Genomic DNA, 120,777 nt, shown 5'->3' on the forward strand with positions numbered 1-120,777 from the left:
AGTTGGACTGACCATCACATTATAATGTCCCCATGGCTAAAAGGACGAGCATGTTTGGTGTGATGGAAATTCAAACTCATGACCCTTAGATTATGAGTCGAGTGCCTTAACCACCTGGCCATAGTAGGCCATACTGGTATGAGCAAATATGTTGTCATTGTCTCTGTTGTGATGTACATGCAATATTTTGAAGGTAAACACTTAACAACATGGTGCAAGTATGCAGCAGTCCATACAGGCATTTAAAAAGATATATATGACACACAAAACTATGAATTAGCATAACTGCCCATATATAGTTTAATTGTATATGAGATTCACTCTTGAGAAACTCTCAAGGCATTTGACCTTAGGATCATTTCTTAAATCAGAGAAAATATAATAATAAGTTTCTTAACCCCTTTACAACAGGTTTGTAATATCATACGAGTCTGGATGTGCATTTGCACGTTAAATATTTACACTGTAACTTCTGATGCAGTATGTGTATATTCACAAATTTGGAAGACTTTTAGTAAAGATTCCAAGCTTTTTGAACACAAAAATCAGATATTTTAATGTAATATTTCTATTAAATATTTGTTTGTGAAAATAATGAGTCTGTTTTGTTACTAATCCAAGTGCAAAGTGATTTCATGTTGTCATTAAAAAAACTATTCATCATTCCAAAAATCTCAAATATTACTTGTGTAATCCCTAGGACTTCCAAAAGAAATTTCAACCATTCGTTTTCAATAAAACATTGTGTCTGTTATTTCCCACATCTTAACTATGTTGGATCTATCAATTTGACCGATATCATAACCATCATTGAAAAATTAGGATATAAATATAAATAATGCATTTTTTCATTCTAGAATAACTAAAAATTATAATATGAAAATACATGTTTAGTCTAAGTAGCTTGAGTCTCATAACATCATAATTTTTTTTTTTACTATACTGATCTTCTAGTCATGCCTGGCTAACATTACACAACTTGCTTTGATGAGGTATATGTGCACTCACATTACCGTATCAAATAATATAAAACTGATCTTTAGTTTTTACAAAGTGACCTTATCTTAGCTATGTTTTAGTGAACTATAATTTTGCAAACTATGTAGTCATATTTCAATTAGTATATATATGTATATGGATTATACTATTTAGAATTAAGCTTATTTTTCTTAAAATGAATAAAGAAGTGAAGCTAACAATTATTTATTTTAGTTACAACCTTTGAACTCAGGTGCTGCTGGACCTAAGTTACTAAGCCTCTTACAGTTTTGCACGTGGAGGAGTTGAAACAAAATTATTTTTAGGTTATATATACACATAACTTACAACTTATCAAGCTTACAAACTAAGCTTTACTTAGATCTAAAGATAAATATTAAACCTCAAGCAAACTAAAGACACAACTTACCTCCTCAAAATCTTGGTTTGAAAGAACATAGTAGCCTTTTAACAGATTATAATGGCTGAGAAAACCACTAGGGGAACATTCTTAGCTGTCAATTGGTTTTCACATGTGATATATTGAAGTAAATAAAGGACCATTTCCAAAAATCAAAAGAGGTGAATGGGTACCACTGTATTTGATTCAGTACATAAGCCATATCTCAGCAAAATAAAAAGATACAAAGTTCTTATTTTATATCCTAGCTTGTCAATACTGGCAATTTGAGTTCCCAATTCATATGAAACTAAAGACTTAGTATTTTGAAATCACAAATTTCTAATTTTAGCCATTGCTGCATTCAACACACTATAACTCACAAAAATCAATATTCAGGTGTGTTCTTTCAACATTTACTTTTAAATTAAGAAATTAACTCATATATAAAGTTTGATTTATAATCTAAATTTCAAACCAAACATACTGGCATTAATTTATAAAATAGTAGTTCAATAAACTTTTGAATGCAAGGCAACAAACATGATGACATGGCCTATGATTGGCGAGCTGTCACAAAAGAGTTAATGGAAACACCACCTCTGAACTTCATTAGTGTTCTGGAAATGTGAAGTACATTCAACAAAGAACTTACACCAATTCCCACAATGTATAAATAGCTAACTTTAATTCTTATTAATATCCTAAAATGAAGTTTGTTTGTTTTTTAAAGAATACAATTTCAGGGTTTCCTCATATTTTTGTACCAAACTTTTGCTAATTGAATTTTATCATTTCCTTCAAGCCATAAATTTATAAGTCAATCTCACATGTTAACAAACTGTCATAGTTTATTTTATATGGGAGTATGTAGACATTACAAAGACCATACAAAACTCAATTTTAATTTAATACATAATAATTTCCATTAATTACATCTGTACAACTTCACATTTTCTTTTATCCCTATTTGAACCAATGATCAGCTCTAGAGTTTCAACAGAAAAACTTCAAACAAAAATTCAAGACAAGTAATAATAATAATAATTCTAACTCTTATTTCAATAACTTTCAACTCAAACCTATTTCATCATTTCATAGCATCTGTTTTGTTTAACATAACTAAAATAAAATTATTTTAAAAAATATTACATCCACACATCTGTGCAGCTTTGAAATTCTTGCCTGTAAACAATGAATTATTTTATTTTTATAATTTTTCTGTCCATACTATAGAATACCTTTAAAGTCACTAAAAAACTATCACCCTTTGAGAATATATTACTCATTTCTTAATTTTCTAATATTTGCCTTGGTTGCCACCCTTTTATGAGGTCACAAAAAGTTTCATTATTTAATAATAAAACACACATTTGAAAGCAGCAAAAATAGTTTAAATATAATTGAATAAAATAAGATCAGATTTTCATGTCAGCATAAAGCACAAAGAATGATGAGCACTATATATCACACACATCTTTTACAGTGTATTCAATGTGTTGTCATTCTTCTCATGTGATTTTTTTATATATTAACTATCTGTAGTAGTCCAAATTATCAATAAAGCTGATACTGCAAAACATAGGAACAAAAATATTTAATCTGTCAGTTAATAGTTATTTATCAGGTAAAAACTTTAATAAAATGGTTAATAAACACTATGGTAAAGTAATTTGACATCTTGGACACTTGGCCAGTCAAACACAACCTGGAAGCAGGAAAATAATAACTGATGACACAATATTTTTTTTAATTATTTTCCAATAAGTTATAAAAATGCATACTTTGCTGAATTGTTTGTTTTGAATTTCCTGCAAAGCTACTCCAGGGCTATCTGAGCTAGTCATCACTAATTTAGCAGTGGAAAACTGGAGGAAAGACAGCTGGTCATCACCACACACACCATCAACTCTTGGGCTACTCTTTTACCAATGAATAGTGAGATTGACCATCACATTATAGATGAGTTAAAAAAGAAACCTTTGAGAATAATCCCTTCAAAGTCCTCTCCCTGACTTGCAGAGTGGGTGTTTAAAAACAAACTGATAAAATAAGTTTGAGTAATTCCAAGAATATAATAATGCATTAATATCTGTACAAATTAATTTCTTTCTTGACCAAAACATGCAAGAATAACAAGAAAAAAAGTAACAGATATTTAGCATGTTAAAAGTTGTATAAGATATATATGTAAAACAAAATTGATAATTTCTTTACAAAGAGTTGTAATAATTGTTAACAAACAATACTTCTTTTATCATACAGAAGAATTCCAAATAATGGTGCTCCTGGAAAGCTTATAAATCAGAAATCAGAAATGTCATCCTTTTTCCTACTAGATGTAAAATGATGCAACATTGCACAATATCAAGATTAAACAAACATATTACAAGCAAATGCATATACATATATTTGTTTATTCAAGAGCTGCAAAAATATATTCCTAGTGCTGAAACAATCACAGCTAATTTATCTCAACAACTCGTTGCACATTTCGTTTGTTGTCAGTCAATAGCGTCAAAAGGTGTAACAAGTACATATACTGAGCAAGTCAACAGTTACAATCAACAAAACAGAAATGTTTTAACCTTTATAAAGCTAATATTTATTATCTTAAATTTTTGCCACCAGTAGATTTATTTAATCTTTAACATAATTCTTCTCTTCTTCCTGATTAAACTGAAGCCACATGAGGTTGTATGCATTATGAAATATTTTCAAGTAAACTAAAAAATACACAGATTACGCAGACTTAGCATACCTGTAAGGATTAAATATATATTAATATTTCATGCTTAGAGATTCACAATAATAACTTAAATGTAAAATATAAATCATATATTGTAACATCATGGGTAAGACAGTGGATTATCTATCACTAACAGGATGTACTTTTTACTTATTTCAAGTAGCAATATTGTAATACTTAAGAAGATTTTGTCATATTATGTTTTAACCTTTCACTTCATGATGTTTTCAAGTATTATTTTATGTTTCAAATCACAACTACATGTATAATTAAGGTAAAAGGTTTATTTTGCTAAAAAAAGATATCATATATACTCTAGTAATTATAAATAACTGAACACAATTTATTCCTAAGGTAAAGATAGTTATACAAATACGATTCACTAATTACCAAAGACACAGTAACAAGATACCCCCACATCATTTTTCTACATCTTCTACCTGAACAAACACTGCTTAGGCCACAGCCTGTTCGTGAGCTTGCGTCTCAGGAGGTTTCATAACATCAGGTAACTCTGGTGGACTGGATAGGGGTGTAATGTCTAGTGGCTCAAACTTCCCAGTGTCTGTAATTAACATTAATATAAAATGAAAAGAATAAATAACATTTAAAGTTAAAAATAATTTATTAGGTCTTACAAAATCATTCAAAATACAAACCAATAAAACATTTTCACATCCTTTTTTGTTTCATTTTTTTTACCAAAGTCATCTCTCTACTTAAAGGTGTAAATGTCTATATTAGAGCACATTCACATGAGCTTTATATCATAGTATACAGTACATTTCTTTACATTTTATAAACCTGATTCCAAATACTAAGAAAATAACCACTAAGTTCTACTCAGTTTCAGAAGTTGTGTGACAAGACTAAGGAAAAATAACTTGTTTAGATGATAACTAATGTTTGATGTTCAATAAAAAACCCAAAAAAACATTATCATGGTCTACATAAACAAAAACTTGTAACACACCTAATTTAAAGACATAATTCTCTGTAAACTTAGATTTACCAAGAAATAAAAAGAAGCACTTTATCCATCAACTAAATCATACACTGATTTGTAACCATATATCATACCTTAGTTACTTCAAAGTAAATATGGTAAAACTTTAGTGTAACAGTCCCGATTTTTATTTACAAACTGCAATTATAGATTGCAAAGGTAACAAAGGTTACTAATAAGGGCAACCATCCGAGCACAGTAAGTGGGCTAAGTTAACAGTTTAAATATGTAACCCGATCTCTAATCTCCATTTGAGAAGAATAGTTCTCTCTCAATAAAATGTACTGGTTAAATAAAATATATGTATTCAAGAGACTGCTATATATCATAAAGATAAAATTAAATTCCTCAGAAAAAAACAACAATATAATTTTTTAAAATGTCAGAAAACATCACCGTATGTAACTTTTAATATAAGGTCCTTTGCTTATCATTAACAGCTTAAATGGCTTCAGGTATGTTATTGTTATATTACCTCTACTGCATACTCTGTAAATAACAGTTATTTACTTGCAAATTTTACTTCTCTCAGACAGTACATGATTTTATAAAGTTTAATGCACTCAGTTCTATATTTTATATATGCCCACTGGTACCACTTTAGACCTAATTTGCAAAGAAAGTTCTACATCATATTTTTCAGTAATATGAAACATGAACAGAACCTAGGCTTCTGCTAGCCATTAGCCACATCACCATTGGCAAAAAGAAACAGCCTGTGGCTAAAAAATCTAGTGGTTTCGCTACAGTAGCAAAAGATAATGATTTTTCGGTCTTGGATGGTTTTCCTTTATTTATTCTGCTCAAGTTTTGGTCTTAACAGCTTTCGTGGTTTTTATCGCCATTCATGCCATTAATGATGACAAATGACAAGAGGTGCCCCCAAGTGAGTTGAAGAAACAAGAAGCGTCTTTAAAAACTACCACTGACTGTAATCTATATTTTCTTTATACATGTATTTTTATGATTTCAGGGATATGACAACTAACAAATTAAATTAAAAAAAATTATTACTCAACTGTGCTAATGATTTATTTTCAATTCTTATGCTACATGTTTGATTCTGCCCGTGGTACACAAAACCTGACTTTCATCAAACCAACATATGGTCTGTATCAACGTGGAAATCCCAAGTTTAATTTGACATGTGTTTGAATTGAGATCATGACAACTCCTAGATCAGATAAAAAGACGTCTAAACAGTTAGATATATCAAGTTTTTTTCAAAAGAAGGTCAAAGCAACAACATCAACTGATGGTGGGAAATCCACTTCCAAAAGAAAAGACAGCTCTGAAGCAACTGAAGCTTGCAGCAGTGATCAGACTGTCAGTGTGACAAAAAATATACCCACAATTTTCACAGAGCTGTAAAAGAAACTTGGTTTTCTCAGTTTCCTTGGCTGGACATGTTTCCCAACAAAATTCATTTCATTGCAGATTATGCAGGGACAACAAGACAAATATTTATGCTACCACTGGGAAAACTACTACTAAGCCTAAAAAAGACAACATGGTCTACCACTGGGAAAACTGCTACTAAGCCTAAAAAAGACATGATGAAGCATGAATGGTTAGAAGATCATCACAGTGCAGCAGCATCACAAGTTTTGAAGGACATGTCAACTGCTGCTGTGAATGTGTATCCACAGGTGTAAAGGTGGCATTCAGGCACAGATGGCCACATTACTTGTACAAGCAAAGGAAGCCATCCCAACTGTGAAGTTTCATTCCCTCCTTTCACTACAAGTATTCAATGTAAGAATATTCTTCATTGTAGTCTTAATAAGATACATTCTGTTTTCTACAGTATTTTCTTAAAATGAAAGGCAATTCGGCAATTTTCTAAAAGTGAAACATTTTGAAAATATCTATCAAAAATTAAGTAGCTAGCCAACTCTTCCAAATATCTTTCTTTATTACTTTAATTGGTGGTCTTATTTCAAAACACAAGTTCTTATATATTTTTTAACAAGGAGTGACCTCTCTAAAGAAACTACAGACTCAGTCACAAAGTGGAACAGAGAGCTTCATATACACCCACAGCTAGTCTCTGGATGATATGTACAGTGCCCTAAATCATGCAGTTCAGGATGAAATGCAGACAGAATTTCGTGCATCGCCTTTCTCATTTTTTGTTCTTGAAGCAGATGAAGCAACTGATGCAGGAAACACCACTATACTGATAATTTACATCAGGTATCTTTCATCATTAGGTGAGGTTACAAGTCAATTCCTTGCTGTGCATGAGCTGACCAACATTGGGGCTGATTCTATCTACAAAACAATGCACTCAGTCATGACAGATTGAGGATTGTTTGATGTTGACTTGGTTGGACTTGCAACTGATGGTGCAAATATCATGGTGGGAATAAAAACAGGTGTTGCTACAAAATTTGAGGAGGAATGCCCCTGGATAATAACAAGTCATTGTTTGACACACAGATTACAGCTGGCAGCAGAAAAGGCAGCAAACTAGGTGCCATACCTTGTGAAGTACATTTCAGTTTCGAACCAGTTTGCAAAAAGCATGAAATATTCTCCCAAGTTGTGTCAGGTTCTGGAAGAGCAAAGCATTGCATGGAGAGAAAAGCAACAAAATCAAGCAAGTGTTCTTCACACAATGGCTCTCTTTTAATGATTCCATCCAAGCACTAGTCGACTGTATTGCATCTGTGATAAGCTGCCTGCAGGTCGTAGCAATGGAACATGGTACTCCAGGCCAAGCCTTTCTACATGTTTCTAGTCCAGCAAATGTCATGTTACAGCTTTGCCATGATGACACATTTTTTGGCTGACGCTGTTGGCATTCTTGGACTTTTGTCAAGATCTCTACAGAGAGCTGATTTATCTTATGATCAAGCTAAAGCAATTATTGATGGGTCAATTCAGTTGCTGGTACACATCCCTGGTCCTTACACACAGACTGCACTGAAGGAACTCCCACAAGCTCCTGATGCTAGTGGTTACACTTCTTACAGAGGCCATGACATCAAAGATATTGATAAACAACGCGAAAAGTACAGATCAGCTGCTAAGTCATTTGTTGAAGAGGTGGTTACAACACTACAAGTAGCATTCCCAGACACTAACATTATGTCATTTCTTTCAATATTTAGCCCATGTCACAGCAGAGCAGTATCTGATGAGGATGACCTGAAGAAACTCATCCAGCACTTCTCTCCTTTCGTTAATGAGGATGAGGCACTGACTGAATGGCTGCTCACAAAAACAGAAACATGAAGAGCTTCTACAAGGAATACATCCATCAGACCCATCAAACTTTTCCAAATCTGTCTCAGCTGGATTAATAATTCCAGTTATATCTGTTGACTGTGAGCAGGGAATTAGCAGGTACAACAGCATCAAAACAGATGCCAGGAGCAGTCTATTTGTGGCCAAGACAAAAATGTTACTGAACATATCCATGGAGTCCAAACCTTTAGATCATTTTAACTTTGACTCTGCATTCAGATACTGGGTCACTCACAAAGACAGACATGGGTACTATTCCCTGTTAAAGAAATGTGCTTTGGAACCTTAGGTGTCAACTTCTACCACATCTTCTGTTGAGAATGATTTGGCTGAAGAGCTGCTATTGGATTTATCTACTTACTAGTCATGCTACCGTATTCTAGTTTTAAGTCATTTTTTTTTGTTTCTGTGTTATTTAGAGAAATGTATTTCTTTATTTTCCTCTTTATCATGTTTATTTTGTTTTTTTTTTGCAGGGAAGATTGCTGGGGAATAAAAAAATAATACAAAACTTAATGTCATGTAGATTTTCACATAATTACAACTAATTTTTACTGGATGGAATTGATGCATATTAAGTCACACACCACACAGTTTTTGGCACCTAACATTGTGGCTAAACAACTGTCACTGTGGCTAAAAGAAAATTACTTTGTTTAGCCACAGTGGCTAAGAGAGCTATTTTTCTAGTGGAAGCCCAGAGAACTGTCTACTATCAGAATTTTTTTCAACTACATAAAAGTTTCAGCAAAATTTGTAAAATACATTACAAAATATTTTGCATTTTTAACAAAGTATTCCAAAATGTCTAGTATGTGAGCAGTTAATGTTCAAGGCTCAAGTCTCACTTAAAAACACAGAATGGGGTAATTTTCAAATCTTCCCTCACATCCATTTTTTTTTAAAGTTTTGGCTTGCAGTGCCTCTAGTAAACTTTAATTTGCTATTCACTCAAGCTGCACAAGTTCTGTGTTTTTACCTACTTTTACAGAACTTTTATGCAGTAATTGAGAAGATGGTTACAAGTTAACATTTTTGTATACTTACCTCCTCACACACCTGACAAAAGTTTCTCTTCTGTGCCCATTTAAGCACTGACAAGAGCCTTACCTTGTTTGCTCCAACCTGTGTACCCCACTATATTGCCCCCAGTAATTTATATCATGTGATTATCTCCACCTAAGTCCTATACCAGATCCACATATAAGCTCCTTGTTATTACTTCCTAGTTACTTTTCAAGATGGTCTATACGGACAGATTCAAAATCAGCCATTTCATGGGGTGGAAGGGCAAGAGTGTGTGATAGGAAGCAAGAATTATCAGAAAAAAACATTTTCAGTATAGGAAAATATTAATTTCAGAAAGACACCTCTGTTATAGTTTATCTACAATCACAGATTGGCAAGAAATGGGGGTTGGTAGAGCAAAGTCCACAAAGAAAATATCTACATTGAAAGGTAGTGTACAAAAAAAAAAAAGATATAGTAATATCACATCAGTGAAGTCCACACTACTCCTAAAACAGATATGCTCATTGCCCTAACTACATTAAATCTACTTTTTTTAGTCAGTAAAGGCCTACTAGTCCCACAAGCAAAACACTATAATCTTCAGGAAAACATGAATTGACCCAGGCCCCAAACATGCAAAGAGGTCCACATCTTACCTGTGGAATTACAGGGCTGTGGATATAAATCAAGATCCAAGGTGTAGTGGCTATAGCAGGAAGACCATTGTATTGTTTGGTCTTGGTTCATAACATTATTTCATTACAACCCAGCCTGAAGTTGCATGTCGAGCCACTGAAATCATGAAAACAAAGCAAGAAACACCAATGTGGACAAACTCTTGCTCCAACACAAAGCTTAAAATACAACAAAACAATCTTTGGATTATGGGACCTGCCATACATCACTCAACCTGAAGAAACAGGTTACTGGGTCTGGGATTATGAGCCAAAATCCTAATCCCCACCCTGAAAGTCAAGTCAACACCTCCTTCCCCTAGAATTACAGAAGGATGTGAAACAAACAAAGTTCAACCAATGGCACAGGAAGTGACACTCCACAAGCAGAATTATGAGTAAATCATAACCCTCTTCTATGATCATCAAGTAAAGAGAAAGACCAAAAAGAGGGATCATGCACAACCCAACTAGATAGCAAAGAGTAACCTATGAACTGAAATTACAAGGAGGCTCCTGCATAGGTTGGTCTCACACCTACCAGACATGTGAAAAAAAACTATCCAGAATAATTGGTAATAGGGTCCTTAGCTTTGCCCTCTTCTCCTAGAATGGAATAAGGAATAGAAGCATCACTCAGAAGGAATAAGTCTTTGTCCCCACTCCAGCAATTGGAAATTGGGAGTGGTATGGAGGATATTTGCACTGAAAAGCCCTGATGAACAATGCTCCCTAATTTGAAGAACAATTTATTTAACTTAGAAGTTAGCAGGGATAGACAAAATCCCCTTAAGCTTATCTCTCATGATTGTCCATTAGTAGCAGTCCAGCAAAGTATTTGTTTTTGTAGTATAATTGTGCACCATTTGTTGCTAACAGGAAAGCCACTGACTTGTGTTGATTTAGAAACAGGTATATCAGAACAAAAATCATTCTCACAGAGACAGATTCTACTAGAAATGACAAAAATAGTCTTTTCAAAGGAAAACACAAAAGAAATGAAGTCACTCACTTCTTTTACAAATCAGCTAAAGTGTGGAGAATAACAATCAGAAAACGAAAACCTTCCAGGAAGGCAAACACCAAGTCCTATAAATAATGATATGAATGCAGGGGACATGGTCTACATACCAGCCTCTGCAATCCTCTCCAACAGCTGACATAATCAAGCTACCAGGGACATCGAGATATGGTGAACTGATTAGGATGAGACCTAAGAAGGCTCAATCCCTGCAGAGTGACTGGGGATAAGTCACTCAACACCTTACATTCCAAATGGATAAATAAACAATGGCATTAACCCCAAAACCCTTCAGTGCTCACAACAGATCATCAAAAAGCCTGAACCAAGCATAAAAGAACAATCCAAAGTTCATATCCAGCAAATGGTCTGGCCATAAGAGACCCCTAACAATCTCAGCTTTAAGCCAGCACTTTTTGACTGACTGAATGGTAGTTGCATCTTGTATGAATATGCTGCCTTGACTTGATGTCAGTTAGTAATTAGCATTAACAAGTAGAATGCCTAACTCAAGAACATGATATAATAAAAAATCAAGCAGCAGTAAATGTATTTTTGCAATCTTTATAATCTCTACAAAGTGGGCTGAAACCTTAACATGTGAAAATGTTTTACTTGTTAATGTTGATCTTATATCTATCAGATATATAGCTAAGGATTGCCACGGTAAATTTCTATATTTAACTACGAGTCAGAAAAGGTAACCTTGCTTATGGATTTCAGGTATACTCATTAATAGGGAATGTTGTTGTTGTGCACCATTAATTATTTTACTGTTTCTTTTCCACGTTGGAACACTTTCTTCAGATCCTGTTAATTATCATTTTCTTAAGTTTTTTATGTGTATCTAGTGTTAGTAGGTTCCTTGTTCTGAGATTCAATAAATGAATTTAGTTTCTTTCTGTGTACTTCTTTAATACATACATTTGTGTTTGTAAGAAGACTTACTAACTGTAAATATCTTGTTAGTCTATGTTGTATAGATTATTAACCTTCTTCTATATCTCATGTTTATTTACATATTCTATCTTCAAAAATGGCCTTATTAAGTTTCTAAATTAGTCTTTGACACCTCAGGGTTTTGACAGGTCATTCAACTAATACCTTGAGGAATTAGGCTATTTATATTTATGGAAAAAGGTGAGGTGGTTGTTTATTTTACCTAATTTAACAAATACGTTTTTCTAAGTCTCTAAATTTCTTACAAAGTCTGGGGCTATACTGATCATTAGGTATTTTTGTTAAAATTATAACTGATCAAGAGTAAAGAATCGTGTTTTATATGCATGTGTTATTATTGTATAATACCCTTAACACACCAGGACTGTCACAGTCAATAAAATATACAGTCTTCATTAAACTGATTCACATTTAATAAATGGTTTTACAATCACCTAAACAAAATGATTATCTTTAAGATTTAAGCCTCACCTGGTTCTCTACATGCAAGACCAACTGTAGCTGGTGCTTGAGCTTTTGCTGTTGAAGTGTTTAGTCCATAGTCTGCCAAACTGTTTTTGTCTTCCATAACCTATTCAAACAATAAAGAATGTTAAAATTAGCTGATACAACTTTTTCTTTAAATAAAGCAAAATATTTCTGAAATTTTAATACTTTTGATTTTGAAAAATAAAACTTCCTTGACTTAAAGAAAATGCAGTTATGTAACTGCAGTTAATACAGCCACCAAATATGCCATTTAAAAGTTTTAGCTTATAAAATGTTGTCAATTTTACAAGAGAAATAAAATAATACAAATGTCATGAATTAATGAGTAGTAATGTTTCAAAAAAAATAAGCAACCACGTTTGGCTGTAAACTTTCACACGCTTCTTGCATATTAACTCCCACAATCAGTGAAATGCCTTTGTATTATCAGAGATGTTCAGAGCTGAGTAAAATAATAATAATAAAAAAACATCTACTGCAACCTACATGAAAATGTAAGGATCATGTATCTTAACAGTCAATGCTGTAAAACATTTATGCCAAATTTGCTCAATCCATTTTTGAGAAAATCACAACTAATGTTGTATAAATTTAACACTTGGTTAGCATGCTTTAGAATAACATTAGATATATAAACTAAATATTTATATGTCACTATAAAAAAATGCTCAAATACAATGAAATATCCAAAGGTGTTTTTTTAAATGTTTTTTCTAAGGAAGTGGCTTATACTTCTAAGTTCCTCTCAAACAGAGGTTTCATTTCACATTTTCATTGAAATATAAATTAGGTATTTCAGAAGTGATTTCAGTAAGATGTGCCTTATCTTGTTTTGATAACCTTTCACCTCAGCTAATTTTCCTTAAAAATATACCTTCCAAATAAAATCTTATGCAAAAAATAAATTAAGGCATTTACCCTGTCACCATGCATATTCCTTCAAACCATTTTTTGTGCAAGCCACTGTGGTGCATTCAAAATTTATTTAAACATCTTTAATATCAATATATGTGAATGAAATTAACAAATTAATTTATGTTATGACTCATAAAATTTTATGCTATCTAGTTTTAAGTCCTTTATTTCAAAAGAAACTTCAAAAATCTACTAAAACTTTGGATTATTGTCACGTGATCAACAAGCTAATAAAATTCACTACGTCTGACTTTCTGTATCAATGGTAGTTATGTAGAGATACATCCAGACAAAAAGATGCTTACATAACATTTTGACTTGCACATTACAAACTTCTTTAAATGAACAACTGAAATGAGAAATTTTTAACATGGCAGGTGCCACATCCACCTTCAACAGATTTGGAATGTATATATAATGTTACATAACACATGTATATACCCATTAAAAACAGCTCTTTTAACACTAATCTAACAACAGTTATTTTGAAACTTACAAATAGTTGATGCCACAGAATACACATAACTGACTGTAGTATTGTTGGCTGCTTGACTGACTAAAGTACTTGTGGCTGTTTCTTACATAAATATGTTTTAATTAGAGATACAGTTAAATTCTATTTAGGTTTGGTTTGTTTTGAATTTCGTGCAAAGCTACTTGAGAGCTATCTGCTCTAGCCATCCCTAATTTAGCAGTAAAAGACTACAGGGAAGGCAGCTGGTCATCATTATCAACTGCCAAATGTTTACTCTTTTACCAACGAACGGTGGATTGACCATCACATTATAATGCCCCACGATTGAAAGAGCGAGCAAGTTTGATGTGACAGGGATTTGAACCCACAACCTTCAGATTACGAGTCGAGTGCCTTAACCACCTGGCCATGCCAGGTTTTGTATTTAGGTCTTACTTTTATATTTTAGTTAATTATGTTTTAAAATGCATAACTGAAAGGTTTAAACTTTTTTTTTAAATATATGTTATCCCTTGCATCAGTTCTCAATGCTTAGGATATTATGCAGTGCATGAATATTTTACCAAAAGGTTGTGCATGTCTGCCAGACACACCATAATTTCCCTCAAGAGCACCAATGACTTCTGTCAAAATAAGTATAAGTGGTGAAAGACAAGATCAGAAAGTAAAACATTAAAACTTAACTGTGTGAAAAGGAAGAGACTTAAAATTATGAATACGAGTAAAACAACATCCATATATTCTAAAAAAAACTCATAAGGTATGTATTTTTTTATATTTCCTAACTTTCGTCATTTCACTGCATTGTGCCTTGATAATAATAGCTAGAGTTAGTGATATGGTAAAGAAAACAAAAAAATAAACATTTACCTTAAAAAACTTTTAATATTCAGTTTGGAGGTTTCAGAGGTCAGTCAAATGAAATATAAAAACATACAATGGAGAATAGTATTTCATACACAAAATGAAAACCACCTTGTACTTGAACTATTTTAATAATGTGAATGCTAATAACTATAAAATGGAATTTTTATTAGAAAGATGCAATAAGAATAACATAATTCTTTGTACACAAAATACTTATAAACTTTAACAAAATCTTATGATATTTTGTGAGGAATGTACAGAGTTACCAAATTTTGGTTGCATAAATGTCCTTCCCTAGTCAACTGAATGGTAATCTCACCTGCCCGAGATCAAAGGTTAAATGGTCTATTGCCCCATCAAGAAAGTTCTGACCCCAACTTCTTTCAAGAAACAAAAAACAATTCACTAAATCCAGTCTTGATCCCCCAAATATTCAACTCATTTCTTAAGCATGTGTGAAGTTACATTTTCTACCATTCCAGATGACAATTTATCCAATATATTTACTACAAATAGAAAAATAAAAATGACTGAATTTGATGTGTGTCTGATCTTTACAACTTTTAAGTTTTATGAAGACTTATCCTTCTACCCTCAGAACTCAATGTGAAAAAATATCCAAGACATCAGTCTTGTAAGTACCCTTAATATTAGTGAATAATTATATCACCCTGACTCTTCTCATTTTTTCAATAAAGAGAGTATGTTAAGACGTCCAAACCTATTCTCAAGTTGTAACATAACTATCTCAAAGACATTCAAGCAGGCCTTCTGAATCCTCTCCAACAAACACAATGTTCTTCCTTATATTAAGGTTACAAATACAATCAGAACTTTAAGTAAAGCCAGTTTCTTCAAGTTTTATTAATCTGTTTGATTTACTGATATTGTACACACAAGTACTAACTACAAAACATCACACATAGATGTCAAAACAAGTTTGAATTAATTTAGTTTTAATAACATCAGTATTCATTCAAGAAAAGTTGTAGATTTACTGAATGTTTCTACAGACCAGCAGATGAGAACTACTGTTCCATACAGCATTATACAGCAAATGCAGCATATCTGCACAGCAGTCTTATGTCTAGTTCAATGGTCAGATGACACAGATCATTATTGTATCTGGTGATCTACCTCTAATAAAACTGTAGAAAGCATTATGTTATAGTATTTACAAACAAATTATATGAAAAAAAAAACTTCAAAATGTCTAACACTTTATAACTATTCTATAACTTTATAATTAACATGAAATAGAATATATAGTTTTTGTTTATTTTAATTATACTTTATCACTCAAAACAAATATTCAAATACACTTAGCAGCAGTATTTACTGTACAGACCACTAATGACACTAAGCCTATGAGTTGAAAGACATTTATGATAACACTGAGAAGAAAAATGGTGCAGTTTTGTCTCATTGTACCTGATCTTCGTAAAACAATTTTTGGTTTTCAGGAGAAATTTTTGTGATTCCTTCTATCATTCTTTTAAGTTCTAGAACAGGAGTTGTTTCCTTGGCATCTATGAAAATGGTAATTTTCTTTCTTCTTACCATTAAAAAAACATCCTACAAAGCATACAAAAGCAATCAATAAATAATTTATTATTGTAGCAGAACACAATGCAAGCTTTCTCAAAAGACTACATATTTGAAGCTACTTATAATTATTAAAATAGTGAAGCAAATACAATTATACATAGAAACACACTGTAGGCTTCAAATTGCCTCTTGAAACAAAACAACAGAAATGATTACAACTACAAATTACATAATGTTAAAACATGTTTCTGAAGTAAAAATAAATCTGTAAAACTATATTAAAAACATTTAACTTAACCAAATGATATAACAAACTTTGAATATTCAAAATTAAACAATTCAAAATGGATACTAGTACAATAAACAGTAAAGTGACAGGAGTTTTTGAACTATTATTACATATTAATGATTCAAATATAAATGTGAAATTGTTATAAACTATTTTTATGAATCTTGTTTCTCACATAATAGCATCATTCAAACAATATGAAATATATGTAACTAACAAAGTAGCTGCTCTATGAGTGCCTGTTCAATCACAATTTCATGATTTTTCTGGTGAACAATTTCTAATGTTTTCATTTTTCAGAATTGTCAGTCTTCTATTTACTGGATCTCACCTCAAAACTTGGAGAGAAAGGTTATCTCTTTCTAGTACTTTTTGTTTTCTGTAACTTGCATCCTGAGATTTCATTTTCTTTCTCAAATTTTTGAATTTTTCAAGCAATAAGTCACTCTCCCAATTTCAATTTTAAGCATTATTATTTTCAATGCTTTTGGTCACTTTTTACTAAAGTAAAACATATTTTTGTGTGATTTATGAATATTAAGTACAAACTTCCAACAAATCTGTATTCTGAATAATACACTCCATCCTTTGTATGTTCTTTCAGTCACACAACAATTCAAAGTGCACGCTTGGATTCTCCAGCAGAAAAAATCACTTTTCTTCTCAAAAATCACAATGATTCTCCACTAGAAAGACTTATTTTAAAATTCCAAATTAAACTCCTTCAATTTCAGTTTTATTTAAAAATATTTTTTAATAATAATGATTATACAATTTTAATGTGCATTATTAAAAAAGGAAAGTACTATTTCTCCATTAAGGAAGCAATTTTTATTTTTTTATTTTACCAAAGATCTATACTTTCACACTTTTAATTTTGGTGCACTATAAAGTTGTTATTGATTTATTTCTCAAAAATGGACACATGCACTAAATGTTTTATAAAAATATGGACATTATGAACTTTCCCTTATGATGTTCAAAAATCATGTGAAGGTTCATCCAAATATAACTTAAATGGAGGAAAGAGTTTTATGATCAAACAAACATTAGTCTTTTATACACACATATATACAGTGTCCTTGCTGTCCCAAAGGCAAAGATAACAGGGAAACTTGGTAAAGCCTCCTTGGAAACCCATCAAGAATGCCACCATTTTGAAGTCTCCAATAACCTTCCAGCCATACTCATCATACTTCAAGGCTTTTAGCAAGGTCTTAACACTGTTATACTCCTTTTTGAGGTGCACCAAATGAGCCAGGGGAAAAGTTCTACAACATTCTAGAAAATTCTTGTAAGATCTATAAGATTCTAGAAAGTTCTTAAAAATTCTTGTAAATTTGAGAAAATTCTCTATCAGCTACTCATCACTGAATCTACTGGAATGTTCTGGAAAATAGGTAGATTTGGAAATTTCACTACCCAGGTCACAAAAACAAAGTTTGAAGAGAAAAATAGGTCTTTTCCGTTTACTTTAGGCATAAGCAATTGAGAAATAACACTTTCTGCTCAGGAACAAGAAAAATAAAAATTTTGTTACATAGTGTTATGAACACAGAAAAAGTTTATAAGACAGTAGGCCAGTTTTAACCTAGCTGAGAGACAGTCCTTTACATTTGTATGATACCTATATTCACACTTTAAATTAAAAACACAAATTACATCATCTAACCATTCTATAAATTATGTCAGAGTTGTCAAAAAATAAGTCCACATTTCAGCTTCTAAAGCTTACACCTATTGCTCCTAATATTAAAGACTGTATTTCCATTTTCATTCTACCACTCAGAAAACCCAGAAGTGTCCAAAGCTTTGACTATCTTGAACACCCAAAATAAGTCCTAGCTACTTAATTATTCTGTATTACACAGAAAACAAGTTAAAAACCCTAAGCCTGTTATCTTGCATTTGTACCTTACATAGCTTAAACCAATTAACCATTACAATAGTCTGTACATTGATATGCTAAATAGCTATACAGAGCTCTTTCTTTTGTCCTACAAGTACTTGTAGTAATGCACTTACAATGCAAGTGTAGGACAAAACTCCCTTGAACAAAATTCCCCTAAAACAAATATTATAAAATTTTTCATTCATTAATTTCATTCTTTTTAGTATGGTGTTCTTCACCTTCACCTTGTTAAAATCTGGGTCTTGGCTATGTTCAGTCACAGATAGTTGCTTCACCTCCAAATCTATATGAGCACAACCTTTGCAAGACAGTGCATATCCTCCAAGAACATTACCAACTTATTAATGTACTGCCGAAACTCTTCTTGGTGTATAAGGAGCATTCTGCACAGTTGCTTGAAACCTCTTATTATTCTTAATGATCTCCATGGTGGTTAAAGAGAGATTGATTTTTCAGTTACTCAGAGAGTAAAACCATTTTTTAAAGAACATTACAAAGCACACAAAAACAGTATAATACCACCATACAGTGTAGATCATGCAACAGTCATCACTCAGATAGACAAAACAGGGATTACCTAGGGTATTTCAACATAGAAAAACAGGATAAATAGAAAATGTGGGGGATTTTATATTTTCCACTTTTTATCAGGTGGTTTTGTCCTACTTTGCAGTTTACTTGAGAGGATTTTTATCCATCCTCTTATAATATGGTTCCTATTGGCCAACTAACATTTGTCACAAAACAAGTCCACATCTCAACTTCTAAAGCTTACACCTTTTACCCCTAATATTAAAGATTCTATTTCCAACCTTTTTATTCTACCACTCAGAAAACTCACAAGGTGTCCAAAACTTTAATAATCTTTACATTTAGACTATCCTAAATAATACGTTTATACACTTATAGCATAATGTACTTCTCACGCTGGCAGTGATATTTCTAGTCCTAATAAACCTTGTTATAACTTTTGAATGTTGAAATAAAGTTAGGCCTAGCACTACTTAAATATTTATCACTGCACTAATTACTAACTTTAATAGTATTATTAGTATTACTTTAGCGATAGTAGTACTAGATGTAAGAAACTATATGCCGTAAACACTAAGTGAAACAAAAAACTTAAAGTCAATTTATAACATTCAAATTATATACATAATCACCATTATGAATACTTCGCAGTTTCACTACAGAATTACTGCTACCTAACACTAAAACAATGTAGGTACAGAAACCTAGTCCTAGTATCAAATAATAATTAGAAATAATAAAAAATTTTGCTCAAGTTAAACTTCTCTTTTAATTTTAAATAAAATTTTCCCCGATCTTTAATGATTTTATTCCCTCGCTATATGAATTTACTTTTTCATATTCAAGACAAGTATGCCATATATTAGAAAATACTAAGTTATTAATATATATAAGACTAATAAATTTAACAATACTAAATGACAAATAAAAAGTTATATTTTGCTTAAAGACATACCAAACCATTTAATATATTCTTTATTAATCAAATTAGCTGGAAGATGTTTATTTATACAATAAAATGCCACTAAATTTAAGGTTAAAAATAAAAATATAAATATACTTCTAATGTAAGGAAGTAGCTTACAAAAAAGTTGGGCTACTATAATTAAATATGCTAAGTTAACTGTTTTTAATGAGTAATGTATCAGACTATTAGAAATTTTACGAAACATTTACAGAACAACTGATAGGGTATGTAAAACTAAACAAAATGTCTTGAACAGCTTAACATAGTCTTCAAAATTACTTTATTGAAATTGCATCTTGAGTTCAAACTGTGACAGATCTGATGCCTTTACGAACTATTTCAAACTCTGCAACTAACTACATAGCAATAAATATACTTATAATGGTGTATTAGGTATTAGCTCTTTCTAATTTTCTTTTACCCGGACTTCTTTCAAGAAATACTTTAACAACATAATAGCTATGTTAAGGATTTCTAGGAATTTCGACTAAAAAGAGCCAGATGTCTATTGGTTCAGCGATAATTTTTAGGGCTTCTAACGTTAAAACTTTGGGTTCGAACTCCGCAGTGAACAAAGCGAATATAGTCCATTTTATCAAGCATTAATTATTCATTATTTATACTCTTCCAAATTATCCAGAAGAGGGGGAGAGAAAAAATGACGATTTAAAGTTTTTATGTGTTAAGATCTCGATATCTAAACCAACATAGACTTTAACCATTTCATATATTCTTGTAAGTACTTGAGCTTACCTCCTCTAGGATAAGGGACATATAGTATGTCTACAGGGAGTAGTATTTCTGTCCAAACATGAGAATGTTAACTCTGTCACTATGGGTAGGTCAAAGTGCATGTGTCTTACCTTTCACACAGTTACATCCAAAATTTATTTAAGCAACTTTATTATCAATGCATATAAATAAATTCGTCATTAAAATGTATTTGATAATTCAAATTTCAATTTTATATAATTTTTAATTTCTTAATTTTATATAGAAGTGTTTAAAAATCACCAATTGTCCGTTGTATGAGAGTATTAACATATGTTTTCTAAATCTTCCCTTCTCTAATTTATCTACAATACTTATCTGAAGTACATAATTTAATGTAAACTACTCATTATAATACACATGTTGAATGTTAAAAATGATAACCACTAAGTTATCAAGACAAAGGATAATATTACGTATTGATTTATAGTGAATGACACACTAAAATATTAGAATAATAATTGTTATAATATCTAAATGAAAATGTCAAATATTGTTTACTAGTTCGATTATACTTGTATGTAGAAGGTCATAAATACCAGGTTATCGAATCAAAAGGTGAACTAATTTATTTATAGGACAAAACTTAATGTGTAAGATAGAAAGGCGACCTAAGCAGTAACTTAACCAGTTTCATAATTAAATCTGACAACTAATAGATCCCCCACATTTCAACTGACAGTTCTCCTCCATGCCGTAAAGGGCTCAAGCTTTAGACAATCTTTGACTTGGATCTGGCAGAGTCCATTCAGACAAGTGCTGAAAGTGTTGGCCAATAATCCAAGGTAATTGATGGCATTGTCGGAATCTTGAATGTGACTGCAATGCAACACTCTTTGGCTAGTGTAGGTAGGTGTCACAATATCAACTTTAATAGAAGTCAATGGTCTTGCTAGCCTGATGATGCTGCTGTCCATTAAAGGTGCACTTGATGATCTTACAGTTTTCTGAAATATTCTTTCGCTCTTACTTGACTGAGCTCAGTAATTTTCCTGTCAGCTTAGTGTATGTCAGATGTTGTATGCAGTTTGGACATTAATGTTAATGACAATTCAAAAGGAGCTGTGGTTTCTTTAAAACTTTAAAGCCAGCTCATTTGAGTTTTCAGTCAAATCCAATATATCTCTAAAATCTGTCAATAACTCCGCTTCTGCTACTGATTTTTGCTTCTGCTGGTCTGAATCTTAAATTTGCTACTTGAGTCTTAAGAACAACTAGTAAACCAAATTGTCTCCCAAGTTTCTAAAACTATCTTTTCATTTTGTTAATGAGAGTGTTTGTTTATCAAGCTAAGAAATAAATGTATAATTGATTAGTTGTAAGGACAAGATAAGACAATCAGAAAGGTAAAAAAATTGATATTTTATAGAGAAAATCAGAATTGAGACGCATGACAACCAGATTTTGATTGTCAAAGTTTCAGCTAAAAATGTAACTTTTGTATTTGTAACTGCTCAATTATTACATCTATCATATGGCCGAAAACGATTTTGGTTTGGTTGTTGTCAAGTGCAAAGCTACACAATAAGCTATCTATGTTCTACCCGACAGAGATATTCAAACCCAATTTTTAACATCATAACCTTGCAGATTTACTGACGAATAACATGGGCAAACTGCTTCTGTATATGAAGTATAACAACTATTACTCTGTTCAAGAGCCGTACTACAGGCTTACATTTGCTCACTTGTATATTGCCTTGAAACAATGAATCCCTTGCACCTGTTTTGTACCCGTCTCTGAATCTCTATTAAGTCTCATACGCAACGAAACTCAACCGTGGTGTCCACTGTTATTGTTTCCATAATGCCAACTATCACAGCTGTCTTTAACTTTTAACATTCCACCCACAATCATTTGGTTGTTGCACAAATAAAGTCAAGGAAAATTGGTAATACTGTAAATACTGTGTGATACATAAGTAACTAAAACAGGCTAGTTTCTATATAAGTGCTAACCTTTAACTTTTTGCCATAAGAATTCATCAGCACTGACATCTCACTTCCATTCGTCTTCTTTCAGTTTATAACAGGTGACTTCAAAGCAATGCTATTTTGGTATTATTTTCCTTCTCTACCTGTACACTCATGGTCCACACTAGCATAAATTTAAAAATGTATGTCGTCGTGAAACAAATACTTAAAAAATGTTCAGTAAATTGTATGCTTACAAAATTTTTAATCTAGTAGCAAAACTTAAATTCGCTGTGAATTATAAGCCATCGTTTGTAGGTTTCACTCTTCATGGATAATTTCACCCATCATGAGTAATTCAGTTCTACACAATTACAACTACATTTCACTACTATTACCAAGTGAGTTCATCAGTTGCTCTTCCCTTCAAAGTAAATCTGCTACCCATCAAATATTTAATGTTAACACTGAAAACACTCTATCTTTGCCTTTAAAAACTATCAAGTTCACCATATCTTCAAAAAATATCTCACATATCAGTAACTGAGTTTATCTCATATCTCATTGACTTAACATTCAAATCAAATCCTTATCTTCATGTATATGTTATTTGGCAGTTGTGTTCTCTTTGAGAGTGCTCTATTCATGTCATAAAACGCTTATGAATGACTTTATGTTACATACATGTTTGTATGTAACCTATTTACTGTTTTACATTTATCTTAATACCTGCAGTTGTTTCAGTTTGATGATGTTCTCTAAATTTGCAGAAGTTTCTCGGGAGCAAGAATCAACAATATATGATTGACAAAAATACTGACGTCTTTTCAAACATTATTGAACCTTTAAGAATATAGCGTGAGTATTTTAAAGCAAGCCATCACAAGATGCCAAGACATTTATATATTGTTATGTCAGCTACAGTCGGCATACAATAAGCCTTGGGGCTATAATTGTGATTAACACTTATTAATCAGAAAACTATAGAACTCGACCAGGAATGTTTATAAATGTTGAACATTACAATTCGTTCAACTTTAAAGAATTAACTTCTGACGTTAGTATTTTTACGATGACATTATCCCGGCATGGCAAGGTAGTAAAGGCACTCGACTCGTAATCTGAGGGTCGCGGGTTTGAATCCCCGTCACCACAAACATGTTCGCTCTTTCAGCCGTGGGGGCGTTATAATGTGACAGTCAATTCCACTATTCGTTGGTAAAAGAGTAGCCCAAGAGTTGGCGGTGGGTGGTGATGACTAGCTGCCTTCCCTCTAGTCTTACACTGCTAAATTAGAGACGACTAGCACAGATAGCCATCGAGTAGCTTTGCGCGAAATTCAAAACACAACAAACAAAACGAAGACATTAAATATCTTTGTTGGTGAAAAGTTAGCTTGTAAACTGCGTTAGGCCAAACAAGAATAGAGCTAGCTAACATTCCAGTCATGTGAAGTATATTTTGTATCAACATAAAAGTAATTTGTGCCTCGTGGACCTGGGCTATTAATGAAATATTAACTTCTAGACTGGATAAAGAACTGAATATTGTTTGTGAGTTTATAAAATTTTTGTATATAAATAATTATTTGTTTTAACTATTTGTAATAATCATTATTATAAATAGTATTTTTTATGTATCAAACTATATTTGTGTAAGAAAGAAGATTGTGTTTGTCAATCTTGTTGGAAAAATGTAAATTAATGCACATCGAAATTCAATTAACTTCTAAATTAAAATTAAAATTCCCGGCTATTTGACATCATAATACCTAACAGAGATTCGTTAGAGATATAATATATAATAAATGTATTCCACTACATGCATTCTGCTATTATACATATTGTTTTGTTTTGAATGTCGCGCAAAGTTACTCCAGGGCTATCCCCGCTAGCCATCCCTAATTTAGCAGTAAAAGGGCGAGCATGTTTATTACGACCGGGATTCGAATCCCCGAACCGTCAGATTACGAGTCGAACGCCTTGACACGCTTGGCCATGCCGAGCCCAATTTTATATATAAATATATATATACTAAAAGCACTAAACAAATGCCCCCTACTGGTATAGCGGTAAGGCTTCTTGTTTACAATGCTAAAATCATGGGTTTGATTCCCTTCGGTGGAAACAACAGATAACCCGTATAGATTTGGTATAAGAAAACATACACTTATCAAAACGCATCCGATTCACATGATAAGCAAGTCTACCTTCCTCTGCTAACCTACTGCCATCTATGATATAAGAAACTCAACTCAACTTGCTCCCTAGTTTCTTGAATTTGTTTGTTTGTTTGTTTTGGAATTTCGCACAAAGCTACTCGAGGGCTATCTGTGCTAGCCGTCCCTAATTTAGCAGTGTAAGACTAGAGGGAAGGCAGCTAGTCATCACCACCCACCGCCAACTCTTGGGCTACTCTTTTACCAACGAAAAGTGGGATTGACCGTCACATTATAACGCCCCCACGGCTAAAAGGGGCGAGCATGTTTAGCGCGACGCAGGCGCGAACTCGCGACCCTCGGATTACGAGTCGCGCGCCTTACGCGCTTGGCCATAGTTTCTTGAAGTAAATAATTATCAGTAGAATTGTGTGTGTGTTTTTCTTATAGCAAAGTCACATTGGCCTATCTGCTGAAATCAGTAAAATTCAGCCAAACTAAACCTTTTAACTTAAAATTATTCCATCCATGACTAATAGGATTAAATTTTTCCGTCACAGTAAAACATATCAAATCAAACTCAGACTAACTTAAGCGAAATGCCTCTTTATGCCACTGTGGGCACAGTGGTATATTTGAGAACTTATAACGGTGGAAACCTGGTTTCGATACCCGTGATGGGCAGAGCACAAATAGCCCATTTGTGTAGTTCTGTGCATAACTTCAAACGAATAAACGTTTTTACTGGCCTATCCAGCACCCAACACCAGTAGTTTAAATATTATGATTTCACTCACCACAGTTTACATCACAGCAAAATGAATGGAAGCAAATTCAAAGAACTGAGAATCTTTTAATATAAATTCAAAACAATTTAGTTCATCTTCTCTGTTAACTTAGAACACAACACTATCCACTCTATCCAGAAATTCCACTACCACTTAGCTAGATAGCGAGTAATTGTTGCGAAATGTTGAATGAACTGATTTATAGGTTGGAAAGTAAGATTCACAATGCACTTTCACTTGAGTTTTTGAACTCCTAGCAATAATTCTCAGTCATAAACACTGTTTCTTAAGAAGTATCAACTTAATCTGTGAACAGTATTTAGAACAGACATCCGAGGGGTTATAATTTACTTCTTCACATCGTTTCATCTCTAAAAAGAAATATTGTACATGATTATGTCTCAGTTTTGGAGACTAAACCAGAAATGAATCTGTTATCCCACACAACTTCATAAAAACTATTGGTTTTACTGATCATTTCATTTAAAAACATTAGCTAATCTAATGTGTTTAAACTGAACATACATAATCTGCTATCTTACAAATATATTTCACTGAAACTCTGTTTGACAGCTTGGAAAGTAGGTTTTTAAACACCTTTTCATCCTGGTTAATCTTGGAACCAAGTAATAATTACACGATCTGGTACATTCAATTCACTATGAAACACAACTTGATGACTTGAAAAATGACAGTGGCATATAGTATCTGAGTTTATGTTTCACTTAAAGTAATTCAAGATAACTCTGACTGATTAGAACAGGATTCACAACATTCCAGCAAATAACCCCTTTTGTATCCAGAATCGCTGTTGAGTACATCAATCACTCTCATCTATCATTAGTTACTACCTTTCGGTCGTTGGTCTCAGAATCAAGCGGCTGTTGTAACTGCTGATTTTGTAGTTAACAACAGTCAAATCAATCAGGAGATTATGTTCAACTTGTTGATTAATCATTAATACTGTCTCACACGTCCTGTATGGTTACTTTCTTATCTGATTCATCCTGGACAATCAAATAGCATCTCTTCAACTAATGGTGGTGTTTTTTAGCTTTTGACATATGAATTTGTAAGTGATAGTCAATGCAAACGTAAGCCACTCCAGATATTTTGAAAACACTATCACACTATTGTTTGAGGGGCAGACAATACATCACATTCAAAAGGAACTTTAGTTCTTGATCAAATATAAGTATTTATGGCAAATAAAAAATTGACTTTCCATTGAACTATTCACTATCATAATATTTGGAAAGTGTTTATTCCATTTGATTTGGTTGAGACTAACCAACTTCACAAGAATTTACTTGATACTTTGTGGATTATATATTATGCCAAACAATCAGACTGATGGTGTCAAGAAAAAATAAATATCTTCAACACATCAACACTGTCCATAACTCAGAAAACAACAATCTGTTGAAATTAATCCTCTATACTGTATTGATTGGGAGGGTGCTTTCTAAATAATTCTATTAACTTTTCATACAACACGTCAGTGGGTGACTATATTAATGTATCAGCCAATGGATACTTTGTGAGATAATTAATAATTACCAACACATACAAGTCACCTTATTCAGTAGGGGAGATGTACGATAAGCTACGTCTATGGCTGTTTTCTGTAACAGTAAACTGACAATTCCCTACCAGCGTTTACCCTGTTTTGAACAAAGTTTCATTTTGGCAGTACACACCATACAATATTTGCACTATTGTGAACACGATTATGTAAATGTAGCCAAAAATATTGCTTTCATGTGTTAGCACACGTGCATGTAAAATCTTGGTGGCCTACTATCTAATAGCCTTGTGGACCACTAGCAGCAGCAAAGGTTTAGAGCTACATTTGGGTGACTTATAACAATAGTACAGCAACGTTTCTACACTTGTTGCCGTTTGCAAAAGTGTTACCTATGTCTGTGCTCTATTACTCAATACGTGCTAGTCATGCTTCACCTTGGTGCATCGTAAAAGGTTCCCACACCACATCTGGTTCTTTCAATTGCTTTTTCCAAAGCTCCCAAAGTACTAATTTTGACATTAAACTATTATTACTGGAAGCTCCAACTGTGGCTTTAATTCCCACATGGTGTCCATGATAATGAAATTCATTTAATAGACATGTTTTCTCAACATTTCTATGTTGCCACTCTAGCTGAAGATATAAAACAATGTTTTACTATTGTTGTTTCCTATCTAATATGCATCCACACTCAAATTTTAAAGTTCACGAGCCAGTTCATCAGTGCATGATCAACCTGAATTGTAAACATTTTAACACACAAATAGTGGCTGTATTGTTTGTAACGGGTTTACTATGACATATTTATTTTGATGTTGATGTTTGCTTCAGTTAAATATATATTCAGAAATGCATGCAACTCATATTGTTAAATACATATTGAGGTATTCCTGCCTATCCAATAAAGTTGTAGAAGATTCTTGACTGTAAGAATCAACAATGTACTATATGTAAATACTAATGATTGTCAGTGTTGTTGCCTTAGCCGAAATTTTCAGAAATTCTCCTCTCAAGCTTATAAAAAGTAACCAACACAACACAAGAAGATAATATATATTGTTTGTTTGCTACAGTTGGTATAATACAAACCTTGAAAGCTATAACTGTGGTTAATACTCAACTAATTGAGAAACTACAAATATTTGACCAGGAACAATTTTATATATATCGAGCATTACAAACCGTTTAACTTCAGCGGATTACCATCAAAAGTTAGTATTTTCATGAAGACATTGTATGACTTTAACTGTGAAAAACTCGCATGTAATCAGCAAAGAGCTAACCAGCTCCTCGTTAAGTGAATTGTGTTTATATCAACTAGAAATTAATTCGCTCATAGTGAACCCTTGATAGGTTATTAAGGAACTTCCAGATCAGATAGAAGACTCAATATTGTTTGTAAATTTGTAAAACTTTTTGTATATAAATCATTATTTGTAATAACTGTTATTGTAAATTGTATTACTGTTTGTATATTAAAATATATTTGTGTGTATCAATCTTGTTAGCAAATATCATAAATTTACTACAACTCTACATTTAATTAACTTCTAAATTTAAGTTACAACTTTAACTCGGTTTCAGGCTTTGAAATCCTAATACGTAATATAGTAAACTAGAGGATCGTCCAAGATAAATTATAATAAATAATATGTTTGATTAATTTTTATAACTTCAGGTAATACTTCATGCAGTACAAACATCCTATATCTTCAATAACGCTGCTCCAATTTTTGCAGAAACTGACAATCTCGTCATGTATGCCGACACTGGAGCTTCAAGTAAAACGTGATTTATTGACTTAAATGTTAAGTCACATTTTCCACTTCACCTAAAATGCCCGCTAACTCTGCTAAGAACAAACAGCAGTGTGGCAATTTTAGAAATGTTGTCCACAAAACATTAGCAATGTAACAATAAATCAAGAAAATTGTGGATCTCTTGCTTGGTTATTGTTTGAGTATAGTCTCACGCTACTAATGTAACCTTTACAGGGTCCGCAGATACTTCATTTCGACTCAAAATATGACTCAGATACAATGTATTAATATATAAATCCACACTTATTCGTTTCACTTCCGAGCCTGTCTCTCTTACCTGCTGATTAAGAGGGGCATTAAACAGGCCTAATGGCATGATGCTGAACTCATACAAACCATTTCAACTTTTAAAAGTAGTATTATGTTTACTCTTATCAACAATTTCAACTTTCCAATGTTCAGAAGTCAAGTATAAAGTGTTGAATCATTTGACACCTTCCAACACATCGCATATGTATATGCGACTAGAAAGGAATCAACTTGCATCAATGTATTCATTTACCTAAAATCGACACAAAACTTAAATGTATCCTTCTATTTTACAATTACTCTTGGAAATGACCATGCAATTTCTGAAAATTGTATGATTATGTCTTTTAACACCTGCCGTATTTCAGCATTGGTCGCATACTTAGTGTTTGAGGAAAGTTTGCACAACAGTTGTTTCGTCAGATGCGTATTGCTTATACGTTTGTAGTGTCAAGTTACTGTTGTCCGATGCAATTGATCATCTGTTTCCACGAATACATTGGTATATTCAATCAATAAATTATTGAAATCCTGCTGCTGTGCAAAATCTAGATTGCTTTGATACACATCAGCTAGTTCTCACAGCTGTGTATTTATTCTTAAGTATGGTATGTTCAAAAGCAAACCTAGCTTTATCTCTAATATTAGATATTTTTACTTACTATGTCAATGACCATTCCAATAGAAAGCTGTAGAATCAGATGTTTGTAATTACAAAGTAAAACCATATGAATATAATTTATTAGACATACAAATATTTGAGTTAATGTCACCCCTTTTCCAAACAAGAAATGGTGCATTTTATGCTTTGGTTTCTTCACTGTATTACGTGATGGCAATGTATTAGACAGCATCTGTAAATCACTACGTAACTCTATTTATTTATATGAAAGTACTGTGATTTTACCAAACCTAGTTAACAATGAAAGACTTTCATGTAGAAAAAAACAATTTGCCTGTTTCAAAAACAAAATGACTAATAATTTCCACAGTATATTTTTCCTTATAATCCTAATACACATTCAAAAACAAAATTAACCATCTCAATCCTATGTGCGAATTATTAAAATATAGTTAGAACACAAATCTGTCGGAACAAAATTATTGTTAACTGCCCAGAATGGTAGCTTCAGCGAGAATGTCTGATAAATTAATAGGTTGGCCAGTGTTCTAGTAACTCCAGTATCAACCAGAAGCTCACTCTGGAAACATAAAAATATCCCCCAAACCCTTTAGAATTTAGCTCACCACCAAACTCATTGATGTATGCAGATAGTAAACTACCTCAAGTTGGAAGCCAGACCCTACTTGAGTTCTGTTACTTTTCTGGAGGCAAACCGCCATCGGTCATAGCTTGATGATGACCCTCCATACTTGTTGAGCAACAAGACAAAATGAAGACTTTTGCCTACGATGTGAACAATTCATTTAAAAGTGATCTTTCAGCCCACAACCAAAGCATGGGCTTTGGTTTGCTCTTTCAGAGAAACATCTTCATAGAGGCATTATAAGTATTGGTTATGACATAACTATTATGGGAAGGCAGGGAAAGTTCTGCCCATTCATTCTGCTTAATTACATTAGGCTGAATCACAGTACCACAATATGTTGGCAAACGATTCAATATAAATGTAGTAATTTCTTGATACGATGAATGCGCTGTCAATGAAATGGTCACAGTAGCTGCTGTTACATACCTTTTCCTCTCATAAGACTTTTCAAAGTTGCAACCTCAAACTTAGTCACAATATACTTCTTTCACTGGATATAAAATTTCTTTCACACTCAGGTGATACTGTGTGTGTGTGTTTTTCTTATAGCAAAGCCACAAAGGCCTATCTGCTCAGCCCACCGAGGGGAATCGAACCCCTGATTTTAGCGTTGTAACAGGTGATACTGTATCACCTCAGTTAGTAGCCGTGAATAATGTAAAACACAATACTCGTATTAACTTTATTTTATTATTTAATTATGATATATTGATCTTATAATTTATTCTGAATTGATTTTCTATCCCGATTTTCTTTTCTATGTCACATGATTTTATGATGTTTTGAGAATTTATTATATTTTAATTAATTTGAGTTGTACTTCTGGGAGTAAACTCCGATTTTCAAATATTAGCTTTTTGAGTTGTATTACGATTTTTATTTGATTTTATTGACCTTAACTGGTAGCTATTTTTTGTGCTTCCCTTGGTAGTTTTACATATCATGTTTGGGAAGATGATTACAGTATATTGAGTCCTGTAACTACCTATATACTTCCATCAATAATGTTTAGTTTTAACGTTTGGGTCCGAGAGACCTAGAGAAGTTGTCATAGTTGAAATATATTCTAATATCACCATTTTAGTTTAGAATGTATCATCAGTAAAGTAAATCAATATTCTTAATTTTGTGCAGCCCTTCTGCATGTAAATGGGTTATTTTTGTTAAGCAGATGTCATAAGGTTACAAATATGTGCTAAATGTTAACCCCTTTACTTTCAGGTTTCTTCTTTGGAACAGTTCTGAATTTGCATTTTGCGATTACATACTTCATTTGATATCAGCTACCTATATACTACATGTAGATAAACCAGTGACAACGGAGTACACACACATATTAAAAACCGAACCCGGAGTAAAAATATTTCGTGGGGCGACCTTTCAAGTAAACGCTAGTTTAATAGAAAACAGACCTTTTGTTACTTCAGTTTTATTAGTTCGTTTATTTATCTTACATAGATATACATACATAATGTTCGCCAATTGTGTTTTGGCTACTTAACGATGCCTAAGTATCTCATAAATGTTTTACTAGATAATACTGACACGTCCATTCCAGAAAGTAAAGCAATACGTTTGTAAATTTAATTTAAAAGTATTCATCGAGTTTTGCCCTTACCTACATTCATGAATGGGTACAATTTTTTTTTTACAAAGTTGTCATGGAGCATAGAGAGAAAAATTATATTTATCCATTGTTCACTTGTTTGAGTTTTGACTCAAAGGCATACGAGACTATGTGCGCTCTGTACACCACGTGGAATCGGGCCCTGGATATTAGTTGAAAGTCCATAAACTTACTATCGACCCATTGGTGTAATTCAAAGAGGGAGTTATTCAATGATACAAAAGTGAGGCTTGGATATGCTTAAAGTTTGAGTCTTTTATTTGTATTAGAATATGTATTTATTATTCAGTTAGTTGCTTCTTCTAGGAATGCATTTTTATTAGTTTTAGTATTAGGCTTAAAAGAACCAGTTATTAATTATATTTATTTCCCTAAACAAATAAAAAACAGAAAGGTATTATTCATTCAAACTGATGGTATTGTTTATGAATAAAAAACAGTAACTCCAAAATTTCAGTTTGTAAATATAAGAAATATTTATTCATTCTCTAATTTATCAATTATTGTCAGTTTTTTCTAGTTTCTACTCTCACCACCAAGTTTATTACGTTTTTTAGAATTACTAATATACTTAAAATTGTTCAATTTCAACCCATAAAATTTAAATAAAGGTATTACATGTAATTAATATCGAATGTTCGTATTTACACTACATAGTTTGAAACAACGACAATTTTATATGTGAATGACAATGAAAAAATCTGTCAGCGTAAGATTTTCAATTAAATGTGTTTTTACCTTTTCTTGATATTTGAGGAAACTGAATATAGTTATTACATGTGTATTTGAAATTTCTGTATTAACTATGAACAAACATTAAGTACATAATTTGACTGTGGTTATGACGTTGAATACTATGAGGCTTGAACTTCTTGCACTATTACTTATTATTATATATGGTCCATGTGACAAGTTCTATAGGTTAAAAAAAAATATTCAGTGCTGTTAAATTTTCATCTACATTTAAACATCCTTAAAAATTTGACACCACTAAGTTACTTAACAAAAAAACATTTGAGAATATCATCCACATTACTGTGTCTACTGTTGCTTTTAACAAATTATAATTATTATACAATTAACAAATATAATTTTTTCTCTTTGTTACACAGTAAAATACATGTACAGGTGCACTTGAAAGCCCATTAGACAAAAAGTAAAATTAACAAAATCACTAAAAACTAACTTCAGACAATCGTGTATATTTATATATATAGTTATCAATTTCACACGTTGATTACTTGACCTAAACAGAAAAAAAGATCATAAAATATTAGCACATTCATTCACTCTTTCACACTGAACTGTGCAAATTTAATGATAGTCATACACCTGTATTTACATCAATAAGTTTTCCACACATTTGAAAAGTTTTAATCTGAATAAAGTACTTGTAGTAATTCATATCATTGGTATAAATACATAACTTTAATTTTTTATTGGCTCCATGTCAAGAAACCCTATAATGCTTTTCTTTAATATCAAGTAAGATTATTATAACTTTCAACAGATAAATGCTTTTTGACTAGCTGATTGCCATTTCATCTCTTGTATAAACTTTGATACTAAGGATACTTTAACTCATATAACATCTATCTTAACTACAACAGCAAACTTTTACATTCTTTTTTAATTTTTCTTATACATCAGATATGAATTTTTCGGTAATAGTAGAGGTGTCTGAAATGCTAACCAGTAAGCAGTAGTACTTTACATAAAATCATCTGTGATTGACTTTTCAAGTAAGATATAAAATATTCATATTACTCTTATTTTATATCTTACTTGAAAAGTCAATCACTGACTGAAAGTAAAATGTGTAGCTCCAAGATTTGCAGTAACTCTTTTGAAGGTTTTCTTCTGTACAAAATCACAATTATAATTCTAATGGGAAGAAATGTTATTATACCTTAAAGCTTGATTTCAGTGCCACACTTTCATAGAAATCACTCATTTGTAGGAACAGATTTCCTCTGCTGGCTAAATAATTTTTAAACACATTTCTAAGTCTGTAGTCTGTAAAATAGTTATTATCAAATGTTTCATACAACAACTACTATGTACAGATTCTTTATAATCAATATCAGTATTTTTTTAAGAATGTAATGTCTTTATGTTATCCTGATAAACACATACACACTAACATATGTGCCCTAAAGAATCACACAATTTTAAGGCCATAAAAAATAGCCATGAACATAGCTGAAAGACCGCCAGTCAGTGGAAGGGTGAGGACCCAGGCAAGGACAATGTTTCGAAACAGGCTCCAGTCCACTCCTGTCCGTGTGCGAACCCAGCCTACAAATACCACTGAACCAACTTTACAGTGTGTGGTGCTAATTGGAACACCAACCTTGGATGCCAGGAGAACTGTTGATGCTGCTCCAATTTCAATAGTGAAACCACTACAAGGATAAACATAATTCTACTAAAATATTAAGAACCTGCAATGATTCAGGTGTGGGTAAAATGGTAAACTTGTTTTCAGTCTAACATGAAATTAAAACACAGTGTTAGATATTTCTGTCATATTGGTTTCATATAATTACTCATACTGATAACTTTCCTTGAGCCTGGTAAAACAAATATTTGTTCAATAATTTACAATGAATATACCTTTTTCATTATTGTAGTATATTGATAATCACTTGTAAATATTTATACTACACATTTATTTTAATGAAACATTACAAATAATCTCAATAATGGTAGCTACAGCCATATGGCACATCCACTGAAAATAGCCATCTTAAATAAAGTCTCCCTTGTACTTACCTTGAAGGAGTAATTTTAGTAAGATCTTCTCCTAAGGTTTTAATAACTCTTCTGCCCCATACCCATAAACCTATACATATGCCAAATGCACCATACAAAAGTATATAGATTGGGGTTTGTTCTTTTTGTAACACATCTCCTGCCTGAAAAACCAGCCAAACAGCCACTAAAGGGCCTATTGCATTGCTAGAAGTACAAAATATAGGAAGAATTAATTTAATCAACAGATAAATTTTAATAATTTTATTTTGTGAAATTTTAAAGCATGTTATTCATTGAATTTATATCACCATATAATGCCAATACAAATATAAATATTATTACAATGAAACATAAAAAACACAAGTATGCCTTTTAGTAGTTCTACAATTTTTATTACTACTGTCTCGTATATTAAATGTCAAAACACTTGAAGGAAGACAGTCACATTACATAGATGTCAACATTTTTGTCAGATTTTCTCTTTAGGAAAGCACTGTTCCATGAATATAGTACAATACATACTTGAGAAATCAGTTCTTTTTTTTTAATTATATCATATAATTTGTGTTTTCACATTCTTTTCTGTAGTGGGTTTTATTTGTTTTTGTTTGAGAAATACAAGAAATCTTTCAAATTATGAGGAGTGATTAAAAGTGTCTTCTTGTCATTCAGTTTTTTAAACTCTCAGAACCAATTTTTGAAGTGTTTTCATAATTGATTTAGAGATGATATTACAATGGCAGATCATAAGGGATTAAAAGAAATCAGTGTCTGATTATGACATTCTGAGGCCCTAAGTTATGTTTACGTTAAGTTTTAAAAAGCCCCATATAATAAATTAAAATGTAGTCACTTTTTTCTTTTTCAAGAGATTTAACATATTGTGAGGCCCTAAACTGTAGCTCATGCCATATCCTGCACCAAAAGAGATGATTGATAAGGTAGAAATATATACAATTAGAAATAAGTTAATACTGAATTTAAATAAACAATAGATTATGATATTTTTAAATGAAATAAGGCAGGAAAATGAGCAATAGAAATAAAAAATTCAAGATGTGTACAAGAAGAATTAAAATATTAATAAATAAATAGCAGAAAATGTAAATAACAGCACTGAATCAAGCATGAAACTACACAATAGGCTATGTGTGCTCTGCACACCACAGGTATAGAAACATAGTTTCTAGGGGTCTGAGTCTGCAGACATACACACTGTGCCACTGGGATATGGATTAAGATATAAATTATGTATTTTTAATCACTTGTAATAACATGTTATTAGTACATAACCTTAATCAAATCTGCCACTGAAACGTGTTTACCCTGAAATATTACATCAGAAGTTAACTCACATTTAAAATCTGTTTTTTCACAGGAGCATTCTGTTAACGAGAAGATGTGATTTAACATTACAAGAGTTGCTTGGGATTGTGATGAGGCAGAACAGAAACAGTCTGGTTTATTATTATTATACCAGCAATGTAAAGAATATGGAAGTGCATGAAAATTGTCAGATAAGTTTGTTTGTAGTTAAATGCAAATTTATACAATAGACTATCTGTGGTGTGCCTCCCTCCCCTGCTGGTGAGCTACTAGGAGACATCAAATAAATATTATTACAATAAAAATTAAACCTACAAGAACAGAAAAATTGAAAGTGTATTATAACTACTTCCAATTATATAAATATTAGTGTTCACAACTGTAATATCATGTTTAGTTGAAAACAGTAGTGATGAATATGAATATGTTAATATATATAGATATATTCACATTGTTATAAGCTATTGGGTTGAGGAATAATTCGTGAGCGTTTTTTCAAGTTAACAAAATATATTCATAAATGAAACGCTTTCGCAAAATATTTCATGTCATTTGGTAGATAATTTTTTGCTCTAATAGATGGTGTGTTTGATTTTCATATTCTTTAATTTTTGCTTTCATTTTCAGCTCATTAAATGGAATGTCAAGTGGACAAAATCGAGCATTTTCGACACCATCTGCTTTTCGCATTTAATTTCTTGCAATTTCGTTTAAAACAATGCATACTATATACCTAGGTATTACATGAAATAAAGTATCATAATAAATGTTTTGGGTGTAATGTGTTCATGCATTGAAGTATTGTATAGTCTTGCATGTAATGCTTGAATGAAATTATTTAAAAACGCTCACGAATTATTCCTCAACCTAATATATTTTCGATGTTGTAATTTGTTTGTTCGCTAGAGGCGCATGACATTAACATTAAATAACTAATCCTAGAATACCTAGTATGTTCGTGAATATTAATGATCGGGAGATTTTATGAAGTATTGCGAAACAAGGCAACATTATAAATATGAGAAATAGTGAAGCGTTGAAACAGTTTTCAGTTAGAAGAGTCTCAGTCATTCACTGAAGCGTTTAGTTACAGTGAAACATCTAGATTAGTATTAACTATTAAGTATTGTGTATATTTCCTTAGTCAATGTATTAGTTGTGTAATCGTGCAAGTAAGTATATTTATACGCTAGTCGTGTATCATTAATGAATAAATATATGTTGAATTTGAAAATGAAAACGTTATTTGTGAACTTTAGCCTTAAAGGTACAACTGTCTACAAGTAGTAGTAGTCTGTACGTTAAGGAAGGAATAAACTAATTTCACATTATTTTTGATCAAATAACTTGAAAGAACTAGCCAAACAACAGAATATCTTCCAACAATATATACTTAAATATATACCCTTTAAGCGGAATTCCAACACACAAAGCACAAGAACATAACTGATTTCGGATATTTGGACTACTATTGAAAGTAATTGGATAAAAACCAATCTAAACTAGACAATTATATTAGTAAGAAATTCGCTTTAATTAAAATGAAGTTCTTTAAAGTCTTTCACTTTGGAATAAAATGAGAGAAACTAGATAATAGTTAAACCTTTAATTCGAAACCATGCGATTAATAAGCAACATAACAGCGAAATGACGTGACTGTAAGCAGAAATGAAATTTGAAAAAAAAATTATATTAATACTTTTCCTGAGTTGGATATATTCTTTCAGTTAATACAAAACTTGCACTTTTTTATTTTCGTGGCAGATTTTAAAATTCGATAAAGTTCGTTTTATGAATGATTATACATGCTACCTGTTGCGTCAGCTCTGAATAGGTTAGGCCCGGCATGGCCAGGTGAGTTAAGTGGGAGCGTTATAATTCACAGTCAATCCCACTATTCGTTGGTAAAAGAGTAGCCCAAGAGTTGGCGGTGGGTGATGATGACTAGTTGCCTTCCCTCTAGTCTTACACTTCTAAATTAGAAACGGCTAGCGCAGATAGCCCTCGAGTAGCTTTGCGCGAAATTTTAAAAACAAACAAACTAAACAGGTTCTTGAAATATATTCTGGTTGACAAAATGAAACGTGTAGTTAAAATAACAGGACAAAATTTAACTTCTATTAAGTCCACCCAGCTTAGCCTAAACATGTCCAAATAGGAAACAAATGTAAAATCGTATATCTCAGGATAGCTGGTATGGGTATTAACACTTTTACTAATAAAACAAAGAACAACGTTTCGACCTTCTCAGGTCATCTTCCTCTTTGTTAACCTGAAGAGGACCTAAATAAGTTAAAACGTTGTTCTCTGCTTTATTAGTAAAAAATGTTAATACCCATACAGCCGTCCTGATATATACACGAAGTCTAAAATCGTATGAGAAACATTACCTTATATTTTCATTGTTATAAAAATAGCTAAATATATTTTTATGTCCGTAAATAAATTAGACGTAAATACAATACCTGACGTCATTTCCCCCATGCGCAAATGCACCAAATATAGCAGTTAATATCTGCAGGAACGAAAAGAGCTGGCGAGTTTCTGGCTTGTCATCATGACTGTCCTCCGCTGAATCACCTGATTCCTATTTAGTTTGACGGGGAAGAGTACAATTAGACACAAAGCTTTTAAAACGAAACCAACCAGGCTGTCGGACCCTTTGTACATAGTTTGCTTTAATATTTTGCACAAAAAAGGAAATGTGGTCGCAATGAGCATTGTGAATTGGATTCTATTTTTCCGGCTTTAGTTATCTTTGTGTCTGAATTTTAGTAGCAAAGTCTAAATCTTAAGCCTTAACCTTTTCACCCTAAACATTAACTTTTGACTTTGTCTTCGAGCTTAGAAAAAGTGCAAAACCCAATCGTTGCGCATAGTTTAGCATATTATCTCAAAGTTGTTGTGTTTTTTGGTTGTTGTTTTTTAATGGCACAGTGAATATACTGACAATTCGTAAGTTCAAGGAAGACTGGGTGGTTGGTAAGTTAATTAAATCTATGTACAGATAATATTTTATCGCTTCTGGGAGGGTTGCAATCATCCTAAACCTCGACTCGCAAACCTATTGATCAAGGTTCTGATTATATCATCGAACCTGCTCTCCATTTCACCCATGGGAGTGTTACAATGTAACGGTCAATTCTACTATTGGATTAGAGTAGCTCATGAAGAAACAATTAACAGCATGAACTTCATACATATATTTTAAATCCTGTATAAATATAGTATTACTGTGATGGATAAATAATAGCTTAAAACTTCATACGTATAAAATACACTCCACCATTATAAGAAAGCTTCATGTTGTTTTCAACTTACCCTTATCTGATGAGGAGTGAAACTTTTCGAAATTAGTATAACTCAGTAAAAAGGGGTAAATCGAACGACAGGAAAACTTCGTATCTATTTTTAGTTTTTAAATGTTGGTAATTCAGAAAAATTGTCACACATTCCTCAGATATTATAATATAGGTTTAGTGTAAAAGAACTCAAAATATTGCACAAAGAATGTACAATAAACCACTATATTAAAGCTTAGTGAAAACCTTACGTTTTTGTTGTCTCATACATGATTATAACAAAGCCAACTAGTCCAAATACCACACCTGCCTTACTGACACACTTAGACCTAACTCTTTCAACTTCTGATTTTGTCAACAATTTTCTTAACACCCTTGCACAGTGACAACAGCTCCACGCCCATCACTACGTTTCTTTATCTCTCACACAAGCCATATTTACCATGTCACGTATCAGGTCTTCTATGTCGTTCACCATACCTTTTCCAAAAATTTAACCGAACAAGAGATTATTTCTTTCTTACCAGACGCCTGGCAGGGCCAGATGGTTAAGGCACTCGACTCGCCGTGGGGGCGTTATAAAGTTACGGTCAACCCCACTATTCGTTGGTCGACTCCTAATCCCCGTCACAACAAACGTGCTCGCCCTTTCAACTTTGAGGGCATTATAAAGTGACTGTTAGTTGGCAAAAGAGTAGCCCAAGAGTTGGCGGTGTATAGTTATGACTAGTTGCCTTTCCTCCAGTCTTACACTGTTAAATTAGAGATGGCTAACGCAAATAACCCTCGTGTAACTTAGCCGAAATTAAGAAAAACAAAACAAAAATAAAACAATCATCTTTCACGAAATGTTCTTCCTTCAATAGATTAACTCTTTGACATGTATGAGATGTCTCTTTCAGGGAGTGGTCCAGGATATGTAGTTTCCCCCATGAAGATCCTGCAACGTTATGTTTTTACCTGCATGAAGATTTCATTTTCTAACCTCTTGCTTGCCTTTACAGTTGATTGAATAAAAATTTGAACACTTAACGAACATCATTTCATACAATTCAGTTTCCATTTTGGAATCTATCGCAACAATGTGAAATTCAGACCTTCTCATTCATTGTCCACAATAACTATATTATGAAGTTTTTACCTCAGAGCCGATGAGATGGAGTAACTCTTTGTTTGTTTGCTAGTTAGAATGAAATAACAGAATAAAAGAAATATTTATATTTGCCATTGTACAATGATACTGATATGTGGTGGAGTTTTTCGAAAATGATATAATGCAGTGACAAGTGTTTAATCGAATATCAGATTTATTTTCTTAAAGCAATATAATCACTTGCCTAATATGAAAAGATAGTCAGATCGGGGGAGTGTAGACTTATGAGTTCTGCTACCGCAAATAAATCGCGTTCCACATTTTGAGGCTGAGGGAGCGTTATAAAAATGAGAGTCAAATTTCGCTATTCCGTTATGATAATCCAAGGGTTGGGAATAATTGGTGTTGACTAACTACACTCCCTCTAATCTATCAACTCAAAATCATGGACTCCTAGCGAATTTATTCGGAATGAAAAAATATATAAAACCATAAAAGGTTACGATTTGCATAGTGACATTTTTAACCATTTTCGTAACAACACCTTTTATTGTGATTTGTACTCGAACTCAAAAAAACTCTACATTTTTGTTTTCGTTTTTCATAATTGTAACATAGAAAAAAAAAACAAATGCGTATATACTGTTTCTAAGGAGCGAAGTCTTATGATGTTTATAATCAAAATTCTTGTATTTGTTTGAACGTAAAGGAAAACTATAAGTGTTTTAAATGTTTAGTTAAAAAACCAAAAACACAGAGGAAGGAATGAAAACGTACCACATCCTGTTGTTCAGTTCCATCACTGATTTTTACGTTCATATTTTGAGGTTGACAATTTGATGAGTGATCGTCTACGTGAAAGAAAATATGCTTTAAAAATATAATAAATTATTTTTAATATACTGAAATATTTGAAGCATCAAATTTATTTATTTTTTACTTGAATGATGCGAGATAAAGCGTTAAATTATTTTTCTTACTTGGTTAATGATTCACAAAATAAAAGCATTGAGCACCACAAATTTAAGGTATTGTTTTTGGCTCAAAACTACATAGTAGACTAAATACACTTTATGCATCGTGGGGTATCGAATCACGAACTGTAGTTTGAAAGTCAAGGGGGATAATAACTTTTTATACTCTTAATGGAATAGGTTTAAAACTGTTCCCTTACGTTGACTCCAACAAGTAACTGGATTACTAAGGACCTATATACTTTTCTAGAATGATATTGTGAATGTTATTTTCGTCGAACTTTACAACAAGAAAATGGCAAAATATAAAAGGTAGATCGTGATAAATTAGAAAACTGGCATTGTGAACTGTGTATAACAATGGATTAAACAATTTAACGATATTATTTTTAAAATGCCAAATGAAACGAGTCTGTAGGGCTACTAGATTTCCGAAGTGAAAAACTAGGTTGTTGTTGTTTTTTTTCATACAGAATGACACTGTAACAACCATGGAACAGTTTAAATTATAACAACACACTGGTTTGCATTTGCTAAGGTCTCCCGCTAGTACAGCGGTAAGTCTACGGATTTACAACGCTAAAATCTGCGGCTCTATTCCACTCGGTGGACTCAGCAGATAGCCCGATATGGCTTTGCTATAAGAAAACACATACAAAGACGCACACACACACATTTGTTAGGTAATTTGATGTTTATTGCATCGTGGTTTAAACCACATACAAATACATTCTGTTAAAAGCTCATATAGTAAAATGTAATGAATAACAATTGCGCCTAGCTTGCTTTGAATCTACTCAAAACGCAGTTTGTTGCTTTTTTCTTTGGCTGTTGTTAGGCAGGTCTTTGAGGCTGCCCATGACAAATTAGCTTTAAACAATATATATCAGAAGGATGAGGAACACTGTAGAGTGTGATTTATCTTTATCAAATGACTCTTCAAGTAAAATTTAAAGGTGCCGTGTATAATGAAAAACTGTACACATCAAATTCGTATTGAGGTGCGCCCACAGTGACACAGTGATATGTCTGCGGACTCACACCACTAAAAACCGGGTTTCCATACCCGTAGTTGGCAGAGCGTAGATAGCTCATTTTGTATCATTGTGCTTAATTCTAAACAAAAACAATCATATTGAGTTGCAAAGAAAGAGAAAAATATTCAGTATTTTTACAGTTTCTGATCGGGACAAAAGAGTAAAGCAAAAAGCTCAAATGGTCTGATTTTATTTGTACGTGGTGATCTTACACGAGAGCAAATAACTTGTTAATTTTGGCTAGAGACCAGGCCCTACAGATTGGCTGCCAGTAACTTTGTTGAAACAATGAAGATAAGCATAAGTCAGCAAAGATGCTTAGAAATACAAGAACATTAATATCTCAGCTTAGCATTATGATAGAAAATAGAGAATTGTAGCGAAAAAGAATATGAAAGAGCCGCTGGAATAAAAAGAAGGAAATGTACTCCTATTTAGTTGCTACATCTGACTGAGTCAGAAGCTGGATGTCTTAATATTGTAATGAATGAAAATACCAAAATATCTTCCTCAAGCTAGATAGCAAAACATAATGTTTCGTGACAACAAGGGATCTGTTGGTCCATCTCATCTGTTCCATCCTCTAAGCCAAAAGTGTTAAATAAAATGAAGCTATAGCCTTTTTAGGCTTGTGGTTAATATTTTTTTAGATACAACCTAAAATCCTTCTTTGCCTTACCACTAGCAACAGCACACTGCTTGGACAGCTTAAGAGACTGATCAACCATTATGCTAAGGTCCTTTTCTTTCATGACGCTGTTAAGGTTGTTCCCATACAAATTATACCTATAACTCAAATTATGATAACCTATATGCAGTATCTTAGATTTATCATAATTATAACCCATCTACCATTTATTTGCCCAGCCTACTAAATGATTTAGATCCTTTTGTAAAGTAGTAGCATCCTCTTTACAGTCAGCAATACACAAGACCTCGATATCATCAGCAAATGTAGGTAATTTATTGACCATTTCTTCATCTGTTTCATTAATATAAATAAAAAAAGAATAATGGTACTGAGTTGCCTTTCAATATTATTAAAGCTTCGTAAATAACTCGGTAGTTGACGCTTAATGAATAAAACTAATGCAGCTTACACTTGATACCTATTTAAGTTGGGAAATTTCGCTCAATACTACAATTATTTTTTACTACTTCGGCCACATGCTAACAGAGATACAATTCACTTGATTGCCAGCGCCCCCATCGCATGGCCTAGCGTGTTAAGGCGTGCGACTCGTAATCTGAGGGTAGCGGGTTCGCATCCCCGTCGCGCCAAACATGCTCGCCCTTTCAGCCGTGGGGGCGTTATAATGTGACGGTCAATCCCATTATTCGTTGGTAAAAGAGTAGCCCAAAAGTTGGCGGTGGGTGGTGATGACTAGCTGCCTTCCCTCTAGTCATACACTGCTAAGTTAGGGACGGCTAGCACAGATAGCTCTCGAGTAGCTTTGTGCGAAATTAAAAAACAAAAGTTCCTATTCGTAGGAAATATAATTCTATTAGAATAAAGTACATATTTTAAACAAGTCAAACTTACATAAGGAAGCATGGTATATATCAAAATAATTTATGTTTAAGTCTAGGTTTCTATTTTAGAAATTAAAAATCCTGTATGTTTCCCATTATTAATATTTTGATTAGTAATCCAAAAACATATAGTAGTAAAATAAATAATTAAACAAACGTCTTTTGGAAGTTTTCTTCTATAGAAGTTAACCACATACATTTGTTACAGACAAAAATCTGTATAATAAATCATTTTATATGCAGCAGTTAAATCAAATCACAGACTTTATGAAATACATTAAAACCTGATATTTCAATATATATATATAGACGTATACATATACCCCAGTGGAAGATATAAATATGCAACTGAGATTTTTTTTTTTAAAAAAGCTTTTTGTTTCATAATGCTAAACCCAAGATCTAATTGTTTTTCTGCTTTATTTTTAATGTTGAACAATAATTGTGTTAAACATAACATGGTTTTAAAATTCTGTCACATGTTAATCTTACCATGTCACTCATAACGTTTTAATATACATTTACATACTTGAAGCAAACAGCTCGAATGAAAATTATTAATCAAATGACGGCTACAAACCTTCTTTTCATATAACTTACCCTTTCTGGTATTTCCTATTATTCTGTCAACATTAACCGGAAATATTAACAAACCATTCTTGACCTAGAAGACAAAAAAAAAAAAAACAGTTTATTTCATTTGGAAAGGCAGTTATCGTGTTAAAATATATATTGTTCAGAAGTATACGTATTTGTCAAAACGGACCAATCGTTGGCCTCAGTTCAGAATGCTTTATGTCCATTTTTCAAATTACACACTAGAATTTTGTTTACAGAATACAGGAAATGTACCTAACTGCTAAGCCTAGACGCTCATTAATCATACATTTTTCTTTTATATACTTCTGTCACAAAAAATTGTGATGACAGCTTGTGTGGTTACAAATGTCTTTAAAAATTAGTATAATACTGTTTGCTTCTTGAACTTTCACTTAACGAAATGTGTCTAATAATATCAATAAGCAAAAACGAAATAAATCACGTCAACCACTTTCAGGTTGTTTAAAACTAAAATCTAAATGGTATCTCCCTTTATATTGAAACGAAGTATTTTTCAGTACAGGACCTCCGGCGATGACTGCTCGGTAAGCCTGTAAATCCGAGAATTAATGGTTGTCGGCAAATTGCCCTTAAAATGCGCTCCGAACTTTGGACAGTAAATGCGCTATGAGAGTGACAGTAAAATTCAGCTATTCAAACATGTAAAACCAGCCCATGTACTGGAGATGGTTGCTATTGACAAGTTGCTTTCTTTCTACTCTATTAATTCAAAATTGGAGATAAAACCCTCGAGTGGTTTTGCGCAAAATTTGGAAACAAATATTCTTTCTGTTTATAGCAGGATTCAACATCAAGTTACAGAGTTTTATGTTTGTTTGTTTTTTATAGATATTCCGAAAGAATACATTAAAAATGACTAAAATTTTGCATGTGATTTTGCGACTATCTAAGCTCTAAAAATGTGGATAACTCTTAAAACGTCTCCACCTGAAATTCATGCAATATAGAAACACAGCTAAAGACGAAGAAATTTTAAAACAAAGTTTTTTTTTGTTACGTTTTCTTCAATATCAGTTGGGCCACTAAATGTATTCTTGATACATTTTGACTACTTTTTTCTCTAGCACATGTTTTATTATTCATTTTTGTGAGTTTCTTTTCATTCGTAAAATCGTATCAGAGACTAAACGCTCATAACTGTTACAAATGTTGTACACTATATATAATAAACGTCAATACTTCGTTGTTTACTTTATATGTTTTATTACGTAAAGTTACATCTACATGAATCTGTGTATCTGACCGTATGCAAATTTTTAAGACTGACCTGGATTTATTCGATTTAACATATAATACATACAAGAAAGCGAAGCCTCAATGGCGTGTGTGAAAACATTACAATAGGGAAAATTTAAGCGAAGGGCGTGAAAACTGCCACAAATGTTTTGCTGGTCGCGGATACTACTTATGTCAATAAAGCCATAGTGCGCAAATATCTTCTTTCTTTAATATATATATATATGTGACAAGCTACTTTTGTCAATAATGCAACAATTTTCATAATAATAACATGAAATACTTATGAATACGGTTCGGAATGTTTAGTATATGCCATAAAACACACAATTACATCATGTAAGGATTGCGTCAACAAGTCCCTGCAGAGAATGGAGAGGACAGTATTATATTATGCTTATTTACAAACCTTCTGCAGGTCCACCACTGTCCGAAGACGTTAGCTCTCAAGACTATGAATAGGGGAGACCAAAAATATAAACAAACAAAAAACAGAAGTCCATTGGAGCTACATGGGGTGATTTAACTGGTATATAGTCAAATGAAACTATGTTCCATTCGTTTCCGGAATCTTGTTATTGGTATTGATAGATATGATCAGCTTCATAATGGTCCTGAGTTGCCTTTCGATATTATAAAAACTTCGTAAAGAACTCGGTAGATGGCGATTAAAGTGTTTGTGTTTTTCGTATAGCAAAGCCACAAAGGGCTATCTGCTCAGCCCACCGAGGGGAATCGAACCCCTGATTTTAGCGTTGTAAATCCGGAGACATACCGCTGTACTAGCGGGGGGCCGGCGATTAAAGAATAAAATTAATGCAGCTTACACTTGATACCTATTTAAGTTGGGAAATTTCGCCCAATACTACAATTATTTTTACTACTTCAGCCACGTTTGTTTGTTTTTTCTTTTTAGGGAATGAGAGGGGTTCTCATTCATAATTATAGACTTCAATTTCTGGGTCAGGGCGTTGCTCCCACTTGCGTTGGGATGTGTTTTTTAGAACCATTCGCTGTCCTATGTGTTCTACTGTGCAAGTTTTCACACTTCTTTCGAAAATAGTGAACTCTCTCTCCTTCACTATTGTCTTATTGGCTCTTCGCAGCTTAACAGTTGCACTATAAGAATTTATTTCTCATTACAAAAGTGATCATTCCTCCAGCCATAAATTACATAAATGAATAGTGAACCAAATATATAACAGCTGATCAAATTGATAACGGGTTATTGGACGCTAGTACACTGACTTTTATAAGTAATTTATATAAAATCCGTATAACTTTCAAGTACTCCGTGGTAAGCAATTGGTACGTTTACAAACTTACAAAGCTAAAAAACGGGGTTCTCCAAAGTGCAGGTACGCCATCTTATAGCTTTGCGCCAAAGCAAAAACAAACTCACAAGCGTCCTGTGTCTAGGACATTCGACTCACAGTCTGAGGTCACGAGATTCATTCTCCGTCACAGAATATCCTCATTCTATATGATTGTCGACTGCGCCAACCGCTAGGATGTAAAATATGTTTAGCTTACAAAAGTCCAGGGCGACCAGAAACTAGTGGTTTTAAAATCGTTAAAAGAAGCAACGGAAACGTTCTCATGTAAGAGGTAGGAGCTTGAAAACTTTATAGTAACGAAAAGCTTAAAATATGAATATTAAACATGTTTATAGACATTCAAATCATTTTTTTCTTTCTTAATATGACTGACCTTTTCTTCTTCCACTAGATTAGCACATGAGGAATTGTTGAAAATGACATTGTCTCTTAATACTGACTGGTTCTCAACTGAATCTTGTTGTGGGCCTCCGCTTAGATCTTCCATTGGTATACTGGGGGACTTGCTCTTTAACGCCACTACATAAATAAAAAGAAAAAAACAGTTTGCAGAAAAAGTAGCAAAATTATAGTAATATTAATAACAGATCTGATACTTTTGGTAAACAAACGTAGATTTTGTTGTTTACATATTTAACCTATCCACAGTAAGCTCGAAAGATGAATATGTTCCAGATTACCAAATTTTATGAAACAAATTATATTTTACTTTGATCAGAAATATACTTGTAATGGAACATCCAAGCCAATAATGATGGGAAACCTTTATTTTGGACATACATGTTCAACAATGTTTTACTGTCTATCGTTTAACGGATCTGCCAACAAATAAGTGAGCTCGGAAATTTCGTTCAAATATAAGTTTGTTTCAGATTTCTCAAAAAATCAATGACCAATATAAAAATACAGATGTGCTACATATGAATAAATATAAGGAAGACAAATGATATTTTTTCCTTATTGTTATCTTCATTACCAGTATTGATTAGAACGTTTAATGTAGCTTTTTACGGGCTTTTTCGATATTTTACTTTTATTAAAAGTAGTACACAAATTGACATGTAAACGGGGTACTTCCTTTTACTTTTCTTTCGAAATCCTGAAATTTATTCATGTTCTGCAATTCATATCAAAGTAAATATAAATTAAATATCTCTGCTAAAGAAAGGATGTTTCTGAAGAAATGAAAAAAAAACAAAAATCGGTCATCTATGAAATCATTCCTGGTACACAGAATATCACTGAATAAATGAGATAGGAGGTGGACTCTGTGCTATGTACATAAGGATGTAAACATCTTATAAACGTTATGAATTTCAGTATTCGCAAAGTTACAGTAAATTAGAGTAATATATTCTAATTTAATTTCTAAAAAATACAAATTATTGTAATAACCGCCTGTTATCCTGTATTGTAGCAACAGATTATTAAAACTTCAAAAAATCACTTTGTATTAAATTTTACAGGCCAGATTCTTTAGCGCGAGGTTTGCGTGTTTTCTTACAACAAAGCCATATCAGGACATATGCTGTGTCCACCGATAGAAATCGAACCCTTGACTTTAGCATTACAAATCCGAAAACTTAGTGCTGTCTTACCGTGGGATTAATGAAATATTACACATTATGATCTCTATGCTGGTGTTCACTACAGGAAATCGAATTCCATGTAAGTTGTAAAGTTACCTCTGACTCACGGAATGAGGCTACAGGTCAGAATACAACGACATAAGTCCACCTATGATTCTTACAAATAAACCGTTTCATTATAAAGGAGAACTATCAACATGAAATACTTGTTTGTTTGTTTTTGGATTTCACGCAAAACTACTCGAGGGCTATTTGCGCCAGCCGTCCTTAGTTTAGCAGTGTAAGACTAGAGGGAAGGCAGCTAGTCATCACCACCCACTGCCAACTCTTGGGCTACTCTTTTACCAACGAATAGAGGGATTGGTCGTTACTTTATAATGCCCTCACGGCTTAAAGGGCGAGCATGTTTGGTGTGACGAGGATTCGAACCCGCGACCCTCAGATTACGAGTCGAGTGCCTTAACCACCTGGCCAACAACATGAAAGATACAGCCAAGGAAAGCAGAAAGCTGACATGTGGCGTTTTGTTAAAAACTTAAGATCATGAACATGGATCCTGTAAATATAAGACTAGGCCTCTACTTTAAGATATTATTGAATTACTAATACTCTTTCAACTGTTTCAAAACTAAGTTCATAATTGTTCTCTTTAATATATAAATGTTGGCTGAAAATTTAGTTTAAAATATTGTTATTCAAATTCTGCAATAAAACATTAAACTGAAACGAGTAAAATATTTTCATAAATCATTTAATGGTAAAATGTATTGTATCATTGTGGGTACTACACATTTTGATCGCAGTTTACTTTTATTTCAACTGGTTTAGTTACGAGAGATCTGAGGTACAAATGTTATTACAATTGAACAAACAATAAATGAGCTAGATAGCTAATTAATGAAGTATAATACTATAGTTTCATTTAATTTTCTTTTGTACAGTTAACTTACCATGAATTTTGTTTCGCAAACGAGGTACCACTAAAAACTTAATTAAAATTCCTGTGATTAGTCCAACACTTATTCCAACTACTACAGCGCCCCATAACGGTATTTTGTCAAATTTCAACACTGAAAAAAATAGTGAAATTTTCATAAAAACCAATAATTCGGGATGCACTTGAAAGAGCAACTAATTATTAAAACAACTAGATTGTCCTCTAATCAAAATATTTTTATTAACTCTAACATCTAAAGAAAGCGAGAATGATAAAGAGCATTGATCATTGTACTTATGATTATTAACCGATTAGTTAATGCAAAGTCCACAACAATTACTCATGTTAACACTAATTATGTAGGTAACTAATTCTTTATTTTCAACTTTTCAGTGACTGTACAATTCAGCGTCATTTGTCACTGAAATATCATTATTAATTTGATAAGTTTCGTCACATCTTACAGGAACAACCTTCATATACTGACTATTACAGTGGGGTTTATCTACAGATCTGAGCCTTGATGCCACCTGTGACACATTCATACAATATGTATTTTGCTCATAGCAGATTTCCCGCCGCAGTGCTGCCACAGGTGGACTGACGGGTCGAAATTCGGAGAAAGGATATTTGTGGATCGAAAATTTCAAGTGATATAGAATCAAATAACGTAATATTCAGAGTAAAAAACTCCAATGTTCTATGTGAAAGCGCAAAATTTGCACAATAAAATATTTAAGACATAAACATGTTATGAAACCATATATGAGTTCAATTCAATACAACGACTCCATCCTGAGAAAAAAGTTCGTAATTACGAAAAAAAAAAAACTCTCTGACTCAAACATCCAATGTGATGAAGCTGAGAATATCTCTTTGTGCTCATAACAAGATAACAATTGACGGATTAAAGTTGATGATTTGTTTGTTTTGAATTTCGCGTAAAGCTACACAAGGGCTATCTGCACTAACCGTCCCCAATTTTGAAGTGTAATACTAGAGGGAAGGCAGCTGGTTATCACCACCCACTGCCAACTCTTGGGCTACTCTTTTACCAACGAATAGTGGGATTTATCGTCACATAATAACGTCCCCACGGCTGAAAGGGCAAACACGGTTGGTGCGACGGGGATTCGAGTCAAGTGCCTTATCCACCAGGCCATGCCGGTCCTACAGTTGATGAAGGCTCGTGAAAAGAAATTTAAACATCAAGTAACACTTCGAAATCAGTTCATGTTTTCTCGAGAAAGATGGTCGAAAAAATGAGAACCATCGTACTCTCATTCAACAGTATACCTGTTTAGATCTAGAGTACAACTCCAGTGGTTGTTTTTGTTGGGTTTTCTTTTGCCTTTGCTCTACGTAAAAGTGACCTTAGAAATCAAACCTCACATGTGGTGAAAGTTTGTAAAAAGATTGTCAAAATGTTTGGTCTAAGATTAACTTTGGAGATCTTCTTAAAATAAAAATCATGGTATTGAAAAAAAGGTAGATAGTCTTACTATTAATACTAGCACAGTCGTATTGGAAGAAATGGTTTAAGTATTGAATGAAGCCTGATACATCTCTCTTGCATAAAATGCAATTAACACTCAGTATAGCATTTACGTACCTGTGATGAAATAGTGATTTCATTTCAAAGGCTAAAATATGATGAGTGACACTTAAGTGATTAAAAATAAAACTCAGGTATTAGCCATAACGTGAGAAAAGTAAAATATACACTAATGACAACTAAGTATCTAAATAACAATAAGGTAACTTACAACACTTGGGATATATTATATAACAAACCGTTTTTACCTAATCTATTGTTCTGAAAATTAATTAAAATTCGAATGTCTAAACTACCATTAATTGAGTTAGTAATATACAAATATAATAGGTTATTAATGACACATCTTTGTGGAATGATAAATAAAAATATATAAAACGCTATGTTCTCACAACTAATACCAAACAGTGAACGTCAATTCGAATAACGGATGATGCGATCTGTAGCACTGAAATATGTTCTTAATTTGCAGTTCACATTAACGTCACACACGAAACTAATGCTATACATTATTTGGTTTAACAACAAACGCTTAACATATCTGATGTGATTTGTCCAATTTTCACTTGAACATATTACTTTTCATTGAAATACTATAGCTCATTTCAGTGCTAGTTACAGTATGGAAAATAATGCAACGACTTAGCTATTCACCAATAATTTTGGAGTGCTTGTAACATTCTGATCGTTGTACAAATATAATAAATTGTCTAAACTTCAGACTAAAATTACTTATCCTAGCTGTTGATATAAAAGGAAAATAAAAAATAATTAGCTTTGCTATTATTGCATGAATAATAGAATAAAATATGTCCTAGAAAAAAAGAAAATGAGGTAAGAGCTTGAATTATATACTAAAACCTTGTACTTACCGCTTGGTCCCTCATGAACTACAGAAAACACATTAACAAATATAGTAAAAGCGTAAAAGAAGGGTAATGAAGTAAGTCCCGGTTCCAGTTGGTCTTTCTGCAAATGAAAAATTAACATTAGAAAAAAACTGTGTTTAATCGTGTTCATATTCTTACCATCAGAGTAGGTTTAACCAAAAACTAACGCGCTTGTGTACAAATGGCTATACGTAGTTAATATGTGTGTTTTCCTTATAGCAAAGCCACATTGGACTATTTGCTGTGTTCACCAAGAAGAATCGAACCCCTAATTTTAACGTTGTAAATCCGTAGACTTACCATTATCCCATCGGGATACTACATAATTGATAATATATGCAAAAAAAAATATGTATCATTACTTGGCAACAAATTAATCCTATTAAAATAAATTGATAATTAATAAAAGTAATTAGAGCCAGTTTACAATTTTATGTACTTACATATAAATAGGTGATCTCTTAAAATAATATACATATTTGAGAAACACTTAATCAGTTTTTATATTCCAGCTGCAACTTGTTCATATTTTAATCTGCAAAAGATTTTCAGTCTATATTTTTCTAATTATAATGGGAGTTTGCTCAACAGATTTTGTTGTGTTTTTTTTCTTAACCTTAGTCGCACAGTGATAGGTATGCGAACTTACAACGCTAGAAATTGGTTTTAGATACCCGTGATGAGCAGAGAATTGCTGGCCTATTGTATAGTTTTGTGCTCAATTACAAAAAAAAACTTTTTTTTTTTTACTCTTCCCCCAATGGCGCAGTGATAAGCTGGTTTATAAACTTTACGGATTCAGTCCCTACGGTAGCCACCAAGCACATACTTACTGTGCAGCCTTGCGCTTAACAAAAACAACCACTGACCATGTTGCATGCTCAAAAGATAAAAACTACTATAACACTGTGCAACATGTAGAGAATAATGTGCCACTATGATACAACTTATTATTTCATGATCTCCAACATCATTGAAGACAAACGAAGCCTAAATAAACAAATAGCTGTACTAACAATAAACTATATAACTAAGTTATATGAAGAATATGGTAAATTACCACACTGAACTTGCAATGGCATTTATGGTAAAGACCTCACACAAGATTTATTATGAAAAGTAGCTTTCTGTGTCAATACATCTGTAACTTTCTAATATAATGTTTTTATAAAAGTAATGAACTTACCTTCTTAAGTATAAAACGTTGAATTAAAAGAAACAGCAAGACGGAAACTATTCCAGACATAATTGGAGAAATAAACCAGGAAGCCACTGGAACAGACAATGAAGTTTATTTCAAATAACAATTAGCACTAAATAAAAAGAAATACTTCTGCAACAGCAGTTTGCACTTAAGCAAACATTACATGAATTTCATATACCAGGAATGGACAACATCGTGAAGGTCTCCACTCTAAACCATTATGTCTTTCTCCAGGTTGATGAGGCCCATTAGACGATCACTTCAAGTACAGTATATTTTGTATAAACACGTAGCAAGTAGTGGTAGATCAACTTATATTTCTAAATTTGCAAAGTTTTTTTTTCCTTAATGCAAAAGTTTTCTTGCTTATATTCAGGGTTTTTATACAATGGTGAAAAAGAGAAAAGTCAAATCGAAATATCTTTAATACGCAACCGAACAGTTATTATGAAAAATCTTCTGATTTCACCGAAATAATAAGTACTGTGAGTTATTATATTCCAGACATCAGTTACACAATTGCATAAAAGCTTTAATATAACAATGAGTAATGGATACAGAGACTTACCAATAAACCCCAGTTGACTCCATTGTATTCCGTGTATTCCTCTGGCCACCAATGAAAATCCTACTACTGCACCAACGATACTGTGTGTTCCTGAGATAGGGAGACGTAAGAATGTGGCTATGATGTTCCAAGCTGCACTGCCTGCATTAAATAAAGTTAGTATGAGAGTTTTAATTGGAGTTCTAATAAAGCTCCCTTTATGTTTCTTTCTTGTCATTATTGAATGTTGCTAATCGTAAGAGGTGCTTATGTTTTTGAAACTCTAAATTTCAAGATATTGAAGCGCAAGGATATAAATTAGTTGTTTGTTTTGAATTTCGCGCAAAGCTACACGAGGGCTATCTGCGCTAGCCGTCCCCAATTTGGCAGATGTAAGGCAGCTAGTCACCACTACCCACCGCTAACTCTTGGGCTACTCTTTCACCAACGAATAGTGGGATTGACCGTGACATTATAACTCCCCCCACGGCCGATAGGGCGAGTATGTTTGGTGCGACGGGGATTCGAAGCCGCCACCCTCATATTACAAGTCGAACGCCTTAACCCACCTGGCCATTCCCGGCCTAAATTAGTTGTATACAAGCTGTTGTAAATCGGAAGATATTGATTTAGTGTTCTGATTACTAATACTAAGGCGTAGCTGTCATTGACTAGAAAATAAAAAAATATACATATATATCCGCTAGGAAAGACATTTACAACACTGAAATCAAGGATTCGATATCACTCGGTGAACACAGAAGACAACCAGATGTGGCTTTGCTATAAGAAACACATAAAAATATACTTAGTCACTTTCTATATAGGAAGAAAGTTTGAAAAAGGAAAGAGTTTGGTAAAAATTACAAAACAAAATCATGCGAAAAACTTGGAACTCGATATGTTAATGCACAGTTGCAACATATTTCTCGAAAAAAAATGAAAATTTTTCCAGATCAGTAGACACACCAAACAATATAACATTATCTGATAAAATGTAGAATCATAAAGGTATGACTCATTGTGGCTTCAGGTTTAGTTATCTATTCCTTTGTAGAAGTTTACTTTTTATTAAACATTTGTTTATCCTCATATCTACTTTAAATGATGAATACAGAGGATGAATCTTTTCATTTAATCTAGATCCTATCAAACAGTTAACCGAATGGAACTGACGTGATCCTTTAATTAACTTAGGAACTCTGATATGTAGTAATTTAAATTTTAACAGCAAAACACTTCCCACTGGCCTAGATTTATATTCCAGAGTCCATAAAGAATCACAAGTAAATATGGAAATCAAGAAAAGGTTAAACAAAACTCAAAACTGCAACAACAGTAACATGAAAAATAAACGTAGGGAAGTCGTGTTTAAGTAACAACAGAATAATGATTTTAAGACAGTGCGATCAAACTGTCTTGTATTACTCATTATATAAAGATTAGATTGTACGCAAAAGTGACTAGAAGCTTAAGTCAAAAGAAAATCACAAACTTCACATGACTTCTCAGGGACATATCCGGGATACCTGAGGTTATTTACACTTGTATTCCTGTAGGCAGGACTGTGATGAAGTATATAAAAGGTTGAAAATACCCATAAAAGAGTTTTTCTGTAAAGATATATTATGGTCGATTAAAATCCCACCACAGGTTTTCGATGGAATAACTTTTATAGGCATGACTCTTAAGCTCTGCAGTGTATCAGTGAACAGTGATTTATATAAATTAATTCTAGGAGTTGCTTCAAGATCCTGATTTTAACTGTTAACTGAACAAATTTCTTAATATAAAAAATTGATAGTTCTTACTCTGACAATCTTTCTTTGTTAGGCCCAGCACGGACAGATGGTTAGGGTGCTCGACTCGTAACATGTTCGCCCTTTCAGCCGTGGTGGCGTTATAACGTCACGATCAATCCCACTACTCGTTGGTAAAAGAGTAGCCTAAAAATTGGCGGTGGGTAGTGATGACTAGCTGGCATCCCTCTAGTCTTACACTAATAAATCAGGGATGGCTAGCGCATATAATTCTCATGTAGCTTGGCGCGAAATTTATAAACAAGCAAAAGAAATTATAATAATGTTTTTTCAAGGAAAGCCAGCGAATAAACCAAACAACTACCGCCCAATTAGCCTAACCAGCTGTATCGGCAAAAGTTTAGAAAGAATAATTAGTAATCATCTATCTATATACCTAGAAGTAAATTCAAAACGGATTTAGAATATGCAGACAAACTACAGACCACCTAATGAGACTAACAGAATCAATTACAGACAGCTTCAAAAAAAACGAATGAACTGTAGCTTGTTTTCTCGACATTGGGAAAGCATTTGACACAGTGTGGCATAACGGATTATGTCATCGGTTAAAGGAAATGGCTTTACCCCAGGGAATTATTCGCTGGCTATCCAACTTCCTGGAAAACAGAACGTGAAAAGTAGATGTGAATGGGGCCCACTCAAGGTCCTTTACACTCAAGGCAGGAATCCCGCGGGGAGGGGTAGTTATTCCTATATTATTTATCATGTATGTAAGTAATATGTCACTGTCGGACCTAAACTTAGGTTTTACATCACAATTTGCTGACGATGTAGCGGTCTGGAAAAGTACCCTCACTCCTTTAATTGCAGCAACAAACCTCCAACCAGTCCTGAATAATTTAGAATAATACTGCCAGGAATATAGAATAAAAATCAATATTTCGAAAACCCAAGTAATATTATTCAGCAGATTAAATAAACTGATAAAAGATCCATTCAAGCTATACAGAATGGATCACTTTTACTGACTGCTACTTCTGCAAAATTTCTAAGTTTAACCTATGATACAAAATTAACGCGGACACAGCATACAAACAATATCCTGATAAGAATCTGGAAAAGAGCAAATTATGCAAGTCTTTCAGGTAAAAACCAAGGAACATCACCAGACAATATAATAAAAATCTACAAAACATACATTAGACCCATAATAGACTACGCATCTCCTGCGTGGATAAACATATCGTTCAAACAATTACAGAAACTACGAATAATACAAAATTCAGTTTTAACTTCAGCATATAAAGTACCACGTAGCACTTGATCCACATTCATGCACAAGTATGCAAACATAGAAACAATATCTGAAAGACACTTGCATAATGCACTTAACTATTTTAATAAGAATTGGCAAAAAAATGACAATGAGTGATTCGACAGATACTATGTGCATGATGAACATAGTCCTAAGTGCCTCTCTCCTATAAATGTATATTTAAGAAATATGAAATAAGCTGCTCACCACGCACTAGACACTTAAAACTAGTTTTATTTTATCATTATTTTCTATATAAGGAAAAGAAAAAAAAAACGAAAGAAAAAACGAAAAAAAGAAAAGGAGGAAAAAATAAAAGAATAAAATAAAAAAGGAAGATTAGGAGAAAAAAAAAAAACACTTTTCACGACCATACATGGACACTGTCCTGAAGCGGGCCTGAGTACGGTGTCATACTCTGGCCCAAAGTTATACCAAATACCACATCCAAGTATAGACGCCATCAAAGTACAGGAAGGAGGAAGAGGTCTAGTGCACCTAACCCTTCAGGGTATTCCACATAATTACCCAAATACCAACAGAGAGGAAGCTCGAATAATGTTTTTTTCATTATTATAACAATTATGCGTGGATAAACGCAAGTAAAAAACTACTTCAAACAAAACTACAAACAATACAAAATACATTACTCACAACAGCTTATAAAGTACCCAGAACAACATCATCAAAATTCATGCATAAGTACGCACACATAGAAACAATAGCAGATAGACTCCTACATAGTACAATAAATTATTTTTTTTAAATTGGAGAAAAAATGAACTGGTAAGCGAACTTGACAGAAACTGTAGACATAATGAGGATAGACCTAAACATCTTTCCCCAGTGAATATATATTTTCTAAATAAATAAATTAAAAGGAAAAAAAAAGGCTACCTATAAACTAGACTCCACATTATTTTAGGGGTTAATTATTAAACATTGAAAAGGTTTTTTTATGTAAATGTTTTATAATTAATACCTAACTAATTAAAGTGCAAATAATTATGGAACTATAAAGAGAAATTATTTATTCGCATCAAGTGTATGTGTAGATAGTGCATGGACATTGCCCTGAAAGGGTCCTGAGTAAGTGCGGGTTACTCTGACCCTCGTGTACAATATATAAATACACTTGACAGTTGCAAGACAAAAATTTAAAGGAAGAAGGAAAAGGTTAATGAAACCTGACCCTCCTGGGTATATAAACATCAACACCCAAATACCCATACAGAAAGAGAGAATAATATTTTTATTAAGTTTCTCATAGACCTGAGCACAGACACGCCTCCATGGATTCTTAACCGGGATATAATTGGGAGTAATGACGCATATAATGGGGACATATCTAAAATAACATTAATGAAAGTCATCAGTCTGGAGTTCTAACGACATTTCAGGGAGTCGCCCCTCCTTCCAATAGGATCGATCCTCCTTGGGTTCAAATTATTCAGCCTTAGAGTACTGTTATGGATCACATATATAGAACAAAATATAAAACCTTTGCTTTGGCGTCGAAAAGTGTGCTTTAACCACGCCCGAGCTTGGAATTGTATACCTACATAAAGAAAGTTTAACACTTTTCTTGTTTTTAATTTCTCAAAGTTTACTGGTTTTAGATAGGTAGTGAAATATTAAAATGTGGGCACCTTTTTTTTTATTATTATTCTGTATCTAAAAGTCAAACATGCACCGGAAGAATTGCTTGTCTGTAAATTTGGCAATCATATCCAATATAAAATTCGAAATAAGCCTAATAAGATAAAATATCCAATCTAAGTCTGTTCATATAATTCTTAACTTCGATTGTATTATGATTAGCAATCAAAATAACGTCATATAGAAATCACTTGAAATGTGAACCTATCTTTAAAAAAAAACATGTGCTTAAGCTTTAAAGTTTGTTTTACTACAATGTAATGATATGTTTTATCAAATGATAAATAACGAAAGTGTATAAAGTCAACAAATTCATTCATGAATTCTGAAGACAGCGTCTATGATATAAAAAACCATAGCCCACAAGAAACTATAACTTTTGATTGTGGAATGCATTTTGAGTAAACGTTTGCTTAAAATGCTTATTTGTTTGTTTTGAATTTCGCGCAAAGCTACACTAGGGCTATCTGTGTTAGCCGTCCTTAATTTAGCAGTGTAAGACAAGAGGGAAGGCAGCTAGTTATCACTACCAACCGCCAACTGTTGGATTACTCTTTTACTAACGAATGGTGGATTGACCATCACATTATAACGCCCCCACGGCTAAAAGAACGAGCATGTTTGGTGTGACGGGGATTTGATCCCGCGACCTTCAGTTTACGAGTGGAATGCCTTAACCACCTTAAAAAATGTTTCAGCGTATACCAAAGCGTGTCTTTGTAATCTAACATCTGTGTGCCTAATTTCTCTGAATGTCCAGCTACAAATTACTCTGCATATATATATATATATATATATATATACAAAAAAATAATGTGCCTTTTTCGTATCTGAAGATAATTAGGAATTTCATTCATACTGGAAAAAAAAACTTTTTTATTTTATATTTGTTGAATAGTTTTAAGAACCAATTATGTTATGTCATTCAGTTATTACAATAGTGTTACAACCATCCTGATGTTGAATGGATAAGGAAGTGATTATGTTATTTCTGTATTTTCTTATTTATTTTATACGTCCTATAATTAATATGTAATAGATCGTAGGTAAATAGGTACAGATTCCTACCTATTAATTTTCGTTTTAATATATTTTCCAGAAACATAAGTTAATATTGAATTTTTTTTAATTACTTTAAGTTGCACTCTGCATCAAAAAATTGAAGTAAATAAAAGAATAAGGTAATTGTAAATAACTTACTTTTTGATTTTTTTATTTATCGAAATATAAATTTTACGACAGTTTTAAGTACGTTTGTTTAGCAACTGTATAAACCGTAGCTTGTTAAAAAAATAGTGCTATCCGTTGTCATGTACAAAACTAATGAGTGAATTAACCTTATTCAGTAGATCTGTGTATTTAGTCTTCGCAAAATAGATAAAACCATATATGCTTGAAATGTCTGAGAAAATAAAGAAGGAACTTAATAAATGGCGATTCTCGGTAATTGCTTTTATGAAAGCTGTTAAAAAACAATGTTATGATGTGAAATCTAATTTGGTAGCATCTTCATCCCCTAACAAAATTAATTCGAATGACTTTTTTGCTTTCGAATATAAACTATGTGCCTGCGTACACGAGAATGAAAACATTAACTTTGCGTGTTTCTCTGACTGAATTTTCTAACAACTTTTTGACAGTTTGTTTGCCTGCTAACGTTAAAATTGTTCAAATTCCGTTAGTTTCGCGTAATCAAATCTCAGCAATAGTTGACTAAGCCACTAAAAACAAATTATTTTGGTTTATTTATAAATGTGAATTTTACTCCATGTTGCCTCTGCATAGTTTTGATGAGCAATAATACTGACTTTATAAAATTCGTTGTTGAATTACTTGGTTATAAAAATTTGGAGTGAACCCTGTTTCATACAGTTTCCGCATCAAACTGCATTCATATTTTCTGAACAGTCATTTTGGTTGTCGTTTGCGACTTTTTTTATAACCTTGCACTAAAGTACACCTATCAGTTTCTTTTGGAAGTAACATTTCAACTTCTTTATAACTTGTGATTTTGTTTGAGCGTTAAAACAACAACTAAAATAGCCTATCCCTTAAGAACAGCTTTATGTTCACGAGGCCAAGCCTTCGAGCTAATATTTTCAGTTTCATGTTAATCAGCGTATTAGAGATTTATGATTGTTGCATATTGTTTAATTTGATAAATTTAATGATTTATGATATAATACCGAAAATGAAGACTTAAAGTCATTAAAATAAATATATCAAACATCCAAGTTACCAGGAGATAAGTTATTCAAACATCGATAGGTATTCAAGAATAAATACACGAAAGTAATAAAATTCAGACTGAAGTATCTCACATTATTTTTTTAAAGTGTAACAGTAAGGCATGGCTGATGTTTTGAAATACTACGAAAGTATATTAATCATCAAATACAAACGGAAAGGTCTCGATAAAACTTGATAAAAATCCAACAGTTTCAGCAGATCCTTATAGCAAGTTAATCTTGAGGGAACTGACAACGTAAACATAAAATCATTTAGAGATATAGTAAATCAACTTCAGATTGTTTGTTTTGTTTAACAGCTCATAAACATCAGAAAACCTCTAGGCACACTCAGATTTACTACACGTTGATGTTTCTCAATGAAAGAGGTCTAAGAGGGTCTGAGGGAGCCCGATCCCCGAAAATTTAGGCATATTGATCATATATTATTTTCATATTTTATATATGTAATAAACTCTTTTTGTATTATTTAATAAAAAATAAAAATTATATAAATACTATTACATTTTATTTGTTTTAATGAACACTTTATTAAAAATTTAGTTAAAATCTTCTGCCCCCGGAGTGCAAAAACCTAATACATCGTATGATAACACCAGCTTTTGTAAACACGTCAAAGCACTTCCTAACACTTAAATTATTTGAAAGCAAAAGGTTTGATCCAATAAATCCGAGAACGTTGGAATATATGAATATAGAGCTAACTTTGTATCTCAAGCTTGTTATGTGGATGTCGCAAACTCGAGAACTGCACGTGGTAAATGATTTTACTTACATTTGAAATCATTCTTCCAATTGTAGCTCATGTCTCCGTGACCTTCATGTTAACGTATGTTATATTCAAGGCAAGTGCCATTGTGAGACAGGTGTTATATACCCAAAAATAATGTTGGTTTTAAGCATGGTGTTAGGCACTCAACAAGAAAGTGATTTGGATCTGGTATTTTATTAATTTCACCGTAAAAGGTCACGCAATAAAATGGATAATGGGGCATGAACCACATATAAGAAAATAAAGAATCAGAATAGTTTTTTATCCATTTTTTATCTACTTAGCATAAAAAGTAAATAAAACTTGTCAATATTGTACCAGTGTAAACCATGTCCTGGAAGCGTCAGTCGAGAGTACTGAATAACATTGATATCTTCCAACTAGAAGACTTGAATTTGAATCCTGGTTCTGACTAAACTAAATATGTTGTACTCAGGAGTTCCCTGAAGACAGCAACTAGTTAGTAGCTCATTAATTAATTAGTAATCAATTAATGAGGTGCAAATAAACATGGGTTCTCCCATTGGTTGGTATAACTATGACAATGATTGGATTATGATCATAGCAGCCTCATCCTATGGGCCTACATTATATATAATGTTTACAATATTCTTCTATGTGCAACAGAAATAAACTACTTCTTTTGATTTTTTTATAAATGAAATGAAACCAGGCAAAGAATATATTGCTTTGTAGTAATACATTAAGTCAATCTACAGCCAACTAATTAGCAGCACCCGATTTGCAATTGTACCATATCACAAGTTTGCTTCTTTAAAATACAAATATAGTGCCCTTGCTATTTTCTATTAACCCAAAAATATAAGTTAAGCACTTGTAAATAAAAATGCTATAAAGTTTGACTCGTAATCCGAGGGTCGCGGGCTCGAATCCTGGTCGCACCAAACATGCTCGCCCTTTCAGCCGTGGGGGCATTATAATATGACGGTCAATCCCACTATTCATTGGTAAAAGAGTAGCCAAAGAGTTGGCGGTGGGTGGTGATGACTAGCTGCCTTCTCTCTAGTCTTACACTGCTAAATTAGGAACGGCTAGGGCAGATAGCCCTCGTGTAGCTTTGTGCGAAATTCAAAACAAACCAAACTATGCTACAATGCTCATGAACAGTTTAATAATATACTTCACCTGGAACAAGAAGGAAAAAATTAAATATATTTAACTAAAATAATTGGACTGTAGATGAATTGTACTTATATTATATATTACTAACATGCATATGATTTTTATATTAATTAAATGTTATTTTAAAATATAATTAAAAAGAATGAGTACTCTGCTAGGCAAAACGTGAAACCCCGTATTTCTCTGTCTTCACAAATTTGTGGTGTCCAATCCTTACAACAGACATACTAATTTATCAGACGTTACATTGAACTTATATGAGTGGCAGACAGATAATTTATTTGTCTACACTTTTCAATCAACGACTTGTACTTGAAATAACGATTTTTTAACCACTAATAATCTTTGAAATATGTTTATAAATATCTCTCCATTAATGACCGTCAAATGATTTCGAGCTCACTTAGATTTTCAAACTAACGGTATCTCAAATTAATGGTTGAAAAGCACAACTAGAAATTGTATTTTTGTTTAGTTTGCGTTTTTTTTTTAGCATGTGTTTTCTTATAGCAAAGCCACATCGAAATATGTGCTGAATCCATTGAGAGGAGTCGAAACCCTCATTTTAGCGTTGTAAATCCGTAGACTGTACTGGTGGGTCACTATTTTTTGTTTAGTAAAGATGAAATATATCGCTAAAAAAAACTGAGGCATACTATATATACATACGTGGGATTGTTTGTTTCATGAATTCATGTGGGTGTATAATTTTTGAAGATAAATGATTATCCAACACAACGAACGCATGAGGTTTCATGATCTTTCTAGGTTATCATTTTTCAAAAGATTTATCGGAAGCAAGCATCCAAAGACTGAAGTTCAGATACGCCTACACTGAGAGATTTTCTACTCATATTTGTTTAAGGTAACGGAAGGCTTCTTAATCGTGTTTCCCACGGTGGGACAGCGGTATGTTTAGGTATTTATAATATTAAATCAGAGAGTTCGATTCCTTTCGATTTATGCAGTAAGTCGCCTGATGTTTTTTTTACACAAAAAAAAACAAACACACTCCTAGCCCTAACTCATAAACTGAAGGGTTTGTTGTTTTTTTTTAATTTCTCGCAAACGTACACGAGGGCTATCTGCGCTAGCCGTCCCTAATTTAGCAGAGTGAAACTAGATGGAAGACAGTTAGTCATCACCACCCACCACCAACTCTTGGGCTACTCTTTTACCAACGAATAGTGGAATTGACCGTCACATTATAATGCCCCCACAGCTGAAAGGGCAAACATGTCTGGTTCGACGGGGAATCGAACACGCGACCCTCAGATTAGGAGTCGAATGTCTAACCACCTGGCCATGCCGGGCCTAAACTAAAGGAATTGTAGAAACTGATAAAAAAAACTCGGAGTCTCTGTTTTTGAATTCATGTATTTTTGAAATATAAAAGACAAACGTGCAACTGAAGTTCGTTATTACTGCCAATTTTATTAAATACATTCGTAACTTGCATATTCTGTCAGGAACCTACTTTTATATTTAAACTCTTTTGTCCCTTTTAATATCTGCTTTTTTGTTATTAAAACATTCTATCACGTCATTTCGTTTTTCATAGCTTGACATAGACTTTGAACTATATACTACATAGTGATTGCAAATTCAATGGCACCAACACACATCAACATTTATATAACACTAAATATACGTATTTATAATATATTTGTATCCATACATGTACACGCAGTTTATACTGCTACGACAACAGTTAAAAACAAGAACTAGCGTTTGTATATTCCTTCATAATATAACTTACATATTGCTGTTTTCATTCAAAATATCAGTCATTCTACTTATGATATCAATCTATGTAGGTGAAATATGTTTAACTGCTTATTTTAACCTGGCAGAATTAATCACACTGTATTTAAATAGCTTGTTTGTTTTTAAATTTCGCGCAAAGCTACACGAGGTATATCTGGGCTAGCCATCCCATATTTAATAGTGTAAGGCCCACCGCCATCTCTTGGGCTACTCTTTTACCAACGAAGAGTGGGATTGGCCGTCACATTATAATGCCAACACGGCTGAAAGGGCGAGCACGTTTGGTATGACGGGAATTCGAATCCGCGACCCTCAAATTACGAGTCCAGCTCCTTAACCCACCTGGCCATGCCGGGTCTTTTTAAATAGCTAAACAAATAATTTTCCTACACAAGAAGTAATATTCGTAACGAAACTTTGTGTCAAATATGGAGATATTTCATTCTCTCTCCTCATTTTTGTATTCTTTCCTTTCCTTTTATTCCTTGAAACTTATTTATGTGTTTAAGATTGGCTTGAGAGTGTTTAGGATTGCCTTGTAGTTCAAGTGTATCTAAACGTGTCCTTCATATACTCGAATATTATCGTAAGTATCCTTGATAGTCACATGTGAATCAAACGATATTTTAGAAAGATGTCTAGGTTTTCTTTTCTACAATAACGTTTGACGTCCATTTTTGTATGCTGCAAAACTGTATTTTATTATTCCGTACGAAAAGCCTTTCATTTTGTATAGTGTTTTTTCTGTATTTTTTACTACTAAAATAAAACGTACCTCAGCAAAGCAAATAAATCTTATACGGGGTGTTCTGAAAGACACTGTGCGGTTTTGTAATCATGTTTTATTCAGTCTATTTCAAGCCAGCAACTGATAGCGGTGTTTAGAAACAAAATAAGAAGGATCCAAGCCTGTATTGATGCCAACGGGGGTCACTTTCAACATTGTCTATAATTGTCATTCATATTTACCTCCTATATTCTATATTGAAACATGTCTGTTAATAAATATAGAAGTGCACAGTGACTTTTCGAACACCCTGTATAATTCCTAAAAATGCAACGAACATGTGTATTTTTAATATAACTACCATCACATTAATTATCCTCTAATGGCACAGCAGTATATCTGCGGACTTACAACACTAGAATGCAAGTTTCGATACCCGTGGTGGGCAGAGCACAGATAGCCCATCGTGTAACTATAACTGTATTATTCTAAAAATATTTCCTTAAATTGTCATAAAAGTCGAAAAAAATAAAACAGTACATTTTAAGAAAGCGTTTAAAATGGAAACTAAATTCTAAGAGAAATAAATAAATAAATTAATATATATGCAGTACAAATAACTCACAAAATGAAACTTTAACATATTTTTAAAGTAATAGGTTATGTATGAATTTGTACATGGACGTATATCTATAACAAAGCTACTAACAATATCTTCCACTGACACTAATTTTTTGATGCCATTTCCATTAAAGGATTAACTGCCATTCTTATAACTCACCCACAGTTTAAAGCGCAGGAAATATTGTAAAAGAATGAAGGTTACTTTTGTATGCACTACTATCAATTACACGACAAACCACCAGTTCAAATGATTACATTAGGTAATATAATTACTCCGTAGAGATGTTATATAAGCATTTAAATTATTTTTTTTAAATGTCTAAGGTTAGTACTGACGATAACTTGCGTGGCCACGCTGCAAATTTATATGGAAAAAAAATATCGCCACGAAAACAAAACTGTGATTATTTAGAGTGACTGTGCTCTTTACTTTCTTGTGGGTACGAAACAGTGAGCGAAATAACATCACAAATATTTGAAATAAAGGGATGTCACAAAATCCTTAAGATCCTCTACACTACACACGAAATCAACAAATATGTTTAGAACCAGACAAAGCTACACTATTGTTGTAAAAAGAAAATTAGCATGGTCTGAACATGTGATTCGCACATCGAGACGGCCAAAGACCATCTTACAAGGCACAACTGAAAGATAAAGAGTGTGTGTGTGTGTTTTCTTACAGTAAAGCCACATTGGGCCATCTGCTGTGTCCAACAAGGAGAATCGAACCCCTAATTTTATTGTTGTAAATCCGAAGACTTGCCACTTTACTAGCGGGGGAAGAATGATAAAAAGAGGAACAACACAAAGGAAGACGTGGTTGACAACATAAAAGAATCGACAAAACTTCCCTTCCCAGACACGTTGACAATTGCCAGGGACAGAATTCAGCATCTCTATATGGTCCCCTTGATAGTTTCGACGGTTTCGTGACAGGTGATGAGACAAGAAAAGCTTCACAATTAGACACATTAATAATCGATATTTGTCAAGTATTCAAGTTAAATCCATAATTCTTTAATCCATTAAACGATGCCTTCACTAATCAGAGCTACTAAACACAAATCCTGAAACCAGTCACTCTACATTTTCCAATGTTAGGAACATTTGAGTTTTACCGTTGAACCTCACCGAGCAATGAGAAAAGTAATCCGCGAAACATTAACAAAATCAAATAAAACGACTGGGTTATGAGAAAAAGCATGTATTATTTACCATCTGGAACAAGAACTGAAAAATGCTTGTAAAAAAACTGTAGAAAACACGACTATGGAAACAGTGACGTTTCGAAAAAAAAAACTAGACCTTTTTATTATTTTTTTCTGTTAATCTGAAGATGACCTAATATTGTTTTGAATTTTGTGCAAAGCTACTCGAGGGCTAGCTATCTGCGCTAGCCGTCCTTAATTTAGTAGTGTAAGACTAGAGGGAAGGTAGCTAGTCATCACCACCCACCGCCAACTCTTGGACTACTCTTTTACGAACGAATAGTGGGATTGACCGTAACATTATAGTGCCCCCACGGCTGAAAAGGCAGGCATGTTCGGTGTGACCGGGATTCGAGATGTCCTAAGAAGGTCAAAACATTGGTTTGTATTTTATTTTAATTAAGGTTTTAATACCCATACCAGCAGTCTTTAAATTATTTTTTACTTCAAGTGACCTTCTCGTCCTCATGAAAGAAGCTAGACCGTTAAACGTTTTCCTTTAAAACGAATCATTTCATGTAAAACAAAAAAGTGTTTAGCACAAATTTAGCATTATTTAACGCCAGACTCTAGGTTAGATACTGTGCATTAATTTCTAATCAAAATGACGCAAGTGGCTTTTGTTCAAGAAATCTTCTAAATCGATCTGTAAAAGCCGTTTTTCTTCTGAATAGGTCAAGCTATTTGGCAAAAAATGTCTACAAAATGATGTAAAAAGGGTTATGAGTAATAGCCAATGTTTAAGTATCGGCAGGTAATATAATAACTGCGTTAAGACATATTTGTTATAGGGTATTCAGCGCACCAGTGGCTCAGCGGTATGTCTGCAGCCATACAACACTAAAATCCGCGTTTCGAAACCCTTGGTGGGCAGCGCCCAGATAACCCTTTATGAAGCTTTGTGCTTAATTCAAAACAACAGCAATCTTGGGTGTTGTTGGTTTTTCCAATACACGTTAAAATAAATATATAACTATTAAAATTTTAAAAAAGTCGTCAGTGTACAGCTTAAAATTATCTCGCGAACCACACTTTGGGAAACACTGCGCAAGAGTGTTTAATATCTGGCTTTTTAAAATAAATTAAGTCAAATATCAATACGAGTGTTTACGAGGGTAACTTAAAACTAGTGGTTAGTTCAAACTCCAATCACGATACAAGACTTATACCGTCTTTTACTTCAACTTTATCTGCGGTTGTTTATGCATGTTTCAATCAAGTAAACCTAAACATCAAACGCTTATAAAGAACAGCCAAGGAAATGTTTTCAGACTACGTGGTTCATAAAATAATCATATGGTATTTAATTAAATTTTACTTATAAGGCCAAAACAAAATCACCTTGGTTAATTAAAAAGTAAGAAATTTAGCTAATTAAGAATGATATGATCATTTTTAATGAGATTTACTTGTACGTTGAATACGCTATCACATGTATAACTGGAAGAAACTATTTTAAAGGGAAGTTACATGAATTGTACTGGAAATATTCAAGACTTATTTTCATTAAATCATTTAACAAAATAACCTGTCTTGAAGAAAGTGCATACACTATACGTCAACGCAAAATATTCAAACTAAGAGTGTAAAAAAGTTATGACTAGCGCAATATATCCAAACTAAACTGTGTAAAAAAAAGGCATGATCAGAGCAAGATATCCAAACTAAACTGTGTAAAACATGCATGATCAGAGCAAGATATTTAAACTAAACTGTGTAAAAAAGACATGATCAGAACAAGATATCCAAACAATACTCTGTAAAAAGAGACATAATCAAAGCAAGATATCCAAATTAAACTATGCAAAAAAAGACATGATCATAGTAAGATGTCTAAACTAACTGCATAAGAAAAGTAATTGAAAGCGCAAGATACCTAAACTCATTGTGTAAAAAAGTGGTTGACACTCCAGCTGCTGATGCTACTACCAGCAGACACAACACGGTAGGTGACAGTCACCGGTTTTAAGGATGTCCATGTAGGCGTAAGGATACCCTCCAGGGGTCGTTTACGACGGTGGGGTTGCTATTTTGCTCCATTGGTCAGTCGCCGCCCGCCTAACCCAGGCAGCCCCTGAGCAACAGGCACTAACCCGTCGCTGTCTACGTGCCTCATTGAGCGTATGGAGCTTAAGGGCAGTGCCCCAACAAGTGTACAGTAACTTATCGCCTAGAGATACATAAACTTGACAATTAGCGCCCATGGGTATGCTGGCCAGTGCTACGGTGTGCGTGCGCCTGGACAGGTGACCCAAATGGTCAACAGGAAAAGAGTGGATTAGAGTAAGAGGAGGAAAAGAAGTCTTAGGATGAAGAGGCCTGGGAAAAGAGCTGGAAAGAGACAACTCATTGGAAAGTATGAAAGATTGAGAAGGAAACATCTCATCGTTGCATATTGCAACATCAGGATAATAAGAGAAAGCAAACTTATCTTGGAGAAGGTAATTGGGACATTTGGCCTGATACTTCTGCAAAAGACCAAGCTACAATACAATGCTGAGTTCGATTTGCAATCATGGATTTGGGTTAGACTGTTAGGCAATAGTGGGCTAGCCATCGCCAGCAGGATAAATAGCACTATCAGAGTAGAACGTCTGGATAAACGTCTGTATACAACAGTCACAATAAGAAGATTCAGTTAGTGAGAGTGTCAGATCCCAGACTTCCCAGCCCACTAACCATGGCCAACTTTTATATGGTGTGACAGTGCACCCAGTGCTAAAGAGTTGGAATTCCTTCAGGACCTGAGCTTCAATTATTGCCCGTTTCTCATTGTGGGGAACTTCAGTTTACGTCACACCAGCTGGGATTCCACCGGCTACACCAGAAATGGCCAAGGACTGTTTGAGGCCCTCACTAAGTTAAATCTTTGCATCTTCAACAGTGGAGAACGTACAAGGCTTGTAGAGAGATATGGGAACCCTGACACAGTAATTGGTGTGATGTAAGCTTCTTTTACCAGCTCTGTCATATCACTCCTTCGAGGAAGAAGGCCTTGTACAATCGGAGAGACAAAACCGGGATTTGGGCGACTATCAAGGACAGAATCAAGAAAGAGAAACCTCCAAGGACCATAATCACATGTAGAAATGCTCCATACTTGTGAAATTCTGACATGAATGCAGCCTGGAAAAAAAATAACAGAAAGGAAATAGAGTTTGAGCAGTGCAGGGGCACAACTAACTTGAAAGTCTTCACCAAGCTAAGGATTGAACGTAACCCTGCTACCTCAAGGTTCAAGAGAACTGCAGCTAGAACCATCAGAGCACAATAGGATGGGTTATGTGATAAGCCCAACCTCAACACCAGGGAGTTTTGGAAGTTCCATAACAAGCTGAAAGCTCGGAGGTCTTCTGGAAGAACCACTTTGTACAGTGACTTTGAACAAGTACTGCTCACCGATGAAGACCAAGGATAAGTCTTTTTTGCTAGATTCATCAATCAAAGTAGTCACAGACCAGGATCACAGGACAGTGGTCAGGAATCAAATTGAAGAGATGGTTAAAGTGAGTGAGACCATGCAGTGCTTCAACATGGAAAGTGTGATAGATGCCATCAGGACCAACAAGGAAGGAGCACCCGGACCAGATGACATCACTGTCAAGAATGTTAAAGATCTGCCTACAAAGGTGATCCAGTGATCCAGAGCTTAGCAAAGGCTTCTGAACAGAGCTTGAAGTCAGGAGTCTTCTCAGAAGTCTGGACAGATGCTTTCATAAGTGATACGCCAAAGCCATAAAACGAAACAAAAGCCTCAAAGGATATCGTATCATTGTGGTACAGAATTTTATTGAAAAGATCCCTGATAAAGTTTTTGCTCGCTACATCACCAAACAGGTTGAGTACGAGCTTTCTGGTGGTCTTCTGATGGAAGGTACAGACCTCAACGTAAACTTGGATCAATGCCACCAGCTTTACAGCAGAAACGTAGTCTGGTTTTAAACGGAAGAAAAACATTCTAGCAGTTGTCCTTGATCTTGAATATACCTATACTAAGGTTCGACTTTCTCTCCTCGCTGACAAGATGTTGCACTTGAGACTTCCAACTTTGTGTATTAGATGGTTTATGTCAGCCCTTAGCCAGCGCCAGGTCATCATGAAACATGATGAACGGAGGTCAGACTGGTCAACCATAAGCACTAGCCTCCCACAGGGTTCACCTCTATCACCTGTCCTTTTTACCATTTACACCCTTGATCTAGCAAGACTGGACAAACCTGACATAAGAATAAAAACCTTTGCTGATGACATCTTGGTTCATATCAGTGGGACATCTACAGAAATTATCACAAGTAGGATTCAACCCATGCTGGACAATATAAGAGACTGTTGTAAAGATAATGACATGCTGATTAATCCAGAAAAGGCAAAAGCACTGTTCCTTACTCTCAACAACCGTGCTGACACATCAGATATTCCCATTCCAACCTTCAGAGGCACAGAAATTTTACAGGAAGGTTCATTGTGCTCTCTGTGCATTATGTTTGACAGGCAACTGAGCTTCTCCAAGCATATGGTTGAGCTCATTGTCAGGGCCACAAAAGGAATAAATGCCCTTCATGCTGCAGCAGGCAGCATGCTGAGAGATGTCACTTGAACTTGCTGTACAGAAGCCTTGTGCTTTCAGTGGTTGATTATATACTGCCCCTGACACACCTCAGCGATAACCAAGTTGGAAAGCTGGAGAGGCTGTAGAACGCATGTCTCAGGATCATCACAGGTTGCACCAAATCAACTCCAGTGCCAGTACTCCATCATCTCACTGGATTCCTAAGTATCAAGGACAAGCAAACTATAACAAAGCCATACTGTTTGCCAAGGCATGGTCTTAACATCCTTACATGGAAGTACTCTTTTCTGCTGAGCCATCCAACCAACAAAGACGTTATCCACGCCACACAAGACTTGAAGTAGTATTTAGGTCTTATCTAAATAGGAAGTCGTGACTTGAAGTAGCTGCACTGGCTTTCAAGAAGATCTGCAATTCATATTCCCTTTCCAATCAATCTCCATGGCTTTGGTCTGCAGAAGAGGAATGGCTGTGCCAACCTGCAGTGATTGTCAAGTTCGACAGAGATTGTAGAGAGTGGCTTCAAGGTGCAGTGTAAGAAGTACACTCGACCTCCTGTTGACCAGCAGGGTCAAGGCGGAGAGGATTTGTGACCCGCTGGACACACCCTCCGGGATGACCACCGGCCAACCCAAGTAACCCAAGCAAGTGATTGACAACGCAAGATACTTAAACTAAATTGCAAACATTTACCAAACAATTCAGAGTAGCAGATGAAAAATAGATTTACCACTTACGGTTGTTTTTTAAGAGTTGAAACTTTTTCATTACTGAATGTCCCTTACTAAGCGGTAAGTCTACGGATTTACAACGTTAAAATTAGGGGTTCAATTCCCCTCGGTGGGCTCAGCAGATAGACAGATGTGGCTTTGCTATAAGAAAACACATACACTAAATATCTATCGAGAATTTCACTCCTGAGTTGATTGATTACTGAATTAACGACTTTTAAGTCTATTTTTTCACAAGGTTAAATTATATGTAGTAAGCTCTTAGTAATTAAGGAAACATAAAAACGAATTAATTAAAAGATATAAGGCTGCTTATCGACTGCTTACTCTCACAAAATAATTACTGAATACTAAGTATGCAGACAAGAGAGAGCATATGATATGTGAAATGACAGGTTAAGCTTTATACATTAAGAAAAACAGCCACATTACACACAGGTACGCTGAAAAACAAGAAGCGAGAGTACAGACCCTGTGAGACTTGATAAGGACATTATAGTGAGATTCCGTGACTGGCTATTGAACGTACTTTGTCGTCAGAAACTACCAAAAGTGTCAATCGGCAAGACAGATACCTAGGGAAAAGATACCTGGTCTTGATGTAACTAACCAAAGACAAATATGGCTATATAGCCTTGTTAAATGCAACAAATTGTTTGTTTGTTGAATTTTGCACAAAGCTACACCAAAGCTATCTGCGCTAGCTGTCCCTAATTTAGCAAGGTAAGACTAGAAGAAAGGCAGCTAGTTATCACCACCCACAACCAACTCATGGGCAGCTATTTTATCAATAAATAGTAGGATTCATCGTAACTTTATAACACCTCCACAGCTGAAAGGGCGAGCATATTTGGTGTGATTCAAATTTAAACCCTCGACCCTCAAATTGCTAGCCGAGCCCATAACCACCTGACCACATCGGGTCTAAGTGAAAAAAGATCTTCGCTCGTACTTCAACTGACTGATTCGATCAAAAGTGATCAAGATTCAGTTTGTTTGTTTTTTCAAATGTATTATTTGTAGAACGCTGTAACAACTAACATATTGCAACTAACACTCAGTTCGAACATGTCAAACACAAAGAGGGAAACGTGTCTGTAATACGTTTGGCGACAAAATCGTTGACAATGAACGGTTAAAAATATTGTACAAAAGGCGATTTGATGTGTTATTAGACACCCTATTCAACGCAAGAAACATGGTAAAACACACGGAAAGAACCATAAGAGGGTTTGACCTTTTATCTGTTATTCCAACAATGCAAGATGCTGTAATATTGTGGGAAGTGTTCTTGTGACATGATATTGTAATATTGTGAGTTATATATATATTTTCTGTACTAAGATATTTAAACGATCTTTATACTGAAGAAATTGATAAATCTGATCGTTCAGCAATAATAACACTTGATTAAATTACATTGTGTATGATTCTTTATTCGTCTGTCCTAAATTCTGCTGACATTTTGCCACATATCTACTTTTATACAAATATCAATATAACGAGATGAAAGTAATTAATAACCTTAAGAGTGTGTGTTTTCTTATAGCAAAGCTATATCGAGCTATCTGCTGAGTACACCGAGGGGAATCGAACCCCTGAAGTTAGCGTTGTAAATCCGTAAATTTCCGCCGTATCAGTGGGGGGCACAACTTCAAGGAAACAAATATGTTGGAAGATTTGATTGTTAATGTTTAAATCACCGAATGAAGTTACGTAAGTATAAAATAATCACTCTTTCTCATGTTATGTTATATAATTCAGTTCAGTATTTACGTTAAATATAAGGGAAAATAAAATATTTGTGTCAGTTGTTGTTTCGTTTCCAGGAGCCCGGCATGGCCAGGTGGGTTAAGGCGTGCGACTCGTAATCTGAGGGTCGCTTTTTGGTTCGAATTCCGGTCGCACCAAACATGCTCGCCTTTTCAGCCGTGAGGGAATTATAATGTGACGGTCAATCCCACTATTAGTTGGTAAACGAGTAGCCCAAGAGTTGAAGGTGGGTGGTGATGACTAGCTGCCTTCCCTCTAGTCTTACTCTACTAAATTAGGGACGGCTAGCGCAGATAGCCCTCGAGTAGCTTTGCACGAAATTCAAAAACAAAACAAACAAATTGTTTCCAGGAAAACGTCAAATCTGGTGTTGAGCCGATATCTCAGAAGTTTAGGAAGGTACATGAATCCTCGTTAAACGAATGTTTTCAAATTTTAGTTCGTTAAAGTCCCCCGCTGGTACAGCAGTAAGTCTGCAGACTTATAACGCTAAGATCGCAGTTTCGATTCCCCTCGGTGGACTCAGCAGATAGCCTGATGTGGCTTTGTTATAAGAAACCACACACACACACACAGTTCATTTCAATTTGATAATTAGTTATTCGCGTATTTTGAGAAAGTACAGCCATTAACTTGAGCTTCCATTTGTGTCTGTACTACATATATATATAAATACTACAAAAACAGAATATGGCATGTTGATTCTTGCTAGGCCCAACATAACATAAGTTTCATTGTACTGCGGTTAGCGAACACAAAACTGTGAAACTGACGTTTCTTGATGCACGTCCCTTTGTCGCAAGCACGCGCACTGCCTTTTTGGAACCTCGGGTGTGTTATAAATGTGACTATCAAATCCTGCTACTCTATCAGACAAGTGTAGTGCAATAGTTAGTGTTGATGATGAGCGTAGGATTGAGTAAAAATTCTAAAACCAGCATATAATACAACTATGTTTGTTAATAATTTAAAATTAATGATAAAAAACGCTTAACTCAATATTTAGTTTTGAATTTTTAACATTAATTAAAATAAGTGGCTAAAACGTTTTCGTCTTTATCAGGTGTTTTATAAGTAGTTTATGACAACTTTGTAATTCGCTATAAATCTGTATGAAATTTTTACGCAATACAAAGGCCAAGATGAGTGTTGCAATAACGTGATAACAATATACTGATGAAGAGTTTCTTAGAATAAGCGTTATCAGTTAACTGCAAAACAGTTAACTGTTTGCGTAATTCTAACATGGAAGGACTCCCATCACTAGTTATTGATCTAGAATGCGCGAATATCATCACTTGCTTTTACCACATCTTATTTTATTTACACTCAGCTTAATTCAACACGCGTTTAGTTGCCACTGGATACATCACTTCACGTGCACCATTCTTTATTATTATTGAGCACGATATTGACTGGCATCAGACAGGACATTTTTATTGCATCATTCACTGTCATGTTCTCTACGGAATAAGCGACGGTATCGCGTCAGTAGCTTCTTACAACAAATTCAGAATTTATGGATTTTACCCTTTGCCATATAACGTGGATTATTATCAGATAAAATAAATACTATACACTCGAAACAATCAACGCTAAAAGAACACACACAGAAAAAAAAGGGCGTGATACGTTCAGTCATTGCTGCATCTACTACATACAGCGTTCTTGCGAAACAAAATGGAAATTGCTATGTAAGTTAGCTCTTGCAAGATCTAGAAATTAAAAAGAGTGTTTTGTCAATTAGATCTGGCAAGGACTGGAAATCGAAAAGGTTTCGTGTCAGTCAGATCGTGCAAGGAACGAAGATGAGAAAAAGTATTATGTCAGTTAGATCATGCAAGGACTGGAGATTAGAAAAAAGTTTCATGTCGCTCAAATCATGCAGAGGCTGAAGATTAAAAAAGGTTTCATGTCAGTCAGATCATGCAAGGATTTGGACATAAAAAGGGTGTTTCGTCAGTCAGGTTATGCAATATTGAAGATCTTAAAGGTGTTATGTCTGTCAGATCATGCAAGGAATGGAGATCAAATAAATGCTATGTAAGCCAGACCATGCAAGAACTTGAGACCAAAAGTGTGCTTTGTCAGTCAGGTTATGCAAGGGTTGGAGATCTTAAAGGTGTCATGTCTGTCAGATGGAGATTCGTTTGGTTTGTTTTGAATTTCGCGCAAAGCTACACGAGGACTATCTGCGCAAGCTGTCTCTTATTCTAATTTAGCAGTGTAAGACTAGAGGGAAGGCAGCTAGTCATCACTACCAACCGCCAATTCTTGGGCTACTCTTTTACAAACAAATAGTGGGATTGACCGTAACATTATAACGCCCCCACGGCTGAAAGGGCGAGCATGTTTGGTGTAACGAGGATTCGAGCCCGCGACCCTCGGATTACGAGTCGAGTGCTTTAACCACCTGGCCATACTAGGCCTACTTAGTAGTTCTCATCTGTTTAGTAACCTTATATTTAATCAACCACTACAATTACTACAACTTTGTATTTTTTATCTTTGTTTTATTTATAATTTGTATAATGGAATTCTGGTTTGGATTCACAAAAAATATTTAATAATTCTGCAAAATTTGATAAAATTGAGTATAAACAAGTGCTTTAGTTTCTTTTTCTAACCAGGCGGAAACAATCAAAAACCATTACATAACAGCAAAGAAAAATAACATTATCACGGAAGGTTTTCGTGAAGGTATGATTTTAATATCAACATTATAAAAGGGAAAATTTAAGGGTAAGTTAATGTGAACAATTTATAACTAATAAAAAAGTCAAATAAGTCAAAGAGGAAAGGCATTAAAATATCTGCAAACGTTTAATATTTTTTACGACTGATAGTATTAATAGTTTGTCACTTTAAGTTGATTTCATTATATTTTAATCAAATAACCAAATACTTGGCCAAAATATTATTTTATACTGATATTATTGTCTACGTGCATAGAGTAGGTGTTGAGTAAACGTCCGAGTAGTGATAAATAAGGTAACATAAAATTGGACAAACATGTACTAGTTGTTATTGTGGTTTGTATGAGTTTCTCGTTGTCGTTGGCTTTTTTTAAGTATTCGTTCGTTAAACACGCGTACGCACCTGTTTTGTATAAATATGCATGTTTATGGATATTATATTTCTGACATATGTTAAAGCAAGGTTTCGCAAGAACTTTGTGTTCCAGCATGACAATACCACTGCTCAAAGTGCGCATATTCTACAGAACTATCTCGATCGGGAGAACCTTACAAGATGAGTATAATCAAAAATTATATTTATCAATATTGTAATCCCCTTGAGTATTGTTAGGTAGAACTGAGCCGGAAACTATTAACTACTGTCCTAAACCAGCTAATGTAATTGCGTTACGTCGTCTTCTAGTATGTTTGTTTTTTTGGAATTACGCGCAAAGCTACGCGAGAGCTATCTGCGCTAACCGTCCCTAATATAGCAGCGTAAGACTAGAAGGAAGACAGCTAGTCATCACCACTCACCGCCAACTCTTGGGCTACTCTTTCACTAACGAATATTGGGATTGATCGTCACATTATAACGCCCCTACAGCTGAAAGGGCGTGCATGTTTGGGGGTGTTATAATATGACGGTCAATCCCACTATTCATTGGTAAAAGAGTAGTCCAAGAGTTGGCGGTGAGTGATGATGACTAGCTGCTTTCCCTCTAGTCTTACACTGCTAAATTAGGGACGGCTAGCTCAAATAGCCCTCGAATAGCTTTGCGCGAAATTCAAAAAACAAACTCACAGTGGATTACATCAATAAGTTCAAAGGTTAATAGAGTATAAGGAGGACCAACCAAGTACTGAATGTTTAATATGAGCTAGTTATTTATAAACTCCCATGTTTTAATAATCGTTCCTGACTTCCATAGAATCTGTTTCATTATACAAATTAAATATATAGAGGCTTAATATAGCATGCATTTCTCACTTTGACACCGTTATGTGCATTTGTATTCCATCATAAAAATGATGGTCTTAATTGTTAAAAATACGCAAACATTTTTGCTTAAACTCTATTTATACTAAGACTTAAATACGAGGTAATTTTTTCTTGTTCTCACTACAGTTTGTCCATCTATAAACTAAAACGTTTTGTGAAGTGCAACAAGAGAAAACTTTCTTGTGATGTACATTATTAACAAACGTAAATGTGATTGCTTTATTTTTATGTTATTTGTTTGTTTATTGAAGTTTCAAGCTAAGCTATTTGGGGATTACCACAACTAGCTGTCCATAATTTTGAAATAATATACTAGTTGGAAGGCAACTAACCAACACGACCCACAATAAACTCTTTAAAATGCGACAGAGGGAAACATGTTCGGCTACAGGTTTCGGTTCCGCGAGTCGCAGATTGGGAGCTAAACACACTAACCACCAGATTGTCTCAAGCATTTTTATGTAATGCTACTCGCAAGTTCCTGTGCATTATAGCGTACGTATATATATATATGAAATTTTTTCAGAATATTAGAAATATTGATATCGATTTTAGTGAGACAATTGAAACAATATTCTCATTAAGATCACTTCGTGATATTTTTGGAAACGCAACGCGCTTTCTATACCGGGTAAAGAGAACACTTCTTAGCGAAAGGTGTGAAAATACAAGTCAAGTACAAAGATTGCACAATCTTGATTACAAATGTGCTTTTCAAAATTAAAAAAAAATGAAACGTTCGTTCAATTAAAGCAAATTATAATGCATTTTGTATTCATAATACTTTTGTTCGTTCTTGGGATTTTTGCCCAAAGCTGCACAAGCGCTGTCTTAGAATAGCCAATTCTCATATGAACTATTACCCTATAGATGGTAACCAGTTAGCGGACATACTGACAAATACCGAGAGGTGATCATTACTGTTACCACACACCAGCGATTCTAATGTTTAAAATTCGTTTTTGGGACAACAAGACGCGAATAACTGATTATAATATCGAAGTCTGTGCATAGTAAGAACTAGACCACGACCAGTCATGTTTTTTTTTTACCATCTTTCATTCGCTTTAGCTTTTCTCATTAAGTTCTAAAGCCAAATACTCTAGTTGTAGTGAAGTTTTATAGCCATCAACAACAATTCTATTAGGAACACACTTTTTTAATACATTTATCTAATTACCAAAAGAGCTCAAATGATTTAGGTTGAAAACATTACTCCTTAAAGTGCCTCCATATTTAGTTTAGAAACAAAATTGAAATATTTAAGAAATATGCGCGTATTTTCATTTTTTCCTACCATATTGTAAAGTACGAAAACAATAATTTTACACTATTGAAAAGTATCAAGGTTTCCGTCTTCGAATTAATGTGGTGAAGAATAGCATGATGACATTATTGTATTTTACGAAGATTACCTGTGTAGTGAAGTGTAGTGAGTACAAAATGTGTTCACACTTTTCTCATCTCAGGAAAATAGGTGTTGGCCTATTTAAAACCTATTCCACGTCATTGTTTGACCGTCAGCTAATAAAAAATTGTATTTTATTCACTTTTTTAAATTTTCTCTCAATATCCCGGAAATAATTTTCAAAACCTTATAATATTAAAAACTGGGAGACCAGATGTCGCGGCAGACAGGGCACAAACAGACCATTCTATATAGCAAACAATTTTTTGTAGCTCTCTACATCACAGATTTAGATGCAATAATAGTAAAGATTATTGAAAATTAGTGTTTATAAAAAAAATTCTAAAAAACAAACAAACCAGAAGTTCTGAAAGGCTTATTCATCAGAAGTAACTGAGCCCATTTATATGTACAAATACTTTTGCAGTATTTTGTGAATTGTATCTTGATTCCCACAAAAAAAAAACACCTATCGTTGCATACCTTGAGTAACACTATCATTCGGGGTTTTTCATTCATTATACTAAAAGTTAATAATAAACCCAAAAGTTAGTTATAGTGACAAAAATGAAACGTTTTCTTCGATAGAAAGTAGTTTAGTCTAGTCTCTCTGGTGTTTGGGTATATTTGTGTGTATACCCGGGAGGGTTAGGTACACTCGACCTCTTCCTTCCTTCCATAACTTTGTTGGAGTGGCCAGATTAATATATATTTCGATTTAAATATAGAATGGCTGGTGTGATATCATAAATTTAGTCTGGTCCTTTTCAGGACAATCTCCATTTATATTCTTCTTGATTTTTTTTAAATTATTATTATTTAATAAGTCTAGAATGTAGGTGGCCTATTTTATTTTATCTATATTCTGATACTACTATTATTATTTTAAATGATTTTGTCTTAAAAATCTAATGTATAGATTTAACGGGGAAAAGTGTTTAGGTCTCTCTTCATCATATATGCAATACCTGTCTAGTTCGCATACAAACTCATTTTTTCGCCAATTTTTATCAAAATATTTTATTGTACTCTGTAGAAGTCTATTTGGTATTGTTTGTGTATTTGAGTAATTATACATGAACTTTGATGAAGTGGTTTTAGGTACTGTGTATGCTGATCTAATTAGTGTATTCTGTAATGTTTGGAGTTTGGTTTGTATTTGTTTTTCACTTACACTGCTCCATGCAGGAGCTGCATAGTCTATTACAGGTCTAATGTATGTCTTGTATATTTTAATGATGTTTCCTGGTGTTGTTCTGTAGTTTTTACCAGTTAGACTCCTAGCATGGTTTATTCTTCGCCAAATACTACTTTTTATGTTATTTACATGTTTTATCCATGTAAGTTTCGAATCATATGTTAATCCTAAAAATTATGCAGATGTAGCAGTCTGGAGGCGTTCCCCATTCATATAGATTTGGGGTTGAACTTTGTGATATTTCGCAGATTTTGAAAATATTACTAGTTGCGTCTTTGCTGTATTTATTTTGATTCTGTATTTTTCACAATATTCACATAATCTATTTAGTTGTGGTTGTAAGTTGGCGGCTGCTATTTCTGGTGTAGGAACACTTTTTCAAATTGCTACATCATCAGCGAACTGAGACGCGTATCCATGATTTGGATCTTTTAGTGGTATATTACTTACATACATGATGAAGAGAATAGGGCTAACCACTCCTCCTTGAGGGACTCCAGCTTCTGGAGTGAAGAACTCCGAGAAAGTTCCCTCTACGTTTACTCTACATTTTCTATTTTCCAAAAAGTTTGATAACCAGTGAACAATTCCACGCGGTAGTCCCATTTCATACATACGGAACCGAAGACCATTGTGCCATACAGTGTCGAATGCTTTCTCGATATCGAGGAAGCAGGCAACAGTGCGTTCTTTATTATTAAAGCTGTTTATTATTGTTTCAGATAGCCTAATTAAGTGATCTGTTGTTTGTCTATATTTTCTAAATCCGTTTTGTTCTTCTGGTAATTTTGCATTATTCTCCAAAAAAGTGGAGAGTCTATTGCTTATTATTCTTTCGAGAATTTTGCCGACACAGCTGGTCAGGCTGATCGGTCGATAATTATTTGGTTTATTGGCTGGTTTTCCTTCTTTGTGGAACATTAAAATATTTGCTTGCTTCCAAGAAACTGGGATGTATCCAGAGTGTAGAGATAAATTAAATATTGCTAATAGGTGGTCAAATAATTTTGAAGTGCCTTTTATTGAGAAGTATTGCTTGTATTCCATCATTTCCTGGTGCTTTGTATTTTTGTATTTTTGATTGCTTGTTCAAGTTCATTTAGTTTGATTGTTTTGGTGAGTAGTTGGGTATTGTAGTCATATGTTTTGTTTGTGTTGCTGTTTTTGATGTTGACTGGAAAGTGTGGTTTATATAATTCTATGTTATTTGTTACGTGATTGTTTATTTTATTGTAGTAGTAGTTGTTAATGTCGGTATCATTGTGTGTTTTAAATGTGTTTTGTAGATGATGTTTGAAGGTTTCTGCTTTTTCTTTGTTGGTATGTGCTAAGGTGTTATTATATTCCAGTGCAGGGTATTTTCTTGTGGCGGGTTCATTTGTGAATCTTTTCAAGTGTAGCCAGAACTTGCTGGGGTCAGTTTGTTCATTTAGTTGAGAGCAGAAGTTGTCCCATTTTTCTTGTTTTAGTTGTTTAATTTCTGTTCTAATTTTATTTCTAATGTTGTTAATTTGTAATTTTATTAAGAAATAAAGAGTTCTCTTGTTGCTACAAATAGTCTTCTTAATTGTCTTCTTTGTTTTATCATAGATAATAGTTGTTTTGTTGGTTTCCATGTATTGTTTGTGGTTGTATATTGTTGTTTAGGTATCGTATCTGTAGCTGCTTTTTGAAGGCACTCCATGATTATTTGACTACAAGAGTCAATTTCTGATTCATTATATGCTGTATGTTTAGTTTTCCTGGTAGTATTCTGTTTGACATTTTTTGAAATTCCTGCCAATTAGCCTTTTTGTAGTCAAATTTATCCTGCCTATTGATTTTATTTTTATGGGGGGTGAGATCGAAGACACACCATATTGGGAGATGGTCGCTGTCAACATCTTTTCCCACATTAAAGTTTATTAACTTGTGCCTCATATTGTAAGAAGTGGGACATATGTCCAGGATATCATTGGAGTTTGTTGTATAGTTAATATGGGTCGGGGTATTATCATTAATAAGAGAAATACTATTATTATCTATGAATTGTAATAGGTGTCTGCCGTTGGAGTTTGTAGAATTACATCCAAAGTTCTTGTGTTTGGAATTCAGATCACCTATTACTATTGTATTATGGTTGTGGGAAAAGATGTTGTATATTAGAAATATATCTATACACTTATTTGGAGAACAGTATAATCCTGCTATTGTTATTTTCGATTGATTTTCTAAAAGAATATCAACCACCATATTTTCATTGTTGCTGTTCATTGGGATTTCAGTAACTGAAAGATGGTTTTTATATAATAACATAATTCCTCTGTTGTTGTCTTGATTATTTCTTCTGTCTTTTCTTATTGAAGTATAGTTACATATTTTAAATCTATTTTGAGGATAAATTAATCTTTCACTTATGATAAGAATATCAGGGTTAATATTTGTTATTATGTCTTCGATCTCGTGTTACTTGGGAGCAAGTGCACCTTGGATGTTGATACTCAGAACTGTAAATTTTATGATTTAAGCATGTATCCTGTGATTGTTGTTATTAGATGTGGTATATGTGGTGTTATGTGTTTTTTTGCTATGTTTATGAATAGGTCAATACTATTATTTGATTCATCCGGTTTAGTATATTCTGTAATAAACTCTGTGAGAATGTTTTTAATTAAATTTACTATTATGTTTGTTTCTTCGTTTGTATTTTCTTTTATTGTAAGATTGTTGTTTTCTTGGTTGTTTGTTCTATCTGTGTTTCTGTTTTTGTGAAGTGATTTCTCTTTTCGTTGAATTTTGTTGTTTTTTAGTTAGTGATTTTAGTTGTGTAATATTTTCTTTTAACTTTTGTGGATATGTAGTTGGTCCTGTCGTTGTGTGTGTTTGTTGTGTTATTGTGTTTGATGTATCATCTTGTGATGGTTTAGTTGTTTTTATTTCGTATATGCGTTGTTTTATCTTTTTGTATTTGTCGCTTCCTCTGTAATTAGCTGTATGTGTTTCACCACAATTACAGCATTTTGGTTTGGGTTCTTGTTTTTTCCAAGCCGATATATGGTGTTCACCACCACATTCACAACACCTCGGTGTTGCTAGACATGCTGATGATACGTGCTCATATCTTTGGCAATTCAAACACTGGGTAATTACAACCGCTGGTGTTTTTAATTGCTCGACTTAGTATTTTTGGTACCACAGAATGATACCATTATTTATCAATTCTAGAATGTTATAGTTTTGTTCCAAGTCTACTCTTATTAAATTTGTTTCTTTGTTCGTTAACTTGGATATAATCCTTTCTATTTTTATGTATGGTATGTTAAGATTGTTTAGTCCCAGCTCAATATCCTGTTTGGTTATTGAGTGGTGAACCCCACGGATTACTATAGCGTTTTCGATAGACAGTGAAGACACTGGTTTGTTTTGAATTTCGTGCAAAGCTACACAAGGTTTTTCTGCGCTAGCCGGCCATAATTTAGCAGTGTAAAACTAGAGGGAAGAAAACTAGTCATCAACACCCACCGCCAACTCTTGGGCTACTCTTTTACCAACGAATAGTGTGATTGAGCATAAAATTGTGATGCCCCCACGGCTGAAAGGGCGAAGATATTTCGTGTGAAGGGGATTTGAACCTGCGACCCCAAATTACGAGTCGAGCGCCCTAACCACCTGGCCTTGTCGGGCCGAAGACACTTGTAGTTATAAATTTTTTAGGTTAGTAGTCAATACTTTAATATTATTTGTCCGTAAGCTTACCGCTGATTCACCAACGTACTTTCTATTATGAACCCCATAACCAACACTCACGGATCTACAAGTCATTTGGTTGCAAAATAATATAGAAAAGTGCGTTGAAAAGCGGATACGACTCATGTAAACCTAACCAGTAATTCTACTGTTAAATTACAGTAAAAAAAATGGTAAATATAATTTATAACTGACGTGTTGCAACGTAATTTGTACTCTGTCACAAAGTAATTTTGCAACAATTTGCGTAATAAAATTCTGACAGTTGTTTGCAAAACCAAAAATAAACTCAGTGTTAGAGCAGGCTCACGTACTGAGTTGCGAAACAAAAATAGCCGTAAAAGCACGAAAATATTTGGTAACATTGCTAATAATCGGCGTTTGTTCTCAAATGATAGAAATTTTATTATTTGATATAAACGGCCTTTTTAAGATGAGGACTTCGATAGAGAATAAATTCTTCTTTAAAAACAGGAACAAATAACCCCAATAAAGTGTACTATTTGGAATCAAATAAAAACAATGTTTATAACTCTACAAAGATTTGCATAGCACCAAGTTCAAAGTTCAAACTTACCTATTAATGCAGCTAAATTTCCTACTAATAGTTCTTTTTCTGCACCTTCATACATTTCTAACTGAAATATTCCTTTTCTAACCGTATCTGAAACTTTGTAACCTAGAAAATTACATGAAATTGTAGTTTTTGTAAAAGTATACACTATATACTATAAAAAACACACTAATATTATAAATACGTATGTCAGTTTATACGTTATATTCATTTTCAAACAATCTTGTTTAAAAAAAAACAATAACATCTGATCTAGGTTTATAGCTATAATAATTTAATCAAACACACCATAGGTGTGAAAAAACATGTGGTCAAAAAAGGATATAGTGTGATACTTAAAGGAATGAAATCAAAATTGTCCACCAAACTGGTAGCTGCACTTATAGCATTGATAAGAACTTTACAGCAAATATTATTAATTAGTTAGCCATCCTGCACTTGGGCATGATGGTGGATAAAATAAAACAAAATATCTTCTTTTCACACCTAAGGTGTTTTTGATAAGATATCGTGGCTTTTTATCAATATACACCATCTAATAAGAAAGCTAATGAGAAAGTGGCACTCGATATTACTAAACGTTACCTTTAAAATTGTAACCTTAATATTGGACAGACATACACTTTACAGAACCAACCCGATTCTTTCAACTATATGGTGATATGTTTTTCCTCTCTAAAACAATGTTAATAACTTCTTTTACAGCAGTCCCCCCCAGTGGTTCAGCGGTATGTCTGCGGGCTTACAATGCTAAAATCCTGGTTTCGATACCTCTGGTGGGCAGAGTACAGATAGCCCATTGCGTAGCTTTGTGCGAAATTTCAAAACCCAACCCCCCTAATACCACGTGACGTTAAGCGCTCTTTAATCAGCAGAATTTCATAAAATCTATGCTAAATTTATTGATTAATAATAACCATTCAAACCTACGATTCTTTTGAAAACTTGATCTACGAACTGCTAAGCTAGTTTGGTTGGCCTAACCAATACTTATGTATCTGCACGTTTTTTTCTTTGTTTTTGAATTTTGACATATATAATAATTTAACATATTAAAAAGCTAACTTTACATTTTTGAAAAATTTGTCTTTAATAATCTTTGTATCACCTACAACTTGGTTATGTGGTCGTTTGACTTCAAAAAACGCACGTTACTCTGAGAATTATCAGTAATTGACCACTTAAATTTCAAATACAAGAATATGTGAATATGTTAGTCTTAAATTCAATTGTAATAACGTATTTATAATGATGCTTTGAAATATTTCCGAAAGGATAGTAGACGTTATATATATATATAAAAAGAAAAGGATATGGTGTTATTGAGTCGTGACTAGAGGTTTTCCACTTTTTGGTATTGATTATTTATACTCTTAGATTTTGATAATAAATCAATTCTAAGAATAATGTTTGTAAAGAAGGAATAATATAATGATATGATATAATATAATATAATATATTTCTAACTACTGGATGATATTGTTATACTTCACTTGTTTATGTGACTCTGTCTATTACAGTTTGGGTGTGAATGATGTTTTTGCTCATGTTTGTTTGTTTTTGAATTTCGCGCAACGCTACACGAGGGCTATCTGCGCTAGCCATCCCTAATTTAGAGATGTAAGATAAGAGGGAAGGCAGCTGGTCATCACCACCCACCGTCATCTGTTGGACTACTCTTTTACCAACGAACAGTGAGATTAACCATCACATTGAAACGCCCCCACGGCTGAAAGGGCGAGCATGAATCGAGCGACCTAACCGCCTGGCCATGCCGGGCCTTGGTCATGTCCTCGAGCATTTATACATATTTATGCGAGCTATAGGTTATACAACATTTTGCAAAAGGGCGTTATCTGTATTAATGCATTTTCATACGTTTATATGAGAAGTTAGGATGTTGCCATTTTCTATACAGCGACGTTTACATTTAGAATCGAATAAAGTTTTGCTACTGCGAAGATTTAATTTTTCCTTTCTATATCGTTACGAATTAGAAAGGATTATATTCTGTTTTCTGAATTTATATATTACTCATTTCAAAAAAATTTGGGCTGTAAATTGTATTTTGAAAGTATTATAATATGCTTTATTATAAGAGTTCTCATAAAACAAACTTAACACATTTTACGGACCGTTAATTATATAGCAAATTATATATAAAAAAAAAACAAACAAACGTACCAATAAGAATGGCACCTAGCGTCTCAAACACAGTTGCTAGAATACAAGCTTGTCGCAAGGTCAGAACCTTAGCACCCACGGATGTTCCAAAGGAATTGGCAACGTCATTTGCTCCCACACCGAAAGCCAGAATAAAAGCAATTATAAAAGCTACGATCACAATCCATACGAATTCAGATGCTTGTGCTTCTACCATGTTGTTTTAGCAACAAAGTCGTTGAATTAGAAGAATGCTGTGAAAAAGTAAACAAAGTTAGTTTGAAATTATAGGAAAATACTATAAACCCCTCTCCTCTGAAGTGTAAGGAACATTGTTTTCATTATCATCAGTACAGACTCTCGTCTGTCTAAACCGACACATTATTTGTTAATATGTGGATCCAAAATGCTGTTTGCCGAACATCTACTTACCTGTGTTCAATTACTTGTCATCTGCTATCAAGATCGTGTTTCGTTTTTCTTTTATTTAAGAAGCTTAAATACAAAAACACACGGACTACAAGCAAATATAGTAGACTGTAGAAAATTCGTTGTTTCTGTTGCAGAGTTCGTTCAACACAAGCAGAGCCTTTATTACAGTACGTGTACAACAAACTAATATTTTCACCATGTAGGTGTGATTTATTACAAAACATCTGTGAGTTTTCAGTATTCCAATTTATACGTAGGTAAACAGACTGAGTAAATTATTTATAAAATTAATAATTTCTCTTCGATCAGTAAACATTTTGAACTCAACATTGGAATGAAGAGCGAACAGAAGAAAAAAAAATCAAGAAGGTCTGTTTTATAAAATTAAAATAACAATTACGGCCAGTTTGTTTAGGGACTAAACTACTACAATAAAGGTTCCGGTATACTGAAACAGTTAGCACAGCCAACTAGAAGAAACAAAGAATGAAAAGCGTAATATGTGATAAACGGTTTATTTGTTTGTTTATTTCTGAATTTCGCGCGAAACTACAAGAGAGCTATCTGCGCTAGCCGTCCCTAATTTAGCACTGTAAGATTAGAGGGAAGGCAGCTAGTCATCACCACCAGCTCTTGGTTTGTTTTTGCTTTTTTTGGAATTTCGCACAAAGCTACTCGAGGGCTATCTGTGCTAGCCGTCCCTAATTTAGTAGTGTCAGACTAGAGGGAAGGCAGCTAGTCGTCATCACCCACCGCCAACTCTTGGGCTACTCTTTTACCAACGAATAGTGAGATTGAGCGTCATATTATAACGCCCCCACGGCTGGGAGGGCGAGCATGTTTGGCGCGACGGGGATGCGAACCCGCGACCCTCAGATTACGAGTCGCACGCTTTAACACGCTTGGCCATGCCGGGCCCCCAGCTCTTGGACTATTCTTTTACCAGCGAATAGTGGAATTTACCGTCACATTATAACGCCCCCACGGCTGAAAGAGCGAGCATGTTTGGTGTGACGGGGATTCGAACCTGTGACCCTTGGACTATGAGTTGAGTACCTTAACCACCTGGCCATGCTGGGCTTCGTGATAAACGGAGAGTTTTTTATGACCAAATTTTTGAAGACAGAAGTTTGTTTCTTTCTTTGTTCTGGATTTCGCGGAAAACTACATGAGAACTATCTACGTTAGACGTCTTTAATTTAGCAGTGTAAGCCTAGAGAAAAAGTACCTAGTCATCACCACCCACCGCCAACTCTTGGGCTATTCCTTTATTAACGAAGAGTGTGATTGATCGTAACACAATAATATTGCCCCCAATGCTGAAAGGGTGAGCATATTTGGTGTGATGGGGATTTAAACCCGCAACCCTCAAACTGGGAGTAGAGGGCTCTAACAACTTGACCATGCTGGGCCTTAAATGTTTAGAGAAGGCACTTATTTAACGACGCCACTTTTAATATCGTATTGTCGTCAATAGGTGACAAAACATTCTTGAAATCTACTGTACTGTCTAAAGGCTATACTACAACTAGTTATTTTCTTCTACATGATGGTAACTTATGATTTGAATTCTGGTACTAAGTAATATGTTAACGTTCCTCATAACAGATTCCGATTTGAGGAATTCTATCGCATTTTAAATAAATGGAACGAAAACACAAGCCTTAAGATTTTATGCGCTAATAGTTTTTGGAAAGTAGAAAATTATAGCTAGCTTATATTGTGTATCAAATTATATTATACTTGGAATTTCTACTTTATACGCCAGGTCTAAAGACAAAAGCCACGAACAAACCATTAACATGAAAGTTCAGTAATGTTACTCAATGAGCAATTGAACAAAACTAAATCGGAATTTTATGAAACAGGTTATCCACACAATCACAATGCACACCACCACTGAAACTTTAAAACAGGTTATCCACACAGTCACAATGCACACCATCACTGAAACTTTAAAACAGGTTATCCACACAGTCACAATGCACACCACCACTGAAACTTTAAAACAGGTTATCCACACAATCACAATGCACACCACCACTGAAACTTTAAAACAGGTTGTCCACACAATCACAATGCACACCACCACTGAAACTTTAAAACAGGTTGTCCACACAATCACAATGCACACCACCACTGAAACTTTAAAACAGGTTATCCACACAGTCACAATGCACACCATCACTGAAACTTTAAAACAGGTTGTCCACACAATCACAATGCACACCATCACTGAAACTTTAAAACAGGTTATCCACACAATCACAATGCACACCACCACTGAAACTTTAAAACAGGTTATCCACACAGTCACAATGCACACCATCACTGAAACTTTAAAACAGGTTGTCCACACAATCACAATGCACACCACCACTGAAACTTTAAAACAGGTTGTCCACACAATCACAATGCACACCACCACTGAAACTTTAAAACAGGTTATCCACACAGTCACAATGCACACCATCACTGAAACTTTAAAACAGGTTATCCACACAGTCACAATGCACACCACCACTGAAACTTTAATTAGCTTCAAGATGTAAGTTTTCCTGATCACTGTTTCTTATACACGCCTCACACATCTGCACTTAACAAAGTTCATTACTACAACATTATTATATATCATATTAACACCAATATTCTTTAGTTGTGTAAAACACGTGTCGCACAAGTAAGTAGAATGCCTGTGCAACATTAACCAAATAGTATACTTCCTCTAACCAGAGAAAATAAACAACATCTGCAAAACAACAGGTATATTTCGACATCTCAACACAAATGGTTTAAACTTTATTTTTTGTGTTATAACATTCGATATGAAACAAAGCAAAAACTTCAGCTCAAAGTTTTGCAATTACATATTATTTGTTCTCATTTTATATATATAAGGATGTATGTATATATATATATATATATATATTACACAAAATATGTTACAACTTCTTGCAACCTTCATTTACAAAACGGTTTGTAGTATAAATAATACACCTTAATGTTTGTTTGATTTTGCTTTATCCTCGAAATTATTCACGCACTTTACAACGTTCACCATTGGTGAGGTTTACATGTTACAAAATATATTTTTCCTCTTTCTTTCTTTGTGAACCTGACGATGACCGAAGAATGTCGAAACGTTGTTTGCTCCTCTACATAGTGCTTTCTCTACTAATACCAGCCGTTTTTACATATAGAGTAATTTTATTTTCTTACCTGTTAAACCACCCAACATGGATAAATTACCAAACAGAAATGGGTGAAATCATTTAATTTCTACAGAAAATACATGGAAAACTGAAATAATAACGTTGGAGATGAACTGTAAGATTTTTCTTTACACTTTATGTGTGTCTTGTATGTTATTACGGACCATGTAGCCGACAATGTCATGGGCCAACAAGAACATTCATACAGAATGAGCTTAGAAAATTGTAATCCAAAAGCTTTGGATCATATACATTCCTTTAGTGATTTTAAAGTTGAATCTCTGTTATGATGAAATCACTACACGAGTTCTAAATTTAGACTTCAAATATCTGGCAAGAAATTAACATTCATATACGTACATGTTCACATAATGAGTACTTACAAATGGGGAAATAGCCACTTAAATATTCACATACTCACATAGTGAATACTTATCAGTGTGGAAATGACCAAACTGACCTCTCATATGACAGATTCAGTGGCTAATTAGGTTGTAGTTGTAATCATAAGATGGAATTTGAACAGGACTTACAAGTTATCAGAGAATCTCTTAATTTCTCAGACTAACCCTTTCTATATAAATATTCTTCCTTTAATTTACTGAAAATATTCCAACTTCTCAAGGAAACAAAAAACATCTCTCACTTGTGTACTTACTGTCACTGTTATCACTACCTGCGAATTCATGGCACACATTAACTTGAGTATAAAAACTTTAGCAAAACTTAAAAACAGAGATTTAAATATTTTATCATAGTTATAATGTCACTATTATCCTATCTTCAGTTATCAGCTGTCCGTAATGCTGAAATTATAAAATGTTTCAACTATGAACACCCACAAATTTCTGGACATTGAAAAACTTATTCACACTGAAGATGTCGTATATATGGATACCTACAAGGACCATTACCTCCCTAATAAATAATAGAACTTCAACAAACAGCCAATAGGCTCTTTTTCTGTTGCCCCTTAAACAATGATTAGAAAAGGGAGAATCATCCAGTCAGCGAATTCTGAACTGAAAAACGTATCAGGTTTAAAATTCCAGTTTAGTCCTTTTCTTTTGACTATATATTATGATAAATTCTGAGTCCTCATCATTTCTTATACCTGACACAGCCTCATGAAGTGGTGAGAAAAGATTGCTCCTTGGTGTGTACACATATTTTAGATGCTCAAACCCATTTCTCTCTAACGGCAACCTACCATTGTGTGAGCTTTAATATTGAATGCAATATAAGTTTTGGCCATTTTGCAAGTAATCAAGTACAACATGTACAATCAAGTTTCATAAGCAGTTTCAGGAAAATCCCCGTGATGTAAGGAATAATCCTCATATGAATTAAATCAACAATTCATTATCTCAGGGTTGCACACCTAGTACCATTGCTCTATGTTTTACTGTAATTTTGGCTACTAGAATTTAGCAAGAAAGTTAACTATAGCTTGCAGTATTCCATTGTGTCTTCTAACCATCCTGTTACGAAGCACACAAAATAGTTTCTCTCCAAAAAAAGTATTAGTATCAGCAACTGCATGGTTGTCTTAACTCCACATCCATATGAGTTACAACGTTTATGCAGCACATCAACCGGAATTTCTAATTTAACATATAAATATTATACTATGTGAATTTCAAGGCTACAACTCTTTCACTGTACTGAGTGGTGGCCATTCATAATTTTTGGCGTTTAGCTGTATTAATACCAAACACGTGTAGGTCCTTAACTATTCTACTTAGAGATTCGCTAATTCTTATTGCATTGTTAAAACACCGACACTTTTACCATGTCTAGTCATGTTTAATGAACCTGGTACAAATGTAACCTGTTTTATTACCAAACAGCCGCTAGCATAAAGACACTGGGTGAATATGCTTTTTTTCTCACAGGGTGCTATGAAATCTAACTTGCATTCAAATGTAATTCATTTAAGTTGCACTATATCTTATAATTATATTGTTGCAGAGTAGTTACCTACAATGTCTTCTGATTGAGAAATCATTTAGAAAAGTAACGTCTAATCTCCATGTAGCATTACCATATAATATTTTATTTTGTGTCAAATTTAGAACAAGTATGAGATTCTCAGAAGCTATCTCAAATATTCTTCTAAAGATCAGAATATCATTTCTACTTATACCACAAAAAAAATATAATTTTAAGTTACATTAATAATTATAGGAATGCTTCAAAGGTGGCTGATATTTTATATACAGATTTAATGAGATATGATAGAAGTTAAGCAACCCTTCTTACATGGTAAGGGCGATTTTAGGATCACTTTCTTCACCAATTCAACCTGCAATAAACATTGCATCCTCTTTACCTGTCAGAGGGAACGTGTTTATCAGATTTGCCACTTCAACTTATGAAAATCCATGCAGTGTTGATTTACTTTCTTAAATATAAGAAGTGATGATAACCACACACATCATGACAGCTATATTATTCATTCCTGCTGTATCATTTTATCTGCGTTTTTATCAGGTACTTCAACATCATTTCTTCCATAGCAATACTTCTTATTGGTCTCTCAGAGTCTGCTCTCCTACCCTGTGTAACATAATACTTCGACTGCATACTTATAACCTTTGAACTGTAAACATGTCGTTCAAGCTGGCATTATTACAGCAAGAAACTCCTGACGTTTTTTGACAGTCCAACCTTAAAGATTCAATGCCTAATTACTCCTCTTGCTTTCTATGAGAAGCATAGTTAATTGGAAAATATATAATCCCTACAGGACAGCTTATTCCCAACAGCCAGGTAGTGAGACATGCTACAGTGTGGAATAACACTTCCAATTTTTTTTTCTAACTCGCCTTGTCTCCCTACATCACATCCTGTTGTTTTTTACACTGAGAAAACACCTACAATGATAGCGTAAGTGCTCCATTGTTGCCGATATACGTATGGTAAACGTTTCACAGAAACAGGCTTGAAATAGTAGTTATCATGTCAGGCAATGAATCCAAGGGTTCATGGTTCACAACTTGCTGCTGCAAAAGTAATGATCTGTGCTTTGCGGACACGGACGCATTATTAGAGTGATATACCAATCTCACTATTCTAATAAAGTAACACAAGAATTAATTATAGGTGCTGTTGTCTATCTGTCTTTCCTCTAGTCTATCAATTCAACATTTGAAGTGGCTATATAGATAGCTGTTGTGTAACTTTTCTTAAATATCGAAAATAAACAATCATATAGTGAGAGAGAAAGTAAATGTTTATTTCATAAATAAAACGATGATTTTGTTCATAACATCAACGTAGCACATGAAACATCTATGACAGTTGTTCTTAACCTGGGTTCAATCGAACCCCAGGGATTCGGTGAGTCAGTCTCAGGAGTTCGGCAGAGGTCAAAACACACACACTGTGTGTGTGTCAGTTCCGTTCACCACACTCGTATGATTCGTGACGTCATGCTCCACTTGTCCATCATTGGCTGTGGCTGATCACGTCACATCACTTGGCCTTAATATTTGTGCTGGAGGGAACTTCGTGCGCTTAGCAGTCAACTTGTGACTCTAGTAATCGTGCGTCATTTGTGACTTTTTTTCCTAATCTTTCAATCCCTTCATACTAACTATGTCGAGCAAAAACAGAAAGTGGTCGGATAAATACATACAATATGGATTCACGTGTATAACGGAACATGATGGAAGTCAGCGTCCTCAATAAATGATTTGCATTACCAAGTTGAGCAATTCTAGTCTAGCACCGGCAAAACTAAGAGAACACTCCCTAAAGCTGCATGGAGATGGGATATACAAGAACACAACGCTTGCTGAATTCAAGGTAAAGAGAGCCAGGTTTGATAAAAAGGCTACTTTGCCTGTTCTCGGCTTTGTACCCATCGACAAACCAATCCTCACAGTATCGTACGAAGTTGCGTACTTGATCGCAAAACAGGGCAAACCACACACCATTGGTGAAGCACTCGAAAAACCAGCTGTATTAAAGATGACGAATATCATGCTGGAAAAAGCTGCTGAAAATAAGTTATCCCAAATTCCTCTTTCAACTGACACCATCAACAGCAGAATAGATGACATGAGCGATGACATCTTGGCTCAAGTAGTTGCAGATCTGATTTCAAGCCCAGCAAAATTCAGTCTTCAACTCGATGAGACCACCGACGTTTCCAATCTAAGCCACTTTGTTGAATTCGTGCGCTATGTAAAAAATGATGAGATAAAAAATATATTTATTTTGTAAGCCTCTTACAACAAGAACTAAAGCAGTCGACGTGAAGAAACTTGTGGATGACTTCTTCAGAGACAACGATCTTTCGTGGGATATGGCTTCTGTAGTTTGTTCGGACGGAGCTCCAGTCATGCTGAGACGAAACTCTGGGTTTTGTGCGCTGGTGAAAGCTGATGCAACACACATCATTATAATGTACTGTGTTCTGCAAAGACATGCGTTGGCAACAAAAACCTTGCCTTCAAAACTGGCAAAAGTATTAAAATTGTAGTGGAATGTGTGAACTTTGTGCGAAATATTGCCCTGAAGCACCGCATCTTCAAAGAGCTGTGTAATGAAATGGGCTCTGAATTCGAGGTACTTCTATACCATTTCTAACGTTCGGTGGTTATGCCGGGGAAAGGTGGTGAATCGTGTTTTTGCCATGCGTGTGCAATTAGCCCTGCTTTTGCGAGAGCACCAAAACTGTCATGCAGATTGCTTCGAAAAATCTGAGTTAATTCTCATTTTGGCGTACATGGCTGATATCTTCAATGCTCTCAATCAACAGATGCAGGCGGTGGAGTCAACATCATCGAGGCCGAAGAAAACCTGGGGGCTTTTAAAAAATGCTACCGTTATGGAAACGACGAACAGAGAATGATAACTTCGCAAACTTTCCCCTGCTGGACGACTGTGTAAGTAAGATCGAAGATGTGTCTGAAATTGGAGACATTTCTATACCCGGGGAACTACAGCAAGCAATTGTCATGCACTTAGATGAGCTCGCAAAGTCTCTCGACGGATACTTCCCCACCAGAGAGTCATATCCAGCATCCGTGAGACAGCCGTTCACGTTTTGTGTTGCGACAGCAGCTGTCAATCATGAATACTTCGACGAAATTATTGAACTTCAGAAGAGCCAGGTTCAACAGCAACTTTTCAGAACAACAACGTTCTCAACGTTTTGGTGTCACCAAATCGTAGTGTACCCTCTTATTGCTAAGAAAGCCCTTGAGATACTCATACCGTTTGTTACAACGTATCTTTGCGAGCAATCCTTTTCGAGGATGGTAGACATAAAAACGAAGAAAAGGAACAGACTTTGTTGCGAAAATGATATGAAAGTGGCACTTGCCAAAGTGAAGCCGCGCATTTCTGAACTTGTCTCTGAAAAGCAACAGCAAAAGTCGCATTGATTTGCAGTAAATATTCATTGAGTTATATTTTTGTTTTTGTGTGAAATTCATGTTCTGTTGGTTTTGTTCTTTGAACACAGTGATATTGTGTGCAACTGATGCATGATTCATTTTGTACACTAATAAAATATCTACTTATGTTTTGAATTTGAAAAAATCATATTTTATTTTTCCAATTACGAAGGGTTCAGTGAATGCAAGTTCGAAACTTCCGGGGTTCAATACCTCCAACAAGGTTAAGAACCACTAATCTATGATAAAGAAAACACTTCTATGTACTCTTTGTGACTGGCTGCAATTACATATAATAGAGTCAAGACAGTGTTTGAAATACACTTGGCAAATTATGACAAATAACTAGCTTTAATTACAATTGTAGAATAAGTTTACATTCCTCTAAGACGTCCAAGAATACCCACTTCATTAGGCAAGTTCTATTAATAGAAAAAGGAAACCAAGGTTTCGAACGTCTCTACCTTCACGCATGCTTAACATTCCAAAGCACTTGCTAAGAAGAACTCAGTAAAATATTCAGCAAGCAGGCCAGTGTTAAAATGAACATATAGTATTTTGGCTTTTATCATAAAAGTTGTGTTCCCTTAAGCAAAAGCTAATTTGTTGATGAAAAATTTGATGTTAAATATTCCATCTATATTAAGTAAGTAAAATATAAACACCACAGACTTTCTAATGTTAGATTTTTTTTTACGAACTGCTCACGTCTTTTTTTTTATGGGTACAACATTTGGTTTCTATGTTGGAGCCTTTTTCAACTAAACTGTTAGTGCCTTACTTGTATTTCTTTTTTAATTATTGGAGTTTTTTGAAGAAACAGCTTTTCTTTCTTGAAATACGGCAAAGCAATCTATTAAAAATTCATCTGAAAGTTTTGTTATAAATAGAGTAATTTATAACTATTTATAACAATCACTAACAAAAACTTAATGTAAGTCTCCTCCTGACAGCAACACAGTTATTTTCAGACAAATAAAACACTTGCAGAAAAATATATTTTGTTAAAAAAAAACACATAGAAGAGCTTTATTGTGTTAACCAGAAAAGAACTTATAGCTTCATGATGAAACAAACAAACAGTCACATATTCTCTCGTTAGGCTTATTTTAAACTTTCATAGAATTAACCAACACTAGCTTCTGTTACCTGGGAAGCATCAAACTATTAACTGATTAAACGGAATCTTTGCCAATCAGAAGACTCTCCCTAATGTTAAATAAGTAACCCTAAATAAGAAGTAAATACTTCTCGTTCATTCGTAATTAAAATGCTATAGCAAATGTTTACTATCAGTCTGTTAAAAAATGAATCCCAGATAACATCTTGAAATAAACGGTCCATCAAAATAAATATCATGTAGACAACACCATAATAAAAAACTGTCCTCCTCTTAACTAAAAAACAAGATGGCAGAAATCATGTTAAAGAAATACATCCCGCACAATGTCTTCAACCTACACTCCCACTTCTGCTTCTGCATAAATAAGTCTGTTTATCACACAAACGTAAAAAAATATGATGCCGGAAAAAAACCCATCAACACAGCATTCATGTGAAGCGTTATTAACTTACTCTTCACATTAGCTAACTTATTATATATATATAAACAATGTGTCGTAGAAGCTGACTGAAGAGAGCGTAAATAATACATAAGTCGTTGGCATCCTTTTACAAATGATGCGTCTTTTTGGAATCCATTAAAAAGATATACGTTTTATGAAAGTTAACGTAATAATAATAAACTAATTAGAATATTTTAAACAACAGTGGAGGAGAATGAACTTCCTTATAGTTTTTAGGTAACTCATAACTTAGTTATTAATCACCAAAGATTCAGGAGCAATAATTTAATCCTATAAGAGAACACACACATATATATATTAAGTTTAGTTAACTGTTGTCTTTTGAAACGTACTTGAAACAAAATATTTCAACATGATATTAACATAACTAATAAACCGAGGTAATATCTGTTCGTGTCGACCTTTGGTTTCAGTATCCTAGTTTCAGGATATATAAAGGTAATTAGGCTTTTGAAACGTCCTCCGGAAAAATATTGTATATCAACGTTTCAGTAAAGTCAGAAAAGGGTTTTTGAGAAGAAAAAAAACTTAGCATGACACTAAGCCTAATGCTACATAGCCTATGAGATGTACTAGTAATATTCATACAGTTCACAGAATCACATTGTTCAAAATATTTAATTTATAATCCAGTGTTTATTATATATACTACCGAAGTTAGTAAAGTATAGCCATATGTAACTACAAAATTACATAAACTAAAACTAATTCACAGAAAAAGAATTTTTAAAAAGTTATGTAATAACCTGTTTACCGATGCTTCTCGCTACAACTTGTTAACCGGAAACCGAACACCAGATTTAAATAGTGTTTTGTTTTTAAATTCACTGAAAATTTTCCCAGTACCCTAAACTTAATGGCCCAGTCTCCTTCTTATGCAGTAGTGCATATAAAATAACGAGCAAAACAGATATGAAAACTAAATGTACTAAACTTGGTGGATAACTACGGCCTGACATGTGTGTACAAAAACAAAACAAAATGAAAACTCACCTACGTCTGATAGACTCGAAAGCTAAGTGATAAATGTATGATTTTTCTTCCCTACTAATAAACGTCAACGGTTCTTATCCCGGATTGGTGTCCTTCAATCACGAGCTGTCGTGATGTTCTTGTTACAAAGTCCACGAAGTATGCGTGTACAAGACGTAACACTATTTCTTATCGGCTTGCAGGAAGGTCTTGGAATAATACTTAGCCTTATCACTGGGAAGAACAATTGAAAATGTACAGTAAAGTTGCTTTCACAACGGGTGTCAAACAAAAGCAATCATATCGTTAATATACCCTCACAGTCACAAGTGACGACATGCCATTAAAATAACATTTTAACCTTGACTGGAGTTTTTAATTAACATAACAATTGAAAGGTTCAAGAACTGTTATTTACAAGACATACCACTGCACTGGGGGTATTTCACAAAACCGGTTAAACATATTTAACACGACGACTGAAATGCATTTTGCAAAGTTAGAACCTCTTGACAGTGTGTGTGCAGAATATATTAAACTCTTAAATTTGGGTAAATGAATGGGTGATCTGACCCTAGCTACACTGATGCAGTATGTGTGGAAAATAGATGAATGTATCTACATCAGCGGTGTTGACGGACAGCGGTTTACTTAACTGCAAAGTTATCTGCAACGTTGGACGTTAACGCGATGCCCGATAAGTGGAACTTGGTGCGTAAGAAAACAACGTCGTGATCTATAACCGAGATCACTTGTAGAGTGACAAACTTTCAGCACTGCTGGGAAAAAACAATTACGACATAACTAGCTTCCTTAAACCAGGGTTTTATTTGAAGCAGCTCGTTCAATCGAAATGGTTATAAGACGTTGTTGGTGTACTGATAGATACCGACAGAAATTTGTCGTTCAACAAGTCAACATAAAGTAAATTGTGGTCATTTGGACTATATACTTAGATTTCTTTTTTGAGAAAGTTCATTCTGATAGAGTTAATTAAATAAAAACAAAATAAAAAGCAAGCCAAAATAAATAAAAATAAAAATAAAAACGTTGCACTAATTTAAAGCATCACAGGGTGCAAGCTATAATGTGGAATATAAAATGTACCCTTGGTTTTGGAGGTGACTGAAAAAATAGGACCCAGATTGCGGTGAGGATACACCATCTATTACTCTTAATCTCCACTCACCAATCTCACGTAAAGAAATAAAATAAAGTAAAGGAACAGCAGTAGAAATTAAAATTAAAGGTACAGAAATAGAAATTAGAAGTACGAGATGTGGGCAATCAAGCCCCAAATATACAACATTTATATCACCCTTTAATGCTTGTAGACAGTTGTGGGAAGGTGACTGCTCTCCAAAATAATAATAAGAAAAAAGAAAAATAGTATATATATATATATATACTCAATTACTTCCATCTACTTTTTGCATACATTTATTTTAAACCACAATACCATGGCGCCCGAGTTTGTTTGTTTGTTTCACTTTACTTTTAGGGTGTCGTATGTTGGCGGTTTTATTTTAAATACCCACAACAATTTAATTTTAAAACAATACAAAACATCTGGAGTCAGAAACACGATTAATTTTAGACAATGATTTACTCTAATAAGAGCTGGTTGCTCAAGAAGTTAAAAGTCGTGGTATAGAATTTCTTTTAAGCTGCTCGATTGAACCTGAATTTCCTATAAGAAGTTTTGTGAAGTTAAACTGATAAAAAACAAATACTGACCCTGTCGTATTGGTTCCATACCTTTACTAGTTAATATATGATGACAACTCCAGCATTTCTTTAAGCAATAAGTTAAGCAAAATCGCTTAGAAGAGCACTGATTTCCAAAGAATGTGGAAATAACTTAAACATTAACATAATAAAACGAAAACATTTAATAAACTTCACGTAGAATTTGACCACGTCGTTCTTGCTCTAGAGATGAAGACTAGTTCCAAAATTATATCTTACCATTATATCGTAAGTTATTGACAGTTGTTGGTGTGTTCAAATGGAATTTGCTTTCATAAACAATTACAATTAACTTGCTGACAAAAATTGTGATAGTGTAACGTAAACATATAGATATGTTAAACGTATTAAAAGATTCAATGAGTAAAAATATCTTCCTGCTCTTCAGTTTGTTTGCTTCTTATAGCAAAGCCGCATTGGGTTATCTGCTGAGACGACCGAGGGGAATCGAACTCCTGAATTTAGCGTTATAAATCCGAAAACGTACCGCTGCACCAAAATCAAAGATATTTCAAAAAGTTTATTTGAGTGTGCACTTCTACCACTAATGATGAATATTTGAAGTTAAACACAAAGCTACCCAATGGGCTATCTGTGCTTTGCCCACCATGGGTATCGAAACCCTGTTTTTAACGTTGGTTAGTTTGCAAACACTGCTGTGCCACTAGTGGGCACTAGTGACAAACTTCACTTTGCGACAAAATAAAAATATAAGGAAAGATTTAGCAAAAAGTAATCTGAGGGTCGCGGGTTTGCATCCCCGTCGCACTAAACATGCTTGCCCTTTCAGCCATGGGGGCGTTATAATGTGACTGTCAATCCCACTATTCGTTAGTAAAAGAGTAGCCCAAGAGTTGGCGGTGGGTGGTGATGACTAGCCGCCTTCCCTCTAGTCTTACACTACTAAATTAGGGACGGATAGCACAGATAGCCCTCGAGTAGCTTTGTGCGAAATTCAAAAAACAAACAATTAAATTGTGTACAATACGTTCGCTTCAAAGCAAAGTCTGTTTCTCCGCTTGTTTGTTCTCTGCATGATGACTCAGCGTTAAGTCGGACTAATAACACTAAAAATGCAAACTTAGATACTTGCGGTGATAACAACGCAGATAGCTCATTATGTAACTTTGTGCTTAATAATAAACAAATAAAAATGTTATTTGTTAATCATTTTGATCTAGAGTTATACAAAGAATAACTTACTACGTGGTAGGCAACTGATGGACAACACCCATCGTCAACTGTTGAACTGCTCTTACCAGAGTGAAAAGTGGGATTTGGCTGTCACTTTTATGGTATGCTCACAGCCTCAAATTATAGATCGCAGTTTTGTGCAAAAGGATGCTAAACATGAATTTGATTATTAAAAAGAACAGAGTAAGTGCTAAGCCACAGCCGAATTCAACAGAACTTATATGTGCATACATACTAGCGTATAGCCGGTCACAAATGACTGGGTAAGTATTACTCATATTTAATAGCTAACTGAAATAAATAAATTTTGCGAAATCGTGTCTGACCAACAAAGAGGCAGAAAAACGCAGTCGACGCAGTCAAATATTGGTAAATTCCTTTGTGAGCCAATGAAAATTAAGATTATTCGTAAAATAAATTTGTGACATATTCATTGGTTTATATATTGTGTCGCTTAGCAACAAAATTATTACCTAAAATTGCTGTTAGTCTATATACTGAAATTCTAAAATTATATGTTTAGATAACAAAATTGAGACAAATACTTATTGATTTCTTAAGTTAGAGTCTGCACCGATTACAGAGCTTTGTTTTTATTAAAAACGTTGGTGATATAACAGAAAACAGTTCAATTCAGAAACGATTTCAGTTTAAAATTGAGTAGATACTTTTTACTTTCTTAATGAGTTTTGTTCAGTTGGATCTAGATTAGATGATCTCACACTACATCTTTATTTTAGGCTTATATTACCGACACTCACTACACTTTAAGGATTCATAACACGCCTCCCAGTGTCACAGATTGCGAACTTGCAATACTATGAACTGCCTTTCGATAGGTAGTCCATTGTGTAGCTTTGAACTTAACTTCAAATAAACATTTTTTTTTCACTGCAACCCCTACACTTCATGGTCTCCTTGCATCCCTGTCACTAAATTCGTAATGGGCAGACTGGATAGGTGCATAGGTGCATTTGAGTTTTTGTGACTCCCATTACGAGAAATCGAGCGTGACGCAACGGGCAACACGCTAACTTTTTTTTAATATTGGTTAGATATATATCTTATTACAAACGCCAAAGTAATCGTTCAGTTTTTAATCTAATGTTTTAAGCGACAAAATCTTATAATCATTTGAAATTTAAATACAACTGTAAGGAAACCGTTTATCTAATTTAGAATGAAACTTTTATAAAACAATGTAGCATTGTGTTACGTTCTCAAATTATAAAGGAGTTTTGAAATTTGTTTCCAATAGGCGAAAGATTATGACATGGATCTCGAGATAAAGGTACTAAGTAATATATTTAATTTGTTAAACAGTAACAAAAGGAAAAGTGTGGTAAATCTTAATTCAGTTCATTTCACTAATGTATTATTTGTTCAAATGCACCATATAATATGCATACAGTAAGTACAGATACTGTACTATTAAGATACAGCTTTCCCTAACTTTGAGCATCAGATCGGGGAAAGACAACCAATTGGTAGAACTTTCCGCCTCAGTGGCTATTTTTGATTCAGTGTGGCTGACACAACCACAGCTGAATGTATGAAGCCATGTTTCGAACCCGATACTTTCAACTGTAATATTTACATAATATTTTTTTAAAAATCGTTTTTAAGATAATTTTATTACATTACAGGATGAGCATTTTACTTGACTAATTATTATATATTTTTAAAACTCTTAGGGCCAGGCGTAGCCTAGTAGTTCACATTGCAAAGTGTGAACTTGAGAATCCATGGTTTACAACCCATTTCCGCAAAATTGCACTCTCAACTTTAGGGCAATGGGTGAATTATAAAACAATGGTCAATTTCCAATATTTGATTAAAGTAGACCAAGAGTTGACGATGAGCATTGTAAACTAATAGTCTTACCCTCTAGTCTATCAGTTTAAAATTAAGGACGGTTATCTACAAATCGGGATTCTAGCGGTTAAGGTACTAGTTGCAGTCTATAGAGTTTTAGTTTTGATTTATCACTCTTGGCTGGAAGTTAACCTTTCAAATATTAAGGTCAGTAATTTAGAATTAAAACTGCAAGTCTTTTCTCAGTTAAAATAGCTTTCCATGCTATTTGAATGCTATTATATTGGAGTAGGACTAAAAATTTAAAGTTAAATGTATCAGTTAAGTGGTTGAGAAATAAAGATTTATGAATGCGAAACGTGTTTGGTAGTTTAAGTTTAATTATCCTCTGAACCTATAGTTTTTATCTTATGACATGATTGTTTCTCAAAATATATACGTACATACAGTTACGATAGAAAGTGTTCGTACCCCTGCGTCCCGAGTAGTTTTTTGCTCATAACTTAAAAAGTATCACGATTAAGCCAATAGACGTATGGGGTATTATAGATATTATACTAACACACATCTACATAAATTTTTATGTAAATTAAACAACAAATAAACTATTTATAAACAAATAATCAAAAATAGGAGGAGCAGAAAGTGTTCGTACATATTGGAGAACGTGTGAAAAAACTAATATTCCCGTAACAATTTTGTTTAGTTTGGCGAATAAACTACATTATACCATTCCAGAACTAGACACTGGGTTTATAATTATTGGAATTTAGCAAGCAAAAAATGTACTTCCGGCAATTTAGCGCCGTCTCCGTCATTATCTGCTTGGTCATCATGGCGAACAGGAAACAACTGTCCAGTGATTTAAAAACCGAATTATTGTAAAATACAAGTCTCGTGTGTTTCTTTCCGGTATTGCTACACAACTTAATGTGCCAAAATCTGCTGTTCAAAGCATAATTAACAAGTTTAAGTTTACAGGATCAACTGCGTTCCGGACGCCCCACCAAAATTCCAGAGAGAACCAAGAGGAAGGTTCTCAGAGAAGTTAGTAGGAAACCTCGTTTAACACGTAATGACAGACAGAAACTGGTAAGGGAAACTGGGATTGAAGTAAGCACCTCTACAGTTACGAACACGTTACGCTCTTGTGGGTTCAAGGCATGCCGTCCTCGTAGAACTCCATATTTAAAGCCTGTTCATTTAGCAGCACGATTGAGGTATACAAGAAAGCATTAGATAAACCCTTTACCTATTGGAAGAGTATTCTTTGGTCATACGAGACTAAAATCGAGCTTTTCGGACACAATGATGTTCGCTATATTTTCCGTAAGAAAAGGGAACGAAATCTTCCAAAGAACACCGTCCCTACAGTTAAACACGAAGGTGGCTCGATCATGCTATGGGGTTCCTTCAGCTCTTCTGGTGTAGACAGCCTTCACCGCGTCAACGGAATCATGAAAAAAGAAGAGTACGTTAATATATTAGGCACTTATATCAAGAATGATGCTCGGAACTTGCAGCTTGGTCGTCGTTGGATATTCCAGCATGACAATGACCCAAAGCACACATCGAAATATGTGCAATCCTGGTTACAGAAGAAACATATAAGCGTTCTGGAGTGGCCATCGCAGTCACCATCTCAACCCAATTGAAAACGTTTGGCATGAGTTGAAGACCAAGGTTCATCAGCATCATCCGAAAATCTTGCAAGAGTTGGAGGTCTTCCATAAAAAAGAATGGAAGAAAATACCAGTTCATAATGTCAAACGGTCATGGAGAGCTATGAGGAGAGATTGCGCCAAATAATTTACCTGAAAGGCTACACAACTTACCATTAAAGACGCACGAACATTTTCTGCCCCTTCTACGTTTGGTTATTTGTTTATAAACAGTTTATTTGTCGTTTAATTTACTTAAAAAACTATGTAGATGTGTGTTAGTATAATATTTATAATATACTATACTTTCATTATCCTAATCGTGATACTTTTAAGTTATGAGAAAAAACCTATTCAGGGATACGAACACTTTCTGTCGTAACTGTATGAAAATAATGATTTTAGTGAAACGAAGTACTGCTTTTTTCAGAAAATTTGTAAAGTATTCCGTCAGTGTTTAACGTAAAGTTTAATTATATACAGAGCTGTGGGGCTTTTTCTTATAGCAAAGTCACATTGGGCTATCTGTTGAATCCACCGAGGAGAATCGAACCCCTGATTTTAGCGTTGTAAATCCACAGACCTACCGCTGTACTAGCAAGGGGCTATCTACAAAGTTGGAAAGAGCGTTTGATTACACGAACGCTAAGTTGACTTGTTTTGCCTCAGGAAAGTAAACTTACAAGGAGCAAATATTTCATCACAAAAAATAAAAAAAAAAACAAGGAAATAACAAATCTGTCCTAATCAGTCAGCATCTTATCAAAAATATATGTGTCAGTTTGAGAAATCTCTGCAGGCTGTCATTATTTATCAATACAAGTTATATAAAGATTTTAGTTTTGCTTCTTTGATCATTTTCGGGTTTTTTTCTCTTACAAAATTACAGTTAATATGGAGTGTTAATAACATGTTTTTAAATTAGTGCAGCAAAACAGTAAACAAATTATATATGATACTAAATGCTCAGCACGTTAAAATGTAAATTAATGTTTTCTCTAGTGGTAGTAGCTTTTCAAATCACATACAATTTCCAAGTCCTTAACATTTTCCTAAGTATTAGTTAAAAACAAAATATGCACACATATTCCTAATATTTACGTATCTACCCTTTTTATTCTTTAAACAGACCTTAATATTTGCAATCATCTATGTCTTGCTTCATAAGACAAATTACCATTTTCCTGAAGTTATTTCTCTAAATTACTACTTGTGATATACTCATTGGCATTTCTTAACTACTAAGTAAAAAGTATCAAAATGTATCACATTTGTCTAAGCTAATATTAACTTTTGATCAAATCTCCATTACACCAAACATACTCACCCTTTCAGCTGTAGGGGAGTTATAATGTAGATCAATCCCACTATTCGTTGGTAAAAGAGTAGCCCAAGAGTTGGCGGTTGGTGGTTATGACTAGCTGCCTTACCCCTAGTCTTACATTGCTAAATTAGGGACAGATAGCCTTCCTGTGGCTTTGCGTGAATTTCAGAAACAAACAATTAAGCATTCAAACCCGAGACCATCGGTTAACGGAAATGGCTTTACCCCAGGGAATTATTCGCTGGCTATCCAACTTCCTGGAAAACAGAACGTGTGAAGTAGATGTGAATGGGGCCCACTCAGGGTCCTTTACACTCAAGGCAGGAATCCCGCAGGGAGGGGTAGTTAGCCCTGTCTTATTTATCATGTATGTAAGTAATATGCCACTGTTGGACCTAAACTCAGGTTTTGCATCACAATTTGCTGACGATGTAGCGGTCTGGAAAAGCGCCCCCACTCTTTCAACAAACAGCAACAAACCTCCAACCAGTCCTGAACAACTTAGAATAATACTGCCAGGAATATAGAATAAATATTCTGAAAAACGAAGTAATATTATTCAGCAGATTAAACTGAAAAAAAGATTCACCAAAGTTTTCATGAATGGATCACTTTAACAGACTGCTACTTCTGCAAAATTTCTAGGATTAACTTATGATACAAAATTAACGTGGACACAGCATACAAACAATATCCTGATAAGAATCTAGAAAAGAGCAAATTATGCAAGAAGTCTTTCAGGTGAAAATCAAGGAACCTCACCAGACAACATAATAAACATCTACAAAACACACATTAGACCTATAATAGAATATACATCTCCTGCTTGGATAAACATAACACAAAAACAATTACAGAAACTGCAAAGAATACAAAATTCAATCATAACTTCAGCATATAAATTACCACGTAGCACTTCATCCACCTTCATGCACAAGTATGCAAACACAGAAACAATATCTGAAAGATTCTTGCATAATGCACTAAACTATTTTAATAAGAATTAGCATAAAAATGACTTAATGAGTGATCTCGACAGATACTATGTGCATGATGAACATAGTCCTGAGTACCTCTCTCCTATAAATATATATTGAAGAAATATAAAACAACCTGGCCTCCACACACTGGACGCTTAAAACTAGTTTTATTTTTTACCTTATTTATTTTTATTTTTTTTTTTCTTTCTTTTATTTTTTATTTTATTATTAGTATTTCACTTCTCCAATAAATATATATGAAAAAAGGATTATATATATATGTACCTAAAAGTGAAGAAAAACAAACAAGAAAACGAATAGAAATATTGAAAAAAAAACATTAAATAATGAAAAAAAGGGCAAATCAAAACAATACATGGACATTGCCCTGAAAAGAGCCTGAATACTGGGTAATACTCTGGCCCAAAGTCTACCCAGCAACACATTCCAACGAGTAGACGATATGAAAGTTAGGGATGGAGGAAGAGGTCTCGTGCACCTGACCCTCCTGGGTTTTCAAAAATTAACATACCCAAATACCCACACAGAAGAAGCGACCAAGACCCCCCCAGATTACGAGTCTGGCGCCTAAACTACCTGACTATGCCGAACGCCCGTTGTATTGCTTTGCGCTCAACAACAAGCAAACAAGACTGAATTTGAGATCTACAACAATATTAACTAACTACTATTTCCAGCAATAACAATAATAATAAAAGATATGGATGAACGATCAATATATAAGATACATTTAGAAACTGTTAGACCAGTTTTGTTTTTTTTCAGAGTCTGTGAGATTTCGAATATTTCCTGTTGCTACATTAGCCACATATGGCAAGCATCATAACGGATATTCTAAATAGCGTATAATTCACCATGGCAAAGACTGATAATGGATAAATATTTAGGTTTCCAGTTTATAGTATACAACGAATAGAATATTTTACACTAGAAAACCCCATAAAAGTAATGAAACGATTTTCAAGTACAATAAACACTTCTTAATTAGATGAGTAGGAGTTCAATAACTAAGTGATACTATAAACCAGTGGTTCTCAACCGGGGTACAAAATTACTTTCAAGCGGTACAAGGCGGCGGTTCAGCATAATAGCTATCTATACACCAGTGCAGCTCAAATAAACACTGGTAGCGCTACTGTGAGGGTACATGATAATGTTGAAAATAATTAGGGGTACATTATTGGAAAAGGTTGAGTGTGTGTGTGTTTCTTTTAGCAAAGCCACATCGGGCTATCTGCTGTGTCCACCGAGGAGAATCGAACCTCCTAATATTAGCGTTGTAAATCCGTAAACTTACCGCTGTACCAGCGGAGAGACAGGAAAAGGTTGAGAACCACTACTTTAAACAATATCGGCCCGGCATGGCCAAGTGGGTTAAGGCGTTCGACTCGTAATCTGAGGGTCGTTGGTTCGAATCCCCGTCGCACCAAATATGCTCGCCCTTTCAGCCGTGGGGGTGTTATAATGTGACAGCCAATCCCACTATTCGTTGGTAAAAGAGTAGCCCAAGAGTTGGTGGTGGGTGGTGTTGACTAGCTGCCTTCCTTCTAGTCTTACACTGGTAAATTAGGGAGAGCTAACGCAAATAGCCCTCGAGTAGCTTTGCGCGAAATTTAAAAAAAAATTTAAACGATATTATCTCAGAGTTAGTTTCAAGCTCGAAAAAAGTCAAATGCTACATTTTCAAAATTTATACTTTTAAACCCTCCTAAACCTAATAAAACAGATAAGCCAAGAAGAAAGGTAATTTTATGAAACAAGAAATGTTGGTGCTGTGTAAAAAAAAACTACCTCACTTGTCATGTTCGTAATGTTCTGCTTTTCTTCACCCCTTTTAGAAATAACCCTATGACTTTCTTCACTTGCTTTACACGTAATTTTTCACTTGCCTTACATGTGAAGTTGAAAGCCTACTTTAATAGCAAACCTCATTAAAATAATTGTTAGTAGCACTATGATGTAATAAAATATCTCTTGTAATACAATAACCATCTTGTTTACGTGTAACGGATTTACTATCATGTACCTTACGCTTGGCCCGGCATGGCCAAGCGTGTTAAGGCATGCGACTCGTAATCTGAGGGTCGCAGGTTCGCATCCCTATCGCGCTAAACATGCTCGCCCTTCCAGCCGTGAGGGCGTTATATTGTGACGGTCAATCCCACTATTCGTTGGTAAAAGAGTAGCCCAAGAGTTGGGTGGATGGTGATGACTAGCTGCCTTCCCACTAGTCTTACACTGTTAAATTAGGGACGACTAGCACAGATAGCCCTCGAGTAGCTTTGTGCGAAATTCAAAACAAACAAAAAAACCTTACGCTTCTAAGTGTCTGCTGCGACTTTCCCGTCTGTTTCCTAAATCTGTAGAAGATGCTAGTGTGTAAAAACTAACAATTTATGTTTTATGAAAAAAACTAGCGTGTTGTTGAGCTAACTGAAATTTCTAGAATCTCGTCTTAATGTTTATAAATAGACGCGCAGAGAGACAATATATATTTTTGGTTTGCTACAGCTGGTATACTTTAAACTTCGAAAGCTATAACTGTGATTAATCGTGAAACTACAGATATATGACCAGGAACGTTTATATATTTCAAACATCACAAACTGTTAAATTTCAGAGGATTACCATCAGACGTTATTATTTCTACAGTGACATTCTATAACTTCGGCAGTAAAAAAACTCACGTGCAATCAATGAAGAGCTAATTAGCTACCCGTTAAGTGAACTTTACCGATATAAACTCGAAATTAAATTGCTCATCGTGAACCGTCAATAAAATATTAAGTTCTATACCAGATAGAAGACTCAGTATTGTTTGCAAGTTTGTAAAACGTTTCAATATAAATCATTATTTGTAATAGCCATTATTATAAGTTGTATTATTGTTTATATACTAAAATATATCTGTATTAAGAAAGAAAACCGTGTATGTCAATTTTTTGACAAATGTCATAAATTTGATACGTATCAACATTTAATTAACTTCTAAATCCAAATTACAATTTAACTCAGTTTCAGACTACTAATATAATAAATATAACATAATAACGTCACATAATAAATTGGAGGCTCGTCCGAGATAAATTATAATATGTTACACACGAAAACTAAATACTTAATTTTCCTTGTCCTGTTACAAACTCGAGAATCATTGAAACTAACACTCCTTACATTTAACATATTTAGTCGTAATATGCAAAAAATGGTCATTTTTAAACGTAAAATTGCAGTTTCTTTTGTTTGACCAACGTGTATAGATACAGCTTCCTGCACTTTGTTCATTCACTGTACAAATGACCACTTATTAATTAAGTACACTCAAGCATACACACATACAAGATGATTGTACATCAATATATATATCTATTAACATTCATATTTATTTCTTGTCACTCAGTTTCAATACTCCGTCTTTAACTAACAAACTGGGCTATAAATTCTCTCAGATCTTATCACTTTGTCAAACTATTTTATTTTACCATGACAGTAGCATTGTATTCTTTACTACTTACAAGTTGAGGTGCTCGTCCTTTGACCGAGTCATGAACTTAAAACAAATGTTAGTTGCTGCTCCGATAAATGACCCAAAAACATGACTTTCACGCAGTTTATTTATAGCTAAACATATTATTACAGTTTTAATTATACCTCATCAAAAGTTTTGCATAAGTTTAGGAACCCAATATATATATATGCTTGAAACATGGTAAACACTGTGCAATAATATGGATAACTTTGTAGGAAGAGGTAGTAGCCAAAATATTGACAGTGGGTGTGCTTTCAACAGTAACCTCTTAATGCCGTCACACAGTATTTTGCACGATTAGTTGATAAATCGTAGTTGGCCGTAAAAACGTTTTACATGGCGGCTGTTGGAGTAAAAACTTCAGCCGAGTTTATCTATTATTGCAATAGTGGCGGCCATTTGTTCATTGTATTTCGCCATAGAGAGTGCTAGTTCATTGTTTGAGATACATGAGAAGTTTGTGTGGCCCACAATAGTTAATAGTTACAATAGTTTGTAAATGTGATTAACGTGCGTCAATAACGGGGGTGTAAGGTGATAAGAAACCCTCATTAACATGTCCCTTTTTCATACTATTATCCAATAAAATTTGGTTGAGATAGGTCCATCGACCTAGGAATAATTATATAATGGGCAAACAAAGAGACACGCACTTTTTTGTGCTTTATATATAAACAGAACGATTCTCTATATCGTGTTGGTATAACTCAGGGCCCGGCATGGCCAGGTGGGTTGAGGCGTTTGACTCGTAATCTGAGAGTTGCAGGTTCGAATCCCCGTCGCACCAAACATGCTTGTCCTTTCAGTCGTGGGGTCGTTATAATGTGACTGTCAATCCCACTATTCGTTGGTAAAAGAGTAGCCCAAGAGTTGGAGGTGGGTGGTGATGACTAGTTGCCTTTCCTCTAGTCTTACACTGTTAAATTAGGGACGGCTAGCGCAGATAGCTCTCGAGTAACTTTGCGCGAAATTCAAATACAAAAAATACTATAACTTTGAATTTTGAAAGAGAAGTACGAAAACCTTGCTAGCTAGCTACCGCCATCTAGTGTTTTGTTTTAATATTAATACCTAGTTTTCTTCATTTGCTCGTAATATTTTACATTTGATGAGCCTCACGCTAGTATAGCGGTACGTCTACGGATTTACTGCGCTAAAATCAGAGGTTCGATTCCTCTCGGTGAGCTCAGTACATAGCCCGATGTGGCTTTGCTATAAAAAAACACACACATTTGATGAGACTATTCAATGGTATCCCTGATAGCACAGTTCAATGGTTCACAAAGTGACGTCAGGTTTTCTTGCGGTATCTTTGCCTTGTTTCTCTTAGTACGATCTAACTACAGTACTTATTTTATATACTTTTTTTCAATGGGAATGTCCCGCAGTGGCACAGCAGTATGTCTGCGGACTTACAATGCTAGAAACCGGGTTTCGCGGGCAGAGCACAGATAATCCTATGTGTAGCTTTGTGCTTAATTACAAACAAACCAACAAAGCAAACTTCAACGATAAAGGTAAAGACTTACAAGAGCAAAAATTTGGGGTATGATTGCCTGCTATGGAAAAGGGGTATATTACCCATGGTACAGTTTTGAGTTTAAAAACAAACAACTTCTTTGATGACTTTCTATCGGTTAGTTATATTGCCCAAAATTTATCACGATTGTTTATTTTTCAGCCTTTATTCCCAAGATAAAGAGTTTTTTGTGTGTGTTTGTGTTTTTTTAGATATTACAACTTTCATCTGTAGTAACAAATGCTTAACTAATACACTAAGATTGTTCATTGAATAATGATGAATATCTGTTTATGTAAGTTCCTGTTCCCAGCAATATGAATTCCTTTTCCTCCAAAAGTACCAGGACTGTAGGCCAAGTTCAGTACTTAAACTAAGATTTATTACACCTCAACACTTAGTCGGTGCATTTCACATAGTAAACTGTATTCTGTTATATATTTCGAGCACTGCAACTTAAACACAATAATACCAAGGTTAAATCATGCGAATTTTCATTTCTAGTTGGTCTCATGCATCATTTTATTATAGTCTATAACTTCAAAGTACTATTATATATATATATTTTCAAATTATTAGATTAATTCTTACAGTTATCATTTTAAAATAAGAATCTACATGAAATAACAAATATATCATTGTTGGTAACTTTTTACTCTATATGCCAGTAATAACTATGAACGTTTATTGTTTGAGAATGCAAATATTTTACTTATATTATCAGATAGCTGGTATATTTTAGGATATAAATACAGATAGTGCTGTAAATATGCCAACCATCTTTGCAGAGGGGGCCGTGCGTGGCTTATTATTAGCATTACAGGTTGAGAATAGAAAAGTCTGAGAGTTCGAAACATAATGGAGGGAAGCCCAGCATGGCCAGGGAGTTAGGGCGGTCGACTCGCGATCTGAAAGTCCCAGGTTTGAATCCCCGCCACACCAAACATGCTCGTTCTTTCAGCCGTGGAGGCGTTATAATGTGACGGTCAGTTCTACTATCGTTGGTAAAAGAATAGCCCAAAAGTTCTAGGTAAGTGATGATTACTAGCTGTCTTCCCTCTATTTGTACACTACTTAATAGGACCGACTAGCGCAGATAGCCCTCTTGTAGCTTTGTGCAAATTTAAAAAACAAACAAACATAATGGTGGGCACATTCAAATATCTTAAGTGTACTGATTGGTTGCTTTCATTCTATTCAGTTGTTCTAAATCATGAACAGGTTATGTCTGAATTATTGGGGTATCTGACTTGACCGTTTAGATGACATGCGCATAAGATGGAATACAAGTTGAAAAATTCCAGTGTTTCTTCACATGTCAAATTAAAGCTTCAGATATCAACATGTTTAAAAGTAAAGTGAGGTCTAGTAGCAAAGAGAGTACTAAAATAAAAAGTTTTCTTAGAAAAGCCTACTGGAAATAATAATATACTAAGAAAACCGTTTGGTTGTTGAGACGTTTCTTTATTTGGACTTTGCACCTTAGTGAATAGCCAATCCATAGCTTTCTGCAACTAAATCTATTCGTATGTCGTAATAACAACCAAAACTCTGAATCACAGCGAAACGCAGGAACTCAGAAACTCTGATTTTAATTACTGTGAATAAAATTATCTATGTTCTCAAGGCAAGCTTATCGTTTGTCACGTAACATACACGTTACTGTACCTTCACAGAATGTTTTCCTTTCCCAGCTCACACTGAGAGAGAAAAAACCTGTCTAACTAACCATCTAGTGTTGAAACACATGCTAGGCTTAGAACTTTGCGCGGATTCCGTGGCTGTTATTTAAGTACGTAAAAAAAGCAAACTTCCATTATAATTTGTCAATTAAAGAATGTAAAACCAACAACGTGAAAAACTAATTTTCATTTAAGTTAGATTTTGATAAACCACATAGTCAAATATTAATTCTAAGCGAGTTGCTAAGGAAAAGGGCCAAGTATTAGGTTGAGGAATAATTCGTAAGCGTTTTTAAATAATTTCATTCAAGCATTACATGCAAGACTATACAATACTTCAATGCATGAGCACATTACACCCAAAACATTTATTATGATGCTTTATTTCATGTAATACCTAGGTATATAGTATGCATTGTTTTAAACAAAATTGCAAGAAATTAAATGCGAAAAGCAGATGGTGTCGAAAATGCTCGATTTTGTCCACTTGACATTCCATTTAATGAGCTGAAAATGAAAGCAAAAAATTAAAGACATATGAAAATCAAACACACCATCTATTAGAGCAAAAAATTATCTACCAAATGACATGAAATATTTTGCGAAAGCGTTTCATTTATGAATATATTTTTTTAACTTGAAAAAACGCTCACGAATTATTCCTCAACCCAATACAATTAATATAGAAAAGTGTTTGGTCTCTAATAAGTTTTAAACTCTTGACATTTTGGTGTAGTATGGTTAGTGAAGCGTGTTCTTTCTGTTTTTTGTATGATAAGTCATAAAAGACGTTTTTTAAAATAGTGGATAAATAGTAAAATAACACTAATGACTTTAACTGACTACATTATTTAAATATGGCTTGTCCAGGCCTAATATAAATATTAAGACTTTTTCTTGATATCCGATCTGAAGTCACAGTTGTATGATGTTTTAGTTACTATGTGTCTGATCTGTGACATTGTTGAATAGTTCACGAAGTAGGGCGGAGTCAGGCCCAATGGTTAAAGCGTCTGAAAGTAGATTTAAAATTCTGTTGTTCGTTTCATATCACCATACAAAAAGGAAGAAAAAATATATTTGTTCTTTGAGAACGTGGACATGTGTGCGTCAATAGAATGGTGATCAAAACCGGCAATTCGATTTGACAAGAATACTTTAAGAGTTGCCTTCACTCTAATTTATCAATTCAAGATCTATTACGTCTAACGCTGATAGTCTTCGAGCAGCTTTTCGCGAAATTTGACCAAACATTCAATGAAGTAAGAGGATTAATATAACATGCATCACTCTTATTTAAAGTTCTCTTTTACTCTTTCAAACTCTTGAATGAGTTTATCCATAGTATTTTTCATGGGTAGTTTCCTTCCTTTTAATTAACTAATCTGAGATATCTTTCTTCAAAAACTAAGTTTAAAGTTATCTCTGTAAGTTTATTATTTACACCACTTCAGGTGTAGACCAGTCAAGTTATCTTGTTCAAAAAGAACGAGAGGTACAAAATTACATAAAGTTAAAAAAAACAACTAATAGCAGATCTTATGCATGATTACGCCATGTTATTGGTTTTTAATATATAATGTGACGAATCAATATACTTTTTCAAAAATATTTTGAAACGTACTCTCTGTTCATGATTTCAAATCTCTAAATATTAAAGCGACAGGTGAACTTGTCTTCTTAAAATCATAGGATATGAAATATCCTGCTAATTGTACTTTAATGTTTCCCTGTCTTTAATTTTTTTCTTAAAAAAACTTCCATCTATTTAAAGACACCTTGTATATTACTTGCTTCTGGATACTAAAATTATTTGTAAATAAAACTCAGAGTTATTTGCGATTCAATTGTTCTTGTTTTATTGCCTTTTAAGTTGTTTTTACCTTCATAAAAATAGTACAGTGTTTAAATTAACCAACAGTCGTGGCCAAAAAGGTTCCATACTGTTCTATATTGTCTATAAGCATCGAATACTTATTGACTAAATGCCCAAATATGATAATACAATTTACGAGTTGCTATTCTGGTCTGTATAAGTTGTTTTAAGCATTCACACCTGTTTTACATAAATTGGTGTGTTTTTGATATAATATATTTCAAAACAGATTAACGTTTTGTTCAGACAGTTTCTTTGAACTCAGTGTAGAGTCATGTGCCAGAAGCTATAGAGCGTGAAACTGTTCGACTATCCAGAAATGGGATGAAACAAACAGACACTACTAAAAGAGTAGAGTACACTCAATAACTATATCTATATTCCTGAAACGTAATCGCACTACAGGAAAATCTAATGATAGACGTAAAAACACTGCTGTTCGAGATTACTATGTTACGATCAGGTTAACATGTTAAAGTAAAAAGAAATCTCGTAATACCTTACAACAGGAATACATAAACACGTTCATTTCAGTATATCCAGAAGAACAGTGAACATAAGAGTAACCAGACAAGGCTATTTTGTAAGAAGGATTATCTGCAAACCAATACTAACCAGAAATTGGCACTTTAACTGTATTACTTGGACAAGACACCATGCCAAGTTAGAGAACATGACAACATGTTATCTTTTCAGATGAATTCTCTTTCCGGCTTGTTAAAGCTGATGGTGGGATTCACGTTTGTCATTTGTCTGAAGAGCAGATAAAGGAAGACTGTCATTTCTACACGAAATATGGAAGAGGTGGTGCACTAAATGTTTGGGCAGCTGGTCATTACGGTAAAAAAACTGGTCTTCATATCCTTCATGGAAATGACAGTGCCGCCTCCTAAAGCCATCACCTGTATACGATATTCCTGCAGTATGCTAGGGCAAGGTTTGGTAATAACTTTGTATTTAACGATGACAATCACTGTTTACAGTGCTCGTATTGTACAAGATTATCTCGACCAGGAGAACACTCCAGATAGTAATATCATTGAGAAGTTAGCACACAGGATCACATACACTGAAAACTGTTAGGCAAAACTGAGCCAGAAAATTGCTAACTACGACCCTCAACCAGCTACTGTAGTTAAATTACAGCGCCTTCTAGTAACACGTTGGAATGACGTCACGGTGGATCACATCAATAATCTCATCGACATCTTGCCACATCGCCTTGTGGGGGTTTTCAGTGTATGGCAGCTTATCCCAAACTTTCTCGGCTCATGACGTTCTTAGTGCCTCAGAAATTTTTTCAGGACGCCCCTAGGCAAAAAGAAAAACCTAACAGTTCCTTTTATTAAGTAGTTGGTCCAAAGAACTTAGTAGCAGTTTGAAAGAATAATACACGAACATTGAATGTAAAAATAATATTTGTACATGTATTTCATTTTTAAGTGATCACAATTAAAAATGGGATGTTGGGCACTGCACAGCTTCTCAAACATTGGAATCATATTGGATACTGCTACCCTCCTTTCCTGTTCCACATTGATTTTCGCGCTGTACTTACTTTTTATCACAGCAGCACCGGAAAACCCAGCTACGCAGAAATATGACGTCGCAAATGGAATTAGGATTCGCTTAGCTTTAGCAGTTAGCATCGGATACTCATCTTTTAATGATATCCAAAACTTTGTTAGTTCTATACTGCCAAATTTTGTTTTTAAAGTCTTGTTACAAGACAGCTCAATAAGATTTTCTGAGTGTTTAATATAAACTGATACAATGTTACATATGCTATTTACAATAATTTGATGTTACATTTTGTCATTTATATTTTTTTGTAAGATTTTGTTATGATAGGTAAAATACTTATTACACATTTTTCTACAGATGTCTGATAAAATTATTTACTCTTATAACAAGTCGTTCATGATATCCATAGAATGTCTCATTATACAAATTGCATACGTAAATATTTAATCTAACATGCATTTCTCAGTTTGTGTGTATTTTCTGCCTTCATATATTTTAATAGAGTTAAATATCTGTGACCTTAGTTTCTCATATTGGGGCTAATGCTGTCAGATTTTTCAAATTTTATTTTTCATTGTTCTTGTTGTTGTTTATTCTTAGACCAAATTATGCTCCCTGCCCCATTCTCAACTTCTGAATAATTAATTTGGCACTTAGCTCTACTTTTGGCATATCAAATTAAAATATTCTTAAAAATTCAAATTTTCTATTGATCATCGAGGATCATTTTCGACTTTGCCATAACGAAAGCTGTATTACAAGTTTTATTGCGTAATTACATCCCAGAAAGATTTATGCATCTAGCAGTTCTGTATATTAAAACTTAATAGCCGTTACAAATACTATTTGCTTGGAAAAAAAAAAATTAGAAGAACTGATCCAAGATGTATTTTTAGGACAAGTATAATACTCTGTAGATTTCATGTGATTCCATTTGGGACATAATAAGTTCCTGGGAATTTTCAAAAATTAAATTAGATATCTCCAGATGATTGTTTGTTTTTGAATTTCGTGCAAAGCTACACCGTTGCTATCTGCACTAGCCATCCTTACTTTAGGAGTGTAAGACCAGAGGGAATGCAGCTAGTCATCACCATCCACCGCTAACTCTTGGGCTACTCTTTTACCAACGAATAGTGGGATTGACCGTCACATTATAACGCCCCCACGGCTGAAAGGACGAGCATAGTTGGTGTGATCGGGATTCGAACCCGCGACTCTCGAATTACGAGTCGAGTGCCTTAACCACCTGGCCATGCTGGGCCAGCATCTCCAGATGAATTCAATGCGAATGTTTTGTTTTTATGTGTGGATGAAGTAACTCACTGATCTTAAATAGCATTTTTGAAAATCATCTGAACCAATCTGAGACAACAACAAATTGGAAAGAAGGTGAAATTAAATATCAGAATTGTCTGCTCTCGTGAAATTTTAGGCACACATCCTAATACACAAAATGGAACACAATTACGAAAGACTTGCCCAGGAAAGACGATGGCAGAATAAGAGGAACAAAAAATAGTTGTTTCAATTGCCAGAAGTGAGTCACTAGACCTTATGTGAGAAGCCATCTTGCTTTTACTAGTTTAGACTACCTAATCACTATAAACCACCAATACTGTTAAATCTATTTTATACAGCTTTTATTTATTTGATGAATATTACCAGTGTCTAATGATTGTTTAAAGGCTGAAGTTTGATCTGATTACCTATTCGGACCTATCCATAAGATCTATTTTCTTCTTTTCATCGCTCTTCACTTGCCAGTTATAATGAGACAAATTCCACAACTATGACTTAGTAGAGATGATGAGAACAGAAGCCTATTTCCAACCATTGAGATTGGCTCGAGCCAAGCGGTAGTGGACGTTTTAGCTGTTCAAATTCTTCAGAACACTGCTTGGTTGATTTAAGAAAAGTATATTTCATTAAGTAGCCCTAGCTAATCGACACATTCTTCACTTTTAAATAGATTTATCCTCATTGCAGTGCAGATATTTGTAAATAGACAGCCAGCCACATAATATAGTGTGTTCATTCTTAGTGTTCTCAAACTGAACCCTGAGGTGATAAACACCAATTCATTTTTACAGTTAACTTTATGAAGCAATGACCTCCATACTTCTATTATGTTAGAAAGTGTTTAGAATGAGCTCAAGCCAGCAGTTGGAAAGAATTTTGCCGTTCATTTAGTTCGGTCTAATTAGGAAAACTCGTCTGTCTATATTAATATATATCCTCACATAAATATGCCGATATAAGTATCTTTTGATCCAGTGATTCGTAACATCATAAATGGTATACTTTTAACCATCTTACATTTATCAAGTCAAAGTTCCAATAATTGTGCTTCCATCGTCTAAGCAAACTAAAGTGTCCTCGCTATTTTTAGTGATTTCTAGACTATTGGGTAGTTTGTATGATAGAATTTCTACACTTTGATCAGTTTCGTGAAAAATGGTAAAAGGCACATTTTCTTGGAAAGTAGTTGTTTCACAAATTACAGTGTGTTGTTGGAAAGCTTTCAGTGGAATTTATTCAGTGAGTGTGATGATAACAATATATTTTCACCACAATATTTTACGTTTTGCAGTATTCTTTGTTATTAAGCCTCCTGCATATGTATAGCTGAAAAGCTCTTCTTTCGCTCTAAATTAAATGTTTTAAACTCACGGGTGAATAGGCCGCTTTTTCTGTGAAGAATGTTTTCTTCATCTCATTCATTATTGTGTTTTAGTTGTCCAAGACATCTAAATATTTTCTGGACGGCTTATATTTGTAATATCTATTTGTAATGAAGCACATAAACATAATCAAAACAAGATTTTTGTTGCACCTTTAGCGGAAACTTC

General features: G+C 34.0%; 2 protein-coding genes across 5 annotated transcripts in view; both read right to left on the reverse strand.

Annotated features, from left to right (window-relative positions):
* Window positions 1-19,846, reverse strand: part of EloB (transcription elongation factor elongin B) — a 25,913-nt gene extending 6,067 nt beyond the window's left edge. The window contains exons 1-4 of one of the 2 annotated variants that reach the window (XR_013029103.1): window positions 19,710-19,846; window positions 16,229-16,372; window positions 12,523-12,622; window positions 4,518-4,692 (exon numbers count right to left, since the gene is read on the reverse strand). Coding sequence is in view for 1 of the 2 variants with exons in the window: in XM_076505200.1 (XP_076361315.1) it covers window positions 4,583-4,692; window positions 12,523-12,622; window positions 16,229-16,372; window positions 19,710-19,712 (357 nt within the window). In the remaining variant the exon portion in view is untranslated. The remainder of the gene's footprint in view (window positions 1-4,517; window positions 4,693-12,522; window positions 12,623-16,228; window positions 16,373-19,709) is intronic. The other variant, XM_076505200.1, reaches the window with a different exon arrangement.
* A 12,123-nt stretch (window positions 19,847-31,969) lies between these two features.
* On the reverse strand, window positions 31,970-99,427 carry LOC143252682 (sodium-dependent phosphate transporter 1-B-like). Of its 3 annotated transcripts, none has more exons than XM_076505202.1 (13): window positions 99,073-99,387; window positions 87,463-87,695; window positions 85,282-85,383; window positions 54,130-54,270; window positions 53,544-53,629; window positions 52,340-52,436; window positions 49,926-50,045; window positions 47,760-47,905; window positions 44,793-44,856; window positions 41,426-41,499; window positions 38,719-38,840; window positions 34,946-35,131; window positions 31,970-34,575 (listed from the first exon to the last, which is right to left on the reverse strand). In XM_076505202.1, the coding sequence occupies exons 2-13, from the start codon at window positions 87,656-87,658 to the stop codon at window positions 34,332-34,334; spliced, it is 1,578 nt and encodes a 525-aa protein (XP_076361317.1). In that variant the 5' UTR covers window positions 87,659-87,695; window positions 99,073-99,387; the 3' UTR covers window positions 31,970-34,331. The 3 variants fall into 3 exon arrangements, with proteins under 3 accessions (XP_076361317.1, XP_076361318.1, XP_076361319.1); XM_076505203.1 differs by lacking the exon at window positions 99,073-99,387 and adding an exon at window positions 87,874-87,986; XM_076505204.1 differs by lacking the exon at window positions 49,926-50,045 and having other exon boundaries at window positions 99,073-99,427.
* Window positions 99,428-120,777: the final 21,350 nt, after the last annotated feature.

Source organism: Tachypleus tridentatus, chromosome 6 (assembly GCF_004210375.1).
Source record: "Tachypleus tridentatus isolate NWPU-2018 chromosome 6, ASM421037v1, whole genome shotgun sequence".
Taxonomy (NCBI): Eukaryota; Metazoa; Arthropoda; class Merostomata; order Xiphosura; family Limulidae; genus Tachypleus; species Tachypleus tridentatus.

What these genes read in the sequence shown, in the direction of transcription:
- LOC143252682 (XM_076505202.1), bottom strand. Translation starts at nt 87,658, where the DNA reads ATGGTAGAAGCACAAGCATCTGAATTCGTATGGATTGTGATCGTAGCT. An exon ending in ATCTAGTGGAAGAAGAAAAG is followed by an intron (nt 44,857 to 47,759) that starts GTCAGTCATATT and finishes TTTGTCTTCTAG; the next exon opens with GTCAAGAATGGTTTGTTAAT. An exon ending in GAACTGAACAACAGGATGTG is followed by an intron (nt 38,841 to 41,425) that starts GTACGTTTTCAT and finishes CAAACTAAATAG; the next exon opens with GAATCAGGTGATTCAGCGGA.